Source organism: Grus americana, chromosome 4 (genome assembly GCF_028858705.1).
Source record: "Grus americana isolate bGruAme1 chromosome 4, bGruAme1.mat, whole genome shotgun sequence".
In the NCBI taxonomy this organism is placed as follows: domain Eukaryota; kingdom Metazoa; phylum Chordata; class Aves; order Gruiformes; family Gruidae; genus Grus; species Grus americana.
The window spans coordinates 82,075,566-82,216,564 of NC_072855.1; the positions used below are offsets into that span (position 1 = coordinate 82,075,566).

The window sequence follows — 140,999 nt, forward strand, 5'->3', positions numbered from 1 at the left end:
ATATCCCTCACCGTCTTGGGCTGGGTACCTCCCCATCTCGGTGCAAAGGTCTTTCACCTGCAGCTAAGCACGATGAATCCTCACAGAGACTGTGCAGAGCCTGGTGGCTACTTGTACCCAGGATTTGGCCCCGGTTATTTTCTGTGGGGAGGAAGGAGGAGCTGTAATGAGGAGGTGGTCAGGGAGACCGGACGCCGCTGCCTTCCTAGAGTTCGGTGTGCGACATCCCCCCCATTTTGTTAGAAATTGCCTCGGCCCTATCTGAACTCACTGCTCTTCCTCTCTTTTCGTGCCGACAGCGGGAATGACATCAGAGGCACTGACTCATGAGCAGATGTGCCTTAGACTTTGCCACGGTTAGCCCGAACGCCGTACCCTCTGGTCTTTCAAAGAAACCCTTCATAAAGCAGGTCTCTGGCACCCCTGTTAAAGGCCAGTTGGCCAGTGTGCTCCGTTGCCAGTCAGGAAAGGACAGGGCTTTTTACTGGTTTTATCAGTTTGAACTTTGCCCTATCAACGGTTTCCGTTTCCACTTACTTGTCCTTCTCATCCGTGCAGTGTCACTTGCTCCTAGAGCCGTTACGGTCAGATTAGGTATGTTAGCAGTTGCCCCGCGGTGGTTTGACTTGACTTAAACAAATAACGTAACAAGTAGCACACAGGAAATGAGAGGAGAAAATATTTATAGGAAGTGTAATTTTGGAGAAACAGGCCACTTAGTGAAGTTTGTCTCAGATGCTCTGTTTGTAGGCTTATCTGTCACATAATTTCTTAGGCAGCAGAGGGGGGAATTCCCCTGTGTATGTTAACTGTAAGGTTTTTATAATAAAACTACAGAAGAGGCTCAAATGGGAATACAGACTTGGAAAGGCCAGGATTTCACAAGCAGAAGATACACGCAGAGTTGCAGGTTAATCCTCACTGTCGCGGTGGCGATACAGTCTCTGACTTTTCTGGATTTATTTTGCCTCGGATCAAAACGTGACTAGCTCATTGCAGTAAATCACGGTCCAGCAAGCCTGCAGCTTGTCCCAGGCCTCGATACATCTTTGACATCCTGAGCAACGAAGCCCTGCACTGCTCAGTCCCACCACTCCCTTGTCTCTCACCAGAGCTGTTGCCACGCACAGGAGTCAAGCCCTTGCTCCCAGGAAGCCAGCTCGAGCTTGTCTGGGGGATAGAAAAGAAAAAAATGACATTTTCTATTCCAGCCTTTACCCCTTGAGACGCACCAACACTTCCTCAAGGGAAAATGTTTTCTGGGGGCAGGCAGTTGAGCCACAGGCTGCGGCCTGGGATGGAGACCCAGTACGGGAGCCTGCTCACCTTTCACGTCACGGTGCACGTGGGCACCAGTGGCGACCAGGCGGGTGCGCCTGCTCCTCAGCCAGCCTCTTGGCTTCACAGCCACGCGCTTGCGGGGGGTAGTCTTCCTCTTGCTTCTCTTCAGGTTTCCTTTTCATAGGGACTGCTCCCCTTCTCTCATCCAACCTCCAAAGACTGTCATTTTCATTAGTTTCTTTGTGTTGTTACAATTTGCTTTTCAGAGTTATGTTTACTACTTTCTCGGATCTGAAATGCAATATATCATTCCTACCTTTTGACAGACAAATACTTTCACCGTTGTCAAAATGAAACACGCTAATGTTATGGCAACAAAGCAACTGCATTGCCAAAACAGAAAGTTCATGTTCTTTAGGATTCCTGTTCTGTGGGAGATTGCCAGCTCTGGAGTTGTGCTCCTGTCTGACCATGGGAAATGCTGGAAAGTCATTGCTGAATGAAAAGAGGCTCCGCAGACTTGAACCCTCGTGTTTTTCAGACATCTCCGGTGATTATTAACAGAAATCTTTGAACAAGTATTATTTGGGTCCACTCCAGTTGAACTGCAGGTGCTTTCTGGAAGGAGGGAGCATCTGAGATCCCTCATACCTGAAAATAACTTGCTTTGCATTAGCATCACCAAACCGCTGAAGTATTCCAAGCCAAATCTGACCTCTGGCTCTGCAAGGATCAGCCTTGCTAAAGCTCGTACGTGTCGCAACAGCCCGGTTAGCAGCTCCCCGGTAGGAAAGCAAGTGGAAAAGTACTGCCAAGGCGGACTTCCCTCACCCCCTCATCAAGGGCCGATGACACAACATAGCATGCCTGGTATCCTCCGTTTCTCAAGCATCCTCTGCGCTAGGGAGGGACCTCTTCGAAGTCTGCAATCGATGGAGCTGATAAAGCGTGCCCACAGCAGCTACGAGGAGTTGGCAGGTCACATGAGGCATAGCTTAAGGTGGCAGCATCAAGAATTATGTCACATTTGGTTGATCCATGTATCACCGCCTCGATTGCAGAAAGGATCCGAGCATCTATAAATAGTCTAAATAACCCGTACCCTTGGGAAGGACCGTAAGGAATACTGGTTTTTAGGTCACAAAACACGCAATTATGTGCCAAGAGGAAATCGCCCAAATATTTGCAATGCGTTGTTGCTTTTCTTAATTTCACCTTCATGGTGTGTCAGTTCCAAAGGGTCAATTATGTTTCCAAAAGACACATGTTTCTGTGCCCTGCAATCTGACATTTGACTATGGGAAATACCGTGGGTATGGCTAAGGCAGGCCAGGTAACCCATGAGCATCCTCATGTAATGACTGCCTTTCGTTTCGTCTAATTGCTGGTCTGCCTTGAGAAGCACCACAGCTTTCTCAGGCTACCAAAGAGCCAAGCTTTCTGTCTCCCTTCCATGCCTTGATCCTTTCCCAGAGGCCATCAGGGACCCGAGATTCTGGCGTGGTGACAGGAGGCGGCAGAGAAACACGGTGGTGTCCTGAGCCAGGAGTGAATGTCGCAGGGAGAAGGGAGCGTTTTAAATATCCGTAGGCCCAGAAAGAAGGCCAATCGGACCTTATAACTCACATGAGGCTTCTCACCTAGAGAGGTGCAATTCCTTTACGTTTGGTTCTCAATTTTTAAATCCCTGGATTTGAAATAGTTTGGGCAAATAAAGGCATGTGACGCAAAAGAAAGCTTGGCCCAAGACTCACACCAAAGGTTTTCCTGGCTCACCCTGCCTGCGTTCACAGAAAACAACTGTCACATAGGAAGCCGCAGGTCACATTTTCCATCTCGTGTGTGGAAAGGGATGCGTGAAGTGTGGCATCTGCCTCCAGTGTCAGCATCTGAGCAGCGAGGAGGTACTGAGCCACGGAGCTCGTGGTCGGACCGCGGTGGGGCCTGGCAGTACACCCCTCTCCTGGGGGCCAGAGGCCAGCGGGGTGGCAGAGCAGGAGTCCTTTCCCTCTGGTTTCTGCTCTGCTTATTTGGCCCGTATCAGGCCAGCATGCACCTGATGCGCTGGCCTCATCGGTCGTGAGTAGTCCTGCTTCTGAAACAAGCAATGCTAGCTGGGAGAGAGGTGATGAACAGCAGCCCATTCCGTGAAACTGGGTTTACTCATGGCATCGGGCTTGGGAGTTGTGTAACTCTTCCAGGCTCTGCTTTGAGGCCTGCTGCTCCAGCCTCTTTTTTCAATATTTGGTTTGTTTCTAGAGCTTCCTCGTGATTCATAAGGCTGTTCTGCTAGGAAACAAAGGCAGGAGAAGCCCACCCGTGGGGAGAGCCCTGACAGCAGGAAGGAAGTGATTAGCAGGTGGCGTTCGGAGCTCCCACTCGTAGCCAGCCCTTCCCTACCAACAGGACGTGCTCCTGCTTTGAAGTTTATTTGGAAAGCTTTAAAAATACTTACTAATTGCCTTGCATAGACCCATTGGTATATGTGGAACACTTTGCAGTGTAAATATGCTCCCTTGGTACACTGAGAATTAGATAACAAGACCAAGCTCCTACCTCTTGTAGGAAACATAGCTCATCACCACCGCAGCCTCTGTGTCCAGAGGCCTTGAGTTATTCTTCTCCCTTCATTCATAGTGAGTGGTTTCTGTGCTGAAAAAGTGACATGTGAACATGTGTACACGTGGTGTCTCTGATCAGTTTTGTGTCCCATCTGTACACTAGCCAAAGGCCTTTCTCCCGGACGACTCTGAGATTCACCCAGCCCAGTCCACCTTTGTCAGCACACAGTTAGAACGAGTTCCCATTTCCCCACAGAAGCATACCTGGAAGGCGAAAGGAGTAGCTGGCCGTTGTAGCAACACGGTCCTTCCCCGTTCTGTTGCAGGGTCTAACCCGTTGCTGCTGGCGCTGATGCACGGAGCTGGGAGCCATGGCAGAGTCTCCAGGAGGGCAGGGAGGTCACGTAACACAACAAACTGCAATGGAGCCAGGTGCCAGATGGGAGAACGCCCATAAACCAGAAAACGTAAGTGATTGATTGTTTCTGCAAGATAAATACACGTAGAGTTAGCTGGAGCTAGTCTGAACGAACAAGGGCATGCTAGGGCAGGGGAGGCATCTGAATAGGGAAATGAAACATTGACTGCTAGTACGAGGGGGTGGATTTCAGAAAAGATGTGTTACTCTAGCAAAGCTTCAGGCCAGGTGAAATGGGATGCCAGAGAGGAAAGTATGGGACTGTTGTCCCAGCCAGCTTCCTCTTCGTGAGTGTTGGCCACGTTTGCGGCTGTTTTGCCTTATCCATAAAACAGGCACCTCTAGCTGTTGCCCTGTAATCTTTGTCGGCTTTTGGATCTCTGTGGAGGAACAGTAAAGACGGGAGCAAAGACGTTTTACGTAGACAGCAATCCTTGGAGCATCGCAGCCCAGTTCTACCAAGAAATGTAGCCTTCCTTGCAGCTCAAGGTCACGATTCCCTTTCCTCATGCTTCAGCCAGCCCTGAATGCCCCGAGACCGTGACCCAGCTGTCTAGAGAGGTACGGGCCAGCAGAAGGGCTCCTTTGGCACCTGCATCGTGACAAAGTGCCGTTGACTCAAGGAGACCGGGATCAGGTCTCAGAGAGGAGAGAACCTACCAGTTAGAGGAAACTGTTCAAGGGAGATAGGAAGGGCCGATTTCTCACTCATCTGATAACATTACTGTAGAACTAAGGGAACTAACGTCACTCACATTCAGTCATTTGCAAATGATCAACCTAAAGTAAACCATCTCCAGTTACTTTTCCTTCAGGTGTAGGCAACTTCCAGGTCCCGGCTGGGTGGGGGATTTCCTGTCTGCGTTTAGTTTGTACCTCTTCCAAGGCTTGCGGTTTGCAGGGCGGTTCGTGCCTTCCCTTAATGCCTGCTGGACCTTTAACTCAATTTTACGACTGGGGGAGTGAGTCCTGACTTCTGCAACTGGCAGAATTCATCCTGGCAGCTGAGTCTGTGCTTTCTTCTTCTGCCTGCTCTGAGCCAGAGGGTTTGCTCAGTTGCGTTTCGCCAAAAATTACCTTGCTAGTATAGAAACGGAACCAAATAGAAAGAAAGGGAGCGACGCAGGAGCATAGCTTCCAAGTGATCTTTGTTCATTTGCCGAGGGGCTATGCGAACCCTTGCATTCTTTCTGCCGACTCTAAAAAGCACCCTCTGCCCTCCCAAATAGAAAGTAAATGTCAGGAACTCTTCCCAGTCTACACATGAAGCTGCCTCAAACGAGGGTGGATCAATGGTGCACTGGGAAAGCTTTTCCTGAGCACCGTGAAGGAACCAGAATCTTCCATTTTCCTAAACACCCGTGAGCTGCCGGTATTTATGAGTACACATAGTCAGTGTGTATTCTGAATCAACAGGGAGCCAGCTTCGCCCTCGTTTTACCCAATGCTAAGTCATACAAGATCAGCCAGAGCAGCCTTCTCTTCGGAGCAAGCACGCCACAGAAACTCGATGGCTTTCAGAGCGACCGTCTGCCTCGCTGAGCAGGACGGGCGCTTCGTCTCGGTCCACATTCGGCCGAGCAGCATTTGCACCTTGTAGTCTGATGGAGCTGCATCAACTTGGAAATGCTGCTTTTATTTTTCAGTTTCTACTTTACAGCTTCACAGGCTGTGAATAGATGATATATTTAAAACATAGCTGCTGTGAGTAGATAAATTTAGAAAGCTAGGTTGAGAGGGGCATTTTTGTTAAGGATGAACAAAAAAAAAAATCAAAGAAAATACGGTCTTTTGCATCAACCTGAAAGCATGTTTTCAACAGAGTGGAAGGAAGACTCATAAAAACTTTGTTTGGCGTTGATCAAAACATTTCCTTTTTTCAGCATCTAATCCTGGCTATTTTCACCACGAACACGATTAAAAAGGAAAAAATACAAAGGGTTTCCTTAAAAAGAAGTGATATGAAAACAAAATGAAACGAAAATGAAAAATGCCACCTTGACTCAGCCAAACGTATTTGCCAAATCCAAGCTATAATCCTTGTTTCCTGAAAGTGTATTTCTTTGAGTGTATAAACAATCCACCAGCTCAAAATAATACTCGTGCATCCAGTGGTAGTATTTAAATACATTCTTGCCTTAGGTTTTTTTCAAGTTTCATGCCACAGTAAAGATCTTTACAGTTTTGACAAATACTAAGCCATAGGCTTCTCAGGTCAGTGGGAGCTTTTCATCGGAAGCTGTGGGTTTTGCGGTCCCCTGAGGATGTCCTGGGCGCAGTTAACCCCAGCACGCAGTATCTCGCTTTCCAGATGGATGCTGAGGAGCAGCCCCCCATCGGTACAGAGTTTTAAGATCTTAGCATGGAAGGATCTTTGAGGCACTTGGAGGTATTTCACTTGACCTGCAGCCATGGCAATAAATGTTAATTAGAGTCCCAGGCAGTTTAAAGGTACAGTCATGGATGTATCCATACTCGTGCAAACTCCGTCTCCGCGGTGTAGTGTTTCCATCACATGCCATAAATCCGTCTCCAGGACATTTCAATCCTGTATCAAAAATGTGCCGTTGGCATGAATTCAAACGAGGTGCTTTTTAAACACCACCTTTCCTCGAGCTCCATTCCAAACTTCATGTGGTAATAATGGTAACAAAATGCTTCTACGAGGCCCCTCTTGTAAAGAATTTCCTGATAGCACAGAGAGGAACTGGAAAGCATCCTAGATACTTAAGTCAAAGCTGCCACATCCGATTGGCTTTTGCTAAATGCAGAGCAGGCTCGCTTTGGCTGACCTGCAGCTTTTCAGCAGGATAAGCAACTGGTTTTGTTGTTTTTTGGAAAACTGTGAAGTCAGGTTTGGGAAAAATACATGCTCATTGAAGTTTCCTCACTGATGCCAGGTATGACTCCATAGACCCTGGTACTTCGGTGTTAGCAGCGCTCCCCACAGCAGAGCGCAGCCCAGATACAGCGAAACTACGGAGCACGGAGCCAGCAGTGCCCGTACGCCAGAAGCACACCAGAGCTGCAGCTGCCCCGTATGCCGTCCTGGTCTTTAGAGCTGTCAGGTCGGCAGCTCCCGGGAGTCTCAGTGCTTTGAGGAAAACAAAAGCCACGATACAGGGAGGCAAAACTCCTTCTGGTACTCTTACTCTATACTCTTCTGGCAGCGCGGGGCGTGCAGGATGTTAGCATGGAGCCGTATTGCCTGTCAGTCTTTATTCTGCAGTGGCTGGAAATTTCTAAAGAAATCCTCCACCCTTTAGGGCTGGGGCAGCGGGAGCACAGCTGAGTCAAAGAGCAGCTCTCAGCACCGAGGTCTGCGTGGCGCGTGAAGGATGATGTCTGGGTGGCTGTACGTGCTCGGCTCATGGAAAGGCAGCGGGAGGGCTGGGATCTGTCCCAGCAGCCCAGGGTTCCTGAGTGCCTGTGTTCACACAGACCGAGCAGCTCCCGCCTGCCGATGGCGATAGGACAAAACCCAGCTCCACACAAAACAAACACTGCAGCGGAAGCTGTGATTTTACAGAATAGCTCCCGCTGCCAAGATCTCACAGGAGATTGCTCGACATTTACTCAGGAGACAGAGCTTGTCTTTGCCCGCTTGCTCTTCTGCCAGGCACACTCAGACACCGGCTGCTGCCCGTTGCTCCGACATGCTGTCTGTCTTCCGAGGTTGTTACAAGAACCCAGCTTGCGTGGGGCCGGCTCCTTCCTCCCTAATTTGCCTTCTGCTTTGATCCAGAAAACACTGAGCAGGCGGGACCCCTCTCCTCCTTTTGTCCAGCTGAGGTACCGGAGGGCTGCGCAGCAAGGGGCACGCACAGGCCACGTGAATGACGTTGTCTTTAGGCCACAACTGCAAGGTGGTCTGCATTTCTCTCCCCCGTAGGGCAGCTTTTCCATCACACTGACAACCCTCTCTCTCTTGCTGTCTCGTGTTCTTTGGATGAAGGGCTCTGCGCTCACCCGTGTCTGCGGGAACTGGATGTAAGGGGCTGCGGTGGAAAGCAGACGTGGGGGATAGCACCAGCACACCTTTTCAGAGAGAGGCCATTTGAAATGGGGCTTTCCCTCCCTCTGTTTCTTTCCTGAGGAGTCTGGGACTCGGGTGCTTCTTTGGGGCCCAGACGGATGAAAGACAATACACACGCACCTAGAAAACCACAGGCAGAGACGCAAGGAGAAACTGAGTGTGGGCTTCATGCTGCAAGAGCGCTCTTCCCTCCGAGCTTGCTCTTCCCTCCCAGGCAGGTATGGGTAACGGGCACTGTATGTGAGCAGACAGCTGAGGCAGGCCCCAGAGCTTCAGTCAGCTCACGCCCGTTGCTGAATGCCAGGCGCAACAGGCACTTGGAAGCACGCCTTCGGCCGCATCCTCCGAGGAAGGGGCACCGCTTTGCCATGATGGCAGGGAGGACTGGACGTGAGGGGTGGCTTTGGCAGAAAGCAGGGATCCTCTGTGGAGTTCCTGATCTCACGTTGACTTAGAGGTGCTGTCAGTCCTGTCATCTTCTCAGAGATCGAACAATGTGCTACATCATCAATCCTGTTGCCCTGACACTTCATTTGGGATATTCTTTGGGGAATACAGCAGCAAATATGCAAGTAATAGACGTTTGTAGATAGGTCATTCCTGAAACAGCAGGTACCTGGAAGCAACTGTTTTGATTAATGTCCTGTTGCATGCCATGAAGCAACAGGGAAGAAAGAATAACAGTCACGTTATCTGCTCAATCAGAAGTCGGCACAAACCTCTGAAGAGGAGCAGGGAGCGTCACCAGGAACATCCAAGCAGGAGTTGAAGGCTGAAGCAATATACTGTACAGCCAGCCCCATTGTAAAAGCTGCATTTCAAGGGTAAGAGCAGAAATGGGGGAATTTCTCACTGGATCTTTTCTGCTGTCTGCTGAGGTCAAAGCAGGAGGTTTCCAGAGCAAAGGGCAGATGTGACTCAAGCATATATGAAACTTTACCGGGAAATTGTCTCAAGTCCCATGTAATGACATCAGAGCACTTCGGAGCACTGGGCCCAGCTCAGACACTCGCACGCTCTGTGTGCATAGGAGGAGCACTCGTCTGTAGATGGCCAAGTCAGCGATCTGTACGGATGATGCAACCAGCCTAAGAGCGCGCTTCTAGAGCATAGCTTTGGATAAAGGGCATGTTTTCCAAGTTGTCAGGTGTCTGACATAGCTGCCCTAAGTCCAGCCGCTCCTGTGGAGCTGCAAAGCGCATGATAAACGAGTGCAAGTCATGGCATGGTCTTGCCGTTGGGATAGCCCTTCAAGGCCACCGTCTCCGCCGTAGCCAGAGAAACGTAGCACTGCTGGCAGCGCTGCTCGGTAGCACCCGTCGTTCAGGGCGCAGTAACGTGGAGTCCTCGAGGCTGCACAGAGACGTGAAGCGAGGCCACGGGTGCGGTGGCACAGCCACGTCTGTGAGCCCACTCGGTGGGCCAGCGCCGGCAGGGCAGCCCGCAGAAACGGGACCTCGCCGCCACAGCAGCGCGGGGGTGGCACGTGGCCGTAGCTGGCGTACACTGGCTTTAGCCTGAGGGGTCACACATGATAGCATCACTGATATGTCACTCTTCAGCATCCCGGCTTTAATTTAAAAGCAAGCCAAACAAACAGACGTCTATACTGTATCCAGCCACAGTGCTTGGGGTGGAAATGCCACCGACACAACACACAGGTGAGCAGGACGTGATCTGCCAGGAGCTGGGAGCGACAGTCCTGAGGGGCCTCGCTGACGCCGCTGCACTCTCATGGGTGGGAAATAGGCATCCACGTGGGCTGGAAACCCCAGAGAAAAGATGCCTCTAGGTCTGGTCTTGGATTAGGAATAACGTGTTGAAAACATCTTTGGGAATGAAGGTATAATCTCCCTGCTGAAAGCTTCTAGCCTCTAGATGAAAGGTACTAGTTATCCTTCTCGTACCGCAGAGCAGAAAATGGGGGACAGAAGCAGCAGTTGCTCGCGGTGCGTAGCGGTCGCAGGAGGTAGGCGGGCCTGCTCGGGCTGCCCAGGAGGTGACAAAACTCCCAGCAGTTCAAGCCCCTCAGACCCCAGCCCGAGCCCCATTAGTTCTGGCACGGCAGCCTGCAGCTACACGTGTGGTTGGCAATACTTTGAACAGCAGGTCGACTGGGCCCTGCCAGGAGGAGGAGTGAGTAATCGGCTCCTGTAGCCGGCGTTGCTCCGAGTGGAAGCCTTGTATCAGTTGCCCAACCGTCACCCCCTTCCTTCCCATCCAAGTGCATAGCGTGCAAGATAAAATCAGCTCCAGACAGCTTATGACAGAAAGTTGAGTGTAGGTGTCTGAGAGATTTTAAAAAAACAATAGAGAAAGTTTGTTCTTATCCAAGCGGATTTCCTGGAGTGATGAGTGAGCCTGGCATGTTTCTGCTGTAGCTTTGACATGTGCCTGTACATCTGGGTGGGCTGACACAACCTCGTCCGTTCCTACGGAGAAAGGAGCAGTTACCCTTACAAGGACTCCCTTGGAGCCTGCTCTGTGCTCGTCACTGCTGCACCGGCCGCTGCCCCAGCCCTCTGGGGCAGCGATGCTGGAGGGAGCAGGGGAGATCTAACCTGCATGGAGAGCGTCTTGCTGCTGTCGCCTCGGGCTGCCGTACCTGCTGTCTTTGTGTGCTGCTCTGGGCCAAAACCGACAGCTCCGACCACACGCAGCGCCAGTAAATCAGACCCTTGGCAGCCTCCCACATTCCTGTACTGGCTCGTGGCCGTGACAGGCTGGAGAAGCCCTTTGCTCCTTCACCAGACATCCTAACAACAGATGCTCTCTTCTCTAGCCACCTGGGAAAATGTTTTTTCCCACCAAGAGATGTTTGGGAAAACAGCTACCTCAAAAAGAAACCGAAAAACAACCCTCCCAACAACTAAACAACTTTCTGCATTTAAACCTTTCAGGCAGTCCATTCCAGTTCCTGGTGTTTGTGTGAGCGGAGACAGACACTGACACTTTTTGCACTGAAAAATGTTGAAGAGTTAGCATTGGTTTTCTTTCCAGAATTTTTTTTTTTTTCCCATTTCGTGCTTTAAAATAGCTTAGAAAGCTTTAGCAAGATATCTCAAACACTTTTGCCTGCCACTCGCGCGCTGTGTCATCTCAAGCATGCCAGCATTTCCAGTCAGATAAAGCTTTTCATTCAACCTGGGTGCTTTTTTACTAACAACTCCCTGATTTACTGAGACGTAGGTAAACAAGCAGCCCTCCAGTCACCTTGCAGTGAACTCAGGAGCAGCAATTAACCAAAAGGGAGCCAGGGAGAGGGGAGGGCAGCGCAGGGCCCGAGCTTGTCTTCAGCCTGGCAGCTCCCTGCGCCTGCCTTCTGACCTGCATTTCCCAGGAGCCCCACAGCCAGCGATGTCGGCTCCTCATCCACCTTCAGCACAGCACGCATCACTGAACTCTGCAAAAGCCCGGGAAAGGAAGTTGCGTGGAGGTTGAGGCAAATCAAGCCGCTCATCTGCGGAGGTCGCACAGTGGATCCGTGACAAAACAGGTCTTTTAGCCTGGTCCAGAACTCTCCCTCTTATGCTGTTTTGCTTCTCTGTCAAGGAGCAGAAAGACAGGCCTTCATGGTCACCACCACACTGAGTGTGGAAGGTTTGAACCCAAGTTGACGCAGTGCTGGCTTCAGCCTGACAGCTGGAGCATAAACGGGTCTTTTTCTGGGGCAGGGGACAAGGGGACCGACCAACTCAAAACTGCCAAGCACGTCCGTCTTTACTGGGGAATACAGCAGAAAAGCCTTGTTTGCTGCTTAACAAGTCCACAGCAGAAACCCCAGGATTTCAGAGGCTACCAGGCAGGAGCACACTAACAGGGAACCGCTCTGGGCATGCAGAGAGGATGCCCCGGAGCACGGAGCCTGCGCTGGCCGAGCCCTCCTGCGGGTGCAGGCTCACCCTGTGCATCCCGGGAGCCGGCACAGCTCTTCCCACAGAGCCCGGCCCTGGCTGTGGGAAGCCCAGCCCGCACCGCCATGCGTGCGTGGGTACAGGATGGCCCCGCTGGCCGCTCTGCCTCAGGAGGGCAACGCGCGCTCTGCAGCTAAAGTCCAATCCCAAGTACCATTTCCAGCTCTTGGTTCAGATAAACTTACATCCTCAAACTGTATCGGCTGCTAAAGCTATTTTAGGTTGAGAATTACTAGACTCGGGTAGCCGGAGAGTAAGTTATATTATAGCTGTTTGCCCTACAGCTCAGTTTAAAAGCAAATGCAACCGCCTAGTCAGCCTGGAAACCCTTCCCCTGGTGTAAGGTGGGCAGGGGCAGCGCTGCGGTGTGCAGCCGGGGCTGGCAGGGCTCCGTGCCGTGCGTGGGAGCACTGTGACCTCTGGTGGCCACGCAGGAGCTCGCCGTGGATCACTGTGGTAGGCCCAGATGGTTGAAGAACCCTGCCTAAGGATAAACAAGGGCTAACTAATCACCTCCGCAGCCTTCTCCCTCCCAGCCACACGCACGCCCTCCGGAGCCACGGGAGAAGAATGCAGCCTGCAGCAAACCTGCAGCAAACCTCCAGCAAACCTGCAGCAAACCTGCAGCAAACCTCCAGCAAACCTGCAGCAAACCTGCAGCAAACCTCCAGCAAACCTCCAGCAAACCTCCAGCAAACCTCCAGCAAACCTCCAGCAAACCTGCTGTCCCTCGCATCATCATTTTTGGGGCTGAAAGCATGCAGATGGGAGTCAGGGGTCCCCCAGGAGGGCAGGTGGGAGACACAGCTTCTGACTGTGTGCTGCCATTACCCAGCTTGCTTGTGTTGCGGGAGATGACATTTGGCTGTACGTCGGTCTCAGTCTAGAGTGAATCTTGTGAGTGTTCAGCAGCGAGAATCTGTCACCGAATGAGGTGCAGGAAGGCTTGTGCTGATAGCTTAAACCTTTACATGGCTCAGGACTCCCCTACATTGTGGGGAAGCCCCATTTCTCCTTTGCCTTTGGACCGTATGTGTATCTGGGAGCTAAGCTCTTTACCCAGTGAAATGTCCAAATCTGTGATGGTGTAAATACACACCACAGAGAGAGCCTGTAGTTAGAGACGTGAGCATGCAGCAACCTGGCCCTTGCTCCACCGAGGTGGCAGAGATCCTACCATCTTGCACCTATTTGGTGACTTAAGCTGCAAGTCGCAGCTCTGCAGACCGTTTGTTCCACTCTGCACTTCATTCTGAAAGAGGAGGTATGAGTAAACAGGACAGGCTAAAACCCGGGGTAAGTCAGATGATACAGAATGAGCAAGAAAGGTCCTTCACGTAACATCCCTGGAAATCTGTTAAGATACCAGCAACAAATCTGTCCGCAGGGGGAGGAGCTGGTGATTGGGAGTTCAAGAAGCAAATTTAGAGTCACGCAAGTGCCGGCAAAACTTCTCCTTAGACTTGTGCGCTTCCACAAGTTGGCTCCTGCTCTGTGGGAAATCTGGGGCCAGCACCGCTGAGAAGTGCATTAGCACCAGCTCTGTCTTTGGCCCCAGCGTGGCCCAAACGGAGAGCCAAGAAGCCAAAGAGCAAGCTGGCCTCCTCTTGCGGGTGCAGAACTTGCCTTCCTCAGGCTCACCACGTGGCTCCTTGGCGTGAGACAGGGTGTTTAGAAATCCCTGCCCTGCCAAGAGCCCTGGCTGCTCCAGACAGCTCAGCAGCCCTCAGGGACGCTCCGGGAGCCCCTCGTTAAATGAGAGCCTTCTCGCTCTCTGGATGTGGGACGTAGTCCTCTCGCGTCTGACTGTCCCTGAGCCTGCAGAGCCAGGCACATCTCCTTACTGCCCAGGAGCTTTTCTTGGTGATGCTTCCAGGCGCAGCCAGGGACTTGCATAAAAGTCAGACTGCTCTTCCCTGGCCTGACTGGAGACGCAGCCACAGAAAACTCAGAAATGGTTCATTCCTGTAGCGTGGGCCTGGTTTTGCGACCTGTGTGCTCGGTGTCAGCCCTGTGAGCTGGGAAGCACCTCTCTCACCCAGCCCGTCACGTAGGCTCAGCACCCCGGGTCAGTACGGAGATACTGATCTGGCTGCCGTGGCTGCGTCTGCTGCCATGGCTGGGGCAGTCTCGGCTGTCCTGCGCCTCCAGTCTCGCCCACCATCCGGGCTAAGTCATTTTTCTTGATGCTGAGCTTACGTGCCGCTCGCTCTCAGGGGATCAGCCTGCGGCCCCTCTGTAACACTGACCCCCCAGCACGTGCTTTCTCAAGGGTCTTCCCGGCTGTAAAGGCACCAGCAGGAAGAGCAACGGCTCTTCTTTAGTATCGCCCTCCAATCAAGCAGGCTGTCTACCCTGTGATTTATTACACTGCTTCTAGTGAAACACGTGCTGCCTGCGAGCGACCGTTCGCGACCACTGACTGTCCCCTCTTTGCCCGGGAGTGGAGTTTTCAGCTCCAAGGCGCGACACTAGGCACCAATGGTATTTTCAGCCTTGGCCTGACCTTCACATTAGCCTCGGGAAGGGAGTCCATTGCATCACAGTTTGCTCCCAGTAGGATGTCCTTTATTAGGAGCGCTGTCATAAGGTTATTGGTTTCTTATAGAAGTGGTAGGAAGCGATCACAGGCTTGTCCAGACCCATTTCTTGTTTCTGAAACATCATTTCAAATAAATGTCATGTTCTGCACCTGCTTCATGGAGCAAAGGAGTCGGATATGTATGGAAAAACCTACAGCTTTCACAACAGGGCTATAAAATCAGGAGAGCAGTTTGTAAGTGCCACAACTACCTATGTAGTGACAGAGGTTCACCATGTGCCTCCTCAGAGAGGGCCTGTGGTTTTTCAAAAATCAGTTTAGTTGGATCGGCATGCCAGGTGAGCTACGTCATCTCGCCTGGTGGGGACTCGAGCTGTAGACGTCACTTCCCAACACCCGTTTCTGCAAAGGGTCACTGCTGCATGCAGACCGCACACAGACACGCACGGCAGTGCCGTGCACGGGAGCTGTGATTTACAAACGTGCCAAATGGTGTAACAGAGAGAAACAGATAGCATGTCCCACCTTACAGAGCAGTTAAGAGGGATAGCGAGCAAATAAAAAACGTGTTTGACTACTCTTTTCACAACGGAGTTGTGCTGCAGAAGAAAAGCGCGCAACTCTGCCAGCCACAGGGACTTCACTCTTGGGTGATGGCAGCTGTCCTTTTGCAACTGCTGTCCTTTTGCTCATGAACGCACGAGGCTGGGGTAACCCGGTCAGCTATTCATTAAAAGTGGAGACGCTGTTTGGCGAACACTTGGGCACTCGGGAGGAACGGGTGAAAAGGTCCTGGCTCTCCTCCAGTGTCCGTTGGGGGCTGAGGGAGGAACCGCCCTGTGGGACAGGGGCAAACCTTGCTCATGGGGCGGATTGATTCAGCGAGCAAGGTGGCCAGGGGAGTGCAGAGTGGGTAAAAATCCTCCTGAGGGAAGGGAGACCGATGCTGCAGGTGGTTCGGGGCCCCCGACCCCTCCCCAGAGGCGTCAGGTTTGCCAGCATTAAGTCCCGCTCGCTCTGCCGAACACAGACCGTGCTGACAACTGGCCGAAGGGCTTTAGCGAGCGGCCGTGTTGCACGGACACCCACACCCGCCTTACCTGGGCATCGCGCAGGCTGGGGATCTGATTGCTTCGCGACCAGTTTCCCCCCTCAATCAGTCTCCAGCCTCTCCCCATTCAAACTTTCCCTTATTCCTATAGTTTAAAGAAAGGGAGACGTTCGTTCCAGTAAAGTATTTACAAAAAAAATGGTGTCTTAAGCCTGTATACACTGCTGAACCCTTTGTTTTGCTTTTATTTTCTAGGAAGAACTTCACACAAATGAAGAGGGTTTGGCAATTTGTGAGCTCGCAGAAGACCAGCGGCAGGCAGAGGCTGCGTAACACGGGTAAGGTTGCTTTGGCTTCCCCAAAGTCAGTACTTCACAAACAACTGATCCAGAAAATGGCGTAGCAGCCGTCTTAAAGAACTTCCAAAGACATCCCGTGTTCAGGCCAGGCAGCGCGGGACCTTTCCTGAAAGGCCATGCGCTGAAAGGGTGTATGTGAAGGGACCCACGCTGCCTGGGCTGGGCACGGCGCTCTGGATGCCAAGGGGGGCATGGTGTTCTACTGTGAGCGTACAATAATCAGAATTACTCACTTCTGCTCCTCGCTCCTGGTACCCCACGGCTCGGCACCTCTCGGCCTGTGTATCTGTAGCAATGTCAGTATGTGCAGCAAGCGAGCTAGAAATCTATGATGTCTTTACCCCCTCGCTACCATCAGTCGCTTGCTTTGACAGAGAGACTATGTGGAAAGGATCCAACCGCTGCGCAGAACGAGGAAAACCACCCTGCATTCACGGTGTCCCAATCATGATGGGACAAGAAAAGATTCCAAAGAATTAAGAACAAATCTCATTTTCCTGACCCAGCCAAGAATGCAGAGTCAAGTGAATACCCTCTGGGCACTGGCCACCCATCCGACAGTAACACAGTTATAATCCAGACACGTCTGCTCCCAGCAGGAAGATACACCACTAGGATGGTGCAATAAAATAATCAAAAAAACAGGTTTTCTAATTGAGAAAAGCACTTTGAACAGGCTTCTTTAAAACCTGTTTGTAACCAGTTTGTCTGTCTCCTGAACTTCCTACCCCACCTAGTTATCTCTTCCTTCATTTTTTGCCATTTCAAACATTTTGAAGTTGCATCCAAAAGGAAGAACTTCCCAGGCATAACACTGCAGAGAATGGCAACAAAAAAAAGTTGGGGCATACCGTCTTTGGGGAGTGGCACTGATGGCCAGGTAGGGTTGCCGGGTTAACAGCTCCTCATGAAGATCAGGCCAGACCATCCGTCACGTGCCTTGCGCTTTCACAGACTGAGTCTGCCTTTATGCTTATTTTTCAGGTGATGCCGTCTCATCGGTGTAAGGAAAAGGTGCGTTTATTTTCCCCTATCTTCCTTTCTCCCTTCCCCTTCCCTCTGCTCCAGAGAGGCACGCTTGCCTCCTTGGCACGGTCACGCACTGAAGAACAACTTACATCAATATCCATTTATTTTTGCCCACAGCATTTTTAGAGACCTCGCAGACAGGCACCCAGAAGACAATGAAGTAAAACCATCTGGGGCAATGGAAAAGGTGCGTAGCATAGATAAAGAGCCTGCAAGGACACAGATCACCTAGCGGGACAGGGCGACAGGGGGAGGGAAGAGCGGATTTCCCCGCTGGGCCAGCTCTACAGGCCCCGGCGGCTTTTCGGGCCAGGAGACTTCCCCACACCAGTCCTCTCCTCCTTCATTGCCACCTTCGCTCTCTACTGAAGGATCCAGCTTCCAACGAAAAGCACCGCTTCACAGCACAGCCAGCAGCGATGGGGGAAGAGAGGCCAGCAGGTACAAAGAAGTAGGTCTGTCTTGCCTCAGCAGGGGAGGACAAACTGTCACCCGGCCCCTGGGGGTGGCACTGCCCCCACTGACAGGACACCTGGGCACTGAAGCCGTCACCACTACCAGGGCTCACGTAAAAAGGTGGTTTTAAACCTGACTTCCCCAGACACGCAGAAAGGAGCTCCCATTTCTTCAGGTGGTAACACTGGTGACTGAATCACTCGGTGCAAATTTGAACTCCCTAAAAAGCGAGCGTGCCCTCCCTTTCCCCTCTCCTATCCAAGTGCCGTTCATAATGGCACACGGTCCAGTTACACGCCTCGCAAGCCCAACTGGGGCCCTGCTTACACCACACCGCTCTCGCTGACCTCGAGGAGGCCTGAGTTAGGGTCCAGGTTGAAGGAAGAATCTCACTGCAGTTCTTACCAACACCATTTATGTAAGAGACATTGTAAGTAGCAAGACAGCTCCATCCCCAGTCACAAAGAGCATTTTCACAAGGTAAGAGAGATCGGCCTCTTTTCGTGCACACAGGGGGAGCCGCGTGCTTAAAGTCGTGAGCTATTTGTACGGATCCCATCTGGTGACTGCAGTACCTGCGAGTAAGGATGGTAGCATACCATTTCACCTACTTCGTACCAAGTCCCAACACAGAAAGCTCGGGCATTAAGTTACACTACTGTTTATTATTATACCCCGTTAACTTTAAAAGCCATGTATCAATCCAGTTGGACACAAGAGCTCCAGAACACCCTTGGCAAAGTAAATACCCTTCACTTCCCTCTTTTGCACTGAAAACAAAAAAAAAAAATCCATGCTGTGTTATTGGTCAACATGCTATTGTACCGCCTTCCGTGAGGTATCTTCTTCTGTTCAACGTCAACCAGAGTACACTGAGATTAGAGACCTAAGTCACTCGATTGGGCTGAATTCATGCAGTGTGTTTGTGATAAGGGTTTGCACGCAGCAATACTGTCAGTTCTTACAGAACTTGTTCACATCACTGAACCAGCAGCAAGAGCACTGCAGGCCTTGTGCACCAGCTTTTTTACTTGTAGTTTGTGCATCTCCTGCCTTAAAAAAAAAAAAAAGATAAAGTACTGCCTCAGAATTCAAGTACTCAGTAAATTTATCTGCAACTCTTGCTGTGTCAGTAAACTTGGCAAAGGCACCTCGCGGAGCTTTCTGGGGCCTGCAGGCTTCTGCCCTCAGTCTTGGATTTTGCACAGGAAAATGAGAAGGGGGACAGGCAACACCCACAAGCTGCTTGCTCGCAGCTCCTTCTCGAGGTGCGGTGCTCAGCAGAAAGCCTGTCACGCTGAAGGTAAGAACCAGGCCTCATATGGAAGTAAGCCCCACGAGTGACATGGTACTTGAGCTCCTGTTCTACCATCGCTTCTCATGCTTGCTCTTTTGCCCTCGGTGCCAAAAAAGTCTGCCCAAGGATGAAGTGCAAGAGCCGAGCTTAAACTACTCCTTCCAACAATCTGATGTTAAACGCACCCTTGAGTGTATGAGATGACTTTGAAAAAGTCTTTCGTTCCTCGTCTTCCTTAAATTATCATTTAATTAAGGAATAATTTTCTTTTTAAAAAGCTCTAAGGAAGGGAAGCAGCTACTGAAGTCTGTGTTGTGGAAAAATGCAGAAGCGGAACCAGCACCCCTATATACCCGTGTAATCAGAACCCCAGTACGTGGTTATTATTACTTTCATCTGCCACCCTGGACTGGTTTTAGACAATTTCACATGCATATTAAAATCTATTTGATTAAAACAGGACAAGAGAATTGAAGCAATGAGTACTACGTGGACATACCTATTTTTATTACCAAAAAATGAAATTGATGCATTTACTGTATTCATTTTCTCTTAAAATTTTATCTTTCATTCAGTAAGCCAATAAGTTAATATAAATCATAGTAGTTCTCATTTCCTTACTCAAGTAGTCAACAAGATCTTTTACTTGTTTTATGCTGACTCAGTAGCACAGTAGATCTTTAGAAAGAGCATATTGGTCTGTTACTCCACAGAGAATCTTCTTAAAAACGCTACCTCTTCCACGTTATTAGGCTAGCGCTGCGGTTCCCGTGGAGGCTCCCAGCGCAGCCGTAGCTGGTGTCAAGGCACTCGGAGCTGTGCAGGTCCGCTCGCACCCAGAGAGCCAGCCCAGGAGGCCGGCAGCGGCCGCCGCACGCTGCAGCCACCCCAACCCTTCCACCGCGCCACTGCCCTTTGAAGGACGCCACGAATGACACTGAAGCTCCCTGCTGAGGGCAGGGGCAATGATTCCATTTGACAGATGTTAAACCAAATACTTTTGTATTTAATTAATTCAAGAGTTCCAGAAGGTTAAAACCATAGACAAACGCACAGAACTTCTGTCGATGACAATGCAGCAACATCGTCATCCCCATGCTTTAAACAGTGTCTAAAGCAATTTCTAAACAAGTACAATTTGGGATACTCATGTAGAACTTAAACAGTGACTTTTGTTTGCTTTACCTAGTACGAAGGGTTTTCAAACACTTCAGTAACTTATAACTAGTCCCACAGTTGCCATTTTCCCATCTGCTTTGCACAAGCAGATGTTTTGCTTTGTATACCAGTAAGAGAGGGGGTTTTTTGCCAATAATAACGCAACCTAGTTTTCATGTTAACACACAAAAGCATTCTAGTCTTGCTCCTCTTCATCCCCATCCTCATCTTCATCCCCTTGATCTCCAGATTCAATATCATCTTCATCTTCAACCTGAAATTAAGAAACATCTGTTGTGAGCAGTAACATCCCTTACTCTGATCCAACCTTTCGAAGGCAAGACAAATGCCAAGGAAGTGAAAATAAGCTTAAAGCTAGCCTGAAATTATCATGCTATATATCAGTTAGCACTTAATGAAGGCAAGCGTCATCTTGTAATGTCACACGGTTTTTAACTTCTCTGCTCGGGATGGCTGACAACTGAGAGCGGCCGCCTGCGGCCAGCACCATCGGTTCTGCCCTGTGCACCGCAGTAACCAACCTCACAGGTGATGTGCCTCAGTTTCCCTCACAAGTGCATGAACTGAAACTCGCCTTCTCCTCCAAATAGGCTGAGGAGGAAAACATGCTCTGCCATGCCACGACTGAAGCTGCTAAGGTCTTCGAGGGTGCTTTCTCCCTATTTAAGTCATTTAAAAGTCAGACTCAAAGTTTCCTCGGCTACACTTGCAGGATCTACAATCACTACAAATACTTTGCAACGCCAGTAACCCTTCTGCCCACCGCAGACTCTTTCAAACCCTATTCCTGCAGCTGAAGCTAAACCAGGTGACTGGTAACAACCAACATGTAATCCTTCCTTTAAGGATTGCATAAACAACGGAACGACTGTCTCCCGACAGGAAACCCAGCCACAGTAACTGCAGCACAACCGCTAGGTACGTCCACCTCACAGCCACACGTCCAGCTGCGCGTCACAAGCATCTTTAAAGAAACTGCCCAGAAGACGAGGCACACAGAAACCGTTTGCGGCGCCGCTTAAGCGGCAGACTAAAAGCTGTCTAGTTATCCCTTGGATTATGTGTGGAACCACCCCTCAGGAGTACAGCAGGGCCATCATCTGCCCTCTAGCAGGCTGCAGCAAGGCCAGGCACCTGGTCAGGTGTCCTTCAGACACGTACGTGACAAGCAGCTTTCCTCGCAGGAGTTTGGCACGTACCTCCCAAGATCCCTCAGCTCAACACCTCTTCCAAGGGGCAGCCGTCCTCTTTTCTTGGTGGCTGCCAATCTTAGCGCAGAAAGCGACTCTGGGAGATTCGGTAGCCCTCTGTTCACCCAAAGACGCCTCACCACGCTCCAGGGATCAGGTATGGCCATACCCAGGCTGCTCAGACCTGCCTCGGACCCGAGAACTCACTTGACCCATTGTTTTACTTACCGGTACACCGAGATCCTTCAATGTGATCTTCAGTGCAGATAGCTTCTGATCCTGGTCAGCCAAAAGCACCAGAAGATCATCCTGCTCTTTCTTTGATTCTGCCACTTCTCGCTGAAGTTTACTTTTCTCATCTTGCAAAATAGCAACCGTACTACTGGATGAATCCAGGTGCTGTTTCAGTGATTCTTTTTCCTCAGAAAGGGCTTTAACTTCATTCTGGCAACAGGAAAATTCCCACACCGAGTTACACCAGAAGCACAGAACAGCTGAAGCCTTGTTTCCTACAAGCACATTCCATACACTACCTGTAACAGCTCCGACCCCGCCAAGCACCCTGTGGCCCTGCTCCCACACACTTCCTTACCCAAACTCCCCTGATTACCAACTAGGAGTAAGGCAGCTACAAGTCTTAACAGTGGCTACCTTCCTTCCAGCCTAACTGGATCGTCCACGTAGGAGTGAAGCTATTTCCTAGACTGTCCTTACTAACTCTTCAAAGGCAGACGAGGCCTGCATTTCCCAGGTGAAAAATGAAGGAGGAGACGAATCCAGCTTCCCCCGTGTAGCCTGAAACACTTCAGATGCTGAGGAAACAAACCACTTGCACCCAAAGCCTTCCCTACTGTAGAAGTTCTCCTAGCTGAAGGCTCGCTATTAAGTAACTCGGCTTGGTGTTCGTCCACTACCAACCTTCAGTTCTTGGATTTCTTGCTCAAGTCGTCCCTCCAACCCAGAGCCGCGTGCTGCTGTTGCACCGCTGTCTCCTAACGCGGGATCTGCAGTTGTACTCTGTGGACGAGAAATTCAGTGTCAGAGCACTGAATGCCTCGCATACAAAACCAACCAACCAAGACGTTATACAGTCAGTTGTAGAATTTAAAAGCATAGTTTCTTCTTACGGTCTAGCCAACGTGGGGTAGTTATATATACCCTGAGGTGCAAGGCATCAGGAAACAGATCTGTGCTTCCCGGGGTCTCAACGAACACACGTGCTCGCGCGCACATAGGGGAGAACACAAGGTGCAACCCTCATGTCACTGAAGTTGCGCTCTAAAAGAGACTGTTAAGTGTTCTCCTAGGCAGACCCTGCACTTGAACCTGCCATGTTTTGTCCTCGTTTCGATTGTGCACCCCGTGCTCCTGCAGCTTTATCCGTTGGTTCTGCTGCGGAAACGGCTGTAACCTTCTCATGTTGTTTAAACTCATTGTCGCTTTCTAATGCGAATGCCATTAGCTAGTTTTGAGGATACGATTGCATTTATTTAGCTATTCTATAACGCTTTATCGGCTAATGTTTTCAACGCACTGTTGAAAAAAGCTCTGAAGCATTTGGAGTTCTGCACAGACAGATGTACCCGCCATTCAGCTGTACGTCAGCTTTCACATTAGTATCCGCAACCGTTTCTAAGAATAATCGTCCCTCTCACGTACACGATAGCACGCGTTTGTGTCTCACAAGAGCCTGTTTCCGTTGTTGAGGCTATCAGCTTAGAACACTGATTAGTTGGTATTCCTTTGTTTAAAAATACCGAGGACCAATGGCCTCACAGAACACCAACGTAACTGGAAGTCCCCCCCTCTTTCCTCATGCAGGATTTGTCTACATAACACGTTAATTCATTTAAAACACTACTGGAATCACTTGCTGATGTGTGTGTTCTTAAAACCAGCTTGGTTTAGGACCACAGCTACAGCCACCAGAAGCACCAAAGTGAAGTCTTCAAGATTTAGTCCCCTAAGAGAAAATAAGAAACTTTTTCACGGGTACCATTACTTGTAGCTTTTGATTCTCCATCTGAAGCTTAGAGATTTCTGCAGACTGTAGTTGTATCTGACTCCTGAGCATTTCTAATTCCTTTGGGAAACAAAGGCAAAACATACTTTTAAGTTAATTTGATCAAGCAAGGTAGTTATTCACATGAAATTTTTGATAAGTTAAATGCTGCCAGACATTAACTGCTTCAGACTAGCATACGTGAGAGGAAAGCTCTATCTCGCTCTCAATGAGAGCACAGCATCTTTCTCTAGAAGACAAAATGAGTCAGCAACACACAGCATTTTTCTTCCGCCCTGCTCTTACTAACCCATTTCTGTGGAACGCCCAACTGAGACATCTGTCCGAGCCTCGGTTGTGATTACAGAGGTGTTTCACACCACTAGCACTCCCGTTGCACACATCCTCTACGCATTTCCTTTCTTGGTGCAGAAACCCATTGTGACTTATCAATCCAGGCATTATTAGTTCCCTGCTAAGTATTTTTTGAGCAACGGCTACCTTAAATTACAGAATCTGCTGATACTTAAACACTTTATGCTGTACATCTAATACCCGGAAGCTTTCGCATCAACATTTAAACATATGTTTTGCGATGGATAAACACATTTTGCAAGTCTGAAGAGTCAGTTGAAGTGTCTTCTGCTGGCTCAAACTTGCTTAGTAAAAACAACTGATTCATTTTTGGATGCGTCATCTTGATGCTCCCAAGATTAGTGCCATCATCACATAAAAGTACAGCACGGCAAACACCAACGGGCTCAGGAGGCGATGCTCCTCCCCCAAGTTTGACAGAGCTCCCTTCTCATCCCAAGCTACTGCTGTTCACCACAGCTTTGCTGAAATACTACAAGTTCACCTTCTGTAGTTCATTATTGTGCTCCAAGCCACCAGATTTGCTCATCTGCGAAGACTGCTCTGTTGTTCCCATTTCCAACTGTGAAGACTTCTGTAACAGCAACAGGAAAATGAGCCGTGTAACTAGACAGGCTCAACACAGCCACGCTGTCAGAACACAAAGCCAACCACGTGCTTGCATGGTCAAAGTTCCCGGCAGAGAAGGTGCAAACAGGCTAAGAAATGCACGTCAAAGCTCTCCGACTACACCCGAGCAGCTGCATGGTCTCCTCTAAGGTGGATGCAAAAGCATCTTTCACCGATTGAAATGCAGCAGACGGGCACAAAATAAGACAAGCATGCGTCATCCTGCATTTTACAAGCAGGCCACCATAAATGTGTCCTAGGCATTACCCCATCAAAGCTCCTAAGAGACTCCTACTGTTTCTTCCCAAAACACACTGAAAACCCTGATTCTACAATCCAACAGGTCAGCTGCACAAATTACTCTTGGGAACAGGGCAAAGCACAAAAGGTTTTGCTCAAGCCGTCTCCCACCGTATTTCCTATAATAACAATGATCAGTTATGATTGCTCGACTGCCATCATAATGAGGACTTGCACAGCTTAAGGCAAATTACATTTGAAAACGGGAATTGGAAGCTGCATCAAGGCCTGGTGTGAGAGTTAGCGCTTACCAGTTTTTCAATCAGAGAATCCTTTTCCCTTAACTGCCCTTGCAGCAGTTCATGCTTGTTTTTCCATTCTTCCAACTCCTCTTTCAGTTTGCTCACTTCTTCCATCTGAATGCCATTCATCTGAAGCGTATCACCGTGGGAATTATGATGCTGAGTGTCCTTCCCTAAAAGACAGAGATTATAACAAAGGTAACAAACACCAACAGCATTTTGAAGTTAGCTTCAAACGTGCCGATTAGAGTCTTTGTTGCCTGCCCTCCTCCCGCCCCGCGGGGCAATACAAGCCACTCTGACTGAAGAACCAAAGCAGAGCAGCTAAGAACTCTCTATCAAAAGGTGAATCAAGAGCTCTAATCTGCCATTCCTTCGAGTACGTATTGGTGGCTGCACCTGCCTGCCGCTTCAGTCATTCGGTTCATCCAAAGTAAGTTCACAGACAAATCATTCCATAGAAGGACATGAGTTTCCTTAGGTATTTTCCATCACAAACAACCCTGAGGGCAGAATTACTTTTTGAAACCATGTCATACCCAGCTTACGAGGCATCTTGACCTTGGAATAACTTGAATATACTCTCCCGATTTAAGCATTCGGTTAGCCATCTCTGTAGCAACAGTAAGAGGCCTCCTCTTGCACATGGGCCACACCACACCTCTTCCCTACTTTGGGCTCTCATTCACAGACCCCGACCAGCACGCGCCGCAGCCCATCTGCTCACGGTCTAACTCCGAACGGGCCGCGACTCGTTTGGACTAACTTAGCTCCCCGGTAGCCAACAGTTCCTACAGCAAGCTTCGTCTCTTATCCCTCACCGGGTGCACCGGCAAGGGTGCGAGGGCAGGCTTTGCTTTTTGTCGTGGGCAACCGCAGCCACACTGGGATCGGGTCAGAAGCTGTCGCTAATCCCGGCATGTCCGTGTGTCCACCTAAGTGCACTGCCTGCTCTACAGCCGTCTCCTTCAGGAGCAGATAGGCCCTAGCTCAAGCGCTCAAACGGATCTTGCAGAAAACGGTACTATTACTCCAAGAGACCCAAGACTTAAGCACAAAGCAAGAACAAATTATATCTCATTTGCATTTTGAAGCTGTCTTCTCAGCTCTCACTGGGCTTTTTTCTCTAAGGTTAAAGGCAGTTAAAAGCAAAGCCCAGTATTTTTAGTTAATGAAAGAAACCTGATGCTTAAACAAAATTGTTTGCAATGCTCAACTTGAAAAAACTTGTATTTTATCTCTAGGGGAAGTTTTCATAGGCTGCAGGACATACAGCAGCGTGGCCAAAGTGACAGAAGGTTGTCCGCTGGAGCTCTTCTGTAGCCCGCCATAAATCACGCAAGATCTTTGCGCTAGCGAGATTAGTTCTTATTATTCTTTCTGAAGCCTACCTAGCTGTACTTTAAGGAGATTATACTGGTCCTTATGCTGTTGGATCTGCGACACTTGTTGCGTAACTGTTGCTTGGAGCTGTTCGTTTTGAGATGTTAAAGTGTTAATTCGTTGTTTTAATTCTTCAAGCTCCTGGTCCTGTGAAAGGAAAAAAGGGCACTTAGAATCTTAACTCTTTTGAATACCGTACTGTCAGGACAGCAAATGAAGACACAAACACCTTAACTCCACCACTGCACATTACTGGTTAGCGACACTGTCAGCGCTACCTGTGACAGACGGGCAGAAAAGCCGCACGCAAACCTAGGTCGCTACTCAGAGGAAAAAAGCCTGGGAAAGACAGAAGCGGCCCGTCCCAGCCGACCGATGCCTTTTGGAGGAGACCTCCAGCACCCCCGCACCAGCAACAGCAGGGAAAGAAAAAGGAAATACAGGAAATCCCGTCATCGCACTTTTGCTCTCTCGCACTGAAGCCTGCACACATTGGGTCCAGTTCAGGAGTCTTTAAAGAAGTCATCACGTGTTCAATAAAGCCTCACTGGCAGCGCAAAAGCACCCCTTAATTCCCCAAGTACCGCTATATTCTGTGGCCACTCCAGACCCCTGAACTAAAACCACCTGCTCCAGTTCCTCATTAGCTATTTAAGGTAATTAGCTTTGCTCCTCTACTTCTCAGTCTAAGCTGTGGCAACAAGTGAACTACCATCGGAGAAAAAAATTTGAGAGTCCAACCACAGCAGGTATAACCAAATTTCACTGACAGACTTCATTTCTTCATTCAGCCACATTTCGTCTGTCATCTTTTCACAAGTGAGAGCACAGAAGGAAGACTTCGATCTCTTAGCCGAGGGCTGCCAGTTCTCCAGTTACTCATTTGAAAAGAAACACTTCAACACAGGAAAGAGCAGATGCACCCCAGGAAAAGAATTAAACTTAACCAGTATCCTAAACACTGACATTTCACTTGAGCCATAAGGCGGCTTAAGTGTTTTCAGAAGCGTTTCTGCATCGCTAGATTCCTCGTTACTTGTTTTGGAACATCAGGTACCCAGCTGTACTGCGGTGCCTCCGACAGCCAGCGTGTACAGCGTAACTCCCTCTTACCTGCTCTCTAATGACTTTTTTGTAGTGAGTCACAATGTTGTCATGCTGTTCCAATGTCTTCTTCACCTCCTCCTCCTTTTTATCTTCCTCACTGGACTTGTAAATAGCTTTACTTATGACACCTGTCAAAAACAGTTTCTGTCAACTAAAGCCCAGTTCGCCTTTTTTTTTGTCCTCGCACCAGTCTCACAGCCTCACCCAGTTCAGCTGAGCTCACGGCATGAGAAACTCAACCTGCACTTGAAAAAAGCAATTGTCACAGAGGTTTAAGAAAATAGGAAACGGCACATTTTTTATAGCGAGGTTTGCACACTTAGTGCTTTGCACAGTTTCAGAAAAGCTAAAGGGTGGGGTTTGAGTCCTTCCTATCGGAAAAGGTGCGTTTTACTTGCGTTACGGCTCCACTACAGCGGTTGCCCAAGCAGTCGTGCAAATAAGTGAAAGATTTGGGACTACAAGGGCAACGTGCAGATGAAGTGAGATCCATCAAAACCATCTTTACTGTTGCTGCTTCAAGGTGTTTTCCTTCTCTAGACTGATTTAAGTTGGGCAATGCTAATAAACAGGACAGTAGTTAGACATTAAGGATGATGGCCACCCGACTCTTGTGAAGGATGGAAAACACTGAAGTCCCTGTTGTTTTCTAACAAGCCAGGAAATTCAGCATTCGTAATTTTTCTTAATGAATCAGTTAGAAACAGCAAATATCTAATTGCGTACTTACACAAATCAAGCTTCTGTGACCACAGTATGGGCTTCATACTTCAGTCTCTACGTGAGCACAGGTAAATACGCCCTGGGCCACAGTGTGCTAACTCACAGCACGTATTAAGAGTCATTTCTCTGAAGAATATGAAGTTATCCAGTTAGTACAAGGCCTGATTACGGGCTTGCACCGGGAGTATGTTTACCAAGCGCTTGAACTGCGAGCTTGGGTGTATCATTCCTTACAGCTATTACTGTAACATGTTTTTCAGAATACACCATTTTAGGATCATCACGCTGCTTTTAAGAGAGTTACACGCAGCACATTTTGGTAGTTCAGTCGTCAGTTCATCACAGAAACTCCAGAAATGAGCCGAACATCTCACCTTCCAATTCCTTCACAAGCTTGGTGAACTCATGATCAAACATCATGTGGTCTGGGCTAGAAAAACCAGGCTGTGGCTTCTGAGCAGCTCTGGAATAAAGTTCATGTTTGCTAATGAAGCCAAGCTTCTCAATGAAGTTCTCCCTGCCAATCCTCTTCTCAATCAGCTGTTTCAGCTTCTCTCTAAAAGGAAGAGAGAAATGAATCACAGTGCAAGACTTCAAGAGAAATGAGCCCACCCTTCCCTCAAGGTGGATTTTGCAGGTACAACTCTGATTCTCTCTCAAGTCTTAACCTCCCGGGATGCTTTGCATTCAAACTGCGATTTTTTAGTTGCCACCGACATCTATTCTCGGCCCAGGAACACGCAGGCTAGCACCACCTACGCAAAACAACTTTCTGCTTCCCCTGGCTAGACACGGGGTCAGTTATTTAGCATCCCGCAAGAAACACGCATAGAAAACACTCAACCAAATATTCTCGACTGCACCACCTCAGTTAAAAGCCCCAAACCACCACCTGCCATTGACAGAACCTTTCCCTACAGTCCTCTCATTTCTACATCATACTTACTTCCTGTAATTTTCAAGGGAATTGTCATTGTAGTAGATGGAAATGCCAAGCAAAAGTGCACAGAGGCCTTGGACGAGCTGCTCCTCTTCTCCAAGGTTTTCAGCTATCTGCCCTGTGAGCTAGAGCTCTTGTTAAGGGTATTGGAGATATTTCGTAAGCACAACACATGTAACGTAATTCTCCCTGTATCAATTCCCAGTTCAAGTGAGTTGCACAAGTAATCCCGAGCTTCCTTAGGAAGCAGGCAAAATAGCAGATGAAAGCCTGGCGGCTAGCTCCTACTTTGAAGGACTTGGGTGGCTTCAGGGGCTTCCCTGAAATTCCTTTTCTCAGTAACTGTCTGCTTAACCAAAGAGATATATAGTTGTTCCAAAACAGACTTGCAGTTTAGGTGAGGTGACAGTTTAGCCTTATGTACTTTAGTCAGTGGACAATCCAAAGAATTTCAAGGCAAGCAGTTCTACTCTGCAGGCAGGCGAAGGATACGAAAGGTACGTTGGCTGGGTTGTGAAGGAAGTGGGTGACAGCGATCGAGCAGTTGCTTAGCCAAGTGCAAAGCAACATCAGTAGTCCAACCCTGGTCTGTACTTTGCTGCCCTGAAAAGAATGAAACCCCCATTGTTATCTTCCCACAGCAGAGGACTACAAAACCAAAAGAAGCTGTACTGATGAACAACTCGCCCACTTCCGCCTCACCATTTTAAAAACAACGAGGCATGTCTTTCAAAATACCCATTCGTTAGTTCCACCGAACACAACTTTAGTGCCGGGATGAAACAAGTATTAAACTATTCACACTGAACTGTTTTCAGAGCAAAACAAGCAGCAACGCAGATGTGAAATATGACTCAATGCAAATTAGCACCGATATAAAATCGGGGTCAGCTTAAAAAATCATAACAAATTAGTTCTGCATTTATAATTAATACTAGGGGAACATGAAGGAACATACACACAACCCCTGCAAAGACGGAACGAGGTGTAAATTCAGTCAGGTAAGGATTCCCTAGAAGAGATGATGCATCACTAAGATTTCCCCTGCTTACTAAAAATTGCCATGTGTTCCTAATATTATTTTCTAAGTAAAGAAAGATAATACTGGAGTGGCTTTCGCTTCTGCCAATACTCACACTAGGCCAGCAAGAGGAACGCTAACTGCAGTATTTGTTTTTGTTAAGAGGGAAAATTAGTTTTCATCTGCAAATTAACCGTCCTCTCAATTCTGTCCCCCTTGTCTTTGCTGTAGATTTTGTGGGCGCAGCAGCGTGAAGACAGGCGTACATCTCTTGCAGTAGTCATCATTCAGAAGACAACCAAAAAAACGTTCCCTGCACGGAAAACTAGACTGCACACAAGCACTTGATGGCAGGGATCATGACAGCAGCTAAAGAGAGAAGCATTCATCAACCACGACAAAAGAGTCTGTGCTTAAGACACTGAACTTCCCTCCTTGCCTCTGATAGCCCTGTGCTTTAGAGCTGAAGGCAGTGTTGTTTTAAACTTTGCCTAAGCACGAAAAGAAAAAACCCCGAGGTCTTAGAATAAGCCACTTTGCCCATCGAAACAGCCAGCGAGCAGCAGTCTGGCAAGAAACTCTCCTGCAGCAGGCTCCGGGCTACCCCGCTGCCACTGCGGACCACAGGGCAGATGGGAACGGGGTCTGGCAACTCTGGAAGGAAATACCTAGCTCCGAAGAGACTGCCTTCAAGGACGTCCCTTTGAGGTGTTCCGATTTGCTGCAGTGTATCACCATCACTGAGATGAAACCATGTCCTTGGAGGGGAACACAGATTACAGCTATCAAGACTGCGGCAGCCACCCCTGATGCTGCACACATGGGAAAGCGAGCACCCGGCCTTTTTTCATCATCATGACTTCCAGAGACCAAGCCAACAGTGACAGAACAGCAGAGAACACAGCCATCACCACAACTTCGCAGCACCTGCCTGCCGTGTTTCACAGTGAGTACTACATGCCCTGCTAGCAATCATTATTTAGTCTTTGCTATAGGTTTGTCTGCAGCTTCCTTGTGACCCGGTATTAACACACAGGTTATCTTCCCCGCTGCTGCCCTTCTAGCTGAGTGCCACAACTGGTTTCCACTTACCTAGACCTCTCTGCGAGTGGCCTAGTCCCCAGCAAACTCTGTTCGCCTCTTGCCCAGCTCTTTTAGCTTTCCCCACTGTGCATTTCCCCCGCTCGCCTTGCACTTGGCAATTAATGACTTGTACACAACGCAACTCTCAGCTCTCTGCTCACTAAGCTGCCCTTTTTTCCCTACTCATTGCTCCTCACACCTCAGACTGGTTCAGAACTGCGGGGACTATCTTTTCCCCAGTCCTTCCCCTCTGCGAGGGAGAGCTCTGCCTCTCCATACGCTCACCCTCAAAGCCTCCAGCAGACCTGAGAAGAGGCAACATGGCGTGAGCAACTCCACCAAACTCCTATTTCTCAAATGCCAGACTTTGCCACACTTAACCACTTTAATTGCTGACAGTCAGCATTTAATCCCCCCGTAACCATGCGCACAACGCTGCTTTCACCCTTCTAGGACAGGCAAAAGTTACTCAGAGCAACCAGAAACAGTCCACGTTAAAAGTTCAGACTCAATAATTACTGACAAAATGGCTACGACGCCCATTATCTGCGCAAAGACAGTCACGCTGACTTACTATTTGTCAAAAGATCGAGTCAATTCTCCCCGAACCGAACAAAAACAAATGCTTGCTTCAAACAGAACAAGCAAGCAACGCTAGAAATCCTTTTCCACTTACAAATACTGGCTCTTACTGTCCCAAGACCGTTAGCCAGTTCTTACGCACTGGGAATAAGCACTGTAACTGGCAGTCTTGCCCACAGCACGTTGGCACATCTCGGGCTTCTTAAGCAACTCTTCTCTTAGCTGCTACGGAACACCAAGTTACTTTTGCTTGTGCGACCCGGCATTCACAGCACTCGTTATCTGCTGGAAGCAGTCACAAACCGCATTTATTCTCAAGCGCTGCCTGCTATTCTGAGGTCAAAGTAACATGTCCTGCCAAAGGATTTCCACGTGGTCCAAAACACCCTCTCTAAAAAAAGCCAAACCCAAACCACACAGCTCTTTTCGAGACATACCATGCTAACGCCTACTGTGACAGACGACAGCTCTCCAAGGCTGCTGTTCTACGATTCAGGGCTGGTAACAAAACAAACCCACCCCTCGGGAGAACTGCAGTAAATAAAGCAGACAATTCCACAGCAGCAATCTTTCAGAATGGGTTTTTCTGCCGCCGGTAACCAACTCGGCAGTGCTTTAAGTAACGCAACCTTAAAGTCACACAACTCGCTTCAGAGGTCATTTGCTAGCAATGAGATCCCTGCTAGTCACAACTAGCAGCTCCCAGGTTAACACTTCGGCTGGTAAGTAGAACGTACAAAGGGGCCGGATGGCAGGTTAAACGCAGCTTTTCATTTAGCAGTCAGGAAATCGGCAGCATGTTCCCACTTCAGATTGTACCAGCTGTTTGCCACAGGCCAGTCTGAGAAAACAGCATTTCTAACGCTTTTAATTTTTCTTACAAGGAAGCGCATCTGTTCGGTGAACAGATGGTGAATGAGTCCGCCCCACTGGAAAGAAAGCACCCGTGCCACCCAAGATCGTTACCCATAGTTTTGTGGAGCACCCCCAGAGAATCCCCTGGAGACACAGAAGGAGCTTGTTATGCTAGGAAAAAACCCAAACCCAACTGCAACACAAAGCTGTAAGTGGAAACACATCAAAAAGCAGTTAAAGAAAACCTCCCCAGCAAAACCCAAGGCAAGAGGAAAGGGCCTGCTTTTGGCAAGAAAGTGCCAAAGCTGTGCCAAAAAATACATACCCGTCTGTCGATCTTATCACCCTGCAAGTTACACACATATTACTTGAGAACCTTGAAGTGGCAGACATTTCAGAAACATCCCCCCCAAGTCTGAGACCCTTGCATCATTTAAGGCTGAAGAGCCACGGGCAGTTTTACAGACTCAAATTTACCTTGGACAAAAATGCTGGGAAAAGGATAAAAAGAAGTACTATTTTCAGGTAAAGCCGATTTAAAAAAAATTTTTAAAAAAAATCACACGAACCAATTCAAAATTGCCGCATTCTGCCATTACTGTCAATTGCAGACAAGTCTGACTGCTGCCAGAGTTAACAGCTCCTCGTTATTACAGCCATGCGAGGAAAAACGTGTATGACAGAAGCGAGTGTCACAAAGAAGCGTGGGCCAGGAGGTGACCTTCACTCGCTCGTCGTAGCGAGGTCAGGTGTTAACATGTTAAACAAATTCAAAAAAGCTTTTAGCTTTAGTAGCGAAACCAAAAACAATCAATAGTGAGAGCCTGGTGTTTTTAAGGTGTTTCAAGGTAGCAGTTACAGGGTAAATACTAACCAGGCACTACTTGAGCAAAACGTGACTGAGGATCCTGCCCGTTTGCCTTGTCCTTTTACCAAGTGGAAGGTCTGGATGCTCCAGGACCCTCTGCCTACTTGAGAGTAGGCAACATCAAGCAGCAAGTGCTGATAAAAAGCAAGATTTGCTGCTTTTCTCCGCCCTCTGAAGCGCAGAGTGCTTTAAGCAAAACTTAAAATCAGTCTGCAAGAGAGAGCGCATCCTCCTCCTCCTCATTAAGCCAGCGCTCATGTCCTCCTGCGATGCGCCTGCGCAGGGCGGCATTCTTCCTGGATGCCCGGAGTTGTAAGGCAAAGCGGGGGGCAGTCGGGGCCGTACCTGCGAGAGGATATTGGTGCACTGCTGCAGCAGCGACACCGGCGGGTTGCCGATGCTCGTCGCCAGCTGCACTCTCAGGAGCTGTTCTTTCAGCGTGGCGTTTTCCTGTAACGCGTGAGCCAGGGCCACAGCGGCACACCAGTTTGAGAGAGAGTCCGTGGAAAAAAGGCCCCCACAGAGCAGCTGACCAGCTGAGACAGAGTTACCTGTAGCTACCAGAACAGCCGAGAGGTACCAGTGAGATTAAAACAAGCCACAAAACCGGCAAAACATTGAAGACATCAACACACAGTTCAAACCCAGAAAAATTAAACTAGTGAAGTTTTAGAGAAATCATAAGCCAAATCTTCTTGCTCGGATGGGACGCTTAACGGCAGATAAATATTTTGCAAAAGGCATCAGTTGATGCATTAAACGCTTGGGCTAGTTCACGACTCGCTGCAGAGACGTTAGCTTTGCGTACCGTCAATGGTAGATGGCAGAAGCGTTGAAACGATTTCTCCTTGTCCTTTTTGGTTTTTGTATAAAAAGCACTGGAAACAGTAGAGAACCGCGCAGCGTAGCACAAAAGGCTGCCTTTCATTTACCATGGACATCAGAAGTACTACAATGGCAGGCCTGTTTGGAAAGGAAAGAAAAACCATTGGGACAAAGTTGTGAATGAAGACAACTGCAGATACACCATTTGGAGCGTGCTCTCCAGGCAAGCAAAGAGACTGCCCACTCCACCTGTCACCATTTCAAACACTTGACTAAAGCTTTGATTGTAATACCAAAGCTTTTCAGTTAGTTGAAACACAACACGCTAGATTCATTATACTTGGCTGCAATCGGCTAGCATTGCTCCGCAATGTTTGCATTTCCCATTCAGTCCTACAGCGTTCTCGAAGCTAGCAGGGAGCAGCTGGGACCGTGCCTTGTACGGCCACTAGCAACTTGTGATAGGTACCCTCACCCTCACATTCAAACGTCGAGATGACGATCTCATTAAGGCAACACTGGCTCTTCCCCAGTCTGAGTAAGTACCAGTTACCTGCCTGTTTTCCTAGCCTCTCAATCCTCTGGCTGACAACGGCATCATTCGCTGTTCGGGTACCACATAACAAATAAGATCAGTTCTAGGCCTCATCTCTGTGGAAACACACCTGATGCCTTCGGGCTACATCCAATACACCCAACGTGAACTTGAAGCTGTTGCTCTGTATCATAATTATTCCAAACTCTGATTTTCATAATTATTCCAAACTCTGATTTTTAACAGTCGTTTGGATCAGACTGCCATTGCCCATACCAATACATCATTACCTAACACACTTAAACACTTTTCTTCCTCTACCTTGGTGGATTAGAAGGTGCATTTACAGAGGCAAAGTAGTCTTGGTTCATCTGGCATCCTCGAATGACCTCTGATACGGTATTGATGGTCTACAGAAAGGGCAGAGAAAAAAAAAAATAATCACGGACAGTTAAATGTGAGCACTAATCTGCTCCATAGATCACTCAAAACGATCCAAGATTACCCTGACGGCGCGGTGTGGAAAAACACATACCGAGTCTCAGCACAGAGATTTATGCAATACAACCGTTTCAAAGGAAATCCAAACAGCTATCAGCTGTGACCCCTGCTGAGCAAAGGTTGAGAGACAGAAGGCTCAGACAGCTCCACCGTCACTTCATTTTCCACGTCAGATCAGTTTTGCTGTGGCAGCCAGCTAAACTGGACATGGTAAATAGATCGACCGGTGAAAGAACTGGAAGGGAGGCCACGCCGAAAGCGCCAGTCTACACGCAATCTCAGCACATCCTTTTATCAAGGGAAAACGCACCTCGTGCTACACTGCCGACAGGGCTTTCTCGAAGCTAGAAATCCCTCATCCTTGGCAACCTGCCCAGTCAGAATACTTCTAGAGTCTTTCAACAGAGAAAAACAACCACAAAAACACACCCCCAAAACAGGGGAGATCATTAATGATTCAGCCACTGTGGTATATGTGCTGAAATGCAACAGAAAAGAAAAAAAAAAAAATCAATCCGAATACTTTCTGGTTGCAGACTAGAACACAAAGGACTAGCTTACATTTCAGTTGCCCACACACGAAGCTGACATCTCTGGCATCTGAAAGACTTGCTTAGCAAATACTCTAATTGCAGTGTGTCTCTGTAGCAACGGGGTATCCCTGCAGACCCCTGCTTTCACCCACGTAGTTGCCCCCATCCCTACATCTACTCGCTCCCTCTTACTTCTGTCAGGATATCAGCAGGAACTCCGGTCGCCATCAGGATCGTGCAGAGCTGCTGTAACAACCCGCAGTGAAACATCGCCTTCTGACAACTGCTGGTGGCACCAGGAGGATTGGTGGGAGACACGAGTACCCGCACAAGCTAGGAAAAAAAGAAACGTCTCTGTATCAAGAGAGCCCGAGACCTTCCAAAGTGCAAACCAAAACTAATTTACCCAGTTGAAGTTTAGCCACGCAACAGAATTGCTCGTAGAAACAGAGACAGAAGACAACAATTAAAGACCATCTTTGTCCCGCTACTACATATGGCCATTTGATTTCGAGGTCAGTGAAACCCTCTAAAATCTTCAAACATCTGACTCCATTGCAACTAGGCGATGAGGAATCAAGCTGTAACTATTCTGTTATTGGGTTCGCCATTTGTCAGAGCCACATGTCAGGAAGTGAGAGACTACCTTCATCAGTCGAGTTCAGCTTCCGCACAAAGCGCCACAGAACAGGAGAACAGGGGTGAGCAGAGGGGCAGCTGCCCAACGGTCCGTAATTATGAGCCCATAGTGAAGGCAGCTACTGGCGCTCGGGTTAACGTGCCGCAGCCGTACAGGAATTCATACAGGAGGATTCTTTATATAGAACACCCCGATGAAGTTTTTTACCTCAGATCACTGTTTCATCTGAAGTTACACAAAATGACGTTACACCACGTGCCCGCCATTACAAATTCGCCATTTGGCAATGATGCTCGTGCTGAAAGCAGGACCTCTCCTGAACGTCGGCAGCTAATTCTCAGCTCAAGACAACCCCTGTATTTTGCAGTTAACTGTTACATTTCACTTATTCTTCATTGCAAGAGAGCTGAACAAGCGTTGACATGGCTACTTCGCAGTCAGATGAAGTGTTGTACCTGCAGCATTAGGTGAAGATTAGTTACTTTCTGCGCAGACCACCCACAGTTGTCATCTCCGACTTCAAACCAAGGCTTCATACGCTGAATGTATGAACCTTCTTTGAAGAAATTCTGATTGGAATTATTATTCTTCAACAAGTTTTGTAAGAGGAGGAGACAATCTTCCACTACTATACCTGGTGAGACCAAAACGCAAAAGATTAATCTAAAGATGACACATGGAAAATGAACTAGCTTCTCCATGCCCTAATTACGTTCTAGATGGACCAGAGCGCGCACTTCCAAACTCTGCATTCTTAACAACATTAGATTTGGATCAAGAACAGCCAAACTCATGCATGAAAAAATAATCAAAGGTCACTGTAAATTAAATACATCCATGTTGATTCAGCGTATTTCCAAGGAAACCATAGGAGCGTTTCTTCCACAAGTCCGAAGCAAAAATGTTATTGCCAAAGAATATAGAGTTTGTGTGGGGAAATTGGGTAGGAACGGGCAGAACTTGAAACAAAGCCTCACAACCACTTTGTGTCTTCCAGTATACCTGCTTCACGGTCAGGCTTACACGACTGTCTCTTTGCATGGTAAGCACTACCATGAAGTTCCTCTTGAACTGCATCGTGATTCCAACTCAGCAGCTCTTACTGGATTACACATTCATTTGCTTTCATCACTGGCTACATATTCAACTCATTTCAAACCTACTTTTTGGGTTATTTTGGTGGAGAAGCAATTCTTAGAGATAGCCCTTACAATGAGCCAATTCAAACTCAACTCCTTCGAGTTGCAACAGCTTTTTTTTTTAACCCTGGGGTTTTATCTGTACTGATAAAGCACTACAGATGCTAATCAGCTACATACTCTGGAAGAGAAAATCATCAGACAGCTCTGTCCAGAAGACAACACAAATAAAGGCAGCCTGCTTCTGGTACTGCTGGGATGCCTCCAGATCTGGACTCAACAGAAAGGATGAAGACTTACTCCTCAGACTCACTCCTCACGCTTGTGAACACAGCCAGGCAGTGCCAGACTTGGGAGGGGGAGAACCAAGAGACCAGCTGTCACCTTCCCTTTCCCACTCCTGCCGGTAGGCCAGCCCTCGGCAGGGCCGCAGCCAGGAGGAACGGACGCGTCCGAGGGGAGCGGAGAACTCGTAGCACTTAGGAATTTACATACCAAGCCTCCTAAAATTATTAGCTGCCTAAAAATAGCAGCTTTGAATCAAAGGTTTGCTTAGTCCTTCCCTGCCAACATAGCCGGAATAATTCAGCTGGGAGAGAAGCATGAACTGCTCCTGCAGCCCACAGCAAGGTCATGGAACAGCAACCTGTCTTGTTACTGAAATAGATCCTGTAGCAAACTACAAGTGGTGGTAAACTCATAATGTGTTGCTAATTAAAAAAAGAGCATCTAACTGCTGGTCATTTTTGCTCTTTTTTTTTTTTTATCCTTTCCCCCCGCCCCCCAACAGGTAAATGACTTGGCAAGGAGCTGACCAGAAAACTGCAGTGATTAGTGAGGCTGAAGAAACTCAGCATGCTGTTCATTCCAGCTGCTCCAAGCATCCAAGGATCTCGCAGGAGGAACGCAGACGCTTAACTCTGTAAGTAACAAATGCTGCATACGCTTATCTGACACCGCCGTTCAAAGTACAGACGGTCACAGAGCAAAGCCAAGCAGGAACACACAGACACACTCAGAGAAATTAACTGTTGTTTTAACTAAATCTCTCAAGACTAGTCTTCAAAAGATGCTGAAACGCTGCCTACTCGCTCTGTCTGGCTTTGCTTGTTTTGTTATGACCAGGCTGGACGCTTTGATCCTTCTCCCCACTGACCTAGCTCCAGTTACATACTAACGCCAGCCTGTAAACGCTGTCACCTAATAGTTTGTGCAGGAGCACAAGACTATGATTAAGTCTTAGACTTTGCTGTACCTCCATCGCTGTTTCCTTCTTCTGTTATGATATCCAGAAGTCTCTCAAAGGCATTTTCAAAGGCAACAATCTTCTGTATGGCTGCGTTACTTTTTGTCAGTTGCTGTAACAACAAGACTCCCTTGACAGGTGGGGGAGAAAAGAAATTAAACCGAGTTTTAGCAGAACTACATTGCTTCCCACAAGTCACAGCTCTTAGAAGGATGCTCAATCAGCAGCATAATCACCGGACGGAACCGCATGCCCTGCAGCTCGGCACATCTAACGAAACCCACCACCGACACCACGTGATAGTTCCCTCACGCCTCCCCGCACTTCAAAATAGAAGCACAGAACTGTTAAAACGGATGCGAAGTGGCTCCACAGAAGAAAGGCAACTCATAAAGCGCCTCATCTCTTCTGTATTAATTAGAGCATTTTGACATCTGATGAGTAAAGAGGAAGAATTCAAGTGAACCTGACAGAAGGCCAAGAGAAAGATCAGCTAACATGCTGGGAAAACCCTACACAAGGGTCAACGTTTACATTAAATACACAGTAACGGTTTGCATTTCTTATGTGAAGTGTGGCGAGACACCCGACTGCCACCCAACTCAGCCGAGGAATGAACCATTCCCAACTAGCAACCACAGCCATTTTCCCACGTGCGTTCACTTAACTTAATCCACATTCTGCACAAGCGCTAAGCGATTCAGTTGACAGTTGCTGTTTATTACAAGGATAAACTGCCTTTGTTCTGTACTTACATCATTTCGTATAACCTCCCTAGAGTCTGCGAGTAAATCCATGAGTCTGGAAACACCTGCAAGAAGCACATTAAAAGTAAGAGCATGAAAAAGGTGCAGCTTTTTCGTGCTGGAGGTCTTTAAAACACCTTGCTCGAGACTCCTCCAGCCCTCTGCCATAACGTTTGCTGAGCTTCCAGCTTCAAGTTCATCAGCAATAAACTCGACCGCTTACCCATAGGGCTGACAAGAATTATCTGCTGCACTTGAGGTCCTTGCTGCTTTAAAAGCGACGTAAGTAGTTTCACTCCAGGCCAACGAACATGGAAATCAAATTCCTGCAAAGGTGGAGAGGAGTACGTTAAGTACTAAATTGCCCAGTATTCAGCTTTCTCTTCTAGACACCAGTTACGAGTAGACACCAAAGGGATGACGGACTTCATCTCCTGCCCGTTTCTCTTCTCATCCATCCTATTACAGCACGTGGCCGGCAAGTCAAACACTATCCTGATCCGCGGGTATTTATTTTATCATCAGTAACGCGGACTCCCAGCAGTTTGCCTTCCTCTCTGTCCTTTGGGGTAGCTTTCCTAGCTATTTATTCTTTCTACAGGCAATCAGTCCGGTCCTCCAGGAACTGGCCCGTATTACCCAGAAATCCAAGCAGGAAAGAAAAGCAAGCTCTTTTATATCTTCTTCCTATTCCCAAACAGTAACAGCAGCTTCTCTGATAAACATGGGTCTTGTCAGCACGAGAAAGCTCAAGAACGAGCGAGTCCATGGACAGACTTGACCAACCACCACAAACCTTTGGGCTCCCCAGGTCAGCTCAAACCCATTCAACAGCTAGTGACGGGATCTACAGCTCACCTCACAGAGCCTTCTGTACTTCTAATCCTGCTCATTTGAAAGCATCGCCTTCAAGTAAGCCATTTGGACAAGCAGTCTTATTTTAACCCTGCTCCTACTTACACCTGAAAACCGAGCGTGTGTAGTCCTTTCCTCAGCACCCTACCTACCTCAGGCACCGGCCAAATAAACATCTCCGCTCTGCCTGCTGCAAAAGTGAGGTGGCAGCTAATCAATTTTCTAACCGTCTCCCCAAACAGGCCAGGTAGTTCATAAAGCTTTTTCTAAAACCGACTCTTGTACAGGACAAACCCTGGCAAGCATGATGTTGCTAGCCAAGAGGAGGCCGAACTAAGGCATCTGCAGAGAAAACAAACGGATAGCTTACACAACACATCGCAAGCTTCCAGCTCTGCACAATGCTGTATACGTTTTTATCTAAGGACGCTTCTGTGTGCAATCGCATGCCAAGCCGGTTTCCACAGTCACGCAGCTCCACCTATAGGTTTCACCCATCTTTAGGACAGGTGCTTGCTGGTTTGAACTCGCAGATCTCAGATTCAGATCAATAAAATCAACAGAACCCTGCTGCGCAGTAAGGCTCTAGTCTAAAGTATGTCCTGGATTTTCCTAAAATACGTAACACATTTATGCATCTCGGGAGTGTATTTATAAGCCAGCCTTTCACACTCACTAAGTGGTTTTATAGGACTGTCAGCCACAAACGTAGCTTTCAGAAAAATAATTTTACTGACTCACTAACCGTAGTCTACAAAACCATGCTCCTGATTTGCATTTCCATCTACTGAGGCTGAAATTCAGCACTCGAGGATTAAGCCTCAGTTACACATGTTTAATACTGCTGAAAGCATGACGTAAATGCCATAGGGGAAGAGCAGAATATCAGCTTTTTACTGAAGGTAGACTATGAAGGAAAAAAAAAAGAAAACAGATTCATGTTGCTCTTTTTCTCTCAAACACAATCATATTCTTAGTTTGGAAACAAAATTTTTAACAGTTGAGAATAACGAGGCAGTCCTTGAAGATAAAACCATTGGCAAACGAGTTAAACGTATCATGCTGATGGAAAACAGTCACCCTTTCTACTTGAACTGCCTCTCAACAAACATGACTAACTCATTATCATTTAATGAACATCTGAAAAGTTATCCTTGGACAAGTGACCACAGTCGCTGTTTGCAGAGCAGTAGTTTTTACTGTTTCTAATCAAATACCTAAAACTCTGCGCTAACGGCCTTCCTCCAGGTCACCCTCCTTGCTCGCCTCCAAGCCCACGTTCGCTACGTCTAAGAACACCTCGCATTTGACACAGACTTCACCAGGAAGACAAAAACCACAGCTTTATCCGGTAAGAAAACCTCCCTGTACGGTCTCTCAGTATTCCAAGTATGACACCGTTACTCACCTCCACCAGAGTCAACAAGAGAGTAACATTTTCTTGCTGTTTAATGAAAATCTCTGTGAACTGACTTCCCAAATCATCAACTTGTTTCGGTAAGTTTTCTTCTGCAATAGCAAAAAGAAACCCGTGTATTACAACACACAATTGGAAGAACTTCAGGCAGTTGCGATTTTTATTCTTACTAAAATAGTCACTGCTATCACGTTAACTGAATTATTTTCAAAACAATCGGTGACACAAGCTTTGCGCAAAAGAGAAAACCTACATTATTCTAAGCATGACTTTTATTGAGAGGTATTTTGTTTTAAAAACAGGAGGGAAACAAGAATCTACTAAACAAACTCATTTCAGCATTAAAAGAAAAAAAAATATCTTATTTCCATTGACCATATCCAACCAGATTCACAGCTCTCACCCCACCGCCGCCTGTTTCAGATATAACCAAGTACGCTCTTAGCGAGGAGAGATTTCAGAGAGAAAGAGAGAACCCGGCTACATTCGCTTGCGGCTGAACTGATCCAGTAGAGAAGTTCCTCAAAAGCACCGAGAGGCTTGAAAGGAGCCATGGGGAACATGAGCCATCTAAAGCTAAGTGGTCAAGCACCTCATTTATTTATTTTAGTTTAGCAATAGAAAATACCTAAACATCAGGAAAGTAGACTAAGTTTGAAACGCCTGAGCCGCCAGTCATCTCGGTCTTGGAATCTGAACTCATTTCACAAGGGAAATGAAGTGCCTTTCTCGTCAGTTGTGTAGAATTGGGGTAGCACGTGAATGTCATCTTACGGAATTACTTCATGCATCATTGTTGCACAAACAAAAAACAAACGCAAAAGAATCCATCCCACAAAACAGAAAACATGCGAGCAGCCTCTCTGCACCGCTGCTGTTCTTCCAGGGTGGGGGACGCTCGACAAAGCTGTTTCACACACCAATCGTACCCAGGTCCTACTGGGTGGCACGGCTACGGAATTTCAGTTGAAAAATTGAGGAAGAGCAATTCTAATTCAAAGGGAGTTTTTTATTATACTTCCGTTTTGGACAGGAAGAGAAGACATTTCATTCAAGTCTCGTACAGCTTCTGAGACCTCAGCTTTTCAAGGGCTGAGCGGCACTTCAAGCCCAGTCCCACTCAACAGGGCGGGACTTCAGTTGCACGCAGCACCAGCGGCCGGCCCGTATAAACGAGTCTCTCGTCCAGTTTAAAAGAGAGGTTGGTTCTTCGCGCGGCTGGCTTTACACAAGGCTTCTCGCAAGAGCGCAGAAAGCCAGAGCGCACAAATTAACTGCTCGGGGAGCAGCACGCAGGACATCACCCACATCCAACCCCAGACGAGCACCTGTCTCCCCACACATCCCCTGCACGACTCGCTGCTTTGCTGCCTTCCCTCTCCATAACCTCCAAGCCCCTCCCGGCCCACCGAGCGTGCTGCCACCCGCCCGGGCTCCCTGCTGTGCCTTAGCAGTTCAGACAGCCCGATGCTTCGTCCAGGAGTCACAGCGAAAGCGCTGCTGCTCATCTTCTAAAGCAGGTTGCCCCACAAATCACGCAGATGTACGTTCAGCACTGCGATGCCGTCCCACGCCAGCTGATCAAGCCACGGGCAGGGGAACAGCTTGAAGCATAAAGCACCGAAAACACGCGGTAAAGCCACTGAATTCCTGACCAGATCCGAACATCTGATTTGGGTAAGTGAAGACAAAACAAGGATTTTTCCTCCTGCTTAAACCGCAGTATTTACAGCCTTATCAAGGCGTCACTAACAAACCATTAACATCTGAGCAGCTATAAAAAGGTTCAAAGACCACACCATCTTCAACCTCTGTACCTTGTTAGGGATACGGCAAAACAGAGGAAGCCAAGGACTCTGCCGTAAAAATTTGGTGCCGAGAAAATTCTAATTCAACCAACCCAACTCAAACTGTTGGTGATGGCAAATCACTGCAAGGTATCAGTTTCAGATCTAATTTTTAAGAATTTCCTATACAGGGAAGAGGTTTTTGTTTGGCCTTTCAACCATCAGAGAGTAGCTGACCGCTTCTCTACTGCAGTACAGCTGTATTTCTCCCTCGAAGCACGCTCATCGGTAGGTAGCTTACGAGAGGGAGGGAGAAGCAGCACCAGTCTGCTGTAAACTTTTAGCTGCACGAACTATGAAATACTCACAAAAGATGACAAAAGGGAGGATGGACCGCGGGCGAAAATAACGCCGGCCCTGGCATGTAGGATCTAGCAGAATACAAGTCTGACCGTGAGCGCTCTGAAGTAGAGGGGCTTATCAAGCCTGGGTGACTCCTGGTTGACAGCAATAAAGAAAAGCCAGCTCCACGGCAGGTCGGTTGCTGCACTCGCTACTGTAGAAGAGGAGGCACCTCAGCTGCGAACCCTACTCGGATTGCACACGCTGTAGCTTGCTGCAAACCAAGGGAAGCCCACAGACCCAACCTTTTTTCTTTCAAACGGATGCTTAAGTCAAAATGATTCACTTTGAATTTTCCATGACCTGTGACTGAACATCTTGTCCCTTCCCCAAACTGAGCTCTAATTAGCAACTGTTTGAACTACCGATTCCTCCTAATCCCAGCTCTTGTCCTTGCACAAGTTCCAGGTGCTAAGGCAAAACCTGAGCCGTATCCACAACTTAGCCTCTTACAAGTTTGCGGTATTTTGTATTTATTCCGAAAGCTTGACTCTAGTTCAGGATGTTTAAGATGCTTCTATAAAAAGGCAAAATTTAAGTTGTCTTATTTTTTTCCCTCTCTCAACTCATGCTTCTTCCTATCAGTGTTTCTTCTTCTAAATGTAAAGAGACAGAGAGGAGCTGCACAGAAAGAAACAAGCTAAGTGAAACTGCACCTTCTACTTACGCGGATACACCCCAAATCTTGCAAACAGACTTCTACCCATAACCCCTCTTTAAATTGACACATTCACAGAGCTTAAATAAAGAGAGCGACTTCCATCTGGTAAGATTAGCTCTTAGTGATTCACTAACAATCAAGCAGCACTGCAAACTAGAATTTAATCTTTAAATCAACAGATCAAGTGCATTTTGATAAAACCAGCTTAAAAAGGAGAACATACAAAGCGTTAGTGGCAACTTACGGTAGAAGCGAACACTGTATTTTAACATGCATTGCTTAAAAGAGACACTGTGAAGGATGCTTATGTGCAGCTCACGCATTTGTGTTGAACTTCAGGGCTTCTTGAAAACAGAAACTCTGTTCACAAACATTTGCACGTTAAAGTCCTACCAGTTCTGAAGCTGCACGCTTTGATGACATCCTAAACAAGATTTTGTCATTCTTACAATCTCGGGACATCTGCTGGCATTCAACGTGCCCAAACCATGTGAGAAATAAAATTGGGAAGATGCTTCAGCTCCAAAGAAAACGGATAGAGCAGAACGCAAAAAGCTTTCGCTAAGCTCCAATGCAAGTCTTGACAGTGTCCTTTTTAAACGGCAGCGAGTGTTACGGGTGTGAGTAGCAACTAGGCCTAAAACAAAGTGCCATATGGATATAAGTAAAGGTTCTTTTACCTTCAGAATCATCTGTCAAGGCAGATAAAAGAAAAAGAAACAAGACAAAGGTTTACAAGTTGAACAGCTTTCCAAACAGCCCAACCAATCGCAGCATAAGCTCAGGTTTTCAAAGCAGCCGTCCTAGCTTTTACTCCTTCGGGTAGTTCTTGCGGGAGTGGCCGCACTAAACGACCCCGTTCTCTTACAAGGCTGGCGATTGCGCACACATAGCTCCGGTTTGTCAGCTCTTTGCTCTTCTTAAGAGACTGCTAGTAACTTTCTTGTCAAGGCCACTACCACAAACATGGAGTCACCAGTACTGTGAAACTCTGATCTTGTTCAAAACCTCTTTCATCAAGATCAGGCAACGGGATGAACAAGGAAAAGCAGGGCAAGTAAGCAAAGTGGCAATTCGAGACACGAAGAATAGCTTATGACGGAAGGACTTCAGCTTGCAAGTCTCTCGCAGCTACGTACGACGAGAAGGCATTGTAGTTCGTTGTGGAAGGCACCGTGAAAGGACACGCTGCACAACGTAATGCCAACGTATTGGCAGAAACGTAGTCATCATCGAAGAACCCTCACCACTTTCCATAAGGTAAATGATCAGTTCAGGAGCCTTTGAAGAAGTATCTTGGGGTAATACTGCAGACAAGAAGTTTCAGCTTAAACAACAGTATCACCTCACGTTTTGCCCCGCCACAGGAGCATTCGCACTCCACTACGTGTAACGCAAACTGAAAAGTGAGATGGAAGCACTGTCAAGGACTAGAAACACTCTCGAGGTCCACGGCAAAGGCAGGGTGCTTTGAACATCTTAAAAGTAGCCTTCTGCTGACACTGCATTCATGCTCGCCCAAGTAGTCTGATTTTTTGGGGACAGCTGGTACGATGGACTTTCACGTTCCTTCACCCAAAAGCAGAATGGATACCCTCCAAGTCGTTTTATTGGTTGCTGATGTTTTCCTCTTCGAGCCTCCAAAAGCCAGCCTACAGCCATTTGGCTGAGATTACTAATTTAAACAGTGATCAAGCCAAGACCTGATTTGCAAATACTAACAGAAGAGGTTTTCCACGTAACGCCTGCATCTGACAGACATCCCTCTGGCTCCCAAGCTAGCACTTGCACGGCCTTCAGCCAGATCCCGTCTCCATTCTCTAGACATGTCCTTGATGCTAAAAACAGGGAAAATGGGAGCATCCTGCCATCCACACCTTTCAAGAGCCTGAAACCATTATAATCCACAGCTGGTTTACTTGCCAGAGGCACCTGGCTCTTCTTGACTCTGGGCACTTGCAGTTCCTATTTACGTATTTAGTTTTAGGAACGTTCTTCTTGCCCGAGCCCGCTTTGGCTTACTGTTGTCATTTTCTGCAGAGTACCGATGTTTCTGTGAAATACGGGGTTATTTTTAAGAGCTGCCACCATTTCATCGGCCTTTGAAACCAGTTCTGATGGCCTACCAAGAAAGGCCTTGGAAAATAAAATGAAGGCAGGAGAGGCAGAGAGTTCCACAGCCTAGCTGCATAGCAGCTACTTCTCCATCTAATATCTTGGGACAGGCAGGCAGAGGCTCTTTCTCAAATGCCACAGCAGGGCTGGAAAAGAGGGGCTTTCACATTTACATATAGCCACCTGAGATTTTATCTCTCCATATCCTTGTTAAATCATCAGTCACACCCCATTTGACATTAACAGCCAGAACTGTCCTTTCCCAATAGCAAAGAATGACTCCATTCTTTATTTACAAACATTAAACAATCAATTATCCCATTCCAACCTGGCTGCTGTTCACATAGCTTTTAAAAGTAATAAGCAGGAGATCCAGTATACCTTTAACGCAAGCTGCGTACAACAGGCTTTTAGCGCTGTCGGAACAGCTACGTAATAACAAAGTGGGTCTCAGCATTAGTAAATCACAGAGCATTACAGTTTATAATTTGAACAAAACCACCAAGGAAAGGACCCCGACAGTTAATACAACTATTACTACCGAGCACTTACCTTGCTCCTCCTCTTCTAGGTCATTCGATATTACATTGTAGAGAGTGTCCAAGGCATAGCCAATTATTTCAGAATCTGAACTGCAAATGAAAGAACCACTTTTCTTTAATGACTTATTTCCAACTACTCTTACAACATTGTTTTTCTGCACAGGCAGTTCCCTTTGCAGCATTAGATTAAGCGAGAGGGACTGATGTTGACAGATATTGTCTAATACCGTGTAACCACGAGCTGCCCGGTCCCTGAATGGAGTCAAACTCCTTTTCCCGGTTCCACCCCCTCAGGTGGCCACATCCAGAAAGTCTGGTGACGCACCATGACCTCAGGAAGCCTCACTGTAAGCGTGCCTTCCACTTCCCACGTCACTCCTTCCAACCTGCTCCTCAAGTATACCAGGAGAAGTCTCTGGGAGGGACTGGGATCCCTTCCCAGGGAGTCGCCCAGGGAGCTGCAGAGAAGCTTCAGCACCATCCCAGCAAAGACCCTCCCCGCTACCCCGTGAGCGAGAACCCGGGGCCAAAAGCTTGCGCTCCATCTGAACGCGCGGACAAGACCTGCGGACTCTCTCGAACGGGCCAGCCTCCGTGTCACCAACTCCTCGGACTACACCCAACTATTAGGGTTTTTTCAACCCCAGGCGTCCCCAGGAAGTTGCTGGGCAGCCAGTCTAACCCCAAAGCATTAGTTCACCTGCTTACACCAAGACTCTTCTCTTACTACGCCCTGCTTTGAGAGAGACTTGTTTCTTCTGCATTACGAAGACCAAACAATGTGTAAACCCTATGCTACAACAAAGACACAGTGCAAGAGTTTGGGGGGAACGTAAGTGTTTTTGCTGCTTGCTTTGTTGCTAAAAAACCAGAAAAGTATGAAAGCACAGCTGGTCAAAAAATAAAGGTAAATAAAACCTAACATCACAAAGGAAGGCACCTCAGAGTGCACAGGGACACACCTCTCAGCTATTTTCATGTCTTGCCCGAGCATCAGAAGAGCACGCTGTTAAAACAAGACCTCCCATTCAAACTTTTAAGTATTTGCTTTCACTGATCTCCGAGGCATACAAAGTAAGGCCTCCACACCAAAGATAAATTTGCATTTTAAGAAGCTACCGGGCCGGTTCAGAGCAGAAATCTAAAAACCAACCTAACCAGCAATCTTAAAAGCTAAGCCTTAATTGAGGCCAGCTATCTCTGCTAGACCACTAATTAAAGATGACAGACCTACAGCAGTTGTTGCAACCAAGAAAACCAGAGGTGCCTCAAAGAGGTCCACCAGCTTTGGGAAGACAGAAGGGAGCAATGCGTGCCTACGTTTCTTTTATCACTACAGCAAGGGCCTTAGCGAGCCGTCCACGTGACACCTCACCCCCTTTTCTACGACTCTCATGTTAAATGAAAAGCTAGAAATAATCAGGTGTCAGGGTAGTTTGTTCTTTCACTTTGGGTCTTGACTCAAATCCTTGTCCTGCTGACGTCCTCCCAGGACACGTGCATTACTGGGCTGTAATGGACGCAAAAGGGGAAAAAATTATCTCCTCCTCCGCCCAACCGTCAGTCAACGCAAGTACAGGAAGCTCTCAGTCCGTGTAAACGGTCTCATCCAGCGGGTACGCTCAGATTTCCAGCCTGCTCATGTCTTCCCTTTATTGTAATCTTAGGTCTTCAACACAATACTACAAAGCCCATGGTTTCCTTTTCATCTAACTGAAACAATTCCACATCTGAAAAACACGCAAAAATTAGTTCCTGGAGACTTAAAAAAGCAAACCCAAGCTGCAGCTTAAGATCGCACAGTTGTGCATCTTGAACTATTCTATTCATTTTTGGTAAATAGCTAAGAGGAAAGGGTGTTTGCACTTGTCACTGTTCTCACGTTCCAGTGCTCTGTACGCCAGCTATCCATTCCACACAGGCACTCCGTGAATTCAGAGCCCCGTGCCCGCTGCCGGTTCCTCCTCCGTAAGTCTTTCCACCCAGACACCCCATCCCTGCAGAAAAGGCTGGAGAGCAGATTAAGCCTCACCTGATACAGCCCAACCCAGCCCTGCTTCTACTCCCCTGGGAACTAAGAGGGGGAATCCCATGGATGACGTTCCCACTCTGATGCACACAAAACACAGCAACTGCAGGCGTACATCCAGGACAACAGGCAGACAGGTGCGTAACACCTCCGGTCAGTAAGATAGCAACCACTAGCAGCTTCACAGCCAAAAAGCTTCACCTCGGGACACGCTGGCTTTGATTTGCATTCCTGCAGCTGAAGGAGCCCCCCACGCCTCACCTCTACAATCGCCGACACCAAACAGCACACTCGCACCACCTGAACCACAGACCTGAACTTCACAGACACCAGGGCTCCAACGAGACCTCTCCCAAAAGAGCCGCAGCATACAACAGGTAGGCCAGCTGACGTGCTGCTCCGCCACAGGACGTGTAATAGGAAATCTCCCTATCCACGTTGCATTGAAGACAGCATTTTTTCCAGCTGAAAACCCAAAACCCATGAAGATGCACATACTGGTGTTTGAACTGCAGCCCGAGTCACACAAGACACCCGCACAGAGCCCCAGCACGCACAAATTCCAAAGGGACAACTGGAGCCCAAAAAGCACAGAAAAGCTCTCGGGTTCCTGCCCTGAAGGTTCGCCTCTCGAGGGAAAGGAGATCAGCAGAGCCCCGCCTCCCTTCTCAAAGTTCAAATCTGGCCTCGAGAGCAGATAAGTGGATGAAAGCAGGCTCCTTGACCTCATTTTTTGAAGGGCGTCCCCTTCACATCAGTGACAGTTACTTCTATCACCTTCCCTTTTACTGTTTGCATCGTACAAGTTGCATGCGCGCCAGACGTTCGTTCCTAACGACCCAGCCAACGGAATGGAAATGACACGTCCTTCTACCGCTGAACCGCTGCTGTCCAAGTTCTCCTTTGTCTGGACATCAGAAGATGCTTCCCGTGTACGTGCATACAGGTAGCCCAGACAGGCCCTTAGGACCGCTATGGTGGTGCGTAGATGGTTACCAGCTTGACGTTCAAACCGAGACCGAAAGACAGTCGCAAGACACTTGCCTACCTAAGCACCGAGACTGTGCGCTGTTTGCGGCTTGAATCAGAGCACTGCAAGCAGGTTCCAAGTTACAACACGCAGGTACTATCCAGTACAGCGGTGCGATCAATTGCACAAAGAGATGGACAGCAAAGGTATTTTAAATGCTGGGTTGCATAAATACGACATTCTAGTCCACGTAAAGTCTTCAAACTAGTGTCATCTGCCTGAACAGCTGCCCTGGAGTCCAGCTCTCCTATTTACTTGAACCCTTCAATATAATATAAGTGCCTGCATTACTCCCGATGACAGAATTCTTCTACCAATTCACTTGGTGCACACACCTGAGAACACACACTTGTGCTGACTGCCTTCATCTCCTCTTAATTCTGCCTGCTTCACCTTTTGCCCAGCACCAGGCTGACTCGGTTATTTCAAATACGGTATTTAACGAGCACTGTCACTTTGGCTTTACCTTCCCGCAGTACTGGAAACTGACCATGGAGAACTGGTCCTTCCGCCCCTCATTCAATTTCCTGGAATTCTGTTCTTTTCATCTCTGAGTAAGTTGGTGATCGTAAGAAGCCACCGTGACAGAAGAGTTGTTAGGAACCCAGCTCCCCCTCCTAGTTTTATCGGTACCCAGAGCCGAGCCTGCGTTTGTCCGTGCCAGCAGCAGGGAAGGGTCGGGGGATCGGCTGGCGGCGGCTGCCCGCAGTCGGCAACGTGCTTACCGGTCGGTCTGAAGAACGTGGATGAGATGTTCCATGGCCTGTATGCCCACCTCCAATCGGTATTTCTGTTCGGAGAAAAATGCAGCAGTTAACGGACTAGCCCACAGTCCAAACAACGCTTTTTAAGCAATACGTCACAAAACTATTAAAAACCCACGCGGCTCCCATCAGGAGGTTCGTTCCTTACCTTGGATAATGACTTAAGAGCACGTACAGCATCCCTCCGGTCGTCCAGCAGAGTGGAAGAAGCTACGCGGTCACACAGCTTCTGAATCTGGAAACGGACGAGACAGGCGTGACGGGGGACGGCGCGGTGACACGGGACAGCGTGACACGACCAGACCACGTAACCGGTTCCCAGCGGCTCCGGGCCGCGGCTGGCGTCAGTCACGGCAGGGGAGAGCCCTGAAGCCCCGGGCGCCAGCGGGCACTTCCCCTCCGGAGCGGCACAAGGCCCTGCGCAGCCCCGGCACTGCCCGAGCACCGCGACCCCGCCGCGGACCGGCGCCAGGAGCTCGGCACGGCTCCCGGCACGGAGCGGCAAGGAGCCGGCCCCTGCCCGGCCCGGCCTCCCGAGCAGGCGGGACGAGCTGTCACCGCCCGCCGCCGAGGCAGCGCGGGGGCCGCCCCTCGACAGACCGCCGGCCGGACCCTCGGGCCGCCCCCCCCCCCGCCTCCCCGGCCGCGGCCCCGCCGAAAGCGACCCGGGCGGGGCCCCGCTGCCGCCGGCTCCCTGCGCACCGCCGCGGGCAGCCGGCAGCACGTAGGCCCCGCCGGGCCCCGGCCCGCCCCGCTCACCGTCTCGGCGCCGGAGGGCTGCGGCCCGGCGCTGGGGCCGCCCATGACGCCCCGCAAGAAGTTCATGGCGGCTCGGCGCGGCCCGCGCAGCTCGCCCCGCGCCCCCGGCCCGTCGCTCCCGCACCCGCCCCCGCCACGGAAACGGCCCCGCGCCTGCGCCGCGACGTGGCACCGACGTGGCCACCGGGCGGTCAGGGGCGGGGCCGGGCCGGAGCCCCGCCCCCCGCGGCAGCGCCCACGCCCGGTGGCGGCAGGGAGGACCGGGGGCTCGGCTCCGCTTACCCCGCTGCCGGTCCGTCCGCACGCTGCACCGGGGTGACGGCGCTCCGGCCCTGCTGCCCGCTCTCTGCCCGCCAGCCGGCTGCGGCGGCTCCTCCCAGCCCCAGTCGGCGGAGCCGCAACCCCTCCTTCCCGTCGGCGAGCCCGTCAGACGCGGTACAGCACCAGGACCCAGCTCCGCCGCCGTTGCCGGATTCGTCCCAGCGGACAGTGCTTTTTGCCGTAGGTGTTGGCTACCGACCTCTCCGCCTGCAGCTGGAGTGAGTAGCGAAGAGCCCTGCATACCGCGTCAGTTAGCAGAAGGTTTTGCTCCATGTTGTTCCTCCCGCGGGGGCTGGGGACATGAACCTGCCTAAAACCCAGCACCCCTGTAACCCAGTTCCCCCCAGCACCTCGGGGGTCTGGGTCCAGAACCACCCCACCACCAGCCCTAAGGCTTGCACCTCAAATGGTGTTTGCTTAGAATGGACAAGGAGAATGCAGTAACAACCCCTAGCTAGAAGGAAATTACTGTATTACCTTTTTGGAACATTACTCTGTGAGAAACAGCACCTTAGCCTGAATCATCGCTGGCATCTGGCTGAGACAAAAGCACTAAGTAGTTAACTTTCTTTCAGACGCTGTATTTCCCCTCATTGGATGCTACTGCAGCACTCGGAGTCTTCCTGCTGAGAAGAGCAGCCAAGCAGCAGCACTCCAGGCACTGCCTCTGCACCTCCGCTCCCAGCCCGACACCGCCCTCCTGATGGCTACTACCCATACCTCTGTCCTTTTGGTACGATTTTGTTTTGTCTCCATATCCCATTACAGCAAGTTTTATAGCAACAACAGCTAATTAGCACAGAAAGGAACTGATCGTCTTACTCAGGACCAGAACTAGTTCATTTCATTCCAGGGAGAGAATCCCTCTGACATGGCAATTTAACTTAAGGGCTTTGGGGATTTTAATTTCCCCATCAACTAAAAATTGAAATCAACATTTTCAATTAAAATATGTAATTGAAACTAAACATTTACTCTTTTCATATTTTAAAACTAAGAGCTTCCTCCCCCATCTAACACCAGACACTGAAAATCAATGCATTTGTCTAAAAAGCTATCGCAGCAGTCATTACAAAATAGGCTTTTGTCAAGCAGGTTCGTTGCTTTCTAACTGCGTTTGTTGTGACATCAAACGAAGCCTGAGCACCTCCAGTCCTTGAGAAGCTACGTAGGCTTTGGGACACAGCAAACCCCTCAAGGTAATGAAAAGATGCAGAGCAGTCACATCCCCTTGCTGCATTACTTCACACACACCAACCCCAATTCATCTCTCACCTGCCCTGCTTTCTCCTTGAGGGAAACACCTCACCTTGGCAGCTGCCTTTTCCCCAGCATCACCTTCCACAGGGGGCACGAAAACCCAAACTTATCCTAAAACTCAACTTACCAAGTGCTGTGCTGTGCCACCCGGAACCTACCAAAACCCCGTGGCTGCTGCGGGCTTCCTTCTCCCCTGACCCTGTTTTGTCGCCAGCACAGGGAGCAGAGGGTTTCTACCTTGCTGGGCAGCAAGGAGACTTTCCGTGAGGTTTACTCACCACGTAACCAGGTGCTTTACAGCCAAGGCAGCCATGTCAGCTGTTTTGTGAGCCCGAGCAGGACAAAGCCAGCCTGCAGTCACAGCACACACCTAACACTGCCTGACCTGGAAGGGCTTTGCATCCCTGATGCTGTTCACCCACTTCCCCTCCCCAGCACCAAGCAGGCTTATCAAAACCGAGCTGGAGCCAGCTCACTCAGCTGTCCTAGTCTGTGAAATCCTGGGATGCTCTCTTCTACTTCCTCACCCAGTAGCAGAGAAACAGCATTTTTTTCTAAGAAAAAAAAGTCTTTTTCCTAAATCAAAGGCCTCTGGATACCCTAAAGGTTAGGACAGGATCCCCCGCTCCCCACAGGGATGTTCGAGGTTCTCACCTGCCTGGGCCAGGGGCAGACGCAAACCCCAGGACCCATGGGAAATGCTCAGGTTGGGCATAAGGACATACTGACCCTCACCCCAAACAAACCAACCAAAACCAGGTTCTCCCACCAAAGAGAGTTCTTTATTTCAAAGTTTTCCATCCATACGTATATGGCCTCAGGGCACCCAAGTGACTTCTCTGCAAGAACAAGGTTTAACGCGCCCCGATGGCCCCACAGGCACCCGGCAGAGCCCGCTCCGCGCAGGGCTGGGAGACACAACGCGCTCCGGGGTCCAGCTTTTATTGCGGGGCAAGGGAGCGCTGACTGCGGGGGTCCCAGGCATTGCTTATTCGCGCTCTCGGCACGACTAACGGACTAACGGACTGGGAACCGAGCGGGGACGGGACCGAGACACGGGGAAGACGGCGCTGAGCACAGCCCTTACGGTGCTGCGGGCCACCCCGCGGGCACCACAGCCTCGCCCCGCTCACAAGCGGCCCGACTCCCGGGAGAACCCCGGGCTGCTCGCGTCCAGCCGCGCCGCCGCCACGGACACCCGGGCCCGGCCTCCGCCACGGGTGACGGCGCGGTAAGAAGCCGCCGTACAAACATACCTTCCTGGGTACGGGCGGCACGGCGGGCTCGCTCAGACACGGAGCGCGGGGCGGCCGGGAGGGGAGCTGCGGGGACCGCGCACCCACGGGTACCGCCAGCCAACCAGCCCCGGCGCGGGGCTCCCTGCCGCGGACACGCTGCCTGCGCTACGGCCGGGGCCGAAACCGGAACGCTCCCCGCGGCGCCCGTTAAAGGCCGCTCGCCCCGCCCCACGCCCCGCCCCACGCCGCTCGCCCCGCCCCACGCCCCCGCGCCACGCCCCCGCGCCACGCCCCACGGCCGCTCGGCGGGAAGCGTGCGCCCCGACAGACGTCACGGCGGAACGGCGGCGTGATTGGCGAAGAGCGGCCGGAGAGAGCCCCGCCCCGCGCGGGCAGAGCGCAGACACCTCGGGCCGCGCAGGCGCGGCCACCGCCCCCTCGCCTCCCCGCCCCGCCCCCCCGCTGCTCGCCCCGCCCGCGCCCTCCCGCCGCGCAGGCGCGCACGCACGCACGCACGCACGCACAGGCACGCGCGCACGGGAGCCCCGGCCGCCCCTCCCCCGCCGGCCGTGACACCGCCGCCGCGCCCCGCTCGCCCCGCTCGCCCCGTCCTGCCGCCGCCGCGGGACACGCCGAGGGACACGCTCGCCGCGCCCCACACCGAGCAGGCCCTGGGCGGGACGTGCCCCGGCCCGGCGCACCGAGACTTTTTCCCTAGGTGAGCGATGGGGGGATCGCGGGTAGGCCCCGCCGCGGCGGGGCGGGGGGAGGATGTGGGGGTGAGGGGAGGGTGGCCGTTTAACGGTCGCGGCGCGCGCGGGGCGGCAGCGCCCCTGGGCCCGGCTTTGCCCTTCGGCGCCCGCCCCGCCTCGTCGCGGCCGGGCCCGGCTGCTGGCTCCCGGCCCGGGCCCTCGCCCGGTGCGTGTGGCGCGGGGGCGGCGGAGCCGGGCCGGGAGGGGGAGGACGGGAGGGGAGTGGAGGGGGGGGCCTTTTGTTCGCCATCACCTTGGCGGCGTGTCGCCCGCCCGCGATCGCTCTTCCGCCTCGCCCCGGGCGGCGGGGGAGGCCGGGAACGGCGCCCCCTCGCCCGCCGCTTCCAGGCGCGAGGCCCCGCGTTCCGCCGTGCTGGCTGTGGCGGTGGCCCTGCGCTCGCCTCTCCCGGCTCGCCTCATGCATTGCCTTGCAGGGGCCTCTAGAGGTGCCCGGCCTCGGGCGTGTGCGGGATGCCGCTTCCTCTGCCTCGCTGGCGCTGCAGAACCGACCTCGGCTTCCCCTCCGCGGCTCCGCCAGCCCTCCCTCGCCCTTACCGGTTGGTACCGCCATGGCAGCGCTGGCTGCAACACCGCTCCAGCTCTGCGGACCTCGCCTTTCCCCGCCACTTCTTTCCCCGATCGCAGCCTGAGCTGCTCCGCTGTCACGCGGAATATGGCCGAAGTCGTTGCGAGCACCTTTTATTCCGCAGATCCGGATGCCTTGAGTACATCTTCTCCGAGCTTCTCTCGTTTGTCTTCCGAGCTGGGCTCGGTGTGTTCTCGGGCTTCCGCTGCCCTTAGCCTCGGAGGGCTGGAGCAGAGGTCGGTGCAGTTCCGGTGCGGTGCGCAAGAGCATCCCCGCTCAAGGCTTCGAAATCCCTTGGTCAGTTGGGTGACGCCGGATCTTGAGCTTCATGCCAGGCACCGGTACATGAAAGAACTAAAGCGGTAGAGAACGAGGTTATTGTTTGATTCCAGCCAAAAAGACTTAGTCGGTCGCATAGGTGGTGTTCTGGGGGCCTGCCGTGTGGGTTTGGCAATTCCCGAGCCCTCTGTATTTTCTAGGCATTTCCAGTTCAGTGTGCAAGCGTTCTGCTTTGCTACGGAAAGAAGCGTAAAGCTGCCCAAGGTGGTTTTGATGCGTTGAGAAATAGGGTAAGTTATTTTGTTCCTTGCTCAGTTCTGCTGCACGTAGACTACTTAGACGCAACCTGTACGTTCAAAGCCAGCGCAGTATGCGTTGATCTGTAATGGGATGGAGGAGTATGAGGGGAGAGATACCCTCTCTAGATACCCTGAGTAAGCATTTATTCTTAGTCTGAAGCACTCTCCGCTGTCTCAGATATCTCAGGGGTTTTTCCATTTCTCTCACAGACGCTTGTGATTAGGGAGCAGTAGCAGAATAAAGATCGGTGACCAGTTGGAAGAAGTGGTTACTCTGCGGCATAGGTAGGCCGTGCCATCCTGCTCAGTGCTGTGTGGCACACTTCTCCTGAAGTCACACGGAGCAAGCGCCGCTATGTCCGCCCAAGTTCCTGAGAGCAGTATGGCTGGATTTTCATAGCGCTGCAGGGTTTGTCAGCTGGCCTTCTGAGCCCAGGACGTGTTGTTACTGACAAACCGGTATTGCTTTAGCTTCTGGAGTTAATTTATCATTAACGAGGCACTCTGTGTTCTTTGTGATCGTAAGTGTGCCTACAGGGCCGTACCTGCCCTAGGAAAGCCTTTCCATTCCTAAGGATTCTTTCTTGTTGTGCACCCTGGTAGCTTGGGCTCAAGAGAAGTAATCGGGGTTTACCACTTGAAATGTTCTTGTCACGTTCTGAGTGGCGAACGTGGGCTCGCTGTGCGGAGTTATCGTCTGTATCATATGATTTTTTCACTAGCAGAGTAAAATCTTTTCGGTGATAGCTAGCTTAAAGTGAACACAGAATGACCCGACCATCCAGTCTATCTATCCACCGGTGTCCTTTTGAATAAAATTTTTGCCTTTATGGAACTGTGGTTTCAAATGATACCTCTACTCTCACACTTAAATAATATTTTGCAGTGCTGAAAATATGCTGAGGAAACACAGAATGTTAACGCACAGTGTTGAATTCGAGTCTTCCTTCTTACCGCAGCAGTTGTGACACTGGATGTCGTTTCTTTCGAGAGTATTTGACAAATGAAGAACCGCATTGCAACTCAAGGAACGTGTGAAAAGATTAATATGTCACACTAATAGGTACATCTGATGAGATACCAGAAGAAAGGCACTGAACCTGGCGTTGGGTGATGACAGAGAGAGGCAGATGCAGCGGCTTCCCCGGACTGAGTGGTGCCCTTGGCTGCAGTCGCTGTCGTTACTGCTATTGGGGTGGCTGTCGGCTCTTCTGGGTGGTGCAGCTTTACTGCCCAAAAGATGGGCCCCTGTAGTGGTCAAGCCCCGAAAATACAGAGTGCTATTAAGCACCTCTCACAAAAAAAACCCCAGAAACAACCAAAAAAAAAACCCAACCCCAAAACAAAACAAAAAAACCCCAACCCGCTGGACAGCTTGATTTGAAAGAGCGGCATGCTGTGCCTTGGGGCTCAGCCAGTTCAGATTGTAGCGGATTAGGTAAAGGAGATCATAAAGTGAAGGGATGCTGGTAGATTATACAGGTTTGCTGGCCCTTACTGCAGATGGGGGATGATCTGAGTGCTTACCTCCCCGAGCACGAAAGAGGGAAGGTGGTTTCCGTACTGAACTGGGTCGTTTGGGACTTTCAGTTGCTCTTTTGGTATTTTCTCTTTTTAAGCGATGCTTGTTTTACTTTACCACGGAGAACCCGCCAGCCTTTGCAGGGCTGTATTACAGATGCCCTGGTTTGTGCCAGCTGGACCGTCGGTTGCCGTTCGGTTTTTCAGCTTTATTCAAGGTGTGGCTGCTCACGCAGTGGGTTGCAGTACTGGGATCTCAGTGACACCGATCGCGGCAGCAGGCACGCTCTTTGGGGCATTAGTTGATTGTCTGTGGTAGGAAATGCAGTTAAAAAGTGATAATCTGGATTTAGGAAAAACCTGTCCAAGATTGTGAAAGCTGCTCTCCCCTTCTGTCTTCCCTCGGCTCCTGTGGTGCGGGAAGCGGCACGGCGTCCCTCGTGGCTTTGCTTCGCGTGCTCGCTGTGCGGGGAGCATCGTTCTGATCCGCAAGAGCATTTTGCCAAATTTTATTTCAGTTTAAGTGGTATATTCAAGTTTCGATTTAAGTGGTATATTCAAATCTAATCAGCGACTCGGACGCGAGTTGCAGACGCGTGGATGTAAGAACGAGCCACGCCGTTGCAGATTTACGTAAAACTATAGCTCGCTATCTGTGTGCCTTCAGTCATGGACAGCTTGTTCTGTGGACGGATTGTTCAGAGGAGGAAATTTGCTTGTCAGTAAAACAAAATACTTTGCTTGCTTACAGTTTTTTAGCAAAGCAAATGGTGAGGGCAGCACCTCTCTGCCAGGATTGGTGAAGCATCCAGGCAGCATCGCTGCTGTTGGTCTTGGGTGAAACAGGATGGCGGTGGCTTTGAACTGCCTCTTTGGGCACAGCCAAAGGCTTTGTGCCAGAGTTTGTGCTCCGGATGCCTAAATTTGAGCACGTGTGCCACCATTCTGCAGCTCAGTCACGGCCTCAGGGGACTCGGTGCCTTGCACAGGTGACTAGTCACGCTTCCTTTTTCTGCGGGGCAAGGGAAATAGTAATGAGAAAGCTTACGTATATTTTAGGAGAAAAAGGCTTCTGTAACGTGAGAGCTGCTTATCGAGCAAGATGTATGGCAGCGAACTCAACGCATCGTGACCTTCAGAAACAAATTGCTGCTGCCCTCCCGTGCACACTGATGGCTGTTTGTTTTTATCTAGTCGAAGAAGTGACAAACACCGTTTAAGAAACAAAGTTTTATACATAAAGACCATTACGGGCTGAATGAATTTGCACACTATTAATTCAGCGTGGACTTGTTAAAGCATTGCGTAGCAGTTGGTTCCCAAGCACTTGGGCACAATAGTCCTAACGCGAGCCGTATCCCCTTAACAGTTTTATCTGGTTGCTGAGGTTAATTTCTGGCTTTATTTGTCACGGCTGGCATTTGTTATCCCAGGCCATCGAAAGTTGTTTCTGGCAGAGCTCAGGAAAGTCTCTAATAATCTTGTACCACAATCTAACAGAAGGTAGCTGGCATGTCGTCAGCAGAGTTAGATGAACGTTACGACTTATTTCGGCACTACCCGGCGTTGCTCTTGGTGTTGCTCTTTGGAGGAAAATACCCTTTCTGCTTTTGTTCGTTTGCTTATCTTTGCATGCAAATAACAATTCCTTTCTGTGCTGACTCTCCAGATGTTTTTGTTTTCTTGAGAGAAGCGAACGTGGAAATAGCTCCAGATAGGAACTTGGTTGTTTGAGGTAACGGTGACAAGCTTATCCGGTCCCACCTGTAGGCTTAAGTTGGTGTTAAGTGGCTGGGAACTTGAATAGTGCGCGTGGACGTGGCGAAAAGTATTGCACTGGTGCGTGTGCAGGTTCCTTCAGTTTTGGAGCCCGGTCCCTGGGGCGGGCGCCTCTGGGTCCTTCCCTCTGAGCCTTGTCTGGAGAAGAAAGGGATTCCATGTTTCCTCGGGTCCTCCAGCTTGAGAGTCCGTCACGAGATACATCTCCTGGCTGCCGGTTCTGCTTGGTTCGAGAATGCGCTGCAAATCCGTGCTGCCCTCCTGCTAGCGCAGGACTTGGAGGTGCCGAATAGGGTGGAAATTAAATCTGGTCGATTAATTGTGACGTCAGCTTGCTGTAGGCAGGTTACCTGCGGAGGAGCAGCGATTGCATGGGCGTTTGTGTTACCCTGTCTGTGTAGCTTATGGCTTTTATCAGCGTGCGTGAGGGAGGGGGGTTCTTTTAACGGTACGGTTGCACCGTAAAGAAACCAGCAGATAAATGTATGTGATTGCTGGTGTTTGCCATCTCAGTTTCACTATTTGGTTTCTGGCTAGGATGTGCCTTGCGCAGTAAGTTCTCATTAAGACGCTTCCCCAGTGGCTGCTCGGACTGATCTAAGGATGTGGCTCGTGTTATTCAAGTCAGAGGAGCGCTCAGGTTCGTCTGTCTTAGCTGTTATTCCTTGACTCGTGAGTACGGACCGATGAAAAGTGGAGAAATCGCTCTTACAGAGTACCTGTATCTACAGGGCTTCCCTCAGTGCCTGGTAAACGCGGAGGTGCCGTTCTTTGTAAGTTTGGACTCTCTGAATTGTTGATGCCGATGCCTTGGGTGTAGGCTTAAATTTCACTGGTGCCTTCACCTCCAAACCCCCGGGGCCTCCTAAGACTCGGATCCTTGACTTTAAGGAGGTGCTGTACTAATTGGGACATGTGGAGATTTTAATCTTTTATAAACCTGGTTTCATGGCACCCACGTCGGTAGCACGGAGTACCTGCGTTTTTATTTTACTGCCTCTTGATGGCCTGGAGACCTGAACAGTTCATTAAGCCTCTGGTACCCCTGCTGAGATCTGTGAGGAGATACGGAAAGGAAATAATACCGAGCCAGGTGAAGAACTGTACTGAGACGTCCTGTAAAATACTGATTCTCTGATGTAAATCAGTAGTGCTGTCACTTGAAATGTGGACGGCGCTCGTCTCTTCGAGCACGTAAACCAGCTTCTGAAGAATTGGCCGCGTGTGATCATCGCGCGCTCGCCTTTCTCAGATTATCTGGAAGGTTTCGGTGGCCTTTCCTGAAATAGCACAGCTTCCAGTGAAGAAAAGATCTAGCGCGATACAGATCTGATGTAGCGTAATGACTTGTCACAGATTATTATGTGTTGTACCCAGAGGCGTTTTCCGTGTTCCTTGTGGTATGCCAGCAATTTGTTAACATATGTACTTTGCTTATTGCTGTATTCATAAGGATGTGCGCTGGCTATGATCTGCTTTCTAATAGGGTCTTTAAAAAGAAAAAAAAAACGTGATGAAGCTCCGTCCTTGTGCACTCTCACAAACGCTTGCGGTGAAGTTCGTATCGCCAATTTTATGTTCGGCATCTGCTCGTGGGGCAGGGGAGCAAAAAAAAAGAATAGTCTCGCCTGTAGAAACTGAGGTCCTTGTTCTGCGACGGTAGGTTTCGAAGTAAAATTCCCGCGCGCGTGCCGTTGCCGTAGCGCGAGTCGTGTTAGGAAGATCCCCAAATCGCTCAGATTGTGTTTCTTTGGAGGTTCCCACTCTGAACGTGCACAGAGCTCGAGCCTTTGATGTCCCTTAGTATTCTTGACCTTTGGATTTGGGTCTGATTATCAAAACAACTTCCCCTGGGGCTTCCCAGGAGTCACAACTACTACTGTGCTTTAGAGTCTTGAAGGTTATAATAGGCATTTCAGATAATCCTAAAATAAGTGTTCTGATTTCTTATCTCCAAGTTCAAAACTTGTATTTCGGGCTTTGCCTGCTGCCTTGCCTGCAAGTTTTTGAGACCATTGCCTCAAGCGCAATTCCTGGCTAACTCTACTGGGAACAGTTCTTGGTATTGCCTTGAGGCTTGCCTTGCTGCGGTGAGATTATTTTGACAGTCCATTAAGCGTAAACCGAGCCAAGTATTTGGGCTTTTTTCTTCAGAGTTCCTTTTGGACGCAGCATCTGACGTGTGTGTGGCACCGTTACCGTGTATGTTCTACCTCTGGGCCAGGCCCTCCTTGCGCTGAGATGTACCTCATGTGCTTTATGTCCTGTCCGGCTGTAATCGCAAGCAGTCCTTTGTACTGGCCCTTGGCTTGGATGCATGAGCCGAGGTTATTCTGGTGGGAAAACAAAAGTCTTGTTCTGGGATTATCTCCCAGGATGGAAACTTGGGGTTTTGACTTGGTTGTCTTTGCCTGCTGCCTTGCCTGCACATTAGGGTTTTTGAGAGAGAAAGTAGATGACGCTCTCTTTAGAGAACTGGCGGAATCTCCTGATGGCAGACGCTGGTGTTCACGGGTGAGGTCAGCCTTCCTGACGTGAGCTGGAAGAAGCAGCGTGTCGGGTGCTGGCAAGCCACCAGAAAGACTTCCCTAGCGCCGAAGATTGTCGTATGACATGGGTGATCTGCGAGACAGTACGGATGGGTAGGAGCGCAGCGAGGAAAACTAAGGCCCGTCGGAGGCAGGGGGAAGCGGGGGAATTACGGGTTGGCTGGCTTCTCCTTGATCCCTGGGAAGGCTTGTAAAGCAAATCCAGGATCCCTGAAGGACAAGAAGGCGTTTAGAAGGCAGATTTACTAAGGACAAGTTCTAACTGACCAAACAGCTCGCCTTCTGCGATGACACGAATGGCTCCGAGGGCGGGGAAAGTGCAACAGATGTGGTTTACCTTGATTTCAGCCAGGCCTTGCTTTTCTGTAATACCCTTGGAACCAAACTGGACAGCTACGGGGAGCGATACAAAGTCCAACTGGTAGCTGGCTGCTTGCGAAGTTTCTCCAGGGGCGGTACCGGGGCCGATGCTGTTTAACACCTTTGTCGTGACCTGGATGATGGGCTAAAGTGATCGGCAACAAGTTTCTGGAGGGGTAGGCTGGAGAAATAGCTGCCGGGAACATCACAAAGTTCAATAAAGGCAAATTCCCAAGTTCTGCACGCGCGTGGAAAAAACGTGTGCGTAAGTAAAGGCTGGGAAACAACCGAGTACGAAGCAGCTTTGCACAAAGGGACGTTGATGTCCTGGCAGAAAAGTTGAACTTGCGTCAGCGGCGTCCCTTTGCAGTGATGAAGGGTGGCTGTGTCCTGGGCTGTAGGGAGCAGAAGTGATTCTTCTTTTCCATTCGGACTCTTGCGACACCCAGACCCAGAGTATTGCTCCCAGTTTGAACAACTCCTTACAGAACAGAAGCCAACACGCAGGAATGGGGTCAGGTGCAGGATCGCCAGGATTGTTAGAGGATCAGAGCACCGGGGGAGAGGAAACACGGCGAGGGCTGGACTTGCTCAGCCTGCAGAGCCAAGGACCAAAGCAGGGGGGTGAGATGTTACCGCTGCCTTCAGCTGCCTGGTGGGAGGGTGCGGATCCGTACTTGTTGAGGTGCACCGCGTTAACGTGATGGCCGATGGGCACAAATGGCCGGCGGAAGTTCTGTTCGCGTGTTCAGGAATAACCTTGTTCAGAACTTGCTCTAAGGAGAGCAACGCATTAGAAACTGGTCGTGCTTTGTGCCCGGGGTTGAACCGGGTGAGCCCCAGAAGTCCTTTCCAACCTAAATTATCCCATGCCAAATGTGCAGTGCCGTTAGCTTGGACAAGTAGTGCCTAAGGCTTTGGTCATCTGAGGCGTAAAGGTTTCCCTTCCCAGTCCGCAGGGAATGCGAATCCAGCCCTCGTAATTACTTTAGAATATTGGTGCTACCATCTGCGTGTTACAGAGGCGACGGTGGCCTTTTCAGGCTGACGTGCTTTGGGACAAAGGAACGGTCCCGCCTGACTCCAGAAAGCGTTCTCCTGGTCGGCTTGCAGTGCTCTTGAACTTGGGTTTTTCATTGTTGGTCAGTTTTTTCCCAAAGAGTAAAATAGATGGTGCGAGACGTTTTTAACAGGGTTTTTGTTTGTTTGTTTGGGGTTTCCGAGCACCTATTCTGTAAGGGACTTGGTTTCCACTGTTCCCTCTTTGCCAACGTAACGCATGAATGGATGAACTCTTTTTATTTACTCAGAGGAGGTGGGGATGGCGTCCTGAATTGGTGGAGTAGGTCTGTGTGAACGAAGTGCATACCGTTATGCTCATCCTTTTTTGGGGAAGTTGTGATATACAGGGCTGCCTTGAAACTAACGTGCGTGTCTTTAATTACAGCATTTGACATTGCGTACCAAAGAAATGGTGATGGAGAAGCCAAGTCCCCTGCTGGTAGGGCGGGAGTTCGTGAGACAGTACTACACTCTGCTAAATAAAGCTCCTGACTTCTTGCACAGGTAACGCTTCCGCGTATCAAGTGACTAATGCGTTTGAACAGAAGTGTGCACCCTTCCTTATAACTCAGATAAACGTTAATTTCTGAGTATGGGAGGAAACGGAGCTGGCCAACTTTTGGGCTCTTGGAAAATATTTCATCTTACTGAAAATTCTTTAGGCCCTAGAACCAAGTCTGATCGTACGGATGTATGGCACGTTATCAAGGTATTTCCTGTATGGAAAAGCGAGCTCCTCCTCAGCTGATAAAATGGTAACGTAGGCATATTCCAGAAATACTTTTCTAAAAAGAAAAGTAAAGAAAATGGCAGAGGAAGCACTTGCATTTAGTACCCAAGACAAGCATGCTAATTATTTCAGGATAGCATCTTGTGCATTGCCTCTGAGAAGTTTTTATCTGGATTATGATTGGAGATTGAAGCATAAATGTCATGGCCCGGACAAGGTAGGTGGAAAATACAGTAGGTTTGGTTTTTGTTTTAACCTGTGTCCGCTATTTAAGTGGTACTCTGAATGTGTTTCTTGCTTCTTTTTTCTTTTCCTTTCTTTCCTTCCTTCTTTTTCTGGTTGGATTGGCCACATACAGCTTGTCACTTAAGATTTTGCATTTCCACATTTGGATTTGGAGCAGCACGGACTTGCACTAAGTAAAGGTCAAAGTAGCTTTGCCAGTGTATGAAAAGAAAAAAGCAATCACTGCTTGGGTCGGTCTTGTCTCAGGACTTGACACAGGGCTGATGATGAAAAATTGGACTGTTTGATTGAGAGCAGGTTAGAGCTCTCAGATGGCTTACTTAAGAATTCAGTCTTTTGAATAATGCCTCTTTTCATTTGTAGCTTTGAGGCAGGGAAAATGAGCGGTATCATTTTTACTTAAATCGCTGAACCACTGCGGAACTGTGTCGTTTTCTGTGTTTAAATCTGTTTTTAAGGTGTCTCAGCCATGTATGCCAGTCTTTCCTGATTTATGTTCAGTAATCTAGCAGAAGTCAAAAGCAGAGTTTTTAGCAATTGCAGAATTTTTCCTCACCCCCAAAACTTCAACAGATGAGTCAGATCAGATCAACAACCGGACAAGCATGTCCGTGTAACGCGTCGATACCTGCTGTACAAACCGGCAGCTCGCTCTGACCCAGAACTGCGTTCCTTGGGTACGTGTCACGCCCGGGTGTTTTCCCCGGTGCCTGGGAAAGGACCTCTTGCCCTGGGGTTACCTTCAGAGGCACCTCTTAGCCAGGTCTGTTAGCGTCTTGTCCACGTCCGTAACTACCCCTCGCCTGGGAAGGTCGGCAGTCGAAATTCTTTTCAGAGACTTAGAAAGGGTGTGACTATACCAGTTTTTCAAGGCAACAATTATGTTGTGAGCAAATGATGCAATGGAAATTCTGGTATCAGAACAGCAGGGTCATTTTGAATGATAGAAAAGCCCAAGTTAGTAAGAAAAGTTTCTTGTGAAGTGTGTTGTCACGGGGCTCTGAAACCCAGGAAGCGTTTGCATGAACAACAAGACCGAGAAGAGTTTATAAGGCATGATTAGTCCGTGCTTCACAGCTTAATACCAAAGGCAGAAGGAGAATTATATCGGTTCTGCAGTGCGATTGCCTTTTCCTTCTGTAACGTTTATTTTCAATGGCATTTAAATTGTATATTGGGGTAAATCAACCATCCCTCAAACTTGGTGTTGAAAATAGTCTTTGATTTTGCTCGTAAGAGCATTTACCTGGAATGGTAGTGACTGTAAGCTTGGCAGGATTTGGGGCGGGGGGTGTTTTGATTTAAGAATCAAAATTCTCTTGGTACATTTTTCCTCCCTCACCGCTTCAGTCGAAGAAGAGCAGCCAGCAGTTCCAGGTTTGCCTTCCCTCCTGCTTTCCCTTAGTATGGCAACATCACTTCCATTGCATCAGGATTGCACGGGCTCTGGGAGCAGTACGGAGCTGGCGTTCCCAGTACGTTTGGGATGTAGAGCGAGGTTTCCGGATTGGGGCGATAGGAAATTGGCAGAAGTGTGCATGTGAGGAAGAAAGGTGTCTGCAGAGACGTTTGGCCTGTCGAAGACAACTTTGGTGCTTTATAGGAGGTGCTAGGTGTTACTGCCACCCCTCTAAATCTCAAGCTTTATTCGAACAACTCTGAAACGCAACGTTCCAAATTATGCTGTGTGCCCGGTATGTTGAGGGGGAACAGGCAATTGTCCAGAGACCTTCTTGAGGGAATTGTTTTCATCGAGGGCTCTAGTCCGCAAACGTTACAGAATTTTTCTTCCTTTTTCAAGCGGACTGGCTGTTGATGACCGGTCAGTTAACTGTCTCCTGGAACGGCCCTGCTGACGTTGGGACGGCTGGATAGACAGACACCCACGAGGCAAGCTCCCCCGGTGCGGGGGGTGCTCTGTGCTCACAAATATTCTCTCTTCGCTTGTACTTTAGGGGAATTTATTTGACTTTACTGGCCCCTTAACTGAAAATCTAGAATTCCATATACCTGGGGACTTAGCGTTTAGTCCTTTCCTGATCTGCGGTTCCCACTCGGTTAGGCTGTCTGCCTACCAAGGAGTTTGAACAGTTCCTTAAAGGCTGCAGATCTTGGGCAAAGCGGAATACTGACTATTAAGCTCGTTTGTTCCTGCATTCTTGGAGCCTCGGCAGTGGAAAATGTATTTTGAATCGCTGTTTGTGCTGGAATTCCCGATGCATTGAGCTCTACAACTTTTGGCTAAAATACAGGTTGGATTTGGTTCTATTTTTTCAGGGCTATGACCTTTGCATCTCTTCACTTGCAGGTTTTATGGCAGGAATTCTTCTTACGTCCACGGAGGACTGGATGCCAGTGGGAAACCGCAAGAAGCAGTGTATGGTCAAGCTGTGCGTATCAAAATCGGTCCGGTAGTCCTCATTAATGTTTAGAACAGACTGTATAAATCAGTCTTTTTCTTTACCAATTACTCTGACTTTCTTATCTGGTAAATAACGTATTGTGATACCGCCTCCTGTTCAGGGGCAGATAGGAATTTGTAGGCTTGAATTTTTGTATTGGATCGTTGCTGCTTTTACTGTGAGTTGTGTTTGATACGTCAGCTTTGCGTCTGGACTGCAGAAGATACGCTTAGGGTGGGAAACAGAATCAAGAGGACCTGTTAGACTCGCCCTATTGATTTATCTTACTTCAGTTAGAAGTGGTTCCTTGGGAAGGGGACTTGGGTCTTTTCTGAGTTACGTGGAATTCTGCATGTTACCAAATTCTTCTGTGAGCGGAGTTTTCTTAAAGTGGAAGACAACTTTTGAAGAAGTGAAGTAACTCGAGGAAACACGAGTTTTCGCTGATCAGGACAATGCCTGTCACCCAGGGGCGCCTGTTCACGTGGCAGCCGCGTCTTTGAGCAGCGTGGCTTTTAGCCCAGGGCAGGTTGGGTTTCTTCTCCTTTCACCGGCAGAGCCTGATTTGGCAGCACAAAAGTCTTGGCAGGGCAGATGTTACCCGCTCCCGTGAAGTTTGGGTATTTTGTGGATGCACAGAGGCTTGGGGTTTTTGTTTGGGGGTGGGTTTTTTTAAACACAACGTAAATCCTGTCCCTCTCACAGGCCCTTTGAAGAAAAGAAAGCCTTAAAATAGGTCGTATGTTGTAATACAGCTGGAAAAGTCAGGTAGGACATTGTACGCTATTTGACTACTCTGATAAGTACCTGAATCCTGGTGGAAGACTTGAGAATAAAAGTTAGATGAGCTCACGTAGACAGTTCTCAGCGAAGGACACTGCTTGGTTCCTGCATTGACCTTTTGAGCTTCAGCGGGCTGCTTGCTCGTGTTCGTTCAGACTCCGGTACTTAAAAGGTGTAAAGCCCTGAGCAAAACTCAGCATAGCTAAAATGTAACTCTCTATTTCTAGGAGATACACAAGAAAGTGATGTCATTACAGTTCAGCGAATGCCACACCAAGATTCGTCACGTGGATGCTCACGCTACTCTGAGCGACGGGGTGGTTGTGCAAGTAATGGGAGAGCTGTCGAACAACGGGCAGCCGATGAGGAAGTTCATGCAGACTTTTGTGCTCGCTCCAGAAGTAAGTATATGCGCGATTGTGTTTAACTTCAAATAACGATGATGGAAACCTGACCCGTAGCTACAATTTGTCCTACTGGGGCCAAAGATACGATCTGGCTTCTGGAGCTTGGCCCGGAGGCGATCACTAAACGCGTCACAGCGTGTGAGTGCAGAGAAACGCGTGTATCGGACCCGTCCTGAGCTGGTTTATGTTCTTTGACTTGAAGTATTGGAGCAGCAATCCAAAGCAAAAGGGAGCTTGCATTTGGGAGCTGCCGTTGGCACAAATAAATCAGAAAAAGAAGTGTGGAGCTCTGCAGATCAAGATTCTAGTGTAGTTCTGTACTTTCTTCAAGTCTGCCAGCAAACGGGACTACAGGTGGATGCTGCGCAAGTTACCGTTACTGCTCCGGTTTAGCTCTTGGCGAGAGCAGAGCTGTGTCAGGGTAAAGGGTGTCTTGTGTTCTTCCTACTTCTTTCCCCCCACTTCATCACAAACTGTCGTGCGGTTGATGATTAGCGTTTCAGAGTCTTGCCGAATTTCTTTGTTGTTTCCCCGTGCAGTGCGGTAAGCATACAGTCACCCTGTGGAAGGCCATTCCGGTTTTTTATTGTAAAGTTTTCGTAATAGTGTTTCAGTTGGGCGGAAGTTACCGTTCAGTTGTTTGGTTGGAGACCAGGTACCACTTGGAAAATGGCTTTAATGAAATAGTCCTGTTCCAAAGTGTTGGTGTGTACACCAAAGCTTCTGTCTGTAATCCGTCCTTGTTGTTGGCTGCTGATATATCGTGTATTCAAAAAAATGCATGTTGCTCTTTTACAGGGTTCGGTTCCGAACAAGTTCTATGTCCATAACGATATCTTCAGATATGAAGATGAAGTGTTTGGGGATTCAGAAGGAGAACTTGATGAAGGTGAGAAGAACTCTACGTGTAGAGTTTGTCTTGTTCTTGTTCCTCTAGCACGTATGCCGAGCTTTCAGAAGCGTCTAGAGGAGATGGAAAGACGCAAACTGTATTGCGTTCTCATGGAGCGTAGCAATTTGGGAGGGGGCTGAGGCAGGGAGTATAGGTTATGTTGCTGGAACTATCTGCCAGTCCAAAACCTTTTGTAAAATGAGGGCCGCGTAGTAGTACCTGGTTCCTTGAAGAGCCGAACTGGCTCAGGGTGGTGAGGCTTGGCAGAGAATGGAAAAAATGAGTGGTAGTTTTTTTGCTGCCACTGGTTTCATCAGGTGGACTCGATTTCTCCGATCAGACAGATTTTTAGGTAAAGTGATTTGAAGAAAAAAAATCAACACGTAGCTTTTACTTTCTTATCATCGCCACGGTCGGTAGTTCATTTCTGTTCAGGGGCTGAGCCTGACCTGGGTGGGTTGTTTCCCCTCTGTTCGCTGAGGCAAAGCAAGCCACAGCGCAGCCGGAATGTATGCACACGTGTTCACTGGGTAATTTCTGGAATTTCTTCATGAACACAGCATCTTAGGCAATCATCCTTGCATTTGAGGTTAATCTTCTTAGTTTTAGGTACTGAGATTTATGAGCTAAGAGTGCAAGCTTTCTCGTTTACTGCCACCACATGAAAAGCAGCTGCTGCTTTAAGAGCCCCTTGAGCCCTCCTCCCAGAACTTCCGAGCGGCAGGATGGCTCTGGTCTCTCCTTTTTCTGAAAATGCTGGCAAACAAAGCCCCTGGAATGAGCGGAAGGGTCCTCTATCTTTTCTTGCAGCTAATTTTGTCTCATTTTGTTGACGAAGCTTTAGATTACTACTAGTTTAACACGCTTTTAACTGCGGCTTGTGTACACTTGCAGAGATGCTTAAGGAAGTTTTTCTTTTTGTGTCAGAGTCTGAGGAAGAGGTGGAAGAGGAGCAGGAGGAAAGACAACCATCCCCTGAACCCGTGCAAGAGAATGCAAGCAGTACTTACTACGAAAACCATCCTGTTACGTAAGAAGTTAATGTTATTATAGCAAGTTGCTTAAACAAAAAAAAACCCCAAACAAAAACCCAACAGAATTGCTTTGGCTTCGGATTCTGGGTGTGATTTAACAGGTAGTTTAGGAAACATCACTTAACTTGATACAGATCTGGTTATGTGAGGTTATATTATTTTGAAACATTCCTTCTTGAATGGAGAGAGAAAGTCGGGGATGTTATTACGTTTTTAGTTACTTTCACTTCTGGTTTCACATGAGAGGTGAAAAGGTCGCAACCCTGTTTATGTGCACACTTCGTGTCTTCCTTGTTATATAAACTCGTAGCAGTGAGTTGATACGATGTAATGTGTGGGAACAGATGGGTTAACAAAGGGGTGGTTAATGATACGCTACTCCTCAAATTTGGGTAGCGCTTGAAGCCGAGAGGAAGGTCTGCTTTTTGAGAAGTTGCTGTACGGCCGTACTGGAAGAATACGCTCTGTCCTGAGTGTCTTAAAATTTAAAGAGGATTAAAGAAAAAACATTTCTTTAGGTTTTTATAAGAAAAATACATTTTATTAAACAAACAAACAGAACGCCCCCACAAAGACAAAGAAACAAAGACCACCAAAGCCCTGTGCTTTTTTTGAAACACAGGAATGCCTTTTAAAGGGCCAGAACTGACCTCCTGGTTTCCTTCGTAAAAAAAAAAAAACCCCAACAAAACCCCCCGACATTTACGACACCGCTAGAATGATGTCTGTCGAGTGCATCAGCGATAATGCTAAAAGCTGGTCACGTCATGCTTTTCACAAGAAGTGTTATGGCAGAGGGGAGGCTGCTGGAATTCTGGCGGTGACTGACTTGCTCGAGGTAACGCAGGAAGGTTTTGACGCCCAAAAGCATTACGTTAAGTCCGGTCTTGGTCCGGGGTTTACTGTGCCGGTTGGAAGGGAGTTGTCAAGGCAGCATTCATCAGATAGTCGCTTAGGCGTATGCTAACCCGTGGCAGGAGCTGTGCAGGCAGAAGCGTTTGGAATTTGGTAAGCTTTTGGGGTGGCTGAAGAGAGAAGTGAGGAATTTCAGATCCCTTACGTTTTGAATGCGCAGAGACCAAGTTGCGTGTGATTTTCAGTAAACAGGACTCACAGCTCCTTTGGTAAGGAACTTGGGTGGCATTTTTGTAAACAAGCTGTGGGTTTCATTCCAAAATTGGCTTCGTTTATGCGTACGGCTTAATCTTCCATCGGTCCCTCGCTGTGCTTCTGTTCTTTTAGGAGCAGCGGTTCTTGAGTTCGGCGCCTATTCCTTAAGGGGTTTAGATGTCTCTGTGATTTTCAGGTTCTCTGCAGAGAACTGTGAAACATGTCTTTGCTTCGGCAGGAGTAAAATCTGGCTTTGTACGCAACTAAGGGGTTCAGGTTAACTTCTCACGGTAGTGTGTATGTAGGTACCGTACGGTAGCAACTGGAAACAGAATGATCTTTTTAATACTGGCCGTTACCGTAGCGTAGCTTACAAACAGTCACAAAATACAAAGCAATTGACAAGCCGCATGAAACGCATTTGATTATTTTAGCAATGGGATAGAGGAGGCGCTAGAAGAGTCGTCTCATGAACCTGAGCCGGAATTGGAATCTGAAACGAAAACCGAGGAGCTGAAAGCTGAAGTAGAAGAAAAGACCCTCGAGGAGCTAGAAGAGAAGTCTCCGTCTCCGCCTCCCGTAGAACCTGTGTCACTACCACAGGAGCCACCAAAGGTTAGTTACAAGTCATATCTGTGCTCCTAGGTGCAGATGGTAAACCAGAAGATTGGGTTTTGAACTTAGCCTTTTTGAGTGGCCGCACCGGCGCCTCTTTTCAGTGTCATGCTGTATGAACAGCTAGACTCGAACTTTGAACTGGTAGAAATGCAAAGTTTCACTAAAAACGGAAAGAACGTTATTTTTAAGTGCTGCTCGAGTCACCTATCGTAAGTGTAATCCTCTGCTTGTAAAGTGTGCGTGTGTGGTTTTATGCATGTGTAAACCTTTTTAAATGTGGAGTTAACATATGTTAAGAAAGCACCTCAAGCTACCACCACCGACAACCTCGTACAATGAGAACCACTGCTCTTCCTTGAAATAACCCATAATGCATTGACACTTGCAAAATTGCTGGCAGTATAGGCTCAAAATCCATACGGGGGCATCGACTGTCTCCCTTAGAGGCGGGATGCCCAGCCTTAAAAACCACCGTGCACGCCGTGCGTCATCCGGTATGGTTACACGTAGGTAGCTCGAAAGAGACGGGAGGAACCGGTGAAAGCTGGAGAGAGGTCATTTTCTAGCTCCAGCCTGTCTCCCGTATTTTTTTTTTTATCAATCCTTTTTCTCTTTTCCGTTTTTACTTCTAAGTTCTGGCATCCACTTTCTCTCTTTGTGCAGAAGACACTCCACGCTACGGGGTTTTCAGTCCTAGGTTTGGTTACATCCCGGAAAGCAGTGACCTGGGGATGCCGAGGGGACCGGGCTCACTGGAGTAGCCATAGCGGGCACGGTACACGCTTGCTCCGCGCCTTTGGAGTCCGCAGACGGCTAGACCCGCAAATCCTTCCGTACCTTCGTTGTAATGCTTGCGCAACCATTATTTAATGGTCAGATATGAACCGAAAGTGTATTTTCAGCAGACGAGTTTCCCTGTAGGATTGTCAGTGGTTTGCCATGATTAGTAGCCTAGGTTTGTTGCATTTCCTGCAGGCTTTCTCTTGGGCTTCAGTGACCAGTAAAAACCTGCCTCCTAGTGGTACTGTTTCTTCCTCTGGAATTCCACCCCATGTTAAAGCACCCGTCTCACAGGTAACCCATCTGTGAACACCTTGGATTGTCTCGTTACTTCTGCAAACTGCTTCAGTTTTTTAAATTAACAGATCGATTTGTTTGACTTAAATTGCACAGATTAATTGTGTCTTGAATGTTAATGCGCTCACCTTCTCGTCGCAAGCGAAGGCACGTAACGGGCGTAACTTTGGGTGGTGGTGACGTTAAAATCTGTTCGTGCGGAAACAGGAAATCACCGCTGAAGTTTTTTTGACCTGTCTTAATGGGATACGGTTTGGTTTACAAGGGAAAACAAAACGAAACAAAAAGACAACTCCCCAGAAAATGGTAGCGCTCTAAAGTCTGTTTTGAAAGGGGTGTTTCATTGGCGGGAGCGCCCCAGCAGTAAAAACGTCCAGCGCCCTTTCCGAGAAGGTGCGAGATTGCCTCGGAAGGCTAATATCTGCAGAAATATGCTGGATTTCATTGGCCATTTGTAATTAACTTGTCACAGAACCCTGTACCAACTTATGACTGTGTGAGGAATGGAAGGATTCACATTTCCTTGCCGGGACAATGCTGTCTTCCCATTCCTGGGGTGACTGGGTGAGGAGGGGAAGGAGGAAGGCAAGTTTGACCGGGTGATAGCTCGTGTCCTGCACATGCCAAGCTGGTGTGAGACGGTCTGAGACTCTCAGTTCAGCTGCCTCCATCTAAATAAAAATCCTCAAGATAGAAAATGCGCGCTTTAACCTCTTCTACTGACGCTGCGTACCAAAGCGCTGTATGTCGCGGTAGCTCATGGCCGACCTTGTTAAAAGACTGCGGTTTCGGTAGAGGAGCTGGGTTATTGCAGCTGTTGGGTTTGCACTGGTTTCTTCTCCGTTTTTTACTGACAGAGAGGAACCTGTCCAGGATTGCCCATCGGCCAAATGCGTGTTAAAAAAAAGACAACGGAAAACAATGAAACCCACCCCAAGAAACCCCACCTTGGATGGTGCTGCTTCTGGTCTGGCAGGGCTGTCTGGAAATCAGATAATGGCTGTGTAATGAGTTGGGAAGCCTGTCTGTCTTCATCACCGTCAGCAGGGCTTTGAGCATTTAGGGGGTATTTGAGCCGTAAAAACGTTGTTTTTTCTAGTACAGAATAGATTTTCCTTATGCAAAACCAAAATTGCTTTTGATTGATTTGTCGTAGAGAGGGTGGATTTTTGTAATAGGACCGCAAAAATCATTTAAAATTATCCATACAAGAGAGCAGAATGCGGCTTATAGATGTGCCCTTGAACTCTTACGCGTTGCCTCCGCAGCTTGTCGCGCTTTCTGCATTTTAGATTACTTTTGCTGTGACTTCACGTTTGAGTAATTTCTGCGTGGAAGTTTCTGAACAATACTGAAGTGGCAAGAATTTCAACTCTCAGCTCTTCTGGAGACAGCATTAGTCAGTTCTCAGCTGCTTTTCTTGCACGCTTTTCAGACACGGTATACAGAAAGCTGGTAGAAAAGGCATCTGAACAATTTCTTCAAGGGGTTACGGATCAGTAGCAGCTTTTTCCCGTTCTCTTGCATCCGTTAATGCCAGATGCTGTGCGTGGAGACGAGGACCGTAGGTAGCACCGGAGGGTGGGTGGCTCCTCTGGGGTGCTGTTCTAGCCAGCATCAGTGATGTTGCAAAGCAGCTGTTACCTGTCCTTCCTGTTGCTTTCTCTGCATCGCTCCACTTCTTCCCACATCTTTCATGGAGTGACAAATATAGTAGTAGTGACTGGGCACCCCTCAGAGGGCTGTTGTGGATATAAACCAGTTCGGTTCCTGTTTGTTTACAGCTGTGGAGTTAAACAGGTCAGCATTTCTTGCTCTCTTTCTTCTTGTGGGCCATTCAGTCCACCTGCCTCCACTGGTAAATAGGGCCTTCTCTTTATAGGATTTTCAGGTATTCCGACCCCCCCTTTTGCATTAACACATCAGCTGTCGCAGGGGTGCCGGAGGGACGGAGGCTGCTCCCTGACTCTCGTCCTCTGGCTTGGAAAGATCTGAAAGATTGGTTTATAGACACTGCATCCTCTCACCGCCTGAAATCTGTTCGGACTCAGGATAGACTCTTTGGTAATCTGTGGCGCCTTTGTGGAAGTGATCGATGAGAACCTTACTAAGCTGCGTGGTCCGCATTTACCTCTGAGACAGCGTGGTAGCTATCTGAGGTATGCATCTAACCTAGCTACTGGAACTTGGTGAGACGATGCGGGTTTTTTCCTTTGGTTTCGTCTGAAGTGCGGTTTCTCCTTTGTTTGCTTGGCTAGCTGGTTCTTTGCATGCACACCCTTTGATTGTGGCAGGTATCTCACTCTGCAGAAACGTTTAAGCCTCGTGAGATTTCAAAAATAGAATTGTACCAGCCTTTGGAGCCACCTCTTCTCTTGCTCTTTCTGTCCCATCCTCCTCTGTTTTAGAGGGGTGTTCAGTTCCAAAGGTGGCAAGTAAAGGCCGGCTTGCGGCTGGTTTTTCCGTCGTTGCCAGCAGCATTGCCGTAGCAGAAAGAGGTCCCTTTCCCGCCACGTGTGAGCTCCTGGAGAGAAGAGACAATGTCACCTTTTCCTTAATTGTTCTCAGAGCTCCTTCAGGCTGCCTCACGGGCCAAGGGCTCCTTCGGTCCTCGTCTCTTGAAACCCTCCTTCCCTGCCTTTCAGTCCGCTTTGCGTGCTCTCTGTGAGATGAGAGTTGCCGTTAGCTGCCGCTCGGGCTGTGAACGGCAGCCCTTAATAGGCATCTTGCGATGCCGCTGCTGATGGCAGCGGTTTGGGGGAGCGCAGTCTTGCGCAAGCGCTTTTCTCTTCAGGCAGCGCCAGCGAGCGCCCGGACAGCCTTCCTCTGCAAAAAGGGTGCTGCTGATTAGAAAGCAGCTAATGAGGCCAGCTGCTTGTTGTTGGCTAGACAGAGAGCGTTTGCGTGCTAGACGAGACGGTCAGTGGAACGTGAAGCAAGCGGGTAAAAGTTACCTGTTATTCGGGATTTAATAGAAGGACATCGGTGACTTAGCCGGTCTTTGCTATGGTTGATGGAAGGACTGAGCGTTTAAGCCTGACGGCCAGAAGTACGTGCGAAATGGGGGTCTGAACGTATTGAGTTTCGCTTTTGAGGTACACTTTATGGTGCAGTAAAGATGTGAGAGTAGAAGGTGGCAGGGGAGCTGCAGTGACCTGTGAGGGGATATAACGGAAAGAGATTTAACAGGAAGGCTGATTTTTCTGGCTTAGTCTTCGAATTGAAAAAAATGGTCCTCGAAATGTTGGAACGACAAGCAAATGCCTAGCTGGGTAGAGCATGAGCGATAGGAGGGCTGAAACATTTATTTGGAGCGTAATGCCTGCATGTTTCATGTAAAATACAGTCGTCTTACCCCTGTGAGGTACTCTCTGGCCGGAACCGTCAGTTGTCTTGAGTCCTCAAAGGAAAATAAGGGAGATGTTTAACATAAACTACATCTCCTCAGCAGTCTGGGCCTATAGCCGTTGTCCTTGTGTTTAATCTCCCTCGGAAGCTAGTGTTCTTCTTCATGCTCCTAAGGATAATTTGGGTTTTTGAAGATAAGAACCCAGCACAGCAGCAGCTGCTGGACTCTTGTGCAGAAAATGGAATTTAAAAAACCTTGGAAATTGCTTCAGTAACCAACAGGCTGCATAGAAATACTTTCTGCTATTCTGTCACTTTTCCTCAAATTATCTTTAAAAGCATTTTTTGCTTGCAAAAATGAAATAGGTGTTCTAGTTCCTGAGAATACGAAGGGTGTACTTTGAGCATCATAGTCTTGACATCAGGGAAGTTGAAGAGTATCCTCAGCAGGTAGTCTGTAGAAATTGTCATTTCGGGTGGCTTTATGGCATCGGAAATACTTATTACACTTCTGAGGGCTTTTGTTTTGTTCTCCTCTTTCTTTTTGGTAGTTTCCTTAGAGTTGTTCTGCACTCGAAGAAAAGAATCCCTCAGGGACTCGGACAGAAAATGTGATTTGCCCCTCTCTTCCTGTTCGTCTCAGACTACCTCCTAATCCGTGAAGTTTGAGCTTGGCATGAGGAAGCTTAATGTGATCTATATGGGGTTTTTGTCAGGTTGAGGTATTCTTGAATAACGGAGCGTTGGGGGTCTCAATGCCTGGTCAAATGTGGAAAACCCACCTTAGCCATGTTTTGGGGAGACGCTCTGATTGAGGGACGTTTGCCTTGCCCCTTTTAGCAGAGATAACTGAACACTGCAGTCCTGGATTGGTACAGAGGAATTTATAGAAGTGAAAAAAACATATTCCCAAACACATTGACATGGATGTATATCTTCTGGAGTTTGATTTGTGCATGCCACTGATCTGTGTCTTGTGTTGTGGGGGTTTTTTGGTTTCGGTGAGTTTTGGGGGTTTGGGGTTTTTTTACCGGGCCGGTGTTTAATAATGCATGTTCTCCTCCTGTTTTAGCCAAGAGTTGAAACTAAACCTGAAGCTCAGTCTCAGCCTCCTCGTGTACGTGAACAGCGTCCCAGGGAAAGACCGGGTTTTCCCCCCCGAGGACCTCGACCAGGTAACGTGGATCAGCTTGTGTGTCTGCTTGGGACTAGTTAACGAGAGGCGTCTCCTGGACGGGTCTTGTCTGCACCGGTATTGCATCTGGCTGATCATGCGCTCCCTGTTCCTAGTGCCTTTCACGAGAAATGGGGGAATCTGATTCAGAGTCCAAGCCGGCGATGAGTTGTTGCAAAGATCAGGCATTATTTCCAAGCTTCTGTTTTGTTGAAATGTTTTTTAATAGTCAGGCCACTCGTTTATATGCTTGAGCCCTTTTCGTGTGGCTTGATGCAGTTCTCAAAAGCTGATTCTGTCCGTGACCTCTCATTTTGCTGGACCTTGGAAGCGAGAGCTCTCTCTCAAGAGAGCCTGTTGCTGCTCTTGGATTTGGAAGAAAGCCTTCCCACCGTGTCAGCCTCAGTCAGTTAATAATTTTATACGTATTTTTCCATCTCGTGTAATTGTCTTAAATACCGTTCTCGGTTTGGTCGCCTCACGTTGGTCTCGGTTTATGAGCAGCCAGCTCTGCGCATTTTGTTACTCATATAGAGTATCCAAATCCGTAGGGTGCTCTGGCTAGGAAACGTGCGCGTTACTCGACGGTCGTCAGCAGCGGTGTCGAGAGGCGAGAGCCTTCCGAGTTGCGTTCATCGGTCCAGCCCGGTCGCTTGGCAGACCTCGGCGCAGCGCTGGGCAAAAGCTGTCTGCTCAAAGGCCCAGAGTTACGGGACGTCGATCAGTTCGTGTCTTCCCTAAGTGTGAAAATCAGTCGGGAGTCCTACGGGGAGGGGCGGTCTTGGCGATCACCCTCAGTGGTAGCGTGGAGCTGGCAGAGCGCTGCCTGCACAAGTGGTTACGTCTCAGAGACTGTAAGCGTCTCCACCGACTCCAGCTGAAATTGGTTCCGGGGAAGGTTTCGCTAAGCGCGCGCCAAACCGCGGTACAGGTTGGGCTTAAACGTGCTTTTGGCTTTGATCAGCGCAAGCGTGTCTTCGCGCAGGGACAGCGCTGAAACTGGAAGGATTTAAGGCACCGAGAAAGAGCCATCACGTCTGCTGCAGGTTAACATTTGTTCTTTCTGTAACGCGTCGTCTGCAGCAGGGAGCAGGCGCCGCGACTCGTGGCTGGCTCAAGTTTCAAACCTGCATCATTACTACTCTCGGATGTAATAGAAGTCATACAGAAAACACGTATCGGAGTCCGAGGCCTTTAATTCTGGTCTCAGCACTGGGCGGGGGGGGGAGCAGAGGCACGAGGGAAAAAGCTGACATCTCAGTTGACCAAACGGTAGAGCTTCCGCCCTAGGGTCTTACTTCCGAAGGAAGTCAGCCACCTGTTTTACCTGCTTAAGGAAACCTTTCAAACGAGCTAGCAAGCTTGCTGTAAAAGGGCTGGTAGGGGAAGCCGAGGAGAGGAACGGGTACGTACCTACGCCGTAATGCTTCAGGTACAAAGGGGGCAACGGTGCTGCTGTCACGCTGCGAGACGGGTAACAATGCAGTAGGGAGATACCGGGAAAGATTTTATCTCGCACGCTGCCAAGCATGCTAACTAACGCTGCGGTTGAGCTGGAGGGAACGTGAGGAACTCTTACCTGTACTTTGGACAAAACGGTGGAAGAGGGAAGCCAGAAGAGGTGTGAGACAGGCAAACGTTGTTTGTAACATGAGTGCCAAAGTAAGGATACTGTTACTGCGCTAAGGAAGCGGTGAAGGGGTGACTTAAATCCAAATCTTAAAAAAATTCCTTTTAAGAGGTACTGAGCTCCTCTTCAGTATAGTCCTTTAAGATGTAACAAGAACTTCGGAAACAAACTTGCCCAGTATGCCAGATGTTTTGGTTAACGTGGATTTATTTGACCTAACCAGGGAAACCAGGCGAAAAGAAAACAAATACTTTGTGGTATGATTACAAAATTGTCAGGACTCTTTAAAGAGGAAGAGAGCATCTCCCCGCCGTGTCACCCGCGGTAAACGTAAGCTCAAGAGGTACAGGATTGTTTGAGCGAACGTGCTTGGTGCTGTCGGTAGACGTGTTCATCCGAATCCGCGCGCGTCTTCTAACCTCAGCGGCTCTGCCTTCTTCTTTCTGTTGACGACAGGGAGGGGGGACATGGAACAGAATGAGTCGGATAATCGTCGAATAATTCGCTATCCGGACAGCCACCAGCTCTTCGTTGGGAACTTGCCGCATGATATCGATGAGAGCGAACTGAAAGAGTTCTTCATGAGTAAGTAGCAATTTCAGCTGCGGAGACCAAGAAGAAGAACCGCGTTGCAAAGTCACGTAGCGTTCCCGTAGGGCCGCACAGGGGAACTTTTCCATGACGAGAGACTACGGGTGTCGTCTGGGACAAGCGGAGGGGTGGTAGAGCCGCCAGTGTGGGTTTTGATAACGTGGCTTTTCCCTTGTGTTTTCCCAGGCTTCGGGAATGTGGTAGAACTTCGCATAAATACTAAAGGAGTGGGAGGAAAACTGCCTAATTTTGGTTTCGTGGTATTTGACGATTCCGAGCCGGTCCAGCGAATTTTAGTTGCGAAAGTAAGTATTGGCATCGACTCAATGCTCTAAGCCCCAGGCAGCGCAGGCCGTTCCGGTGTGCGTCGCTGTTGTTTCTGGCATTCAAACGACAGTTGTAAGAAAAACATAGTTCTGGCATGCTCGTTCTGCCAGCGGTGTTCCGTAGCTTACAAAAGCTGTGCCAGCGCTCCTCAAACAATGTCGCACCGAATTCAGGTTTTTTACCTCTGCCCGTAGACACCACGTGGAGCTCGGCGCTTGCTTTTAGAGATCCTTTTAAGCTGAAAGTCGAGTACGTAACCTTTTGAAGGGCACCGCCTGGGTCTCTGAATTGTGCGTGCTGGGGCTGAGAAAAGGGAGCGAGGTTATTTGCGGTGGCGACTTGAGGAATTGGAGAGGAGAAAGCAGCAGTTTTCATTTCCAGTACGTGGGAGCGAGACCCGGTAGAGCAGTTCTTCAGGAGCTTTAGCCCTGAAGTGAACAGGCTAAAGCCGGCAGTAAAGAGGCTAAACACAACGCTTCCCCTTAATTGAGAAAGACATTACAATTCCTTGCATGCCAGATGAATTTTAAAAGGCTGTTCCATTACCGTAGACCTGTAGGGCTACGGTTGGGTGCCGCAAGGAACCGGTAACAGTTAATTTTTGTCTCTCGCACGTAAGCGAAGGTAGGCTGAGGCATGCAGCGAATGCGGTGTTTTCATGTGCCTTGTATAACTGGCCTTTGCGAAACGGTGACTAACGTGTGCCTTGAACACTTTTCCCTATAAGCCTATTATGTTCCGGGGTGAGGTGCGCTTGAACGTAGAAGAGAAAAAAACAAGAGCCGCTCGTGAAAGAGAGACCCGAGGTGGAGGCGATGATCGTAGGGATATTCGTCGCAATGATAGAGGCCCCGGGGGTCCCCGTGGAATAGTGGGTGGTGGCATGATGCGAGACCGTGACGGAAGAGGACCCCCTCCGAGAGGTGGCATGGCACAGAAACTCGGCTCTGGACGAGGAACCGGGCAAATGGAAGGCCGTTTCACCGGACAGCGTCGCTGAAATCTCCACTGTGGGCAGACAGTCTTGGCAGTGGTACATTATCCATCGTGTTTGCATTCTTGTTAATTTTTTTTGGCTTTGGAATGTGACACAGCCCTTCTGATCATTTCTTTGATGTGAAAGCATCCTTTGGTTTCCAGTTTAAATTGAGGTGGACGTTCTTTCCCCAGTTTCACAACAGGAGTCACACTGTTAATTTATAAATGTAGACTTGGAGAATTGAGGACTGAAAAAAAAAAAAAAAAAAAGAGAAAAAAAAAGACCGGTTAACTATCTGCAACAAAAGTGAACTACAGGACATGCCCAGTAGAATTCAGGTCCTTTCAGTCAAAAACCCTCTGCTGCACATTTTGTGTAAGTGTTACTGTTTCTGCCTATTACTGTTGGAAACACAAATAGTGCAATTTGTGCAATTGGAGAAGCTTGCCTTTTTTTTTTTTTCCTTAGAACACTCGGCTCCAGACAAACTCGTGTTTACGCGCTCATCAAAATGCACTAATGGGTACTCTGAACTCATTTATATTGACATCTGCAGGAGGCATCGGAGGAGAAAAACCTTCATCCTCTTATTCAGACAGAATAGCTTGTGAAATGATGCGGGCGTCCGATCTGCTTGCAGTGACCGACCTGTGTACACACACAAACCTTAATAAGACTACACGTTTATTCCAGAAGGAATCCATTTAGCTGTAAACTAACCAGAACCCAGAGTTTCAAAGTCGTAGCCCTGAGTATGCAACAAGTTTGATAGCTCACGTCAGATTTTTCTATCTGCCCCCCTTCAGTACAGGGATGGCTGCTCAACACACTCCTCCTTCCCCTTTCCCCTTCGATAAGCATTGTACAGTGAAATTTGTCTTGACTGTATTTGAGTTCTCTGGTAATGTAATAAGCATGATGGTGCCTTCTATGAATACATCATTCCAGTCTTGCTGGTGATTTTGTACAGTATAGTGTATGAATTACTGTGCTGCAAAGCCAATCGGCTGCAAAGCATTTAAAGGAAATCATGGAAAAATTGTATTAAAAAAAATTGCAGTATCTTTCAATCAGTAAACGTTGCTAAAAATTATCATCCACCTTGCTCTTCAATTAACAAGTTCGCCTGTTTTTTTGCAGAGGGGGGGAAGGGAGGAAGAAGGCACCCAAGTAGTCTCCAGGCTGTCTCTTCTCTTTAATCAGTGTCAAAGTTAAAGCAAATGGAGTTGAAATCTCTCTCGGGCGTGAATTTCGCAAGTCAGTCAAGAACGGTGAACGCTTTTGGCCAGCTCGTAATCGGTAGAACTGAGCATCCTTTGCGAGGGTGAGCTTATCGAAGGAGGATACTGCAATTTTCAGAGAACGAAACAGCAGCTCTTAAGTATTTGCATTTTCCAGTTGCGCTTTTTGAAAAAAAACTCTTACTCATTTTGCACATAGCTCTCAGCCGAAGTTGACGCTTGGGTGACTCCGGACCGAAGGGATGAAAGGAAACATCCTCTTCTCCGGCTCGCCTGGCGGGTTTTCCCGGCGGAGAGCTCTGTTTCTGGATGACGTTCTGGAGCGCGTTCCGTAAACGGCAGCTGCGGCAGACGGCGCCGTCCGGCTGGATGCCGGCCCTGCAGCAAGCGCCGGGCTCCGAGGCGTCGGGAGTAAAAGAGGGGGTGTGTTTGCGTGCGCGTGCGTGTGAAAGCGTGACCGCTTACAGCTGCTTCTAAGCACGGAAGACCTCAAATAAAATAATTGCAATTTCGAGCAAAAGCAGATAGGGCATCACAGCAGTCTGTCTCTGGATTATGCAATCATTCGCTGGTTTCGAGTAAGTTGGAAGATTTTGCACATACTTTCCTGACGCGTTAGGCAAAGTGAAGTGGCATCTGTCCGTTTTCTCCCAGCTCGAGGTCTTCTGTGTTCGATGGTAAGTCTTGCACTATTTTCATACACTTTTTTTTTTTCCGGGGCACATTTCTTCCCGTTTCCATGTTCATATTTCAGTTTTTTGTCAAAGGTCTTGCATTTTCAGCTCTTACCTGGAAATCTGTAGTACTTGAACTGCTCGCCACGCGACAAGACCGCTTGGGTTCGAAGCCTTCGGACAAATCGCTGTCATCGGTCAGCAGTTTGCCGCCGGTGTGTTTTGCCTAGCCTTTCCCCACCACCACCGTTTTGTAGTGCTGTGGTGTCTTGCCGCCACCTAATTCCTTTGTATGGCAAACGGCACCGGGAACAATCTCCGCAACAAAACCCAGAGTATTAAAAAGAGCTACTGAGCCATTCCGCATTCCGGTTCGCTTCTTGTGTAAGTGACGTGAGCGGCCGCTGGAACGTCATCCAGAGAAGTTTACATGGTGATAGCTCACCTGCTGTACTGTGGACTCTTACGTGTTCTCTCGATAGTAAATGTACCTCTTGGAGCAAAGGAAGGGATTCGCTGACCATTACTGTTAGTTGCTGATTTGTGGATGGTGGGAGTATTCTGTCATTACGGTCCTATTGCAACAAACGTGGCTGACCATCTTGGCTTTAGTAGGTATACGAGACAGTGGATTCCCATCTTTATTGCTGTAACGTGTCAAGCATTATATGCTAGTAGATTCTAGTTCAATTGTTGCAGGTGGGAAGTATTTTTACTTTTAAGTTTCCATTCTGAATGTGTTTTGACTAAACATACCAATAAACTACTGATGTCTGCAGCATTTATCCACGTCCCTAATTCTCTCGAGCGCAGGTCGCTGTAGAGCGCTGTTTCAACCCTTCTGTGCAGAAAATGCATTTTTAAGAAAAGCGTTGCTGGCTTGTCAGGTGGCGGCGGGAAGCCGTAGTAGCGCAGCAGCGCAGCGTCGCGTTCTTTGGTTGGAGCGTTTCACCTGAGGTGAGTCGATGAGCTCTGGTTTGCCGTGGCTGCGTAAACTCCTTCCCCGGGACGCTGGCTTCAGAAGACGCGAGGGTCGGAAACCGGCCAGCGCCACAGAGAAACCCTGCCCGGTCCTCGTGGCTGGCGAGCGCTCCCGGCCACGGTTTGTTCGTGTCAGAGCCGGCAGCCGGCAAGGCGCTGCCCTCGGCGCGGGTCGGGCCCCTCGATCTGGCGGCTCCTCTCACCCCGGGGGGGCGCGTGGCCCAGGGAGGGCGCGAGCTCCTGGGACGCGTCCGGGGGGATTTCTGCGCGCCCCGCCGGGCAGCGGGGGCTGCGGCGGCCGGCTGCGGCAATACGGCTCGAGCGGACGCTGCTGCGATGGCGCTGGCAGGAACGTGAGCCGAGTTGGCTTACAAAACCAAATCTGGAGGCGCTCGCTCTCGACTGCAGCGTCGCTTACTCTTGATGCTGTGGAACCGAGTGTCATACTGGAAGGTAATCCCTGGTTTTTCCCTTCCCGTGTCTGGAGGCGTTGCCAGTGCCAGCATTTACCCGAAAAGGCTGGTGACAGGGTCATTCTTACACTGCTTGTCGAGAAACTGCGTCTGACTCACGGGATCTCTGCGGAGCTGCTCTGCTCTGGGTGAAGCTCCTGGGAGCCGCTGTCTGCTGCGTCTTGAAGCCCTCTGCCGAGCGCGTGTCTCGGCTGCGATTTTTTCTGCTGAATGGCAGTTGGGAAGCGCCTGGAAAGTTGCGCGGTTGTGGGAGTTGAAATACTGGAATGAAAAAATGAGATCCTGTAGAGGACCCCTAAGCCCCAGTCACCAAAAACTCCTCCGAGGAGCAGCCTCAACACCTACGAGATCTGCTGGCGCAAAGATCCCCGAAGGAACGCGACCCCCCTCGATGCCATCTGCTGAGGGCCTGGGGCGCTCAGACCTCCGTAGGGCGCTTTGAGGCAAATTGCGGAGGCCTGCAAACTCATATTTATTTATCTGGGGCCGGGGAGGAGACGGCGGAGATAACGGTATCTGAAAGCAAACAAGGTCAGCCAGGACCGAGTTTTACTCCTGCCTTGAAGTCTCACGTGTTTGAAATTGTTCAAGAGCACATTTTATCAGCACCTGAGCTAATGTTTAGGCTTTGCGAATGACTCGGAGCAATGATCAGCCTGTGCATTTATTTTTTCTTTTTCTGCAGTTGAAACGGAGCGCAGTAAAAGCCAATCCACGTGCACACGGTGGGGATAGCGGGGGGCGGTAGGTGGAGAAATAGGTGAGGAAATGCCAGGGGCGGCTGCAGGGTGCCAGAAAGGCAGGACAGGCTCAGCGCGGCGGCCTCGCCTGTTCCCTTGGGGGAAACGCGGGCGTGCAGACACGGCCCGCCCTGAGGTACCCATATAAAGTGCTGTGGACACGGTCTCAGGAAGGCCTTTGGGGTCAGAGCGTTGCTGGGGCTTGGCATTCCGTGCGCAGAAACGCAGCCTGGAAAAGCGGAGGTATTGGGCATGATGGAAGAAGATGGAAAGCTGCCGGCTAAACCTTGGGAAAGCTCCGCTCGGTGTCCAGGGTTAAAGTTTGGCTCCTTGCAAGGGGAAGGAAAACGGCTTGGGATGTGGGTGTGCCTTTCGCTCGTGTTCTGCCCCGCGTCCCCTCGGCTTGAGCTGAAATGAGACATCTCGGTCACGGTGCTTCCGACGCTGGCTCTGCAGCGCTTGCTGATCCCTCTGACAAGTGGGAACAACGTCCAGTTCAGGGTGCCGGTGTGTGTATTTATGCGTGGGTATGCATTACAAGTTCAGAACAGCTTTTGCAGATGCTGACACGATGCTCTTCCAGGCTGCCTTATTTCACTGCAGTTTTTAGTTGCATACCTTTCTGTAACCTTGAAATCCTTGAGTCCCCTGAGAGGTCAGGAACGGGAACTAAACCCAGAGCTGGTAAAATGAGGCATCAAGTACCGGCAGGTTTCGTGCCCCTGCTGAGACCTTAATAGCCCTGATGGGCCCTGCAGCCTTCGCGGCGAGCGAGTCCCAAAGTGCAGCTACTGAAACGCTGCTCTGGGCAACGTGTGGTCACCGTGCTTGTCCTGGTGGCCCAAATACACGAACTCAGAGGAGCTGTTGTGTCGGCTCTTGGCCGCCATGCCCTGCCAGCCGCAGGGGTGGAGCGGGTGTGCTCTGCCAGGAGCGCACGAGGGAGGGGAGGGGGGTTCGGGACACGGAGTCAGTGAGTATTTGGGTGATCGGGACCGAGTCCCCTCTCTGGCTCGGCAACCCTCCTCGGCACAGCGAAGAAACGAGACTGGGAAGCCACTGCGCAGTGCGTGACAGCTCTGCCGCAGCCTCTCCTGGAGCACGGCAGGGCCGGGAGCGGGACCACTGCACGGGCCCGCAGCGTGCGGCTTGTCCCTCTCGGCGGGTGCAGCGAGAGCCGCTGGCGTCTCCGCGAGAAGCAAGGAGCGACGGGGTCCTCCCTGAGCGGGGGGTAAAGCCGCGGGTGCCCAGGCCTGAAGTGATCTCCAGGCTCCGGCGCAGGGCCCAGGAACTGGACTAAACCAGGGCGGTTTCTGCGTCGCGGGCGCGACGCCGGCTGCGCGGGAGGCGGGTGGCAGCCAGGACGTGGCGGTACGGCGCGCGCAGCCGCTCGGTCGTGCAGCTGGGCTGCCGGGGGCAAAGAAATGAGCAAAAGCTCTGGGTGTAACAGGTGTCTCGGCTGAGGCGGGCGTTCCTCTCTAACAGACGGCGGGGCAGAAAGGACCCCCCGGAGCAAGGCCCGTCTGCACCGTCTGGTGGGGGGGGCCGGGGGGGGCCGTGCGGCAGCGGGGGGGCTCGGCCGAGGTGCGGCACGCGCCCCGGTGGCGGCGGGCAGGGCCCTGCAGGCACTCGGGGCTGGGGCTGGGGAGCAAGGGGCCGTGCCGGCCCCCCCCCCCCGCCACCGGGTACCCGCGGGCACCACGGGCGGCACCTCCGCCACCGGGCGCTGGGCGCCGGGCCGGGCCGGGCGGGACCCCGCAGCGCCACCCGCAGTGCCGCGCTCTGACCGCCAGGGGGCGACGCCGCGCAAGTGGCGCGTTATGTCGCGGTGCTTCCGCTAGGGGGCGCCTGGCGCGCGTACGCTGTTTTAAATTCCGAGCCCAACCGCCAGGGGGCGCCACGGTGGGGCCGGAGCCGGGAGCTGCCGGTGGGCGCCAGAACGCGGCTCAACCGAGCGCCGAGCGGCACCGGCACCGGCGGCAGCGCCCGTAGGGGCCGCGCTGACCGGGGGCTGCCTGGCCGGGGCTGCCTGGCCGGGGCAGGGGAACCGCCGCCGCCGGGGCGAGCCAGCGCGGGGCGGGCAGCCGGGTTCGTGCAGGAGCACCGCGAGTCCTTTTCCCTCTGCGTGCGGAGAGGCCTTCGGGCACCTGCGGGGGACGGACGGGGCTTTTCGGGAGCCGGGGCCCAGCGGTGAGTACGAGCACCCCCCGCGCTCCGGTGTCTCAGCGGGCGGCCCCGGCTCTGACCGAGCGAGGAGGCGGGCTGCTCTCCCTGGGGCCGGTGCTTTCCCCGGGACAAATCTGTGCCCCCCGGTGAAGGGACCAGGCGGTGCCCCGGTGCCGTGTCTGGGCGCACCAGAGCGGGTTTTCCCCCGCCCTGTTTGTGTTTGCGCAGACCCAGCTGGTGAGAAACTCGGTGGAGAGGGCTGCCGGCCGGAGCTGCGGTGCCGATGGGGCTCCCCCAATCTCAGCCACCTGGCTGCACCTGCGGAATTGGGAAAGGCTGGGGAAAGGTTTCCTGATTGCCCGCGTCTGCTAACGAGCATCACGGCGGGCTGAGCCGCATTACCGGGAGGCCCTGCCTGCGTGGACCCGCGCCGCACGGCTCCGTTCCTGCCCCGGGGCTGCCCGGGCGGAGGAGAGGACCAGGAGAGGGCCTAAACTGCAGGTCAGGCTGGGAAGGGGCTGGGGGGGACCGAGGGGGCCAGGCGGGGGCCGCAGCCCGGGAAGGGGGAAGAAAAGGAGGCAAAGCCGCTCCTCTAGCGCTGGGTCCAGCCTGCCCAGGAGCCTCCCGAGCAGGCACTGGGGTTTCTCGTTCGCCCGGAAAGCTGCGGCCACCCGGCGCTCAGGAGGGCAGACCTCGCCCCTGCTGCTTGTGCAGAGAGAAGGAGGGGAGCACGGGGCAAGCGGTGACTGATGGTGCTCGGGTTCGGGCCTTAAACCCGTTAAAGCGAGGATTTGCTGCCTGCAGGGAGCTGCTGTGGGGGGAGCGCGGGAGGTCCCCGCTGCTCGCAGCAGCCTCTGAGCAGCCGAGGGGGGTCCCGGCTGGGGGAGCAGAGCGGGGGGGTCCCGGCCGGGCTCCTCCGACCCCTTCGGAGCCTGGGGCGGGGAGGAAAAGGCACTCGCCCCAGGCTCCCCTGGGCTTCAGGGCAAGCCTCTTGCTTGGCTGTGGTGTGGGCTGGGAGCTCCGGCCGCTTCCTCACGAAGGGTTTTTCCGCGCAGGGGAGCAGCCGAGCAGCAGAGAGGCGCGGCCTGGGCGAGGAGCACGGCCCCGACGCGGGCACCGGGGGTGCCGACAGGCGAGGATGAGCCTGAGCGAGGACCGCGGCAGCACCACGGACACGGAGAGGGCAGGGGATGTGCGGTGAGCTCCGAGGCGTGCGGGCGGCCGTGCCGCGCTCCGGGGGCGTCTGGCGGGGTCAGGCACGCGGGGACCCCCCACGGGAGCTGGGGAAGCCCCACGGGAGCTGGGGAAGCCGCGCCTGCCGTGGCTGGGATGGAAAAACGTGTCGCGGTGGTGGCTGCTGTTGCAGGGCAGTTCGTGGCTGGTTCCCCTCCCGGGCCGCAGCAGAGTCGGGGTCGTGGCTGCGCCTCGCATCTCCGTTTTGCCTGGCTGTCGTTGGGGAGGAAAAAGCTTTTGCTCGGTGCTTCTGGTTGTGTTGCGTGTGCGGCTGCGGGGCGGTGTGGGGCTGCGCTGGCAGCGCCCCTGGGCAGGGGCCCCGGCTGTGGCGGGGCCAGGGGCTGTGCCCCACGGTTCTGGGACCGGTTGCTACGGGGGGAGCTCGGGTGCCAGAGCTGCCCCGAGGTGCCTTCTCCCCGCATGATCAGCCACCCCCCAGCAAAGGGTTGGTGCTGGTATGAGTCTGCCATGCGCAGGCTGGGGACAGCCCCATCCTGCTCCCCTGCAGGGCACCTGGTTGTTCCAGGCCTCTCCTGAAACCCTCTCAGGTTGTTTCACCTTTATTTGGTGTTTAGCGTTGGGCTTGGCTCAGAAGTATTGGGTGTTTAGCATGATGCGAGGGGCAGCCTGTGGGTCCCCCACTCCTGGGCAGGGTCAGGGTGGCAGTCAGGGCAGGAGCGCTGTGCCTGGCTGGGTGCCGGATGGGAACAGTCTGTCCTCAGCCCTGGTATCGTCTGGTCTCATTTTGTGCCTGAAATCCTCCTCCCTAAGCAGAGGGGCTTCAGCAAGGCGTGCATTCTCATCTGCTCTTCTGGGGAGGAATGTGTTCTTTTGGACTGAGCCTCTCTCTCTCCCCCAGCGTGGTTTCTCCCTCCCCGTTGCCCATGTGCGGCACTGGGCAGCCTCCGCTGGAAGCGAGGGGCAGGCGTGAGGGAAGGGAACAGGCATCTCCAATGGGTTATGCAGGACTGTGCGGTGCACCCCAGGAGCTCTGACTGACCGGTTTCGCTCCTCTTTTGCAGGTAGAGAACAGACACGGATGCTGCCTTACCTGTGCCCGCTTGCCCCAGGCGATCCAGGGGGAACCCCCCACCTCACTTTTGCTCTCGGCCTGGATGTAATCTCTGAGGGAAGAGGCCAGGCTCCTTGCTCACAGAAAGAACTCGCCTCCCTGCTGCTCTGAGCTCCTTACTGGGGACAGCCCTGCTTGCATCCAGCTGATGGACACCCCAGCTTGTTACAAGTCCGGGTAATTTCAGCTGCAGGTAAGCTCATCTCTCCCTAACAGAGGCTACAGTGAGCAGACACTCCCCTGTTCAACAGTGCTGGGAGCACAGCCCCCTCGACTTGTTACATCTCCAGTGATGAGAAGATCCTGCTTCTTACATGTGCTGAAGGACTCTCCAGTGTGTTACTGCTCAGGGTATTTGAATTTCTGTTGCTTGTTTCAGGTAATAGCAGTTCTAGCTACTGGATGCTCCAGCCTGAAGTAATTTCACGTCCCGCTTGTTGAAACCCCAGCTTTGGCTACGAGATGCTCCTGCTGATGGACCCTCCACTTTGTTCCAGCTCTGGTGACGAGATGCTCTTGCTGATGGACCCTCTGCTTGGTTCCAGTTCCAGCTCTGGCTGAGTGACGCCACGATGCTTCTTGTTGCCTGCTCTGGCTTAATTAATGCCTCTTCTTGTTACAAGCCAATTAAAGCTTCGGTTAATTGTAGCAATGTGAGCTTTTGACAAGGTCGTAAATCAATCACTGTTATAACTTGTATATGAATATGACCTGTCATAATTGTATATTGTCTAAATATGGACTTAATGACTATTCCGGTGGTTGTACATACCTTGAATAAAGAGTTGGACGAAGGCAGAGGGTGTGAAAAGTGCCTTTTCGCCCAGAGACTATCTCAGACGTTTAATTCGGCCTGGTGCATGCCGGCGTCCCTCACTTTGGGGACCAACGCGACCGGACCCCCACCTTCGGTGGGGGTCCACGCAACCTGCCCACCCCCCTCCCATCCACCCAGACCCCAATGCCCTCCCACCTCCCCCATCTGTCTCTCTCCCACCCAAAGTTCCCCCTCCCCAGCCACTGTTTGGGGGGCTGAAAACAGCTGACTGAGCCTCTGTTTTCAAGTCCCACAAATGCAGCACTTAGTTTTTTTTTTTTTTTTTCTGAGTCCCAGAAACACAGGACTTAACCTGCATTTTCACATACTGAAAACGCATGACTTAGTCTTTTTCTGAGCTTCAGAAAGGCAATCCTCTGCTTTTGAGCCCCCAAAAAACACAGCACGCACTTAGGCTCCCTTTTCTAGCCTGGAAAACACAGGACTAAGTTGGCATATTTCGACCTGTGAAAACACAGGACTTTGAGACCACATTTTCAAGTGCTGAAAACGCAGGACTTAATCTTTTTCTGAGCTTCACCCTCTGCTTCTGAGGCCCAAAAATGCAGCACTTAGTCTCTGTTTTCCAAAGATAAAAAACATGAGACTTAGTCTCCATTTTTAGTCCTGAAACCACAGGACTTAGTCCCTGTTCAAGCTCCACGCAGAATGTTTCTAAGCCTCCAACCCACAGGGCTTCATCTCTGTGTCAGGGCTTGAAACCCAGCACTAACATTTTGTGTTCTGACCCCAGGTGTGGTGTGATGGGGGGGGGGGGGGAATGCAGCCCAGGGGCCCCAGCTGCAGTTTTGGGGAGTGCTTGGGAACTGGGGTGGGGGCACAGTCCCTGCAGTGAGGGTCCAGCCCTGTGTCTCTGTGAGGCGGCAGCAGCAGCAGCACACGTAGGGAAACACTTTATTCAGCTTTAGTACAGCAGCTGCAGCCCCCCCGGGGGGCCGTGCCCGGGCACCCGCCAGCACAGCCCAGCACAGCCCGGCCGGGGAAACAGGGCTACAGCCCCCTTCGGGGGGGAGGGCGTTACACACACACACACACTCCCACACACACACCCCGAGACACCCCCCCCCCCCCCCCCCCCAGCCTTCTCCGGGGACACCCCCCGCGGGAGCAGCCCCAGCCCTTCCCCGCCGTGCGGGCACCGGGACTCGCCGGCCGCCGCAGGAACATTTCCCCCCCCACACACCCGGGGCCAGACCCGCGCCGGGAGCGGCAGAGGCTGCCCGGCCCCAGCGGCGAGCAGCGGGGAGTGGGACGGGGCTGCCCCCGCTCCCCCCGGCCCCGGCACTCACCGGCTGTGCCCCGGGGCACCGCGCGGCCCGGGACCGCTTCGATCCCCCCCCCACCCCCGGCCCGGGGAGAGCAGAGTCCGGCCGCGGGCTCCCACAGCCCCGGCTCGGTAACGCGCCCGGCCCCGCAGCCCCTCACCTGCTCCGGCGCGGCTCCCGCCGGCTCCCGCAGCGCAGCACAGCACACACAGACTGGCGGCCGCCGCCACCCCGCTGCTCTTATGGGACCGCGCAGGCGCCACCGCCCCGGCCCGCCCCCCGCACCGGTACCGGCCCCGGTACCGGCCCCGCCCCGGTACCGGCCCCGCCCCCGGGGAGCCCCCCCGCCCCCGCGGAGGCCCCCCCCCCCCCTTGGGGCTCCACCACCCTCCGAGGCGCGGGGCCGGGCTGCGGGCACCGCCGCTTCCCGGCCGGGACTTGGGGAGCGAAGCCGAGCCCGGCCCCACCGGTTGCCCCCCGGCACCCCCAGCGCGGCTGGGCCGTCACCGCTGCCCGGGCAGCCCAGGGCCGCGATCGTCCACCTGCCCCGCCGCGGACGCCGTTCCCCGGCTCGGGAGACCCCCTCGGCCCAGAGAGAAGCGCCCCACCAGCGCTGCCCCGGGCCCGGAGCCGCCTCCCCGGGCCCTGCCCTGCTCAGCAGACAGCGGCCTTGGCGACCCGGGGGTCTCCCGTCGCAGCTCCGGGTCCGGGTCCGGGTCCTCGGCGGCCGCAGCCGCTGCCCAGCAACGCGTGTGCACGGCAGCAGCTCCAGAGACTCCCCGGAAACCCGGGGCGGGGCGGGGAACAAAGCACACGAAGTCCTTAATTAAGTAATTAAAGGAAGATGCACCCTGGGCGGGGCTGGGGCAGCTCAGCTGCCTGCGGCTGTGCACCGGTCACGGTTAATCTCACCCAAGCACCAGTCCAGTCCCGCACATCCCAGCCCTGGCACCGGCAGAGCTGTGAGGAAACCGCCCTGCCCACCCACGGCCGAGCCCCGCAGCCGCTGGCCGCGCCAGCAGACCCAGCCTCAGCACCAGGAGCTCAAGGGTGACAAAAGCAGCGCCAGGCACAGCCCGTGCTCGCTGCTCCCCGGGCAATGGCGCGCCCGAGGAGGTGCCCCCCCACCCACCCCCGAGCCGGACACAGGCAGGAACCACCACATGGTGCTCAGACCACCGCTGCGGGTGTCCCGCGCCCGGTCCTCGCGTGAGCGGGACCAGCACTCGCATCTTGCGACGCCAAGCTTTACCGGGGCAAAGTCTCCCCGTCGTAGCGCGTCTCGGGGCACAGGGATGGTCCTCAGCCCCTCAAGTCCTGAAACGGGGATTCCCCTGGAGACCTGCACTGCAGAAACTGCAACAGAGACCAAAACAATCATCAGGCTAACACCAACAAAACAAGAAATACAACCAAACAGACAAACCCAAACCAAAATAAACAAAGGCTAGAGGAAAAAACACAAATCTCCCGGGCAGTCTCAGAGCAAACAAAGTCAGGTTTTGGTGCCAGGGCCGTGCCCCTTCCCAGCGCCTCGGGCTGCACCAGTTACCCATCCTCGCAGGGCGGCGCGGCAGGGCCCGCTGCAGTGGGCACCAGCAGGGAGGGGAAGGCAGGGCCGCTGGCGGGGGGGCACAGGAGGCAAGGGCCCAGCGGGTAACGGTTACGAGCTGGGCAGCACCTTCCTTCTGGAGGATCACAGTTCCTCCATTAAAAAAAAAAACAAAAAAAACACTAAAAACAACCCCAGCAACCCGTCCCTCCAGGAGATGAGGGAGCTGAAGTGCTGCCTCAGGGCCATGAGCAACCCTGGCCTGGTCCTGGGCAATGAAGCCCTGCCCAGGTGCTCGTCCCGTTTGCCGCACCTGCAGCGATGCCCGCCACGCGTGTGACCCTCGAGGAGCAGCCTTCCTCGGGGCTGAGTGGGGAAAAAAGGCATCTCCCTTCCCAGGGTGGCACTGGCCAGCTGCAGGAGGATGGGGAGCCGCTCGAGGAGTGACAGCCCCCAGGCTCCACCTCATGGACGCCACCTCTGCGGTGGCACGGGTGATCTGCAGACACCCCCGGCAGTTCCAGTGACTGCCTGTCCCCCGATAAAATGCCTTCCCCTCGTACGTGGTCGCTGGCAGGAGCAGCAACTCGCCGTTGTGTAATTCACGAGCAGCACAGCCACCCTGCCGCAGGGGTCTGCAGATCTGCCTCGCTTATTGGGGTCCCGGGTCTTACGAGCTGCCCTTTTACCCCCTCAGTGCCAAGTACTTCTGCAAATGGCGCAGCTGATCACCTGAGAGTATCTCGGGGTGCCCGTGGCCCCGCTGTCAAGCCAGAAAGCAGTTAAAGCAGGGGAGGGTCAAGCACCACAAGTGGGCTGCCTTTCTCTCGCTGCCTTTTCCCCAGGGCCTCACCAAGTCTCTCTTTCTCCACCGCGAGGGTGGGAACACGCTAGTACTGACATGTGAGCAAGGAAACGTCAGCCACTGGGCAGCAAAGGCCGCCACCAGCACACGCCGAGCCAGCCGAGCATGCTTTCTCATTCTCCGCCTCGCGCCTTCCTACCCGACAAGAGCTCAAAAGCGTTCGTGTGTTCTCGCAGAGAGCTGGATCGGGGAGTTGAGTTGTCTCAGGAAGGACCCGGCTTGCTCCCCTTTGTGGATCTAGCTCCGTGCAGGCTCTGTTTCCCCAGGGGAGTCACCGCACGGCTGCACCAGCGCAGGTGATGGGGCGAGACGAGGAGCAGAGCGCTGGGGAAGGGATACCTGGCTGGCTCAAGGCACTCAAATGCTGCACGCTTGGCACTAGTGGCCCTGGGCTAATTGGGTTTGTGGTAGCTGTGCTTGAGACTTTACCGTTCCCATATTTCTGACAGCTTGCTAGCTCAGCTCCGCAGCCCTGGGGCGCATTTGGAGCCGAAGCGGGAACGCATCACGCATTTCATGGCCCTGCAGATCGGGGGGGGGGGGGGGACAGACCAGAAAAAGAAGCAATGCTGATCTGCTCATTTGGCACACAGACCAAGGTCTCCTCGGGGCCAAAGTTACGCTTGCCCGAAAACCAAGTTCAAGTTCTCGCCGTCTGCGCTGCTTTCTACCTGTCCCCGCCGCACTAGTGCGGGACCAGCAAAGGTCCGTTTGACCGCAGTGGCTGTGCACCACAGCTGGAACCAGGCGGGTGCTCTGGTGATGGCTGTACAGCGCCCCGGCCGGGCAGAGGCAAAAATCTCCCGGGAATGTGTTTGCAGGAGCATCTGCTTCTTCCAGTTCCCCCCGGATCAAACCCACGCAGAGGAGCAGAGTGGACAGGAGCACAGAAATGGGAGAAGGCGTGTTTCCTGGGTTTTTAAATTGAGCAACTAGGTCAACATTCCTGACAGGCTGAGCTCATGCCTTGTCTGGGATTTGCTTCCCCACCCCTGAGCAGCTCTCTGGTTTTGTGTTTCAGTTGTCTGAACTCTAGCAGGAGAAAACGAGATAAGATGATACATCGGGATTTCTCGCTCTTTTCTCCAAGTATAGCTGTCAGTAAGCGTCTGGTTTTCCTCCTGAGTGCTCACTAACCTTGCTTTACAGCAAAGCCCCGGCGAGAGCAACTGCGGTCCTTTCCCAGTGCACAGGACAGAGACATGGGTGAGAGGAGGAGGAAGGAAACCCCTTCTTTCCTGCAGGCCAACGACGAATTGTGAGTGAGTGAAAAGGAGCTCTGGTACCACCTCCATCTCCTACTCCTTGTCACAGGTTCATCTGAGAGACCGGTCAGGTAGATATCTGCTACTTTGCTGAGCATCAAAATGGTGTTCAGTATCCTCGTTCCAGCCCATTAAGCCCTAGATGCATCTCCCCCCGTCCCAGCGTGCTGAAGAGCTGAAAAGCATCATCTGCCAGTGACAAATGGGCATGATGTAACTCGTCAGCCAGAGCTGCCGCAGCCCCTCCGAGCTTTGAAAATCGGGTGCCTGTGAGCGAGAGCCACTTGACTGAGATGTCCCGGGTCTTTATTTCAGTTTGTGCAGTACAGCAGGACGTAGCTGCCGGCCGGCAGCGTGACTCAGGCCAAGCGCTGCGCCCGCCGCAGCTCGGGGGTCCCTCTCCCAGCACCCCCGTCTCCCCAGCCCAACCGGCGAGCGTGCCGACAGGAGAGTGGTGCCGGTGCCACGGCCCTCACTTTGCTGCTGAGGGACACAGGTCACCACCTCGCCAGCGTTTCTTTCTTGCTCCCTTCCTTCTGCCCGCACGTGCCGCGCCGCTTCTCAGGTCCGCTGTGTGAACACCGGCGCTGTGCGGGGAAGGCGGGTTGCAGGACCAGAAGAAAGGGGCAGGAGGGACAGACGGACCGCTCCTTCGCTCGGGCTGCAGCTCCCAAAGAGATGGACCCGGTACCCCCTCTACATCCACCTGCCCGAGCTGCCTTCCAGTTCCCGACTACACCGGAGGCCGCATCTTCCTGAAATCCTCAGGAATCTCACAAGCGAGCACTGTGCCTGAAAACCGCCCTGCTTCTGGTAAAGGCTCGGCCTCGCGTGAAATAACAGACGGGGAAAAACGGCTCTTTGTGCCACGAGTAATAGTTTCTGGGCACTCTTATCTCCTCTTCCCCTGAACTGTGCAATTTCGCCCTTTCTTAGTGGGGTTTTCCTGTTATTAAAACAAGATTTGTTGCCACTTCATCCGTGTGATGTTCAGTTTTGTTGATGAAGGTCAGGTTGTCACTTCTTAGACAGCAATAACCTCCCCCCCCGCCCCAAATGCATCGCCACCTTTGCCATGTCTGCAGAGAGACACCTCAGTTCCACCGGCAAAGAAACGCTCCGTGCATCAGGACGGAGCATTAGACAACGGAGGGAAAGGCTGTGCTGCTGCCTGCACCTCCTCTGTCACTAACCAGAGCATTTAGGTATCCAAAGCTGTCAAACAGTAATAAAAGTCTCACTGCATGTGCTGCCAGCCTTTCCGTGCTAGATGCGTATTAAATCAGCCTACTCGTCATGTTTCTTCTAAGGAAGAATTAGCATTAGTGTCGAAGCCTGTTAATGCGATATAAAAATTATTTTGTGAATATACATGTTACACGCTCAATTTCAGTATGTTGCTCTACTGAATAATGTAGGAGGGAACGGGGACTTTGAATCATCCTTATGCTACTATTAAACATCATCACGGCGGTGTCTTGGTTGGCCTGCGTACCTGGGAGAACTCTGGAGGGAAAGACAGAGAATATTTAGAATAATGAAATCTTGGCATCGCATTATTATTTCTAAGTATGTATTTCTTACCGATACCTTTTGTTGAGGTAATTACTCTGGACAGTGTTTTTGACCTCAGGCAGTAACTTACAGCTATCGGCTTCCTGTGAGCACGTATCAGCGCGGTCCTCCAAGGAGTACGTTAGCTTGTGTTCAACATGCCGTGGAGGGCGAGCAGAAGCGGTGCTGGTGCGGTAACGCGATAGCACGACTCCCTGCCAAGCCGTGCTCGTGACGTGCCAAGCACAGACACGGAAACCTGCCGCTTCAGCTTTCAAGCACCTTCGGACCCGGCTCCAGACCCACGCTGACTTTTCTTGACACCTGTACCCGTGCCCAGCAGCAGCATCGATCACCCGGAAAAACAGCCCGAAGGACAGACCTTTCGGAGAGAGCTAACAGCTCGGCGCCTGGCGCTCCGACGGCCCCGCGGCACCAGCGTCCCCACAGCCCTGCCCGGGCCCGGGGTGCTGCAGGGGACGCTCGCAGCGCGGGCAGGGCACGCGGATGTGCCTTTCCGCTCCCGCCAGCCCTGCGCCAGCCCTGCGCCCGGGGTTCCAGTCGGGAGCGAACTTCGGCAGGGCCCAAGCGGGTACTGGCAGGATGGGGTGCTCGGAGAGCGAAGAGCAGCTGCGGCTCCCACCGAGGCTGTCCGGAGCCATCGCCGCTCACTATGGCTTCACAACGTCCAGCCTGCGACAACCCCCGCAGGCTGCCCAGAACTCGGATACAGCCACAAGCAGCTGTCACACTCGAGTCCTGGCGCTAGCGCTGTCGGCTCACAACCTTCTTGCCGCTAATTTTTCCGTCGATAATCACCCGGATGGTTCTGGTCTAGCAAGGCGACTCACTCCGCTTCCCTCTCTACGTCAGAAGTGTTTGAACCTGACTCAGCGGTGTAGAAACTTCTTTCTCAGAACCTTGTCGATCAGCGTTAGATCCGCATGGCCCCAAACTGCGTTCGCTAACCGCTGCTGTATCAAAGCGCTTCTCCTTTTTACCCCCCGCGCCCGATTGCGCTTGCTTTCAGGTAACCGTTGCCCCTCTGACCTGTGAGGAGTTACAGCTGGGATGAAACCGTTCTCCATCACTTGATCTCTCGTAGTTGTTTGAAATGTTGTACGCCAGCTGCACGCAGAGTCTTCTTTTCAGCTAAATAAGACTCAAGAATGTTTATTTCCATTTTCACCAGCCTTCTACAGTGATCTTTTCCCTCTATGTCAGGACCAAACAGAAACAGTTTTCCTCTGGTCTAAACCAGAAAATAGTAGTCCGAGCCAAACCTTGAAAGAGAGGAGTGAATGCCATTTTCCCATATTTAGAACAGGATGAGGATTTTAAAAAAAATCTAAAGCCTGTAGCACCCAAATCCCTCCCAGCCCCCGGGGGGTAGTTTGGTACCACCGCTGCTGGTGTAGGTGATAATACAAACATTTTCGTACAGAAGGGCATTATTAGAACCTCGATGTCACCATAGCTCAGTCAGAAAGGCCCAAGGTGGGTAAAGTGGTTTGGGAAACGATTAACTCTGCTGTGTTGATTGAGGCTGTTTTGGTAATTCATTTTTGCCTCAGTTCCCACAAAACCAAAACCGCCTTTCCTATAGCCAGGCAGAAGCGTCAGGCCAGGGGAACTGGGGACATCCAGCCTCGTCTGAGCCTGCTCATTGACCTGCTCTGGCTGTGCGCACGTGTGAAATGCTGGCTAAAGGTACCGCTCGTACCCGTAAAAGAGCCACCTGGATTTTAGCGGCTGTTTTACCGCTTTTAAGCACTTCTGATATCCACGCTGCATGGCAGAACAGCTGAGAGCCTGAAAGTGTATGAACATCTGCAAAGGAAGGTGCACAAGCACAGTTAAATGAAACAGCGCCTGAGCAGGAAGAACTTTTGCCGTCAGATACAAAGACTGCTCTTTGAAACAGGCCTTACGTGATAAAATCTGACATTTGAGCAGCTACAAAATATAGCAAGAGTATAGAACCAGAGGATTTTGTTTTTCTTATTGCTAGGAGATGGTCAAGTAAATGCTAAAAGTATTGCTTTTTCAAAATAAATGTGGGGGTACTTCTACCCCACGGGTTCCACCACCTATTAAGACCCATGTACTTTCCCAAGTCTAAAAGGGGAGTAGCTCAAATTAACATTGTTAAATGCCTGAGAGGAAAGCTGTCCTGACACCGCACCTCCCCTTCGCAAAACAACGCAGCGATGCTATTCGCACGTGAAAATTCAAGTTGGGATCGGGGGACTTGGAGCTCACACGGATCACCTGCGCGATGCATCTTAGCACCTTCTCAACGTCTAATTGCGAGGCCGCTTCTTCAATAGCGTCGGCAGTTCCCGCAAGATGCTGCAAGCGGCTTCCCTTAGCTTTGTCGCAGGAGGACTTTCCTGAAGTCCGTATCTGGGGAGGCAGGAGGGACCCCGAAGGCTTTCCCACAGAAATGACCGGGGTGGGGCATTGGCAGCCATTCCCCTTCCTGAACAAGTGATGTGTTGGTACTAAAACCAGATTTCTCCTTGCTCTGCTGCGATTAATTCAAATATTTGCCTCACATGTAAAACTGTATCTTTCATAATACCAATATTTACGCTACGTTCACAGTCATGGAATGGGAGAATTCTCCTCATGATACAAAGAAAAATACGAACCTGTTAATCTTGTTCTTCACAATAGTTTAGATCTCATTGAAGCCCCAAATTAAGAAGAATTCTACAATTTATAATGACTCATACCAGGATGGAAAAAAACTGCGAAGCTTGAAATTCAGCTACTAAAGCAGCAGTAATAACGCGCAGCTATAAAAACCCTCATACAGGGGATTCTTCTGCTGGCCTTCAGAAGAGACAGAACGTGGAGGCTGGTTTGTAGCAGAGCAGCCTAACTTTGGAGCGGGGGAACGGAGGGTACGATGCAGCGACAACGTTCTCTTCCCTTCGAAAGATCCTCTACAAGGCTGATGAGACGAAGGTTACGGATGACAGTACGCTCGCCGCAATCCCGTGCGGAAACAAAGTCCGCGATTTCATCGAGACAGGTTTGCGAGATTTTTATTGAGATGATTCTTTCTGCAGACCATCTTGGGACACGTGGAATTTAGAGATGAGCTGATCGGGGCAGTTACACTGTTCTGGCTTTTGAGACTGAGCAAACCTCCGGCAAGACCGCTGCGTTTGTGCCGGGCACCACCACGGCTCGTGGATCACCCGGCTGAAAACACGCTTTCGGTCCAAAAGATGCCTGCCGTTACAAAACCCTCACTGGATAAAACTCCTCCCTTCGGGAGGACTCGGGCACTATCGCTGGCTGTCGTGCTTACAGCTCGCTCGCTACCTGCGTTCTCTCAAGCGGTGCTAACCCGAAGCATTGAAGGATCAGCAAGATGAGGGAGCTCTCGTGGTCCGTCACTCGAAACAACTTTCGACAGGCGCCCCACGGTAACTCTTTGCTGTGCCCTACACCTCACTCCTCCTCGTGTTCACGCTAGACGTTAACTCCGCGGGATGGTGCAGGTTTCTAGTCTTGCCTCACTGACTGGTGTAAGCAGTGACAGAGGGACTCGGTTCTTGAGGAACATCAAGTACGCACAGATGCTGCAGACCCACTTCCGAGACTGATGAAGTTCCCTTTGGGACCTTCCAAGTCCCCTTCCCCCTTCGGGAGTTTGGCATCGTTGCACCTAATGCATCTGCTGCGCTGGCACACCAGGGTTTATTTGGGAAGTCCAGCTATACAGGTAGCTACACCCACGCACAGCTTTTATGTTACCTACGTATATTGTCCAGTGGAACTCTCCATCGCAACCTCAGATTTTCTTAAGGAGGTCGGCTCTGCTAAAATAATGAAGCTAAATTCAGGTGACCTAGGGCAAAGCCTTCTGCACGTACTTGTTGTCGTTTCTGTAGTTTAAAGGAGAGTCTTTTCAAGGTAATCTAAAATATCCCTGGACCTGAATTCCTTAGAAAAGAAATTGCAGGTGCATATCTTAACGAACTTTGGAAACCAAGCCTTCCTTTAAACTTAAAAGCATCAGCTACAGTTAAAGCTCCGCTTCGTTTCGATAGGATCTGTTTAAACCACTGCCAGTCAAATCATGAGAGGCCACCAACCTTCCTTTTCTAACAAGCAATTAACTCTAGCAAGCTTTCTAAAAAATGTAGTCCTTCAGTAAATTAGGGAAAAGAAAAAAAAAAGAAAACCTCCAATAGGTGAATCTGACCACTTTTATTTCTTGAGAGCACCATTTTTCCTCGCTGTGTGGTGAATTCCATTGAAATAATTTCCCTCATCTTCTACCCAAGCCCCGCCCACCATAAACAAGAACTTTGCGGTTGGTTTTTAAAGGAGAATCAAATACCTACACCTCCGCACATCAGCATTTAGGTCACAAATCCGAGCAGCCGGAGAACGCAGGCTAAGGATAGCAGAGACTGACTTTGAGACCACCAGCTGGTTTTGCGCCACCAGGCAGCAATTCCCCAGCAGCGTTCCTGTCTCCTGGTTCAGCTCGTTCTTTCTCTCCGGCAGTCTCACACTCGTGAGGTCTACACGGCCCCACCGCTGACGGTCTGCAGAGGAGGCGACTCCGAACCAACACCACACTATCACATCTCTCCTGTCTGCTGACATTTACCTTGCAAAGCTCTTGAATGGTTCAGTAAGCGTAAACTGCAACCCGCTAACTGCTTTCTCATTAAACGTCAGAATAAAGAGACGCTTAATTTCGCAGGTTTCTTCAGGCAGTTGCTGATAGTGTCCTGCCACACGCTGTGGTCAGGTAAACCGTGCTTAAAAGTTATCAGGGGCTGAGCGTGCCAAACACAAAGGCTGCGGCTGCCTGCAAGGTAGAAGCATTTGGAAAGCACCATCAGCCCTGCAGCGGCTGTACAGCACTAAGCAAACGGGATCGAACTTTGGAGCAGCGGAAACAGTACAACTTCCTCCAATCCCCATTTTCTAGCTGTGTTTTGTCAGCTAAGTGCCTGAACCATGGATTCTTTTCCAATAAATCTACTCAAATTTGAGCACAGCGTTCTGCGCTTACTACACAGCACCAGTCACGGATTTCGCCGCTCCCGGCGGAAGCGGTTGGAAGATGTAAAGGCAAGTTTCGGGATTGGCCCGATACCTGTTATCATGGCAAAAAGAGATGGCGATCCTTACAAAGAGACATTGGCTGCAGTTTGGAAACTAAAACCGGCAAGCACACGGCCACGTCTTACTCTGGCCAGCATAAATCGAAGGATACGGAGGTGAAGCGAACCCAGCCTGCAATGCCACCCCTGCAGCACGGCGCAGCTTCGCAGCAGTTCGCTGAGGGTGCGGGCGGGTTTTTGTTTCTCACGCGTGGGCCAAGTTGCAAGAGCAGTCTTCTCGTGGCTGCAATTTCTGCATGGCCGCTTCCACTTCAGCTTGGCTATTTCTGCTCGCAGAAATTCTCCAGAAGCAATAAACCTTTCTGGGAGCTGCTTTGTCGTCTGTTTGTTTCTATTGCCTGAGTGTCTGCTGCTTATCTCGTGCCTCTCGGGGCAGTTGCTGCTAATCGGATCGTTATCTGGGGTAGTTAAGGTTGTAGGCTGTAAAACAGTCTGTCCTCGAAACCCCTAAATCTAACAGCCTACCGCAGAAGGGAAATACCTGTCACTGTGGCGGGGAACATCATGCTGGTTTGGTTTGGGGTTTTTTTGTTTTACCGTCACAGCTGGAACAAAAAGTCATTGAGGCTTCCACCGCTTCGCACTTTCTCCCCGGGTGGGCATTATTTTGTATCTCTGCAGGAGAGTTTGGAGACAGAGTCGTCTCCCATTCGCTGGTGATCTTACGACCTTCTCCGAAATACCAGAGCAGAGGCAGACAAGATCAGTACTTGCTTTTTCATCTCCCAGTTGCCAAATCCCGTCAGGATTTCACGAAGGCATTCAGCGCGGCTATTTAAAGCTATACCCGGTGTGCAACCTTGCCACCAAGATGCGGGAATACATTTCAGAGCCAACCGAGTCCCTGGCGCCTCGCCTGCGAGTCCCTGCCCGAGCCTGGGCTCCTGCCGGGGGGCTGCTGCTGCGGCCGCGAAGCCCAGAGGCAGCTTTGCAGGCTGGCAGCAGGTGGAGTCCCCTCACCAGAGGAAACCTGCTGGAAATGCAACGCAAGGCGAAGCACCAACCTGGGAGACACAGCCGCCCGGCAAGCTCCGCGACGCTCCGAGATCCAGGCTCCGGTTTCTCTGCTAAGAGAGCTGCTGCCAAGAGCACGTGCCCATCCTCGGTCCTAGCGAGCGCAGCGCAGAGCTTACGTGTGGGACGCTTTGGGTAAGTGAAGGGATCGGCACTGTTGTGACTCCTCAGCTGTCGTACCAACAAAGCAATTGAAATTTTTCAAAAAAAGGAAAAAAGAAAAAAAGAAACCAGGGCAGGAGAAGCTTATCTTGCCATTATCTCAACAAAGGACTGCTTAAGGAACTTCTGCCACCTCACACAAAATTTAGTTTTAAAATGAAAACTAGTTCAACTATTAAACTTAGTTCTCTACCAGGAGGAACCAAACCCACCTTAGTCCAGCTCACTTCTGCCTTTGCTACTTCCTTAACCCTAATTTGGCAGAACAGCTTCTTGCCCCAAGAAACTTTGTCAGGAAGCCAGGAGTGCTTCTCTACCTCTCCAGCTCGTCCACCATGACCCGCAGAAGGCATGGCATTGCTCTGCACAAGTTTGCACCCAGAAACGTGCTTTGCTAGCATTGACTGTGCTGCTGAGCTGCCAACGTGCAGTAAGCCACCGCGGGCTTTTCCGTACCCTCCCACAGCAGCCGTTCTGTGCCCGAGCTCTCCTGAAGCCTGCCTGGCGTCTCCCCAGCTCCACTTCAGCAGTACGGTTATTGCTGGTTCGCAGGGTTTGGCAGCAGGGCTGGGCTGCCCCGTCACAGCCTGCTGCAAAGCACAGCCCTGACGTGTCCACAGGTACTGCTGTCAGCTCCTGCAAGCACCTCTTGAGCGCAGGAGGAGAGTACAGCACAGCATACCCCAGCACACGTCTCACCTCGTGTCCCACAGCTCGAGTAGCAGGCAGGGCTCTGGGGGCAGGCCCGCCTGCAGGCACACAGCCCGGAACCCCCCCAGCACGCACAAAACTCCTCTCAGCAGCAACACGGCAAGAGTTACTGGTGTAGGTACTCCTTTTGAAATACTTCACTGCTTTGGTGCCAGAGAACTGTGTTAGAGAGAAGCCAGGTTCGTGGCCACACTTGAAGGTGCAGGGCTGAACCCACACCCTCCTGTTTTAGCATGTTCCTTGGTCAGTGCGCTGCCCTTTGAATTCAATCATGGAATAGTCGCAGGTGCTTTTTAATAAAAAACATCTCCACTAAATTCCCTGTAGACCAGCTTCATAAAACAATTACCTTGCCTGGCACCAAGGGCTGCTGTATTTAACCCAGCACAAGATTTAATAAACCACTTGAAAATATCTGTGACAGGTTTGTGTCCATGTGTCTGGCCTCCACCTTGACAAAATTCCTTGCTCCTTGGGAACAGATTAAAGGAACAGCTGCCCAGCAATCAGCAGCAGTCTCTGGACAGCAGGCAGGGAGGACAGGTTAACACTCCCTGTCCGCATTTCCCTGCTGCCACTTAAGGGTTGCAATTCAACAAAAATATCCTCCCTGTGACTTGAGCACCATTTGTATTTCTCCCTACATGCAACTCCCTGTTGGGGCAACAGCTTTGGCTCTGTGTTGTCAATTATCTTCAACTTGCAGAACCAAAGACCAGATAATTACGCTCAGCGGAGAGCCAGGAAGGGGAGCTTTGAACTAAGCTGCACACACAGAAAGAGGTCGCTTAAAGACTCCAAAGGCAGTTTCAGGCTACCTTATAGATCTTCCACTCCTGCTCATCTCCTGTCCCCCCACGTGTTCATTAACAGGTTTAGCAGTGGTTTTCCAGCAACACAGGTAGCTCTGCTTGCATATTTTCTACAGCAAAGTCCCCTTTCAGGCAGGTGCAAAGCACTGTCAAGGAGGCAGTTACCTGAATTCCCGGGGAACAGGATACAGCTCCCTCCTTCACTCCCGACTTGACTTAGCAAGCGGTACAGCATTTGACAACCACAGCACACCCAGGGAATGACCTAGAGCAAAAGCAAATTTCTCTAGGGAGCTTACAGGTGCAGAATCACCCTAACTAGCCAACTTCTGGGAGAAAGGTGTTTTCCTTCACAATTAGATTTCCTATTCTCCAAGGGAATAGATCCCAAGCCTCCCCACCCACACCCTTAAGTACTTGGTGGCTGACAGGCTGCATGACCTTTCACAGTAAATCACCCCAACTCACATCCTGCTTAGTGATTACACCAGACTGCAGGAAACTTTAGTCTGTAAGGTAAAATGAGTCCCAATTCCCCCTTTCCCACATCATGAATACTTGGCAAAAACAAAGCTTGATGTCATTATTGGGCAAGTGTCAGCAGCTTGTTCGAGCCAGCCATTTGATAAGATGTAGAGCTTCCTGCACAGTCGCTACTGTTCAGAGCACTGCGTTCCTTTCTCACAAGATGGGGATCTGGTGAATTTATCACCAAGAATACCAGGGAGTTATTCTGCCTAGTAAATACTTTTGCTCCTTGTAGGCCAACATCTGGATTGATTTACCATGAAAACCAAACCACTTCACCAGTTCTGCCGAGAAAAACATCCAGGAGTTACCAGACTGTAATGTGTTTTGCAATCCTCAACTATTGTGTGAGCTTCAGAATCTATGCAAATCATTTTCTCTAAATATCATAGGTAATAGAGAAAATCGGTCATCTTTCACAAATTTTCTTCACATAAGTCACCTGCTGTTTGTACCTCATGCTAAGGATAACACAGCCTGTTGCTGAACAGAACAGCCCATGAGCACATCTCCTTTCTCCAATTCCCACCCTGTTTCTCAACCCAATGACTCACCAAGCTCATGTATAGAGCGCTGAAATGAAATAAACCAAGGGACTAACTGAAAAAAATTTTTATTGCACCAAACAAAGCTGTAAATTAAAAAGCTTTCAACATATAAACAGTAATGGGATAGCAAAGCTCTCTGAAGAGATTATAGACTCCTGTTGGATATACCAGCCAACAAAGTGTGATGACAATTTACAGAGCAATCCAATCCTCACTTACAGCAGCACTTAAGCTTAAAGTATGTTTCCAAGTACAGTGGTACCTTACATTTCATAGCAAGCAGGAATCCAGTTCTCAAGGTTTTTATTGAAGCCCTTTCGTTGTTCCTCGCCGCCAGGTTGAAGCTTAGCAAGCCAACACACAGAGGCAGCAGAAGGAGGCTACTGGAGAGAAGGCAGGCCAGAATCTCCGGGTCACCATCAGCAGGCAGGGCCGTGCCCTCAGCAACGCGGGGTGCCGCTCACACCACGTCAGTAAAGCAGGCACAACAGGGCTAACGAAGGCAACTGCAGCACGCCACGACCTCACATTTAAGAGACCACCCAACCATAAGACAAGCCTGAGGCACAGTCCAAAGCAGCAGGACAGCAAGGCACAGACTAAGAACAAAGCAAAGAAACAGCAGAGCACCAAAAAAAGCAGCAGCTGCCTGAGCCCGACCTTAAATAAGGCTGCTGGGCCAATGGGCAGAGGGTGTGTGGTGGAGGCGGCAGGTGTGCTGGGTCAGGGCAAGTAGGGCCACCTGATGCCCTCGGCGCTCTGACAGCTTCCCTGTCAGCTCTCCGGCACGGATTCTTCTCATACTCAGGTAGAGGAACGGAACTACGGAGGGGTGAGCTTGAACCAAGCCACCTGACCTGTACGAATAGCTCCTGGGTCTGCAGTCGCCGTGATCCAAACCGCACGTTGCAGACTGCTGATGTGCCGTGCTCTGCGTTGCCTCTGGAAAGGCAGCCCCAAAACGCCGCAGATGTGCTGCCCCAGCCACGTAATTTAGCCATACTTCAGGAAAGAAACAACAGGGCTGCTAACTGGACGGCAGTCCAGAAGAATGCATTAAGATTTGCCTCTGTGGGAATTAGCTATACTCTTTCATGCCTGTCAAGTTTCCACCATGTGGAAGTAACCCTTGATTTTTCAGACAAAAAGACGAAAATGTCTTTATGTATCTTTAGATCTTCATTAAACTGCTACATTTAGCGAGAGATTTTTTCACAGCACCTCGGAGCGCTGGGACATTCAATTTCTCTTGGTTTAATTGAGTAGTCAAATCCCCAGCCACCTTTGAAAATTGCGTCTTTAAAGCTTTGATCACGCATAGGTGACTCTCGGCTACAAAAATGGTAACGCTTTCTCAATTTATGAAAAGAAATGACTCTAGTCAAAACTCACAGGCAATCCTCCGGGGTGGGAGAGGAAGCACAACCTTGGGTAAGTACGAAAAGAGAAAAGGTCTGTGTAAAGACGAGCGAAAGCTGCAAGTGTCAGAGCACAGCGACTACGGATTTCTGTTTAGAGTCCCCAAGTGCAGCGTGTTTCCGTAAAACTCAGACCTCGTTCACGAACGTCCTCTTCTGGCGCACAGATTCCATCACAAAACCAGAGCAAAACCAGTTATGGATCTCCTCTTTTATCGTCCTGCTTTAGATACGAAGAGAATGTTTTCGCTCTTTCGTCAGAGCAAGGAAGGTTTGCCTAACATCCCAAAGCAAGAATGGGAGAACAACAGCACCAATTAAATAAAACAGACACGCGATGTTCTGTTCCAGGATTTACAGGTGCTTCGAAAGGAACACGTGTCCTTTCCTCTGCTGTCTGCAAAGCAGAGCGAAAGGGAGGGGGGACGAGATTCCTCTGTAGAGGAGACAAAGTACCAGAAAGTTTGTCTAGCTGAAAGGCGAACGAATGGAGATTGGAACGATTCGACTTTTCGCGCTGGGAGATGGCTCCCCTCAGCAGCGGCTGGCATAGCGTGGGCGGCTGTCCCTGTAACTCCGAGGTTCACCCGCCTGTAACACCTCAAGCTTAACACATTCTGACTTGGTAGCAGGGAACAGGAACGTCTCCTTGAGCGCAAGAAAACCTTCCAGGGAGCTCAGGAAATGCCCGCAGGGACCCCCGAGGTGCAGCGGGGCGTTGTGCGCGGGGGCACCCAGCCGGCTGGGGCGCCTCTCTTTTTGGTTCGGCGGTTTATAGCGTGTTGACAAGCAGCAGCCGTAACCAAGGTCGCTCCTGCTGCGGAAAGCCGTCTCTTTCGAACACAAGCTGGGCACGCTCAGGTAATTCTGTTCCTCGGTGAAAATGAGTACTCACAGACTTCCTCAAGGCCTTGTTGAGGTGCAGCGCCTCTGCGGAAGCTAACAGCTGCCTGAGGTTAAGAGCCCTGTACCGGTGCCAGCGGACGGATCGACACGCAGTTCTGTACTTTCTGGTCAGGCCGCCTCCCAGAAATCCCTCTTCAGCTCTGTTTTACGGGGGGGAAGTTTGCTGTGACTCATATAATGTTCTTTCGTTTCCTTTTTTTAAAAGGAAAATTCTTACTGTCAGTATTTAAGCAGTTTGATAGTGCCCTGCTTCGCTCAGGCGGGCTGACAACTTCGCAGCAGGACACGTTATTCATTGGATAACGCTGCGTTTTAATGGAATTAAAACTTTCTGCAGGAGGGTTTCTGCGACAGGAGGAAGAATAATTAGCTCTTCACTAAAAGAAAATGTTCTGATCTCGTATTTGGGAACGCTTCTGCGCTGTGTTTCATCACAAGTGAGAGCATATTAAGGAAGTTGATCCTGGACAGGATATCTCAGTGTTAGCAAAACACGGTGCTTTAGTGGTCCCCAAAGTGCTTTTTACCCCCTGCCCCAGGCCAGCCTCCGAAGAAGCCGGGTGTGTACCAACCGCTCTGCTGACCTGACCGCCTATCCCCGCGCTGCGTGAAAACCCTTTCCGCATTATCTCTGCGCTCTCTTCCAAGCGACAGACAAAAGTGAAGACGTGCATGCAGGCCCTTGGCTGCAGGGTTAATTGCTCTAAACAAGGGGACGAGTCCCTGGGTCTGCACGTATCGCAGCCTCTTCTCCAGAACTGGGATTTACGGGGAAACAAGCGAACGAAACCCCGCGGGGAGCGCAAATGCAATACGGCCTTGTCCACCGATTCGCTGCGTCTTGCTCGGCTCTCCGGAGCCTGCCTGGGTCTCTTCAGGTTGCGTTTTGTGCCGGTTTGTGGCTGATTTCTCCTGCACGGTGTTTCTTTCTTCCACCGCCAAATCACTGCCCCCGAGCTTTGTAACGTCGCTCTTTTTTCTAGGGGATGGGAATTGTCCAGCTCTGGCAGATATTTTAGCCTTCCCAAAGGCTCAGAAGCTGCTAGCAATGCAGCGCATGGGAAGAATTTTTTTGCAGCGGATCCTGTTCTGCCGGTGCAGAGTCACTTGTCAAGGATAATAGCTGTTGGCAGAGCATTAATATGACAGAATCGGGCGTGCTGCCAAGGAAAGCAAACTCTTCTGTGGTTTATGCAATGTTTTGCTGGCCCGTCACTTTGAGATCACCATTGATGGTGAACTGAAAACTGCCTTTTGCCATGAGTAGGAAAAAAAAAGACTACTCAGCAAAACGGATAACGGACTTTGCTGAATCCCCACAGCAACAAAAGCAGGTTGGGTGGATCGAGCGCGCGTGTGTTTGGGTTCACGCGTGTCTTACAACAACCACCCTCTGTGCTGGAGGAGCCCTGCACACGAGGCGAAACAGTTTTACCCTCTGCAAAATGGAGGTTGGAGTGAGGTCCTCTTTACATTGGCTTCTGAGAAAACTGGGAGATGGTGCTGATTGCAGGAAACAAAGACTCTTTCAACTCTAGAGATGTTGACGACAGGGCCATCTTTGTACTTGGAAATTCTGCCTCTTTGTTGTTCCAGGGATCGTGGGATTATCTAAACCAGCTTTAAGAAGCTGACTTGCTTTTACGCAAGAGATCTCCTGGCATTTAACAAACTAAATGGACGGTTGCAACTGAGGGCCGCGCAGTTTCAATTATTTCTTGAGATGTCTGAGTTAGCAAGAACAGTGCTTATTGATTCTCGTCCTGTCGTTCATTCACGGGAAGCACCCACGAATGCTTGGAGAAAGGCTGCGCCCGACAGGCTAAATGTCTGTGACGATTTTAATTCACAGAAGGAAGGAGCTGTGTGGCTGCGACCATGCCAAGGCGTTAGCGATATCTGTGACTTACCTCATCTGGCATCACAACCTGATATACAAGGATTGCTCTTATCTCTAGACACTTGCCACTCCTGACCTTTCCTTATTGCTCATGCTTTCGGTCTCCTAACCCTTAAAAAGGAGTCTGCTTCCTCGCTACTTACACGTGCACCGAAATAAGCTAAGACAAACAAACGGTACTTTATTTCTACATGGGAATGTCCACACTGGTTCATTGTGATCCAATTGAATCCATTTTATCTTAGCACCTTCACGTCAGAAGACTCTTTCTGAGTGTCCTGGGGAAACCGATCTGCTGGCGAAGTGTCAGCTGAGGCTTTCGAGGCTGCCGCTGTACAGCATCCCCCCGTGTAGCGCTATCCCGACAGCCAGAGACTAGAAACGATGCTGCGTGATGTAGCCGATCTCATCAAATACGTGGAAGAGCATGCGCCACTGCAGGGTTATGACCCTGCCCCACACACTTCCAGAAACCACCTGAAATGACCCATGCAGACCGCGCACGTGAAGTGAAAGCGTGTGTGCTCGGGGCTTGTTGTCAGGAGGCCGGTTCCTCGCTCCAGCCGCTCGTACCGCGGTAGCGCAGGCTGCCGTAAGCCGCGGCCCTCTCATCGGGGAAAGGCGCAACAGTCCGTATGCTGCAGAACGCGAGCTTTAGGTCGCTGAATCAGCAGAAAGCTGGCTTTCTCTCACCTCCCTCTAGCTGCCTGGAGTTTCATAGAAAAATGTTTTTAAGACGACACTGAAGCATTTCCTCTTCGGCCGGAGCTTCCTGTTTTGCCTACGTGGTCCGTCTCCGTGCTTCGCGCTGCCCCCTCCTTTCCCTTTTCTGTCTGGAACGGCTCTTGCTTTTTGCACCTCTAGCGTCAATGTGCTCGGTGCGTGAAGAGAATTGCAACTCTGCCTCCGTCACCCAAAAAATAACCCTCTCAAACGCTCAATTGCCTGTGCAGTTGAGTATCGAGGTGGTTTCAAAGGATGAAAATAAGAATTTGCTGTAGCTTCCAGTAGATTATATAATTTCATCGCCAAGGCATTTTCCCCAGAGATTTGACTTGATGAGGGAGATGGATCGTTATAAAGAGGACTTGCTCGGACTAGCAGGTGTTTGTGTCTCTTGAGTGCAGGTGTACGGAGAGACTTTGAGTTCAGAAAGCATGAAACATCTTTCAGGCTCGCTTAAGGCATCGTTCCAAACTGGGTGATTTTGCTTTTAGAATAATAAAGTTGACCCACCATTGGAGGACGCGTAAGGAGACTGCCACCAGCTCTGCCATCTGAGGTGGTTCCGATCACGTTGTTTAGCCACGTCCTGTCCGGAAAGCGTAACAAGACTTTAGAAGGGAAGATTATGTTATAGCTACAAAGCGACTCTGCTGCGCTGATTGACTCTATGGCTCAAGAGCGGTGGCTACCGATGGGCGAGAGCCCCATCCCCGGGGAGGAATCGCTTAACTTTGCCTACAGCTGCCCGTGCTTTAGCCCAAGCACCCTGCCAAAGTCTCTGTAACCTGTATAAAATAGCACGTGGGACATCCGACAAGCCGGTACGAAGGGATGAAAGAAAGTGATTTTGTGCTAAAAGCCAAGAGCCTCAGGAACGAGAGAAGCTGGGACTACCGGTTATAGGTGTGCTGCACTAGGAGGGCTCAGCGATGTGATTCAGTTCAGATCTGTGTTACGTTATCAAAAAAATGCTTTTCACCAGAGAAGGAGTCTGTGAGGAATGGCTTATGGAAACGGCACTGTTAGATTTTAGTGTCCAAACAGGACGTGTAAGGGTTTCTGCTCCTTTTCACCTGGCATGCCAAACAAGCGGCCAATATTACTGTAAGTCCCGGTATAATTGTGCGAGTGCCTCTTTAAATGCCTGTCTTCCTCCAGAGCAAGGATCAGTCGGGACCCTGGACCTGACCCGTGAACAATGTAAAGAGGCAAAGGAAAACGAGCAGCTTTCTGGCTCCTCACTTGGTTTGTGGTGAGTCTGCTCATGGGAGATGATGTCTATTCGTGACTTCATTCTCTACTCTTGTACGGTATTTGTGTAACTTCTTGTTGTATACAGATGTAAGCTTTTGCAATGCCTTCAGACTGCGCATCGTAGCTCTGATGCTTACTGCAGTTGCTTCTGAACCAGGATGTTCACTGGCATGCATTTTGGTTATAGTTGTAATTGAAAATTGCTCCATTGGACCCTTAAATTGTGTAAGCAAGAGTACCTCAGTGCAATAATCCTAAGGATCCTGTGTTCATTTTAGGGGCAAATCCACTTAGGGCTACCGGTTTCATCACTGCTGGTAGCTGGCGCCTGCGATTGCTTCGGCAGAGCCTGCAGGAGGCATCTGCGTTTATTCCCGATCTGCAGAGATTTTGCTTAACTGACCTGTACTAAGCGCTTGGGAACTGCCGGACTCGGCGCTGAAGCAGCTGGAGGTTGTGTATAGAGTTCCGTTTTTCATGAAGGCACGAGGAAGGTGGCCTTCGGCAGAGGTAATAAAATAAACCAAGGCATAGAAAACCCTAGAGAGCGTGTGTACCAACACAGATGCGTGGCCCTGAATTGGCCTCTGTCACTCTGTTGGGGGGAGCTCTGCACCCAGAGACTGGTGCGATGACACCGGAGCCATGGGGCGACTTGTGCCTCGGAGCAGGGTGGCTGTTGCTGCTGGCAATGAGCGTGGCACGCTGTCCCCTCCCGGCCCGGGTAGGGCTGGTGCTGTAACTTATCTCTGGCAGAGGGACAGCCAGACTGCGCTTAACGCAAGGTAGAGATTTCCCTGAAGGACTTATGTAAGTAGGGAGCGAATGACTCGTACTTCAAAGTAAAAATGCTGCAAGGACAAAGCTAAAGGAGCTCAGAGAGGCAATCGGGGAGTTAGTCACACCTTTGATGTACCCTTATCTTATCAGGATACGCAGATATAAGGCCTCTGGAGAGGCTGGCCAAGTGGCAAGTTGTTGATTGTGTAAAGGCTGAGTCAAGGGGCCTCGGTTCCTTAAGGCGAGCAAGTCCCGGACCAGGACTTTAATCCTAGAGCATTAAAAAAAAAAAGATGTTGCAAACTATGAACTGTAACTCTCCCCCATAAAGCAGCAGACGTCAGTAGATGGGGCAAAGGCCTGGGCTGGGATACGCGCAGCACGTCGCACCCTTGGGGGTATTGCAGTCTTCTGAGGTTCGAGGTCACCGCCTCCAAACTCAGTGGCTGCTCTTTGTAAACATGATCCTGGTCCACTTGCTTCAGCTATTACACAAGAGCCAGCTCTGCGGCTGCCCGCTGGAACAGAGCAAACCACTCTCGAATTGTCAGTGCAAGGCTCGTCTTTAGGCTTCGTGGGGCGCTTGGGCGCTTGCATCTGTTTGCTTGTTTCAACCCTCCGGAGGAGCAGTGGTTAACGGGGGTGTGACCGCTGGAAGGCTCGAAGGCTTTACTCTTTTTTTTTCCCCTTTTTTTCCCCCATGTTATCTACTTGGCAGCTGAACCAAGGAGGTTCTGCCTACCTTTGTGGCTTTGTGATGTTGCCACCCTTCACCCGTGACAGGCTGTATCGGTGCCCCCCCCGGGGATGGCTGTTTTTCTGGGAGACAAAATGGGCCTTGGGGCAGCATCACTTGTAGACATGCGTTACAGTGTTCTTCTTTACGTATCCTAGGATTGTGGTGGTTTCTTTCCGTGATGTCAGGGAGAGATCATTTCCTTTGAGAAAACGAGTCTCCGGTTCTTTGGCCTGTTAAACCCTCTGCAGTGCTTCGGACACGCAGGTGCCGCTGGGCATGCTGTGCATCCGTGACTGGCGTCTGCTCGGATGCGCCGGGCACGCGCAAAGGAGGTCCGTTGCACGGCTGAGCCTCTGTGTGCGTACAGCAGTTTGCAGAGGTCAAGCAGCCTGCCCAGCACCGACGCTCTGCCCGGGGAGTCTGGATATCCTGGGCGAAGGGTAGCGGGAAGTGACAGGGACCGCTGGCTCTCGCCCTGCTCCGCCCTAGGGTCTCTATCCAGCGGCGATCTTTTGTCTGTCTTTTCAGTTTACTCGCTCTAGGCTCTGGGTGAGCGGAATCTTCAGTAGCTAAGCTCAGTAGGCGCTGCTCTCTAACAGAAAGGAAACGACAGTTTTCCAGCTTGTTACGGGCCTGTTGTTTCTTCATCTATAGACGATCAATACTCTAATGTCAAACTTGTGCTGTAATATCAACAGCAAGTGAACCGAGAAAGGGAGGTATCTTACTCGTTCTTCATTGAAATTATTTTTTGAAGGGATAGTAGTAGGACCTTTTCTTTACGATCAAGGAAAAGTAGTGTGTTGTTGAAATATATTTTAATCAACTCACATTCTCAAGCCATACTCTCAAACAGAGATATACATAAAGTTGTCCTTTTTCCTCCTTCAGAAAGGGAAAAGCCCACAAAAAGACGCCCCATCTAGGTTAAGACACTCCCCAGGAAGAGACCCGGCATACATCCGAAGCTGCCTTCTGAGCCGGTGACTCTGAGCACAGGGATGGGCGTTGCGTACTTCATTGCACCAGAAGCATAGCCATCTGTCGGAAGTATAATTTTGACCGATGTCATGGCAGCCTGATATGGGAGGTGCTATCATTTGCCCTCAGACCTCCTACTTGAGCAAAAAAGGGTGACTGAGCAGAGCGCTTCTGAAAAGAGAATGTCCTGGTTATCTATGTTCTTTCAGACCAGCTTAATTTTTCAAGTGCCCTCCAAAGACAGCCCAAGCAACTCTTGAACCAATCGTGTGACTGACTCTTGAGCGTGCAGTGCTTTCTCTAGCTGCCTCGACCTTTGACAGCTGAACTGGATCGGCAGCTATCGGTTCTCCTGGGCGTTGTGTTCTTGGCCAATTGCTAAGCCCGAGCACCCAAGGTTATTTGGGGAGTTGAGAGCAGAGGGAAAGGCTTGGTACCCGCTGCAGTGCAAGGTACAGAGCGCCTGCCTCAGAGCCTCTAATATTAAGGCTTCCAATTGTAAGGGAAAAGGCCCTCCCTTCCAGCGTGCTGAAGCGGTGAGCCCAGTCCGGGCTGAATTAGCAGCATGGCACTCGAGTGGTTAACAGTTTTATTTTTCCATCTGCATGGGAGAATGACTGTTCCTCTAAAGCTATTGCTCTATGCAACAGGCTGCTGTCCTTCCTGACTCTCTGCATCTGGCGGTAACTTCCTCCCTTCAGATAAAGTGAAGTTTATCTATAGAATTCTTAGTAACGGGAGGAGCAAGCGAGAGGGGCGGTCATGAGATCTGCTGGTATCAGCTAGCCTCACAAAACTGCAGCTGAGCATGCCTTCCCTCACCAGTGCCCACAAAGGCACACAGAGGTTCCTTCGAAAGGGGAAACTGATGTCTGGGTCACCCAGCTCTGAGTTCTCGCACACAAGGGTGTCATACAAAAAAGTTTAAAGAAGCGTATTAAATGCAGCGCAGTGGAAATATTAACACTGCTGTCTCGGACTCGGTTTGTATACGGATGGTGGGGTTAATACATGAAGGACTTTGGGGCTCATGTTCTGTTTGTTCCATTTGGATTTTGTGATGTGTTTCATAGTCCTTAAAATGCACTGTTTTAACCACGTACGTAAACACAAATTGTATGTATGTGAACTGTGCACTTAGCAGTCCTGCTGTTTGGTCAGGAGTCAAAGGTCAGGGTTCCGGATGGTGGTACAAGTTCAGCTTTAAATCATGCTCTGAAAGACTTCCCTGCGTGTTTGTGGCTAGTTGGAGGCATTTCAGCACTAGGTAAAGAACACTGGCTTCTAATTACAGAAGGGAAAAAACGGAAAACAGTTTCAAAATGCTATATAACATACGAAAGATTATTTGGAAAACGGATTTTAGAGTTGCTTTGCTCTGGTAGTGGCATGGGCTGCCTGAAGCCTCAGGACTCTGGATCTGCCCTTGGTGACGCAGCTAGCTGGAACCAATTGCCAATCCTGTGCGCTTACGTCTCCGCCTCCCATACAGAAAGAAATTATTGTCCCTAATGATGTTCCACATCCTCACGTTTTTCCCAATACTTTGCTTTCGCTGCAATGCCAGGGCCCAGGCCCCATGGTGGGCAATGGGAAGAGGCATGTTGCTTAGAGCACTTTTGATCACAGCTTACCTGGATTGACTCTGTCCTCGCTGCAGTCCCGTTCTCTACAAACCCTGATGGGAACGGATGGTTGAATTTAGAATCCTCAAAGGAGAACACACGGTGGTTCGTAGGAAAGGTGCCCGGGGTGGGGAACACGTTCTGAAACGTGAACAGTGAAGCTAACAAGCATCTGTTTGGATGGCCTTCATATGATACTGATGTCTTTAGGATCAAGACTTTGGGCCTCAGTGAGCCAGGAATGTCAGTTTAGTTCTGTATTCCTAGGGCCGTTAGGTTCTCTTTGCAGATCTGTATCAAATCTTACGTCACTCAACACCAATCTGATTCTGCTACCTCTTCTCTATGAAGACAGTCAGCTCCCTGAAACGAGGCCTGTGATAGAGCCGTAATGTCCTTCTACAGTGGCAAGCTGTCTTTAAAAAGGTAATGTAATTTACTTGATGGAAAGAGGGTGTAAATCGAACACTTAGTGGCATTCTACTATTACTTTTCTATGTCTGTCTAACAGAAAATGAGTGGCTTTGTTCTGATGGTCGAGCGCTCTCCTCATAGCCATTTTCTGAGACCGGCGTTAAGAGTTGCACGTGCTGTTGGGTATTGTACGGTGGATGATCAGTACCTACTGCACCAGGTGCTATACGAGGCAAAAAAGTAATTAGGTAGTAAATAGCTCTGAGGCTCCTGCGGCTGTGCTCCAATGCCATCAAATGTCTATTGTTCTCTGGTGCCTGACGAGCTGGGAGCGCTTCAGCAGAGACTGCGAAAGGGTCTCTCCTCGCTGCTCCGCGCAGTAACGAAATAATGCCCGTGGGACGCCTGGCACGGGTGAGCCCACCTTTCAAGCCACGCTGCGTGAGGATCGTTCCTCTACCGGCAGTCGAGGCAGGGACGCTGGTTAGGTCAGTGTCAGTTCGAAGAGGGAAGGAAGCCAACAGGCAGCTTGTACTTGTTCTTTTTGTCCCTGGGTAAGCTGGATTCATAAGTTATTGAAGAGGGAGGGGGAGGAGGTAAGAAATGAAAACAGCTCTAACCAGCTGGAACTAGATCTCTCCTAGCTGGACAGTTACAATTTGTCAAACAGAAACAATGCCTAACTGTTTGCCTTGCGAGTAAACACGACCGGAACAAAGCCTCGGCTGTATGTGCGTGCGCTTGTGAACCTCCTTGCACTTACTTTACTGGCTGTCCACGTGCTGGTCAGTGTGTGGCTTGTATCTTTAATCAAAGACAAAAGGAGAGGGACGGGCAGGCAGCGACAGGCGAACATAACCCTTCCCCGCGCCGGGAGACCTGCGCCTCGTCTCTGCCGGGCCTGCGATACGCCTCTGGCGCGTCCAAGAGATTTCTGTACGTAGCTCCACGCGTTAGTAAAAGAGGAGTTGGCAAGCCAGTTCGGATGAATCGGGACCAGGTACAATCACCTCATGGAGCTCTACAAACAAAACAGCTGTCCTAGTGAGGCTTACGAGCACAGCTAATTGCTTGCCACCACGGTCATTAGGACCGCGCGGTGAGAGAGGGTGCGACTAGCAGCCAGGCGCTGCCCGCGCACCTTGTGCTACAGGCCCCGCAGCACCGTTCGGCTGCCCGCCGTGCCGCATGGCGTGCTGGGGAGTTCCTTTGCCGCCTGCGGAGTCTGACATTCGATTTGGTGCAAGGGAACATCTCGGCCGTTTATCTTTGGTTAGTAAGGCACAGAGCCGGGGCTGCCGATAGCGAATCCGCTCCTCCGCTTCACGGCTCTCGGCTCACGACACGGCTACTCTGTTCGGACTCTGGAAGCTGGAAACAGCGAGGTCGATGCTTTTTTTCCAGGGTCGTTTTCAAGTCTGGAGTCTCTAAACAGTAACAATATGTAACTCGTTTGTCACTGCTCCTAGTGATGGGAGGGAAGAATGAGGGGAATGTGTCCCACGGTGCCGGAGTGAATTGGAAGCAGAACAGCGAAGTTCTCATGAAATGAAATAAATTAGTCCAATTAGCCTGTCCGCTTAATTGAAATGATTTTCTTTGTGTCAGTTTGTCTAGGTCAAGTGACACGAGGGGGGAAGAGCTGATGTGCGTCAAGGAGCATCTGGAAAACTATGACGTTAGGGAGGGAAAAGAGGTGGTCAGGGAGCGCTGCAGTGTGGGACAGGGAACAGGAACGCTGGGATGAGAAAAGGAAGGATGGGGAGCGAGGGAGGTTGGACGCTCTGTGTAGTTTACTTGCAGACAGTGAAGGATTTCTCCTTTGGGGAAAGTCAAGATGGCTTGACGCTTCAGCCTGGATACAGCACTGAGAGCAACGTCTAAAGGAGTTGCCCTCCCCAGGGTGCACTGATGGGCTGAGCGATTTAGTCCCTGCAAATGGAGCATGGAAATCCTCGCTCTGTCCCTGTCTGCTTCCCGAGGTCCTTGGGGAAGCTGAAGCACTAGGTTCTCTCGTTATGCCTTAGCTGCACTATTCTCTTAGAGCCTTTCAGTGCTGAGGTCTCTGCCACGACAGCGGTCTCCTCCTCAGCTGCCACCTTTCAGTTTGTGCTGACCGCGGAAGACGATGCCAAATGGCAGCATAAACTGATCCTTGGCTCACGGTGCTTGGCAAACCGACCCTGGATTAGCCTTTAACTTCACCTATCTGCCTAACAGCCCAGCTCTCTGAAGTAGGAGATCGGCACTGGCGCCAGCAGACTCGGGAAGGTGACGCTGCTTTGGCTCGTAGCGAGTCTATATCCAAAAGGTTTCCTCCAGGGGTATAAGGAAAGCACTTCGCCGAGGCTGAAGAATGAATGGCTTATTTTCTGATGTGCATGGGACTAAGCTTGCCGATATCCAAAGGCAAGCGAGGTTCTCGAAGCCCTATATGATCGAACGGAAGCCTGGGAGCATTTAAATAGCTGAGGGTATGCTTTAATGTGTTATAAAAAATTCCCGGCACAAATGAGGTTAACACTTCACGCGTGCACTAACCAGGCGCCCAAACTTAATATCTTAGACTTCAGGAGATGCAGCCGCAGTGCTCATGCAGCGAATGAGTAGCCTTTGATCCATGTGACACAGGTCCTTCCCAGTGTACTTCTCTCATTTCCCCTTAGGTCAGCCCTATCCTTTAAGGTTTTTCCAGCCTGTGCGTTGCAAGTCTGGAGTTGTGCGGGTTGGGGATTTTGCTCGGTTGATCATTGTGGAAAAAGAAAAAGAGCTTTTGAAAACTTCCAAATTAAAAGACGTAATTGTGTCAGAACTGAGAACCAGGGCATTGCCAGGCTCCTGTCATCGAGGGGAGCAAGAGCGGGACAGGGGAGGAGGGGGACATGGAGACAGAGCACAATGGCAGTTTGTGGCGAGTCCCGGTGTGGAGCAAGACCGTCTCCTGGCAACGCGTGGCAATCGGTGGACAGAGCGAACGGAGCCCGAATGAGGCGCCAGGGTCCGTTTCAAGTCTTTTGGAGAAATTTGCCGTTCACTTACTGCAGACCTGCCTACTTTATTAATAACGCTGCCTTCTGGTGTGATCCTCGCTGCTACAGAAGCGCTGACAAGGAGTGTGTGTAGGGCACGGATCTGCCCACGGAAGAGTTGGGCGGCGCTGTCGCCTGGCCCTCTTCTGGACCTGTTCCTTGGCCATGACATTTGGTTGCCAAGCATTTGGTTGCCATGCCAACTTTTCAGCATTAAATCATAATCTAAGCACAGCAGGAGGCCAAAAGCCTTTTCAGGTCTAGCTCCTGTTCTCTCCCCGTTGATCATATAACGGGTGGTGTGAGCAGGGCTGGCGGGACGCTTCGATGGCTTGTCAGCCACGGCCCGGATGAAAACTCACCAGCAGGGAAATGACAGTTCCCGTTGGAAGAGGGTACAGGAGTTAATGGCGGTTACGCCTGGAAGATCTCTGGCTCGCCAGCTCTGCCACCTGCCTGAGCTGAAGCCCTCCCTCGAGCAGCTCGCAGCGCTCGGCTGACGGGGGCTGCGGTAGCCTGCCAGGGCAGCACTGCTGCCGGAAGCCTGCTCAGGTGCTGGTGAGCTAGGACAGGCTTCCATTCTCCAGGTTCGCGGTGCTCACTAGTGCGTGCGCAGCGGTACCGACGGCATTGATCCCCTCACAGCGAGACTGTTTCTGGGCCATTAAAGACATGCTTCTGATTGTCAGGATCAAGGTCTTAAACCAAGAAATACTCCGCTGATAACGATGTGTATTGGATCGTTAAAATGTTGAAATATGTTGAGTGCGCAGTTCACGGGTATTGTCCTTCCATAACATTCAAGGAGGAGGCGCACAGTTAGTAACGCTGAAATGACTCAAAATGAAGAATCTGCTCTGGGAACGAAAGAACCGAAAGGACGGCGAGAAAACCTTTGAGCTCTGTTTTAGCCAGACAGGATTTCATTTTGTTCTTCCTATCGCACGAGGGTAACGGAACATACATCTCAATATAACCCTGAGCTTGTGAGAGCAGGCTGCTTAATAAATGAGGGGTAAATCAGTGAGTGGAGTAAGCGATTCCGATGAAAAAGCACTTGGTTAAAAGTAAGGCTGTGCTTTGCAGAGGAGAGATGAGACCTGAGTTCTCCCTCCCAACTACGTTTTTAAACTGTTTTGCAACAGAAAGCTTTTTGTTGGTTCCTTTAATGAAACTGAATACCCGCAGCTCGGAAATTATCAGGTGCATCGAAACACAAGTCAAAAAATAGAAGAGGATTTTTAGATGAGCTTTGTCAGGAGAAACAATTTGACTGGCCCTGCCAAAGACTTAAGATTTCCACCTGCAGTGTCAGGCCTCACTGGGGAGCACTGCATAAAAAGTCCATATTTTTTAAATACTTCACATCTCACCCTTAATTTTGGTGGTTTGGGGTTTTTTTTGGCATTTCAAAAGTGAACGGAAGATTTCTCTTTGCCTCCCTCTGGTATCACACCATTGGTGTGAAGAGCATCCCAACAATACAATTACATGAGGTTTTTAATTTCGCTGTAGAGATTCCTGTTAGTCATATTTGACTTGGGCTGTTCTTTACTGCAGCGTGGGGTGAAAGCGGAGCAGCTCGGCTCGTTATTTTCCTGCTTACTGTAACATTGTTCAGTAATGATCAACGTGATCTCCGCGTCAGTCTGCCTTAGATTTTACCTGATTTTCCACCTGAGTTACTTTGCTAAAACTGTATTGGGAACTAAAGACAGTGTTGGGTAATGCCCGTGCAAGAAAGAGCACCAGCTGCTCTGGCATTCCGGAGGCTTTCTTCTCGGTCACAGAGGAGATGAACCCTTGGGTAGCTGAGGCAGCTGGCAAATGCTGCTGAACCAAACAGAAGAAGGTGATACCGTGTCTGAGGCTGTGAATGACTGCGAGCAAGCCGTATCCTGCAGGCCAGGGGTCCTGAGTAAGTTTTTGTGTGCTTACTGAGATTTTCCCTCGGTCGACTTTCAGAGAGCACACGTGCGTGTTGCAGTCCAGGTGATGGTATTTGTTTCCAGCTTACGGACTACGTGCCGTACGCCCGACCTTCCGCTACACCTTCCGCTGTCATTTTAACCTGCTCGAAGAGGGGGCACAAAGCGCTCGGCTGCTTCGTGTCGCTCTTGTGCGCCGGTAAAGCCAAATTACTTTCACTGGCACGATCTGGCAGGGAGGAAAGCAATGGAGAATCTGTCCCTTGTGCTGCAGCGAATAACGATCTTGTCTTTTGCTCCCTTGTCTGAAATGTCATCTTAGATGTAAATAGAGAATGAGAGAAAGAAAAGGACTGATGAACATGTAGGAGAGGACGGTTAAGTGAGCGCATGTCAGATGTTACGTCTCGGATCCAGATAAATTTCCGTGTCTCTCTGCGCTGGTACAAATGACTATACGAAGAATAAGACACATGAGTAGGGGACAAACCCGTTAAATACAGATACTCATGGAAGCCTAATATTAAAGATCAAATGCCAACTGATGATAACTTTTGGACCTGGCCCGCTACCTGGGGCCACTGAATTCACGCCACGTTTACAACGGATACTGTACTTAACTTGCTCTCACTCTCCAATCCTGTATGCTAGCAACTGCTGCACTGAAACGCTGAACTGTACTGCGGGCATCGAATGAAGGGAAGCCTAACGCTGCGTCTCTTTTATTTAAAGTATCGGTAAATGAAAGGGCTCCGTTTGTCCCTAAAAAGGAAATAATCGAGTCATGCAAAATGCAAGATCCTCTAAAGGACATGATTCCCACGCTAGTAGATGACGCTCGGGAAGGTTTTTTTAAAAAAGAATACTGTGACAGTTTACAGGAGCTCTGGTTGTGAGCCAGTGTCGTACTGGCTCCTATACCAACACAGAATAAAGACAGTGCTTTGAGTGTCCAAATTCTGTTTGTTTTTGAAGCTAAAAATACCTATTCAAAGGTTCCAAAGATGCTCCCACTTAAAAACACATGTTCTTAAAGAAAGTACTAATTATGTGGTGGATGTTAACTGTAAAGGCGCATGTTGGGAAGCTCTGATTTCATGCTCACTAGATAAGTATAGTTCAGTAGCTTGGACATGGTTTGTTCCTTTCAAAAACAGAAACAGTCTGGTGAAGCATAAGTAGTAAAAGGATTCGGTAGTTTGATCATAATTGCAAGTGAAAGCTTGCGTGCTAGTTGTACATATATTTTTACCTCCCTCGGCTTTCATCTACGATGTACAAAGGGTCTCAAGCAAAATCGTCATTTCTGTTTGACTCTGGTTTCCACCTGTACTTTTATACTGTTAATCAATGTGTATTGAATTATTAACACACTGGGTGAATTTTAATGAAGTACATAGATTTTTTGATTACATGAATTAAGGGGGACTTTGACTTCAAATGCTTCAAGTCATAATTGCCAGCCCTTGCGTATTGTTGTGTAGTCGTCCGGCGCCTGGTTCTTTTCTTATAGACTAACCTTCTGTGTTAATACACTGATAGGAAAATCATAGTTACCGTGCTAAAAAGAGCAAGGCAAAAAGGTTCAGCAATGTGGCTGACGCTTAGAGTACTAGAAGGAAAAACCCCTGACTGTTTATTAATGTTGTCTGACTGATGTCTTCAATGACCGCGTTCCGAAAGGTCGATATTGGCAGTACGTGAATGCGAGCCCCTGGAGAAGACTGCTGGGAGTTTTGCCACAGCTTTTGGCACAGCAGAGTCAGGCCTTGGTGACGGCTGACACTTCAGGACAAGGTTTCCTACGTGATTTTGTTAATTAGTCTTCAGCTGTTGTGCAACAGAATACGGTATGGAAAATACGGTGAGAAGTCAGAGGAAATACCTGTAACACAGCATGGAGTCACCGCTGTCCGGGCTGGTGCGTGTACACTGCCGATCACATATCGCAGTTTATCTGCACTGTTCTTCATTTTCGTGGCGTCCGGGAGACGGTTTGTGCGGCCCCTAAAGCCGGAGAGCAGCCTGGGTTACTCAACCCTGATGTGCCTCAGGGAACCATTTATAGGCAACGCGCTAGGCAAACACTCAGTAACCAGCTGCGGTTCCGTTAAACCTAAAGCAGCGCAAGGGAAATGCTCAACTGCTGACTTTCGGGACTGGTCGGATGCGCGGCTGACAGCGTGAGGGTCTCCTCGCTTGCAGACCAGCGTCCCGTCTCCTCGTCAGCGCTACTTCTTTGAGTCCAGCTTCCCGTGAGCTTAAACAGAAATGCTGCGACGAAGAGGCAGAGACTGTGGAGAGGGAGGTGTGGGGGTTTTCTTACTGTATGAAAAAAGAAATGTCACCAAGCAAAAATTCCATCGGAGGAAAAAAGGCAGTGAGAAAGAGATTGCCTTTATGCAGCAGCTCTGTTGCTCTGTTTTGCAGAGATGTTGGCATGATTACAGAAGCGTAAGGAGGATCAAAGAGGCAGCCTTGCAGATGACAGCAGCTCTTGCCAAATCCTACTGCTTTATAGCCTTTGCTTCAGGGAACTCTGACAGCAGCGCTAAAGCTCTCTACTTATCAGGTGGTAGGTTAAAGGAAAACTTGTCTTGCAGGCTTCACACTGTAAATGCAAGTGCTTTCTTTGCCTGTGGAGTGTGGTGTCTGCCTGAAAGGTTGCACACTTTTATACACCTGATTACGGGGACAACTTAGATCAATGTTCCTGGAGGATTAGGCCTCCTGGACATGGGACCTTCAGGAGAAACAAAACGACAAGCAAGAGGCCACAGGAGGCAGAAGTATCCTGTGGGACTGGGCTGTTTGAATGGTCGGTCACTGGTCATCCATCACTAAAGCTAGCTTCGAGACAAACTCTCAAATCTCATGGGGGCACAGCCAGGCAGCACGGCCACAAGCTTTAGCTAGAAGAAGGTACCATAATCCTCCGTGCGTAAATCAAAGCGTGAACAGAAACGCCATGTCAGTAAGGAATCATGGATAACCTGGATGTCAATTAGTATCTTGGTGGGCGGAGGAGACGACCGCAACTGGTGAGCCACTCATCCTGAAATGGGTGGGAAAGCCTTGATCACACAGGACGTAGGAGCCAGCAGCAGTGCTAACTTGCGTCACCGAGAGGCGGTCCATTACCAGTTAGAGGGAGAGGGGTTTTGCTACAGCATCACCTGTTATGAAACAGTTGAGCTACATGAAGATGGGATGATTTTTGTTTTGTCCGGCACCATGGCTGAAAAAAGACCATCTCTAGCTGGGTACAAAGTACTCGCTGTACATTAAGCTCCTGAAGGCTTTTTTGAAAAGTAGCTGTCGGAAAGGTGCACCCATTTTGTTCGCATGTGCTTCTGTCTTTGCAGCAGCTGTCCGTAAGGCTGTTAGCAGGTATCAGGCACAGTGTCCCGGTTTCGGCCGAGATAGAGGTAATTTTCTTTCGAGTAGCCGGGTTAGGGCTGTGTTTTGGATTTAGGATGACAATAATATTGATAACACACTGACATTTTTAGTTGTTGCTGGGTAGTTGTAGCGTCTACACCAAGTCAACGACTTCTCAGCTCCTCAGGCCCTGCCAGGTGCACAAGAAGCCGGCAGAGCACAGCCAGGACAGCTGCCCCAGGCTGCCCCAAAGGATATTCCCTGCCACAGAGCATCATGCTCCAGATGGAAGCGGGGAAGCGGGCCGGGAGGCGGGATCGCTGCTTGGAAACAGGTTGGGCATCAGGGTTTTTTTCCATGGGTAGTGAGCAATTGCATTTGTGCATCACTTGTATTATTATTATTATTATTATTATTACTACTACTACTATTATTATTATTATTACTGTTTTCCTTTGTTATCCTATTAAACCATCTTTATCTCAACCCACAAGTTTTTTTAGTTCTTTTTCCATTCTCCTCCCCATGCCGCCAGGGTGGGAGGGGTGAGTGAGCGGCTGCGTGGTGCTCAGTTACCAGCTGGTGCTAAACCCTGACACACGGTCTGACCACGGAATGCTAAAGAGGGGCAACTTCCAGAGCAGGAACAGAAATACTGAAAACCACCAACGGATTCTCAGTGAAACTCACTTAGCAAAGAGGAAGCTATCCTTGGGCAAGGCTCTGTACTCTGGCTAAGCAAGAAACAAGTCTGTTTTTCAGCCCTTGCAAAATGCTGTGCGGCACTTGACCTGATTGATTCGGGAGGGAGCGGGAGGACGGCAAGAAGGCCCGGTAGCGTTGCTGGTCTCGGTTCTAGCTGAGCCCCACGGTGGGGTGTATGTTGCGTCTTTATTAGGTAAACTAGTATCAGCAGACAGATAATATTTCAACGGTTAGGCACAGAAGGCTTTATTCCAGTCTGACACAGAAGCAGTAAATTGCAAACCCAAGCGAGTCCGCAAGGATTGTATGGGATATGCAACCGCTCAGACCCTCAGAAGTTAGCTGGTGCTTGCGGGATAGGTGGGGCGGTGATGAAACAGTTAAACCCTGAGGGAAGGAGCGAGGGAGCACTGGGAAAAGGGGCTGATAGGGAATGCGAAATAACGTAAAGCTAATCTGCTTGCTCTTGAGCCAGGGGAAAGGAGGAAGAAGGGAGAGGTTGGACTAGCCAGGGAGAGGCGGGTGTGGGGCTGGTCAGGAACTGTATTCTGAAACCACACTCGCACCCTTGTTTTCACTTACAGAAGAAAGGAGGAATCGAAGGTGCTCACTGTTCTCCGTGTTTCTTCTAGACTACAAGATAAGTCTCAAAGGGATCTCACAAGCTCATCCTGTTTCTTCTCATACCCCAGAGCAGGACTGACTACACCTGTTTGTCTAACCTGTTACAGAAACGTCCCTGTGCTGGAAACATCACCATCTCCCCAGGCAACTCATGTGGTACTTAATTATCCTTGCAGCTACAAGATTTGTCCATGGTCTTTAACCTAAGTTTCATTTGGTATCGTTCAGGTACACCTTCATCCGCCCTGATTAAAGGAAACACGGCTGCACAGACTGTCCCCTTCCCATTTGCTGTTTTTGTACGTAATAGGCTATGTACGGACCCTGCCTTCTCTTTCCTGGGCTGAACCGCTCCTTCCACCTGATAGTTACTCACAGGCCATGTGGTTTACAGACTTCTGACGGTTCTCGCTGACATCCTCTGGAGTTGATCCTGTTTGTCCACACCTCGTTTTGAAGCGCAGTACGCTACTCGGACACGGCACTCCTGCGGATACGGAACAGAAGGGAAGGGTTACTTCACACTCTTGCATCCTCTGTCCTCGTTCGGCGTAGCCCTACTTAGTGCCTGCCCCTTGCCAAAACCACACGGTACAGCTGACTCGGGTCTGGTCTGCGATCTTGAGCCTTTCCTGCGGAACAGCAGAGTGACGGGTCGCCTCCCTTCCCCTGCTCCAGTGCAGTGAGCACTTCACTCGTTTGTACCTCGCTGCACTCCCGTTTTTCAAGTCACGCTTAAATCTAGTTCTATTTTTCTGTGGTACGCGCAGGCCTCCTGGCTCAGTGTCACGTTTGAGAGGCGTGATCTCTATTTTATTGTTTTTTCATTAAAAGTATCACCCAGATTTTCTGCGGAAATATTTAGCAGTGCTGGGGTAGGATAATGCCCCTCGGGAAACTTGCAAAATACATTTTTCCATCTGGACAGGGGATTATTAACAACTAGAGTTTTCTAGCAGTTTTTGCAATTCCATTAAAATATTTTCGCATATACTGTTTCTTTTGCTTGTTTAGGACAGGAGACAGCCAGGTCCCGGGCCAGAAAGAGAAAGCTGCCATGTCCTCGCTTATCTGTACCCTCTCTCCCGAGTTCCCAGGATACGATTCATAGCAGCCGCCGCTTTCCAGGCAGCGCTGTGCTGACCGACCCGCACGTGCCTGCAGACTTTGGCCCGTCAGGATTCTCCCGAGGTGCAAAAGCAGGAAAAGAGTTGTTTGGGGAGCTGTGGCTCTCTCAGCTATTCATATCCCAACTAAACCTGATGGCAGTTTTTGGGGGCTAGGAAAAGGTACTTCTTGGGTCACGGGACACATACCCTGAGAAGTAGTTGGGAATGCTGTCGTGCAATAGAAGTGTGAGGTCTACTTTGAAAGTGCATTTGTGATAATGCAGTGGGCCAGGCCAGCCTGCTCTTCCTTCTCTAGAGATGTTAGTACAGATGTTGTAGCACTTCTTGCTGGACCGTGAAACTAGTGTTATTATTTCTCCTAAGCTTAAACCAAAACCACCGTGTGACTGCCCAAGCTAAATGAGAAGATGTCACTTTGCGGCATTTCTCAGCAGCTGGATCAGAGACGAGTTTCTTTTTGTGGTTGCTGAGTAATGGATCCAGCATTTCACAGAGTCCTTGGAGTTTTTCTTAGCCAGCGTCTCAGGCCTCTCTAGAAACGAGTTTGTCTCTCCCAGCAGTCCGTCCATGAGGAAGAAGACCTCACGTGACTGGTAAAAGTGGAGCCCCGTGCCAGTCCCCTTTGTCACCGGAATGGCTCCGGGTGGGAAAAGGGAACACGTCGCTTCCGTAAGAAATCCACTGCCCCGTATGGATCGTTTATGACAGAAAGCTAGCTGTATTGCCAAGGCCAGAGCCTGCCTATCTGGTGCGGCCGTGTGGGGAAGGAGTTAGGTTTTTGTCCTCCACTCACAGCCATGAGCAGGGGGGAGGGATTTTATGCCTGTTTTACCTCGTGCAGAGGAGCGATATTCACACCTGCACCTACAAACCGAGTGGCGCTAGGCTTGTGCCCGAGCTGTGTTTATCAGGCTTAGGGAATATAACCCCAGAACTCTCCTTTGCATACTTCCCTGCACTGGGAACCCTGGTTCAGCCTCACACCGGATGCCCGGTAGACTGGCCCTTGTGCTAATAAAGGTGAATGTGAGAGGCGTGTGACGCAAGCAGCGCTGAACCTGAACGTGTATTCAAAAAGCAGCACGCCTGAGACCTGGCTCTGCTGAGGGGGATGCTTCTGGCCTCCCTCTAACACCCTGGGGAGGAAACGTCTGCTCGGGAGCTCCGGGGGCAGGGTGTACCCTCCCTCTTGCCTCCTCTATCTAAAGCGTCAAATGAACTCGGAGATGAGCCACAAAGAAGGGAAGATAGCGACGAGCTCCTGGCCTTTTGCACCCCACCCAGTTCTCGCTCTGTTTCCTTTTGTGCATTTCCAATTCCAGTGCGCGAGGCTGCGGCTGACCTTAAACCTCCCCAGAATTAGGGCTGTCGTTGGGAAATTGCTTTAGGATCTTCTAAAGTACAGAACGCGACATCCAAATAAAATAGATATTTCTACAGCAACGCATGTTGCTTTCAGTCCCGTAAGAAAGCGATGATTTGCTATGCCGCTGGTTTGTCTTTTCTTTATGTGACACTCTTGGAACTTTCTACCTGTAAGGCTAATAATGATCTCGCTGGCTGCCTGCACACACCCGAGGTAATGCAGTGGGGAGGCTATTAGATGGCTTCCACGTCCAAGATAGAAGGTATCTGCCTCCCAGGGAACGGTCCTTTAATTGGAAGGCAGTCAGCTATGTTACCTCAAGTGACTGCCTCCTCTTCCTGGCAGCGGATGATCTCATACAGCTTTCACTTCAATTTCTGGAGGATTTTGTGCTTTACAGAGGAAAAAATATCCTTTGTTATGTCAGTTTAAGAATGTGAAGCTCCTGAGAGGTGTCACAGGTCGGTATTACTGACTCTATCCCTGAAAACCACAAATCTCATGCGAGCTGTTCCTTGTTTGAAATAGTAGCTTTGGAAATCTTATAATTAAGGGAGAGATTTCTGGGGAATTTTAAATAGGCCTCTTTCATGATGGTGAAGAGAAGCTGAAAAAGTGAATCCTAGAAGCTCTAGATCCGGTAAGCTAAGAAATGTTTCTGCTTGAAAAAAAGAAAAAAACACTGTGATTTGGGTGGGAGTCGGGACGCCCTGGCTTGACAACTACTTGAATACACGGTCTGCCTACTTCAAGCACACGTGAGTCGTCGACGTGAGGATGCAGGCATCTCGGAATGGGTGGAAGAGGCTGATGGTGTAACACGAGCTAAATCCTCGCACGCGATCCGCCATTTGCCCTCGGATCGGCCCATCGGTGCACGGTCCAGCCAAGAGAGAACACCTACTCTTTTTATGCGGGGTTCTCAGGGCCATGGCCCTGCGACCAGTCAGAGACCTGAAAAATCTTTCTGCCAGGGGTGACTTCTGGTAGGTAGCGGTGAGGATGTAGAAATCTGCACTTTAAAGCAGAGGGGTAACAAGCTAGTTAAGATAGTCAGTAGTGTCAAGGCTTTTGATGTACGGTAAAAGATTTACTGATTTTTTTTTTTTTTTTAATGAAAAGAGGTAGCTCCTGAATATTTACAGAAGTCTTGCTAAAGAAGTCACCAGAGAATAGTGAATTTAACCATCCGTTGGTTGTACCATTTCTGCCCTGCTACAACCACCAACGCAGAAAATGTTGTCCATCCCTTCGGAACCCTTTGGCATCCCAAATTACTTGGCTGAGGCTGGTCTCGGAGCTGAGTTATTGCTCTGTGACAGTGCTCCTCTTTCTCCCGCAGTTGTTTCCAGCTGTCCCTTGAAGAGAAGGATTTCGATGCCATTTCCGAGCTGAGGGGCAGCTGGGGTGGCCAAAGAATGTCTCTGTCAAAGCAAGCCGAAGACCCTATCACGTTCATTTTCTTATTCACAGTGGGAGTTTTGCACTGTGCTTTACCGAAGAGTTTCTCAAAAAGTCTATTTTTAGGCAGGCACTTATGTTAGAAGATTTTGAAATGCAGTCCTAGTCCTAAAAGAGACTTTAAAAAAAGGGGGGGACACCCCCATATGGAATCAAAGTGTTGAGCAGTTCCCTGTGAGTCTCCCTCAAGCAAACCCCAGCAGCTGACGAGCAGAAAGTTTTCTTTTGTTTTTTTAACTGTCAATGTTGAAATGTGGAAGCTGACATTTCAGCTAGGTTTTCTCGCACACATCCTGGGGGGGAAAAAAAAAATCTTTCTGAATTAATTAGCATCTCTCACAGGTGAGATGACAGTGGAATAAAATTCTGCATGCTGTGAATAACAGTACCGCAACCCATTCCTTGACAACGTGAGATGAAAAAAGTCTGATGCCTGTTACTATGTTTGCTCTTCAGCTCCGGGAGGAGCAGAGAAGTAGGAGACTCTCCTTTTGCTTAGTCAGTGGCTCCGGACGCTCACAGAAAAGAAACAAAAATAAACAGATAATTTCATGTATGGACTCACTCTGCAGGGTGAAGCTTCCACTCAAAATTGCACAGGGAACTTGTGACAGATTTTGTGTGGAAGCAGGTGTTAGAGTGAAGCTAAAGTCCGTGGCCTAAATAGTTTTTTAACGAGTTATGCACATTACAACATGACATGAACAGCTGACGGGTTTCTGACCGGGACTGAACGCTTGCCTCCCACACGTTGTAGTTCTAGGAGTTGTTCCCGACAAAGTAGTTGCTCTAACTTAAAACTTCCTTCCAAAACAGTACACCGTGTGCAAACTGCTTTAAGATGTGAATCTCACTGTCTGCTCTGGAGTTGATGTAAAATCAAATTTCCCCCTGGAAACGGTCTCTGTTTCATTGTAATGCTTTTCTTTTCACCAATGCGGACTTGATTGCTGATGGAGGCGAAACGTATTAAGTGTTTACGGAGATGTTTCTTTCTGACGGGTCACTAGAGAGAGCCTCAAAGGAACGAATCTGGCCCTACTTCTTTCGGTGTCTTTAAGCTAAGGCAGGAAGCAGATATTTTTTTTCTTGAGAAAAGTTCTAAACCAATTGTGAATCCTTCCAGGGGACCAAACACTGGAACTAGAGCATTCTTTACGAGAGAGACTTTAATTGCATGTCATCAGTTTGCCTTTGCAGCACTGCTCTAGTCGACCTTCAGTTTATCTTCTGTCCAAATGTGACACATTGATGCGTCCTGCCTGGCTGCACGTTTACATTTGCATGCGTTCTATAGCAATTAGCTGTTTCTCTCTCTTCTCCCTCCCTTCCCCCTTTCTTTCCTTTCAATGCTTAAGCTTCTCGAGTCATCTGCTTCTTGTCCAAAACTCAGGGAGTAAACTTTTGCAAAGCTCTCTAATAGAAACAGGTATCTAAAAATGCTGTGGGTCTGCTACCTTCCCAACTGTTTCAGCTCCCAGCGCACAAAACTTCCAAATTAGCCGATCAGATGGAGCGTTGCTATTTTTCGACTGTTTTCGCTGTGTGTCAAGTCTTGACACTGAGCCAGTCTCCATTGGCAGCAGATCTCTGGAATAAGCCATGGGGAAAGCAGCAAAACACAGCCATTTATCTTTGAAACAAAAGCACCGAAGATGGAATGTCTGATTCTCTTCTCGTTGAGACTGGTGTAAAGCAGGCACAACTCCTCTGAAATCGAGAACAGAACTGCAGAAGGAAAGAACCGAGCTCTTGCGCTGTATGCTGCGGCAAAAGCGAAACGGCAATTTTGTATGACAGAGAAAGATCCGCTGCTTCACTGGGTGGGAGGGGGAGCAGTGAAAACCAAAAATTCGACATCCCTTAGAAAGCTTTTTTAGATTGATTGGGGTTTTTTAAGATGTATGCTCCCGACGCTGCCGGTGCGATTCCACGATCGGCGAGAGCTTCTCTAGATTTCTGACGGTGACGCTGACGGCGGTTGGTTAACGCTACTCAGTTCTCTTGATAGCAGGATGTCTTGTCTGAAAAGGTGACAGACCTCGATAATTTGCAGAATGTTGTTTATACTTTTTGCGAACGAGTTTGGATCGCCTCTTCGCCCCTTCTATCCTAATAGCAATCCAGAGTAGCTATTGACTTAGTGATGTTTGTGATGTTTTGCTGGCTCAGTGCTGGTGTGAGATCAGACCCGGTGCTTAAAACTTTCCTGTGTTCAGAAGGACGCTATTTTAAAACAATCTGATCGTGACTGCCAGTACGCACGCCGCGGAAGTGAGAAAATGCTGAGGAAGTAAAATGAGCTGCTGACTGACACAGATCTCAGCAGAGCTTAAAGGGAAACTCCAAGGTTTCAAAAGAGCTGTTTTGAGCAGCTGATGGCTCAGAATAACACCTGTGATATGCAAGTCATCTAATGGAGGCTAAACCAGGGATGGATCCTATATTTATTCAACCGGTTATCAAGCGCAAGTCCCACTGAAATCAGTAAATGGGACTTGAGAGATACGTACCGCTTTCATTTTACAAAGAGGCGGCGGTTAGCATCTTTGTGCAGGGAAGGGATTTTCCCAGCATCGCCCAGTGAATTAGCAGCAGAGAGGAGGTAAACTTCATCCTGTGTCTCAGTGATCTGGGTACGGCACAGGCTGCTTGCAGATTTATAGCCCGAGCACATGATGTTGTGTGGGTTGCAGTAGGAGTTTGTTTCAGCTTCTGCGGTCACCTTGTTAGGTAAGAAATGTAGCTTTTCTCTGTGTGCGTATATATACACGTGTCTGTTTATATGCACGCAGAACTAAACTGAGTACCGGAGGAAAGGAAAAACCCCACGGGCAATTCAAGACAAACTAAAGAATAACCAAGTGTTTAGTTCAACTATGCCATGTATGTTAGAATAAATGTATCAAATATTAATGAAGGGTCTTAAAGCAACTCTTGACTTTTTTGGGGCTTCAGTGTCATTCTTCTGGCTCGAGTTAAGTGATGTGGGTGATAGAACTCTGGTGACAATGCCGTATGTCTTATTCAAAAAGAGAAGAACTTTTTTTTTTTCCCCTCCACCTTGTAGAGGACACATTTATAGTTTGGTCCCAGGTGCTGTGGCCTGTGCTAAAGCCCGGGCTGTATAACCATATCATCGTTTTCAGCGCGGTGGCTTCGTCAAGTCGACGGGAACCGATGCGACGCAAAGACCGACCACTAACAGGCAAACTATGCTTTCCAGTGGGCAATTGTTTCGCTCATCTCCAGCGTGAAGAAACTACTGGTTTATTCCTCCTTTTAATTGCCTATTTTACAAAAAGGCAGGCACACAAACTACAAAATGGGCCCTGTGCTAAGTGCTGTACAAAGAGGTGGAGAGCTCTTGCCTGAAAAAAAGCCGCTGTGAGGTGGGCACAGGGAAAAACGGGGGTTTTAAAACACAAATTAAGCCAGGAAGGTCGCGGCAACACGATTTTTGTTACGTCCTAGTTAAGTTTTCTTTAACTCCACGATTGGGTGGAAGATCGTGGCTCGATTGAGAAGAGGCTCTGCTGCAGGGGAAGAAAAGTGCTGTAAGCTAAAGGGAAGCAAGTAGAACGAAAAAGGCAGAGGAGAAGACAGATGTGGATTGTGTAGCGCATCACTATTAGGTTATTTACATTAGGGGATGAGAGAAATGGGTTATTTTAAAAAAATATTTCGAAGATGGATTTTTTCTTTCACAGCATTTCCAGTATAATTTAAGGAAAACATAGCTTGTCTCCCAAATTAGGAGCCGCGTGGTTCCCTGGGAGAAAAACCTGGTCCTACCAAAGAAACGAGGAGTTTGGCTCTGCCTTGCCTACGCGGCAGGCGCGCGCATAAGCCTGTTCCGGAGGTGGTTAAGCTGCCGCAGCTTCTCTCGTGGAGGTTCCTGGGTTAGGAATGGCTGTCAGCTACGTTCTGCAGCTCAGGTCACAGTGCGATTACGCGGAGAGTTGAACTAGCCTAGGTAAAGGATGGTATTTCGCAACGTGAGAATTAAATCCAGGATGGGAAAGCCAGAGACAGCTATACCTTAAAATGGCATTGCCTTTGGCAATTTTTGTACTGTTAAGCCTAAGTATTTGTTTGGAAATGCCTACTTGACCCTGTAGTTTTAAGCACAGACTGAGCTGGAAAATAGGAGCGTGGTAATCTCTATTTATACTCTGTGCCTCGCGGTTCTGAGACCGGACAATACACATGGTGAGAATTAAAAAAAAAGGAATAAGAAAGAAGATCACATGATTTAGACCTTACATTTCAGACTAAGCAGATGTATATGAGTGGATGTCTATTTACTTAAGTGAGTAAATTTCTACTGGTTTTGGCTTTTGGGGAGGAGGGATGCTCTTTCCCTGAGGAATTGTCTGTGGCTTTTGGCATTTTTCAGTCTTGAAGCAATTTCTCACTTACAATATAAAAATAATAACTAAGCTGCACATTTTTTGTTTTGACGTCTGAAGGCAAAAATAATTGTGCTTTCCATTAGTAGGCCAAGATGGTAACAGGCTTCTGTCATCTAGGTTAATTTTTAGTTCAGGTTAAAGAAATTCCTTTGCACTGCGTCGGGTGGGTTGAAAAGCTATATTACGGACTGACTTCTGTTCCCGAAGCAGTGTCGGTAAAGGCCGAGAGTAATTTTGGCCATGCCTAGACAGCAGGGTAAGACATCGCGTTGGCATGTGCCGTGACAACCTTCCATTTGAAAAGAAGGTCAGCGAGGGCTTCTGGCATTGCTACAGATAATTTTCTATCTGAAAGGTGACAGCAATATCAACAGACAAAAATTTTTATACAAAGAAGTGTGTTCAATACGAAGATGTAATTTAACCAGCTATTTATTTGTTTCGCTTGGTACCTCTTCCAGGCAAAAGAGCAAAAACTGTCTTCTCTTACTCTGCAATGTGACTAGAACAAAATTTCCATGCCAGTAGGGCAAATGAGCGATATCGCAGACAAGAGAAAATAGAGTTTGTTTTCTTTAAGAAATATTTGGCACGCAAAACAGAAAAACCTCTGTTTGAAAATCTGGCAGCTCACCTTAAGGCGTCTTAAAACACGCGAACAAGCACATCAGCAACTTCCTGTTGCTGGCAGCGCTGTTTAAGCGTACCCTAACAGTATGGAGAGATAATGCAAAGCCCATCTGGAAAGCATGCAACAGCCTCTTCAGAAAGCACTTTGCCTTGGAACAAATCACATCCTATTGCTCTCAAAAAGCAGAGCACTATGAGAGCAAATTGTCTTCAGAGATTCTGTTCCCGTGGCAAGAGATGGCAGATCATTTCCTCCCACTAAACCCACATGACTCTTCTTTATATTTGCAGATTTCATGGTGGTGAAGTAAATTGATGCATAAATATTTTTTTTTCCAGCGTAGGCTGCCGAATCACAGGCTTGTTAGTCTCGTGTCACTGCAGGTTGCCTGCAGAAGCAGGAAGAGCGCCTGGGTCTCCTCACCGTGAGTCCCATGCACGCTTCGCTACACTACGCGCTTCTCTACCTTAAATTTCCTGTGTACCGCAAAGTGGGGTGAATACGTAAGCCTTGTCTCTGCAGCCTGTGTTTGTCACAGAATAGAAGTCTAGTGATCGTGAGCATGAAAAGAGTATAGCCTGAAAAGAGCTCGCAAATAACAATTTTTTCCCAATGCAGTCCTGTCAGAGAACTTGTGATCAAGGGAGAAACTGAAAGCAGCACTCCCTGAAGGGACAGAAATGCTCTGACATCTGAAAGATCCTTTCAGGAACAGTTATCGCATTGTAGAAGTACAGAGCAGCATTCCCTACGTTTGACAGCTACTCTGCGTTTATAGCCCTGCTGAAAGACTAACTTTTTTTTCCTTTTTTTTTTTGGTAACTTCATTATCAGAATAAAATGTTTGGTTTAGGCATGACTGCTGCTTGTTTGGTCCTTCTTGTTGAGACCAAATCCTGAGTTACTTTCAGGGAAGCAAGAAGTGAGCACGATGAAGCGCTGAGCCTCAGTCAAGCTTCCTTTCTGAGGCCTGCAGTGCTGCTGCAGTTCTGCAAGACAGCGGTTGTGCTGATGTGAAGCCTGTCGGCTAACTTTAATTGGCCTGGGGAGTCATTAACGGATGGCAAATTAAAAAAGGGACCATGCTTGACTGACCCCCGTTAAGAGAGAAAGTCTTTGTAGGATCCCTCTTAGCACTGCTGTGGGATCTGATACTGTGGGAAATCTTCGTCCAGGTCCTGTGGCACCGGCTGCTAAGGTGCACCTCAATTTGCTTTCGCTGCTGCCGTCTGCAACGTGAATCCCTCGGGAGAGAGAAGCTGTGAGGAGTTAAAGGGCAACTGCAGATCAGGACCGGAGAAGCAAAAGGGAGAGTCAAGATGAAGGTGCGGAAGCGGAAGGCAACGTGCAAAATCTACGGGCGCGCGAAGGAAGAAGAGTAACGTGCAAACAGCTGAGGAGGAGGGTGCCATAGAAAAGGCTTGGATCAAGTGTTAAAACATCCGGGAAGGTACAGCAGAGAAAGAGCGATGGAGGAGGAGGGAGTGATAATTGATGGGTTTTTCTCCTTGGACCGCTTCTGTGAAGAGTTATCTGAAATACTCTCTTAAGGGAGACAGGAAGGGAACAAGAGGAAGTGGTTTCCTTAGGAAGACGGGGGGTTTGCTTTGCTCTCCCCTTTACGCACTTCTGGCCTCCCGTCTCTTCCCCGCTCCCCATTATAAGTGTCCTAATTATTATCAAACTGATTGCTCTACGCACGGAGAGATTTCACCCTTCCTCCTTAATGCTACAAGGCATTTTCCCCTTCGAGGCAAAACCATCCTGTCCGTGCTTGTAATTGTGTCTGTGTTGTTATGGACAAGGGTCTTTTCATTCCAAGACTCAGTGAGCTATTTTGGCCAAGCACGCTGAATGAAGCATTTATTGCTTTCCCTCTAATGCAGTTTCCTTTTACAGGACGCTCCATTTTTAAAAAGCTGAGATGAGATAACCCAGGAAACGTTGGACCAAAATATTACAGAAGAGATTGCTCGTCATAGCATACAAAATATTCCCCGATGTTATCCCGTAAGGGACACTGATACTCTTGCTGAGTCTGAGGTAGATGAGGTTCAGGAGATACGCACATTAACACACACCGCTTAAAATAAAACAAATGTGTTTAGATGAAAAGGCGGCATGGAAGGAATCCAGTTCTGGAAAGGACTTTAGAGTGCAGAGAACGGTTTGGTTCATCTCTTTGGGAATAAACAACTTCTATGTGTGCATTTTTTTAAAAGCCTTTGAATCAGGTTATTTTGGGAAGAATCTATTTAGGGAGATCTGTGTAGGCTAAGTAAACTCACGTCTTATTAATTTTGTAGTAACTCCACTGGGACTCGATCTTGTGGTGCAAAGCACAAGCCTTGCTCACGGTAAGTTTCTAAAGAAACAGGGGCACCGGAAATTAGCGGGGCAGCGCAACTCACGGGACGTTACAGATTAAACTGGAGAGATGAGGTCTTCTGTCTCCTCCCGGCTTGCATTGTGTCCAGCTGGAGCACCTCACCCGCACAGGGCGTGAGCCAGCTATCGGCTCTGTCCCTTTTAACGGGCCCTGCTGAAAGCTTGCTGCGTGTCGGTGCTTTGAGCTCTTCCAGAGGCAACCGCACCCGCGTGCTTTTGGGTACAGTGGCGGACACAGGCTCGAGGGGAGTTAGTTTGAGACCTGCTATCGCTGTACCGTCAACGTTCTTTTAAGAAAACCGTGTTACCTGAAAATCAACATACTTCAAGAACTTATCTGCGGGCGCGTTTTGTAACAGGGTTGCTCCTCTCCGCCCGACCTGAGTCTAGGGAATCGTGTTGAGGCTTGCATCAGCATGCAGAGCCTCTCAGGAGTACAAGTACAGGATTGCTTTCCCAGATGGAGTTCACTGACAAGTCAGGCAGAAAGATGTGCCTCAAGAGTCAGAACTGGAAGCAGGATTTGTATGCTAATATCAAATTTGGAAAGAACCAGATAGATACACTGCTGGTGCAAACATACGTAGCTGGATCCTACAACCTCGTGCTGGTCTATGGCACTGCGTGGATTTAATTAGCTTCATTAGAGATAGGTGAGAAATGCCCGTAAAACCCACGCCGGTGGTGTTTTGAGGTCTGCAGTAACAGCGTGCCTTCACTGGGACGGAAGAGACCTGCCGCAGGGAAGGTACTCAGGTTTTATCTCTGGCTATCTGAATACTGCTCTCCCAGCCAGAGGTGCTCGTGTCAGAAAGCAGCATCAAGCCTGAAGCAGGACCTAGGCCTCCGGCTCACGTGGCAGCGTGCTCTGGCTGGGAGGTGGCTCCTCTGCCTGCCTTTGTCGCTTCCAGAGCCCTCCAATGCACAGGGACGGCTCTTCCCCTGAGCGCTGGTTTCCTCCAAGTCCCGCAAAGCCGGACAGCAGCCGTGTCGTCCCTCTGAGACAGTGCAGCAGGAGCACCCTTCCTCCCTTCTTTCCTTGTCTTATCCCACATTTTTGGTGCAACTAACTTGGACTTAATTCTTCAAAGAACCGAGATTAAGTTGTGGAATTATTAGTTCTGATAACCTCGTGATCTTCTTTACTTTCAGCTGCAGGGCTGCTGTCTTCATGCATTCATTTACAGAATGACTCAAGGAGCTATGTGCTTTCCCAGTATGAGAACTTACGCTCCTTCTTCAAAAGAGTTCAGCAAACAAGGCAAACATTGCAAGATGGAAGTTGGCGGAGAGGGAAAACTAACCGAAGGATGTCGGATAAGTGAACAGCAAACTAGACTCTGCCTCTAGGACCGATCTGAACATGGAAAGGGTAGGGTTCTTACACGCACATATGGCGTATTTCATTCCCCGTTATTTGTTAAAGGAACTCCTCCTATTTGAATGACTTAGAGCTCATGTAGTATGTGTGGAAACCTGAGCATTTTGTATTGCCTATATTTGGGGAATGAGGAGAGAAAGGGCATCTAATTTTTTCAACCTCAATGTTTCTCCTACCAAATCTGATATTTTCTTTGCCATTTTTTCGGAAGATACTAAGAATCCTTAAGTCTCCAAATAGTAGTGAGTCCCCATACATATATATATATATATATATATATATATATATATATATAGTGTCTGTAGAAAATTAATTTCTGCAAATGGAAAGCATGAACTTATATAAACACAAACCTCACAGTAGCGTAAAAGGCAAATAGAGCCTTATCTTTTGAATGGGAACCAAATAAAGAAAATCTTTGCCGACTTTATCCAGCTCTGCCCAAACGGTAGGCTCTAACAAAGGTTTACTTTCCTTTTCGGAGGAGATGCTTGCTGGGGAATGAAGAAAACACTGTGCTGTGGGAAGGATAAATCAAGACAGCTGTTTAAATTGCTTATTGTAGTATTAAGCTGTTCTTTGTACTTTTGTTTTATTGTTTGTGCATTTTTTTTTCTGTAGTTGCCTAACATTGACTGGTGTATGAGGATACCAAACAAATAGCTGGAATTATATTTGTGAACATGGCTCAATTCTTCACTTGAGCAAGCAGTGGAAGGAGAGAAGAAGTTTGAGACGCACTGCCTGGTTTAATCATTGTAAGCCTGGCTGAGCAAAGGGAGCTTTGCTTGTTACTAGGATAGCAATCATGGAAACAAAAAACAGTATAACAGAAGCTAGCTTGTGCGTTGATACTAGCCAAGAGAGTCACCAGAAACATCAGTCTTCACTGTTCAAAGTATAAATGGTTCACAGGAGGTCAAGTAGCAATTTCTGTCTTAAAATAATGCTGCACATTTGCCTGCCTTACGTAGACTTGAAACTTGCTTTTAACTTTCTATCAACTCAAAGACGACACTTAGATAAGCTACTTTTGAGCTAAATGATAGCATAAAGGTTATTGAGTTTCAAGGTAAGGATGGCTCCAGCCCACCGCTCCTGAAAAACTAAACACTAAAAAGAAACAAACGAAAGAATTGATTCATTACAGATATTTACTCTGGGAATTACGATAGTAAACAGTGAAATTCCTACTGGGTCTCGCAGCGACGATACAATTATATATGCCGCCTGGGGAGGGAAAGCCTAAGAAATGATAATGCCAAGTTGAGCCTGCCACTGCCACCTTAAGCCTGTTCTTTTGTGCATTAGCGTGTCTTTAATTATGTGACATACCGTTTCTTATCTAGAATATATTGGGCAATTTATTCTACACTCTTAGATATGCTGTGTGTTCTGTACTTCAAAGAACATCAAGCCATCCTTTATCTACTTCATCCACGACAGGCAAGCCTGTATCCTGCTTTTAACGATGCCGCACATGCGTTTTTCCAGAGACAAAGCACATTTGGGGAAGAACTGTAGAGCACAGCTCAGCAGAAGATTCATGCTCCCGTCCGTCAGATGAGGGTATCGTGGTGGCTGTTTATCGGGCTGGTACTCTTTGTAGCATGAGTTTTATCTTCTCACAGGCTTTAGCTGTAGGATGCTAATATAAAGCCCGTTTGCTGCTAACTCTATG

At 49.9% G+C, this 140,999-nt stretch overlaps 2 protein-coding genes and 2 long non-coding RNA genes across 16 annotated transcripts; 3 read left to right on the forward strand and 1 right to left on the reverse strand.

Annotated features, from left to right (window-relative positions):
* Positions 1-4,127: 4,127 nt before the first annotated feature.
* On the forward strand, positions 4,128-30,369 carry LOC129205829 (uncharacterized). The gene is made up of 5 exons (XR_008576873.1): positions 4,128-4,309; positions 16,059-16,141; positions 17,147-17,176; positions 17,309-17,378; positions 30,247-30,369. It is a non-coding gene; the product is annotated as an uncharacterized LOC129205829 (long non-coding RNA).
* On the reverse strand, positions 19,930-54,936 carry USO1 (USO1 vesicle transport factor). Of its 11 annotated transcripts, none has more exons than XM_054824129.1 (26): positions 54,767-54,936; positions 51,319-51,405; positions 51,132-51,196; positions 47,358-47,437; positions 45,371-45,382; positions 41,832-41,932; positions 39,792-39,894; positions 39,578-39,633; positions 38,832-38,952; positions 36,893-37,071; positions 35,990-36,130; positions 35,085-35,173; positions 34,212-34,366; positions 33,749-33,960; positions 32,861-32,881; positions 29,487-29,597; positions 29,001-29,119; positions 28,429-28,610; positions 27,338-27,459; positions 26,233-26,371; positions 24,851-25,014; positions 24,175-24,264; positions 23,310-23,396; positions 22,232-22,330; positions 21,542-21,757; positions 19,930-20,376 (listed from the first exon to the last, which is right to left on the reverse strand). In XM_054824129.1, exons 3-26 carry the CDS (start codon positions 51,164-51,166, stop codon positions 20,299-20,301), a joined length of 2,712 nt encoding a protein of 903 aa, XP_054680104.1. In that variant the 5' UTR covers positions 51,167-51,196; positions 51,319-51,405; positions 54,767-54,936; the 3' UTR covers positions 19,930-20,298. The 11 variants fall into 11 exon arrangements, with proteins under 11 accessions (XP_054680104.1, XP_054680098.1, XP_054680097.1 ...); XM_054824123.1 differs by lacking the exon at positions 54,767-54,936 and adding an exon at positions 51,930-52,085 and having other exon boundaries at positions 33,749-33,954; XM_054824122.1 differs by lacking the exon at positions 54,767-54,936 and adding an exon at positions 51,930-52,085.
* Positions 52,160-83,983, forward strand: G3BP2 (G3BP stress granule assembly factor 2). 3 transcript variants are annotated; one of them, XM_054824143.1, is made up of 13 exons: positions 52,160-52,468; positions 52,826-52,983; positions 53,346-53,449; positions 64,321-64,439; positions 67,220-67,301; positions 68,324-68,497; positions 69,302-69,392; positions 70,323-70,425; positions 71,974-72,154; positions 77,655-77,757; positions 79,843-79,971; positions 80,164-80,282; positions 81,032-83,983. In XM_054824143.1, exons 4-13 carry the CDS (start codon positions 64,345-64,347, stop codon positions 81,302-81,304), a joined length of 1,350 nt encoding a protein of 449 aa, XP_054680118.1. In that variant the 5' UTR covers positions 52,160-52,468; positions 52,826-52,983; positions 53,346-53,449; positions 64,321-64,344; the 3' UTR covers positions 81,305-83,983. The 3 variants fall into 3 exon arrangements, with proteins under 3 accessions (XP_054680118.1, XP_054680116.1, XP_054680117.1); XM_054824141.1 differs by lacking the exons at positions 52,160-52,468; positions 52,826-52,983; positions 53,346-53,449 and adding exons at positions 55,223-55,466; positions 73,133-73,231; XM_054824142.1 differs by lacking the exons at positions 52,160-52,468; positions 52,826-52,983; positions 53,346-53,449 and adding an exon at positions 55,236-55,466.
* A 3,120-nt stretch (positions 83,984-87,103) lies between these two features.
* LOC129205885 (uncharacterized) lies at positions 87,104-90,661 on the forward strand. Its single transcript, XR_008576901.1, has 5 exons — positions 87,104-87,582; positions 87,787-88,059; positions 88,614-88,755; positions 89,814-90,056; positions 90,243-90,661. It is a non-coding gene; the product is annotated as an uncharacterized LOC129205885 (long non-coding RNA).
* Positions 90,662-140,999: the final 50,338 nt, after the last annotated feature.

Bases quoted from the DNA above. Each gene is read 5' to 3' on its own strand.
- USO1 (XM_054824122.1), bottom strand. From the start codon at position 51,995: ATGAACTTCTTGCGGGGCGTCATGGGCGGCCCCAGCGCCGGGCCGCAG. The intron at 34,367-35,084 runs GTAGAGGAAGAA...CTTTCCAAACAG, and splicing joins GCACCTTCTAATCCACCAAG to GCCTGCCATTGTAGTACTTC. The intron at 26,372-27,337 runs GTAAGAGGGAGT...TTCCTTTCACAG, and splicing joins AAAAAGTCATTAGAGAGCAG to GACCAGGAGCTTGAAGAATT.
- G3BP2 (XM_054824141.1), top strand. From the start codon at position 64,345: ATGGTGATGGAGAAGCCAAGTCCCCTGCTGGTAGGGCGGGAGTTCGTG. The intron at 68,498-69,301 runs GTAAGTATATGC...GCTCTTTTACAG, and splicing joins CTTTTGTGCTCGCTCCAGAA to GGTTCGGTTCCGAACAAGTT. The intron at 73,232-77,654 runs GTAACCCATCTG...CTCCTGTTTTAG, and splicing joins TTAAAGCACCCGTCTCACAG to CCAAGAGTTGAAACTAAACC.